Consider the following 144,179-nt stretch of genomic DNA (forward strand, 5'->3'; position numbering starts at 1 on the left):
TCACTGCTTTTGCGTACTTTGGCAAAATTATTCTGCTTCCTATGCTTGTTGTCCATCGCTGGACATTGCTTTTTTTTGTGACGTATCGCTCCATCCACAGCGACCACTTTGGGTTTTCTATCAAATGTCCTTTCCTTTATTTTCTCTCAGCAACACTCTACTTCATGTCCATGTGATGACTGCTTACAGCTCCAGGAGTCGGCTTCGTTATTTGTGACCTGCTAACTTTGGTTGCATGGCACACATCCATTCCTTTTTGCAGAGTGAGATTTGTCTCTTGCAGAAAATCTCACTCTTTGTGTTGTCGTCGTGAATTCCGACAACGGTCCAATCCTTTATGAGGCTGTCATGTAAGCCTTCAAACTCGCGTGTGTTCACTTTCGTTTTTAGGTCTGTCACGTACTGATCGATGCTCTCTTTCCTTCTTACTGAAACCTTGTATTAAACAAGTTCTTATATGTGGTGTTTTGTCTTCACAATTATGGTAGAAAGGTCTGGCTGGCTGTCACTCAAATTTTCACTTCAGGATTCAAATGCAAATGTTTAATAGATCTCCAAGGCATCCTGTTTAATTACATGTAGAAATGTACACATCTGCATCTTTGAGTCGATCTTGTCTAACCCACTAGAAGTGTGGTGCAACTCAAACATTTGTTTTCTAGCAGCTAGAAGGCATCCGGTATCTTCATACCATCCATGGCCGTAACATAAGTTTTCTCCTGACACCATGGATCTGAAATGTATATGTAGATGACACAGGGCAAGGGTTCATTCTAAAGGCTTGAAAGGTGCCATGATGCCCCCCCCTGTTTCATTTCATTTTGTGGAACACTCCTAGAATAGCGTAACATTTTTGCGCAACTTTTGTGACCTTATTTGCAACGCTATTTCAGAGATGTAATGCCGAAAATTACTCCATTGTTAGTGGGAGATTAAATGTAATAATGATTTCCATCCTAATTGGCTTGCTTATTCAATTAAGGATTAATTCTGGTTGTGAAATTGTTTGTAGTTGTTTAAGATATTTTGTTACAGGGTTTGAATCCAGCTGCCACTTATGTGGAAAAACGTAGTTATTATTAAAGTTGTGATAGTAGGTAGTTGTCTATCAACTGAAGTGTGCTCTATCTCCAGACATATTTCAATTGAAATGTATAGAAATATTTACAATACTTACCTTAACACTGCATTTCAAAAGATTGCAAATCAGGTTTTACAGACCTTTGATTTAGTTTTTTAAGTTGAAATTCAGGTGCTTCACACTTGCATTGGTAACATTTTGTCTTTTCTTTTTATGAAATTTGAGAAAATGGAAAAAAAAATTTGTTGTACAGTACCGATTATTTCTGGCTGGAGTTTCAAATTGTTATGTTTTCTGGTGACACTAGGCGCTGATTCAGCAGCAAAATGAAAATGAATAATCAATTGTTGTTCCTATGGTAAAAAAAAAAAAGGTCAAGCCTTACTTTCTATCATTTTGTTATTTTTAAGTTCTATTTTATGCTCTTTGTGAATAGAGATGAACTGACACTAATTTGTTTTCAAGGTGGTAGAATTACACCTGATTTTGTATGAAGCATTTAAATCAACCATATTTCTATCCACATCGCATACAACATAGTGCTTATCTCACCAACAAATTGTTTAAGATTTAAAGAGAGTAATAAGAAAGTGTTCTTTTGCCACTGAAATGTTAACTCAGAACTGCGCTTTCTTTTAAATGTTTGAGCTTTAAAATTTATCTTGTAATTGTCTAATTTTGCATTATTTACAAAGCAATTATTTCTTAAACCGAGTGTTATTTCAATAAGTTAAAAATTTGCAGAAATACCTGAAAACATGATTTGTTATCTTTTGGAATACAGTGTTTAATCTACATCACCCTTTCCACCTCGTCAATGGTAGGCCTACAGATATGGCAGCTCTGACGGCAGATGTTGCCGATGAAAGTGAGATCCCCGTTGTTTGTTGAATCTCCCATCATCGTCAGCAATCTACCAAGCTGAAAAACATCACTCGAGACCGAGATCAGATGATCATCGAGGGTGCACTCGGGCAATGTCGACATAGATTTCCTGTAAAATTTAAGAAAAGAAATTATTTTGACTCTTATTAATAGCATCTGATGGGTGTTGTACTGAAAAAAAAGTGAAACTGGCATCAGAATTATTGAATGATGATATTAATTATTTTAAACTATGCCAAACTACTTAAAAGGATTCAAATATTTGAAATTTCAAACATACCCTTCTTTGATATTTCTCCTTATCCTCGGTAGAAAAGGAGTAAGAGAAGGGTTCGGTTCGGGAACAAGCCAGCCCAAAGTCCACGATAACTGCCTGCCATCGACCGGATGGTGCCTTGCGAAACAGACAGTTGTCTTCCTTCAGGTCATTCATGAGGAATCCTTTCTCCTTTCTCATTGCCAAGGGACTTGGCAATGTCGAGAGCCAGACTGAACCTGTAAGAAATGAAAAGATGAATAATGAAACAAAGAAAGCCAAATGAAGATAAGAATAATAAAAATGTTCAAATAATTCATATCTACCTGTTCAAAGAATTCATCTTACTTACCATTCTTATTGACTCAGTACTAACTCTCTCATGCCACGGCTGAGTGTCCATGTCTCTCCCGTCGCCGTGTCCCGATGAACTCCATCGCAAGGCCAATCTTACCTGGGCTGATCTCTAAGCACCCAAGGAAAGTCGGGAAGCACTCCTCCCTGCCGAGTACGTCAAGGATGAAGGCTTCGGACTGGATGACCTTGACCTATCAAAATACAAGACAATGAAGATATCCACATAAACTCATGACTGCTTAGAAATGTAAGACCTAGCCATTTGTCTCTCCTTCCTATTTCTGTTCCCTGTCTTGCTCTAAGTGAACAAAAGTTAATCGATAATTTGTTTTAAAAATTTAAACAAACCTTCTTTGTCATCCCATCGATGTCATTTGGGAGCTCGAAGGTCCTCAAAGCGATGGGTTGGTCGGTCACACGATGACGGTAGAGGTGGACGGTTCCGTTTGCACCGCTGCCCAGGAAGATGTCCCCTCCTCCTTGGTGAAAGGACTTGAGATCACCCATTCCCTGGACAAAGGAAGATGCCGGGACAGGGGCAGCAGCAGCAGCAGAATTACTCAAGGAAGCAGTGGCTGTACCAACACCTGTGCTCATTGATGTAGATCTATGAAAAAAAATATACCAAATACAGATATGGGAGTCTATAATTTTGTTCTCATAATTGCTTTATTTTTTTAAGATATGCTGTTTTTGATCAAAGTCTGGAATAATGCCACTTAAGAATCAAGGATTCTTCTTTTCCTTTCCATCAAAACCATTGGCAATTCGATGCATCTTTTCACAGAATGTACTTACTGTGAGGCTGTGGTTGGTGTATGATGGTGAACCACTTCAGAGGCTTGAGCAAATAGTGGTACTGTTGGAGGGGTACCAACTGCTGCTTCAGAACCACTGGCCTGTGGGCTAGGTCTTGGTGGTCTAATATCAAAGATTAAAGACCAGGGCCCGTATTCCATAAACGAGATAAGCTTTTTGCTTAAGTCTTAGCAATTTGTCTTAGCATTTTGCTTGTCTAAGAAATCTTCCCTAACGATATTCTATAAACTTTAAGACATTTGTCTCAAGTCAGACGATATGGCTAAGCCAAAGTCTCAAAGTCAAATTCTATGACCTTCTAAACTGCTGCAGGGGTGACTGCAACAAAATAGCAAAAATGTCATTGAAGTTGTTTTTTCTTAACAAGTTTGATTTTATTGAAACTAATTACAACTATTGTAGTAAAAGAAGAGCATTCATCACCCATATATGGTAAGAATTCTTTATTCAGATTATTCTATATTTTGTTAATTACCAAAACATTTCAATCCCAAACCGAGTGACTTGCACAGTTTTTTATGTATCAGTCCCATTCATTACTTTTCATGTATTGTTTGTCAAAATCTAAATGGAATAGGGTAGATTCCTCTCGACATCTTTATTCTATTTCAGTTGAAGTAGACCTAGAGGAGAATTGAACATTGTTTTTACTTTTTACTTTCCTGAAGGCTGAAGCAAAACGTAACTTTGTTAGTCTAGTGCCGTAGTGGAGCAACTGAGACTGAAGCTACATATAGGCCTAGATCTAACGATAGACCTATATTAGTATTGGTCTAGGCCTAGAACATGCAGGACTTAGCCTGGCTTAGCCTTAAGACAGGGATAGATCTATCTAGATCTACATGTAGGTCTAGAATAGATCTGACTTAGACCAAAAGCTTCAGTCTCCGACTGTATTTTGGTTGTTCCGCTATTTTAGTATTACGAGTACGACACTAAACAGTCTAACGTTACGTTGGCCTAGTCTCACCAATGTGATATGACAGTAAATGTCAGAAACTTTTAAATAAATCCCCAGAAACGACGGTTATTCCTGTCAACAGTGCTAGATATATCGCTATGCATTGCTTGCCAACTATGCCTAAAGTTAGATCTAGTCCTAGTAGTAGTCTAGACATCTATCTAGATCTACTCCTGCTTTAGGTCCATCTGTTTGTTTGGAGTTTTTATTTTATACATTTTGAGGACTTGTTTAGATCTAGGTTTCCAGGACTAGAAAACAGGCCTAAACCTAGACCAACACTGGCAACAGCTCAGTCTAGACTAGGGCCTAGATTTATATAAGAATTTAGATCTAGGGCCTAGGCGGCCTAGCCTGTGCTTTCTTCTATTCATTCTAGATTTTATTTCTAGCCTATCCGGTAGCCCTAACGTTAGGACTTGCTGATCTAGTCTACTGTTTGATCTAGAAATCTCTAACCTAGGCCTAGATCTAGACTAAATGACTTACTCACTTAGACTAAAAGTTAGACCCTATCTAGATCTAGAACTATACCAATCTAGGTGTATAGTAATAGGTCTAGATCTAGAGACTTGTAGACTCTATCTCAATGTAGATTCTAGATCTAAAAATAGTAAATGTAGGCTAGATCTAGTCTAGTACTACTCATCTAACGTTAGGCCTGAGAAAGGAAGTAGGCTAGGGATCTAGCATTGGATTATTTCTAGGACTAAAGAATCTTGATCTAGGCTTAGATCTAAACTAGGGGCTGTAGTTCGAAATCTTGAGGTCTAGCCCCCCCCCCCCCAAAAAAAAAAAAAAAATAGAACTAAGCCCTCAGCTACATGTAGTTCTCTATGTAGCCAAACAAAAGTTAGCATTGACCATTGTCTTAATCTTTTTTGGCGTATACATGTAGTTATCATACAAACACATATTTTGATGAGAAAATGTGTCTTGCAGATTATTTTAGCTCAAAACCTACATTTCATGGACATATAGGCCAATGTCATAAAATGAAGAAGTAGTTCAATACACATCATGCTGTTTACACATTTATTGATCTGATATGCTGTTACCATGGCAACAAATTTTCAAATATATGTCTTGCAGATCTACACCTCAAAATCAATGTGTGAGCCAACTTTTATAAGAATTGGTAAAACTAATAAAGGGATTCAAACCACAAGATTTTCACCTAATTTCTTTATAAATAAAATATGTTGTTACCATAGCAACACGAATTCTGATACAGGCAAAAGTATATCTTAGACATCTTCAACTCAAGACTATTGTGTGCGCCAACATTTTAGGAGAATTGACCAGTTGAAAACTGATAAAGTAATTCAAATTACAAGATTTTCATCTAGTTTTTGTTATTTTATTTGTTGCCATGGCAACGCAATTTTTTATAAAGGCATAAAATATACTTTGCACATCTTCACATCAAGACTAACGTTTGTGCCACATTTCATGAGAACATATGAATTTGTTACCCCCTATTTTGTTCACCTAATATGAAGGTTTTATTCAGCTTGGGTCGGCTGTATTTGGCAGTTAATGATACGCGTACCGCCTTGACCGAACTGTGCGAAGTCTGTGTGGTCTGTGTGGTAGAGATAGGCCGGGCCGTAAACACTACTTCTTGGGGGTGCATAAATTGCCCTAATCAAGTTTATATATTGTGACAAAATAGAATCACTGTAATTTGTTTATGATATTGACTGTGGTACGACATAAGGATAATTAACGGAGCAGCTTCTGTTTATGTTAAGATATAAGGAAATGTTTTCTTCTGACCAAAAAGTGAGAATAATTTTCTCTGATTCTGTACTCCTTCCCTCGATGTACTCCCGAGTTCAGGTTCAGTTGTCTTAGCGACGCGTTGTTTACTACTGCGCGCATTGTGTGTGTACGTGATTATTGCATATAGAAAGGTATTCGGCGTATTGTGTGGTACACCGTTCATGCGCTGCACGTATACGTATATGCACCGGTACGGTATGCACACATTATTCATCCCTGGATTTGGCTTCTTAAAATGAGACAAGCATGATTTAACGTGAAAATTGACGGAGCTAAATATTAATCAATCAATATGAATTTTATATGTATGAAAAGCTTACATGTTACATATCCCTGTCTGGGAACGAGGATTTCCAAATCTAACGCAAAACGCGCTGCTGCCAGGTTGAACATCGTATACCAAAATCCAATCGAGCACAGTGCGACCAATTAATGGATATTGTGCATATGATAAGAACAAAAAAGTTAATTGCATTGTAAAGTTTAACCTAGAAGTGACGATTTTTTTTTCAAGAATGGGCATGATTTTACATGTAATGAAAAGGAAATGTTCTCTTCTTCTTATATCTAGGACGAGGATATTGTACCCCCTTTCAATTTTTGATAGGAGAGGAAAGAGTATAAAGAGTTGATAGGCATACTAAAATAGACAATCGTGCGCAGTGCGACTAATCAATTAACGTAGATTATGCGTGATACATACAAAAAAAGTTCATTGGATTGTAAAGTTTGACCTAAAAAACACGGCGGTTTTTTTCAACCAATTAGGTTGAACCTTATATCACAAGAAAGAGTTACAACCTGTCTATCTGATAGTCGTTGAACTGAGACATTTTGATACGAAAGTCAGACGCTGTAAGAGAAGATCGAGTCCAAAACAGTGCAAAAAGTGCTTCTCTCACACAAAAACACGAGAAACTGTGTATTTTCAGTCAAAAAAACACGGTTGTTTTTTTAATCAGAATATAAAATGACAGATATCATGAGATGAAGAACAAGTCTAAGATTAAGAAACCGTTTGAACCCGTGAAAAATCTCGAGCGGTTTTTGAGATATGAGTTAAAAGAGCCGAAAATGGGTCTATTTTGTCAAGTTTTTGACGCCGGAATAGGGGATTTGCCACGGTGCGCGTTAAGTGAACACAACAAATTCATATGTGATTAAAAACTGAAGAAGTCGTTGGAACTGCAAGATTTTTACATAATTTTTGCACTAATATACCGTTACCATGGCAACACAATTTCCGACACATGCGAAAATGTGTCTTGCACATCTTTACCTCAAGACTTATGTCTGTGGCAAACATGAGAAGTGGTTGAAATATTGTAAACTTGTTAAAACCACAAATTTTTCACCTAATTTTCGTTATTTAATAAGTTGTTACCATGGCAACGTAATTTTTGTATATAGGCATAAAATATGTTTTGCACATCTTCACATCAAGACTAATGTTTGTGCCACATTTCATGAGAATTGGTTAAAAACTGAGGAAGTAGTTGGAATAGCAAGATTTATACATAATTTTTGCCATAATATACTGTTACCATGGCAACACAATTTCCGACACATGCAAAATTGTGTCTTGCACATCTTTTCCTCAAATCCAATGTGTGAGCCAACTTTCATGAGAATTGGTAGAAAACCGATGAAGTAATTTAAATTTTAAATTTTGACCATAATATACTGTTACCATGGCAACACAATTTCTGAAAAAGCAAAAAAAAAATTCTTACACCTCCTTACCTTAAGACCAATGTGTGTTCCAAATTTCATGAAAATCGGTTAAAAACTGAGGAAGTAGCTCGAAATGCAATATAGGTATAAATTCAAAAAAAAAATTGGCCATGATTTGTTGGATTTAAACGTTGTCTTAAAGCAATTAAGACAACTCACAACTGTCTTAAAGTTAGGGCAAAATTCTTAGCCATGTAGAATTTATGAAATACAGACTCTGCATATTTAAGAAAAGTTACTAAGCCATTCATCCTAAATCTGTCTTAGTCGCGCAAAAATTCTTAGCCAAATTCTTAGACAAAATTCTTAGCCAATTCTTTATGGAATACGCGTTTTGGCTAAGAATTTTGTCTTAGACAGAAAACTAAGACAAAATGCTTAGATTTTTGACTTAAGCATGCTTATCTCGTTTATGGAATACGGGCCCAGAGCCTCTGTAAATATCCATTCCATATATTTCATTTACTTCACAAAATATATCTTCATTGTACTTCAACAGACCAATGTCGACCTGAACAGGCCCGTAGCCAGGGTTTTAAATAATGGAATTTGATTCCTTCTATTTTCTCTTCTCTTCTCCTTTTCCTCCCATTTTCTTGCTTTTGAAAATTTAATGGGCTTGCTGGCATTTTTGTGTGGATGGTGGGTGGGTGTGTGTTTTTTTTCCTTTTTATATTAGGGTCTCATTATTACCAAGTGGGTATAGAGATATCTATCAATCTCCTAAATACTATGCCTTTTTTTTTACTTTTTACTTTTTACATTAGGATGTCATTATTACTAAGTGATTATGGAGATATCTATTGATCTCATACATTTCATGCCAATGTCATTGTTCTTATGATTGATGATAATGAATTAAATATATTTTTATCAATACTGTAATGTTGTGAACTACAATTATTCTTACACAAGGGGCAGTGGTATGGTGTCAATGGGGGCAGTTTCTGGTGTAGATGGGTTGTATGGTGCTGTGGCTGGTGTAGGTGGGTTGTATGGTGCTGTGTCTGGTGTAAGTGGGTTGTATGGTGCTGTGTCTGGTGTAGGTGGGTTGTAGGGTGCGGTGTCTGGTGTTGATGGGTTGTAGGGTGCTGTTGCTGGCGTGGATGGGTTTTAGGTTGCTGTGTCTGGTGTTGACTGGGTGTATGGTGCTGTGCTTGGTGTAGAGGTGGGTTCTACCCTACGGCCTGAAGACAGTGATTGAGGGTTGCCTTCACAATACCTATAGGGGACAACCGATATTACATTAGTCTTAGAAGGGGAAAAAAGGAGAGTCTATGTATGAAACCTCTCATGTCTATCTTCTATCAGAAATATTTCTTATTTCAATGAAGTTTTATATTCTTTCGATTTTCTTCCTCACTTTATTTTATTGCTAAGAAAAGCAGAAATCCTTAATTCTGCAGAGTCACCAGTTTATACATTTTTTAAAAATAAAATAGTTTCTCTCTTTATTTTACCCCTTTTTAATTGTTTTAAGGTATTCATATTTTATTTGCCATTTACCAAGAGCCTCGGATAGGTGGTTCAGTGGCAGAAGAAGAGCTCTCAACTGGATTCCAGGTCAAGTCCTTTGGGGTAAAAAGAAAAAAAAATTATTAAAATTTCTAAATATTTTGGGCAAATGTTATCTCTGAATATCATACCATTGTTAAAATTTAGAGACGATAAAGAAGACAGGAAGTTCCTAGGCATACATACTTCTCTTCTGATTTTTCCTATTTATTTATTTATTTCACATACATGATGAAATGTGATAGCCCAATCAGCAAAACACTGGTCTTTTGTGGAGCCCTTTAAAATACAAAGTAAATTTACAGATTATACAAAGAGAGCAAAGTTTATATTATATACTTATGTATATACAATAGAGAGATTAAAAATGATACAAAATAAAAACAAAGTTCTGTAGGTTCATTAACAACAAGGTTTAAGAAAATATAAGATAGTTTACTTGAAGATTCTTTAAAGCAGCATCTCTCTGCTTTCTGGCCTCTGCCAGTTCCATCTTCAAGATCTGGACTTCGCTCTGTGAGTCCAGGAACCGATCTTTGAAAGCCTTGGCCTTCTTCTCTGCCTGTTGCCTCCTTCCCTCTGATTCTGTCACCAGAGAGTTGATCTTAGCGAGGAGGTCTGCGCTGTCTCCATCAGGCCCAACACCAAGCTGGGAAGCCAGGCTCTGTGATTTAAATTTAACAAAATCATTTTTTTTCACTATGACGTATTTGGTATAGGCAGAGTTCATATTTTAACCACTCAAGTAACCGACACTAGCTAGTCAGTGCTCTTTTTGAAAAAAGAATGGTAGTTTAATCAAATAAGGACTGTAAAAAATGAACTAAAGAACGTACAGCAATCTTATCCTGAAGTTGCTGTTTCTCCAGGGATTGTTGCAAGCACTGCAGAAGCAGCTTGCCCGACATGTTGCCAGCTGATGTGTTGGGTGAGATGGTGGATGGGGGAGAAAGCTGGATCCTGGTGAGACCAACACAGCTCCTGTTCAGAATCACACAAAATTTTATTTTTTTGTGTTTAATGCTGTTATTGATTATACTAGCAAAAAAAGTGTGGTTGAATGACATTAATGTTTTTATCTGTGTATTGCTTGTATGTATGTATTTACGTACGTACGTACCTACCTACCTACCTATCCATTCATTCATTCATTTATCTATTTACATATTTGTTTATTTTTATTTATTCATTTATCTATGTATTTATTTATTCATTTATTTATGTATTTATTTATTCATTCATTCATTTATATATTAATTTATTTACTCATTGCAACCATGACAGTTGGATTATTGACATTGTCAAAATGAAAAAGTTACAATGAAATACCTATATAGACTATGGGGAAATACGTAAATATATACACTGTACATTAATATCAGGAAGGTTTAGTCATTTTTATTGGCGGATGGAATCTTTAAAATAGGAAAATATCGAGAGGTATAATAAAAGGCGGCGATTTTAAGGGGCTGACTTGTTGATGCATTGCATCATTTGGAAAATTTGTGAGCGAGCTAAGCTTGCAAAAATCAATATACTTTTTAATATTATTAATTTGTTGTGTGAAATATTCAGTTATTAATAAAAATTCTATGAATATTTTATTTTGAAAAGAAAAATAAAATTTAGTAATTTTGACAAAAATTTCCATGTGTTGGAGGGGGGTTGCGGGCAGGTTACCCCCTCCCTCCACACTAAAAAAAATCACCCCCTTCATAGGGCGCCCCCACACCATCGACATTGACAATATAATATAATGTTTTGGTTCTAAACTTCTTTTGTTTTCATCCATTTTTCTATCATCAAGACCGTTTTATATGAATATTATTAGCTTACATCTATGGGATTAACCATCTGTGATCTGATGGCAGGAGAAGCTGTCTGTGTACGAGGTCTCAGGACCCAGGGGGTAGGGGGACGGACAAGTCGATTGCAATACATCGCCAAAATATCTGTTTCCCGTGATCGAATAAAGAAACGGTTATCTAAAAATGGGAGATAGACAATAAAATCACAACAACAACAAATGAAGGAGGAAATGTCTTAACTGTTAAAAGTTAGAGTCTAGAATATTACCCCAATTAAAGGGCCTATACCTACAAAATATGCATTTTGTAGGCATGCAAAATATGCATTTTGTAGGCATGCAAATGATGCAAACCCACCGAAAACGGATGAGTTCGAAATAGCCTACTTTTGAAAACATTTTTATTCACTTTGTTGGGAATATACCGATTTTGTCTCCAAAATTGTTCAAGGACAAGGTACTTAAACATCTGAAGATTTGATACTGACCTGACAATTCGCAAACTCAACTTCAAAATTTAGGCAAACTTTGTCAAAAACTGTAAAAAGTTTGGCAGAAAGTTCTCGAGATCGCAAAGTTGCCAAGAGAATGAGGTTTGTTTACAAAAAAAAGTTTGTTACCATGGCGCGTGAGGGGTGCGGCTGTTACCAGGGCGTGGTCAATCAGATTCGCGCACGGCGCCGCGCTGTGTAGCGCTTTCGGTTTGTTATTGGCCCTTTAACGCTTATATTAACTACGCGCCAAGATCATTATTATTGCGTCATCACTAGTTTCATCATGCGATTATCAGCTACTGCGCATGTTACGTCACATTCACTGACCCATCTACATTTTCATCCGGGTCATACGGCATAAAAAGTTGCTGTGATAACAACTCTTTTTGGAATATCATCTTTTATTGAAAGAGCCAATCAAAAAGCAGAACTTTCACTGTTGCCATGGTAGTTGACATTCCAGCCTGACTTTTATCATAGCAACTTTTTATATGAAATGGGACCCTGACTGAAATCTTTCCTTGATATTCATTGGCTGAGAAGCTGCACTGTTACTATGGTAAATGTCGGATAAAATTGGACCTGTCTGAAAAACGTCTGACATGCATGTATTCATATAATACTCCCAAGCTATCAGCTGATACGTGCATTCTACTAATATGGTAACACTACGGGGCTCAGCTAATCAAAATGAGGATTTTCATGACAGTCATCATTAACCAATAAAAGTTGGTCTTTAATAAAACGGGCATATCAGTGGACAGCCTTAATCTCTAAATGCAAAAGAGTTAATCTGTTCCTTATAATCACACTCTTCTCGGAGTGAGACGAATTCATGCACTCATTTCTAACAGTGAGATTTGCATCTTTCTCGAAGGGATTTTACATCTGTTCGGAGTGAAAGTGTCTAAAGAGATCCACAGTTCACTCCAGAAGAAGTAATAATGCACTCTAAGGATATACAGTTCACTCCAAATGGATTGGTATCTAGCTACTATCACTCGGAGAGGATTGTGGTTAGGCACCTGATTAGCTTTTTTACATTTTGAGAGCACATTAATTTTGATAGATCCAAATCAATTCTGAAACTAAGATTGCTCTTATTTCATTTTTTTTGTGTCCCGTTATATTCATTCTTTTTATGCATAATTTGAAACGAGTTGTTCTTGACAATATTTGAAAGCTTGACTGAGGCTTGTCAGACATAGCAACAATAAATCCTGAATTCACATAATCCAGTTGCATGACATGCATAATATTCATGATATCAATCAATCATAACAGCTTATCAGTTTCGAAGAAAAGAATTAAGCACCCCTTTTAAGCACAGGCATATTCGATCAATCTTGATTTTAGTATAGTTTGAATTAAATCTGTCACACCTTTTACTAATACGTACCGGTATATTTGCTTGGAATATGAAGCCACATTTCTTGTGGCACCATACGAGTTCCCATTCTTAAATGATATCTGACTTGACAGATAGTTTTCAATTCCTAATTCCTATGTCAGTTTATCATTAAGCACTCAAGCCACTCATTTATCAATCCTCCCATGTCATCTTTATACGGAGACCCACGCATTCCCGAGATCCTTACAAGACCTGGTCGTCTCTTATATATCAATAAAGATGTAAATCTTTGTTTCAACAACTTCCTGAACATTGACATTTTTTCTGAAAACGAAATATAAAAATCAAACTGTAAAAATACCAAGACTTCCATGGATCTCGATAAGCAATTCGCGTTTGATTAATAGGGATAATGATTTATATACAGTGCGTATCAAAAAAGTGTACACTTTGAAAAAGCTCTGGGAATTAAAAAATATACAACATGTGGGTATTTTTTTCACGTATATTCTTGGGTTTGGGTCTCATCTATCCAATGAAAGTAAAAGTTTTGACAGAATGTTACACTTGAGTGAGTACTGTTCATTTTTGTAAAGCTCGCAGAAATATGTTTGAAAAGCTCGTTTTCACGCTGTGTCAAGGGGAAAAGGCGAAATCAAACTTACCCTACGAAACATTTCTCATACTTTTCCCTTGCACTAGCTTTTAGTTAATTGAAATAAAACGGATACATTCAAGCATTTTGTAACAATTTTGCCACCCAAATTAAATTTTAACACTTAGTAAGCACAACCTTTACCCTTTTTGTGCCAGCTGGATCTGAGGACATACCTGAACACAGCGTACCTACGGGGGGGGGGGGGCAGAGGGGGTAGTCTACCCCCCACTGACGAGCCACAACCCATACAAAGGACGTATCCCTGCTGCCCCCCCCCCCCCCTGACGAGCTTGAAGACCTTTATTGCCCCCCTGACGAGCTTGAAGACCTTTTTTTTTTTTTTTTTTTTTGCTTGCTTGTCAAATTTTTTTCTGGTACGAAATCCTTCATTTGTGATTGAAGACCTTTTTTTTTTTTTTTTTTGCTTGTCTAATTTTTTGGCGGACGGTTTTGCCCCCCTGTGAAAAATCCCAGGTACGCCACTGTACCTGAATCTAATTTTTTTTTATATCAGACATCTCCAGCATTTTTTCATTAAGTTTTTATCATTTAAAGTGGGTTTACATTTCATTTTTCATTTAAAGCTTGACAAATGATTAACAAAATGAAAATCAAGCCCAAGCCATTTTATGTAAATCACAGCTTAGTGTAAAGCAAATATCGTCACGATGGCTTCGGTGTGTGGGGCGCAATGGCACTCTTCAAAGTGTTTTAGGCAATGAAACAAATAAAAAAAGCTAAAAGATATTTTCATATCAATTTCACTAGCTAACTTCCATGTGTTGATCATGATTAAGGTCTATTTTTATTCGTATAACTATTTCAAAGTTCTGCGCAAATCATTTTTCACTAACTTTTCAAAAGTAAGTGGTGCTCACTCAAGCGGAAATATTTTTGACAGTTTATCGTCATTTGCTTAAATGGATCTGTGCCAATGTTAAAATGTGGAAAAATCTTCAGGATATTACAAATGTATAATTTTACAGGATTTTTTTCTAAGTGTAAACTTATACGCACTTTGTAGTGTGACTTAAGAAATTAATCTACGCTTGGCAAAGAACCCTATAACGGCTGTGCCCCCCCCCCCCCTTGAGAGGCACAATCAAATTTTGTCCTGCAAAAATGCCGTTATAACACAAGTGTGCCCCCCCCCCATTTTTTTTAAAGCGAGGACCTTTTTTATTTTTTGCTTGTCAAATTTTCCTCGAGAAAATGTGCCCCCACCCTTTTGGAAAATCCTGCCCTGCCCCTGTCCTATAACCCTAACTCTCCTTAAGAAATATTTTACAATCCAAATGACTCATTCAAGCATACTATTCAAAATAATTAGTTTTTAGATAAGCAACGAATTTATCAATGTACAGTGCGTCCCAGAAAAAAGGAAACCGGGATTCCCACTTTTTTTTTCTTTTCAAAGGCAAATTAATCATGATATTTCATTTTCATCATCATACAATTCAATTATTTCCCTACATTTTGATACAAAATATGTGACGAACACTTCACGCATTAATGAGCAAGACGAGTTTGAAATTAATAATGTCAAAATCTAGTTGCGCAGAAAAATTGGAAAAGATTGGCCACCGTGCTCATTTTATTCGACGATTGGGGGTCATTAGCATTTCTTTTATATTCATTGCTAAGTTTCTCTGATCCCGGCCTGAAATGATGTGCGTTCAAATAATGCGTGAGTTTCTGCGCAAATCGTTTCTAATAGGCTTCAATATTAATTATTTGTAATCTATCATGCGTGAATGATTTGTCAAGCTGTTGAACTCAAATTAAAGATGAGATTCCACTCTTACCGTAAGTATCAAACTCTTACCGTAAGTATCAAACTCATAGTACAAACGTGTTTAATAATTGTGAAATCTATCTCTGAAAACGGGTTTCCCTTTTTGTGGGACGCACTGTATATCCATATTTAGGTCGAATTGTGATATCAATGAAGATCCCGAAAATATAGCTAACACTTTCAGTCAATATTTTCCATATATAGGCATTAACCTAGCCAGAGATATCTATCCTTCAACAAAATATATTTTTCTTACTAATTCAAGTTCAATATTCTGCACACTGGCATTTTAAGAGGACATTATTGACATGGTATATATCCAATTTGAATAATCCTGATGAAAAAAAAAACGCCTCGATTTCTATCTAAATGGGCTATAAATATCTGAAATAGTCGATCGGATCCCTTCACAGTTATTTCAATCTATCGTTGATTTCTGGTCAGGTCCCGGTCAGGTACCAGATAAAATCAAACTTTCAAAGGTCAGTAAATCCACTAAACAGGTAACAATTTTTTATCTTTCAATTTCTTTATCATCAGCTGAAAAATGAAGTTGTTTTAAAAGGTGAACACTTGATTTCTTGAAATCTCTAAATATTTTTCTTCCAACTTTCATTTTGGATTTAAGAAAAACATAAGACAGAACACCCCTGTTGATAAACTTGGCACGCGCTTTCGACAATTATTGTTCACATTTAGTTGGCATTTCTGGACTTTCTGCATTTTCGTGACTCCAAAGGGCTTCAACCATTAAGCTTGATATCTTATTACATATACTTTATCTTTATGGGGTGCGCTGGAAGGCCTCGGAGTGATTCAGAAGCAATAGACAATTTGTGTCTTTGAACAGCCATATAACACGCAAGATATTAATTATGGAGTACCATAAGCGGTTTATCGGCGGGCCTTTGCTGTTGATCATCTGCATTTACGATTTTTGTCAATCATCCGATGTCCTTTCGTTCATAATTTCAGTAGGCCTAAAAGATTTTATTGTATTTCATTTATTCCCATACCTTTGATAGTAATTAAGGGGGTTTTTTAGTCACACGACTGATAAAATTATTGTCTCTTAATATACCTGCTATATAATTATGACTCATTTGATTCGTGTTTAGTAAATCTATTAAATTCCCATGAATATTGTTGGATGATACTATAATCTAGGAAATGTCCCAACAAGCTCCCCCATCTTCATCCTCATCCCGATCCTCATCGATCTTCTCTCTTTTCTCGCTTACACCATATAGGACCTCCGTCTTCTATATCTTCCCACATTCTATCTCCCTTTCTCCTTCTTTCTGTCTCACCTCTCTTCTATTTATCTTTTTGTCTTCTCGTCTTTGATTTTTGTTTTCATTAAGTCAGGGGTGCCAGTCAGTTTCACTCACCCTACTCACGAGGCCTGAAAAGAAGCCTGGACATGCTACATCCCTGTTTCCCCCATTACAGCCCTCCTAAATAACATGAACGTGGGAGAGGTTGTTCCGAAATCAGGGAGAAGCCTGAAGACTTCAATCGCTATAATAAATTTATTTACTTTGACGGGATTTCACAACAAAATGAAACAATTTTCTGTGTATTTTTCTCCAATCTCTGATTGAAAGAGAATTTTATTTTCTGTCATTTCTCATTCTTTATCCCCTTTCCCCATTTCTCACTCCTTTCCCTCTCCCACTCACTCTCTTTGTCTCTCTCTTCCTTTTTATTTCCACCCCCCCCCCCCCCCCTTTGAAGCCTCAAAATACTTCCATTCCTTTATAAGGTTATTCACTTGACTCAAATTTCACCGCAAATAGAAACACTCTGGATGTTTTTCTCTTCTATTTTAATCCCTTCATTAAAGACACTTTTATTTGTAATCCATCCAAATAATGGAAGCCTTGAAATAATTAGATTTTCAAAATTCTCTGAAAAACATACAGTTCACACAGGTATAAACGAATAACATAATGTGTAATAAAGATACATGTACATAGTATTTAAAAGACATGACGGTATAGAAGTTAATGAACATCTCCCTGCATATCAGAGGGATATCATTTTAAGTAGATGAAAGGAAAGTTCAATTAAAAAAAAGGGGGATTCAAATTACCCAAATGAGATTAAAAACAATTGAAGACAACAGAAAATTATGACATGTATCCTCCTCAATACAGAGGTTGGTTAAAGTTATCTGAAAAACTGTTCAAAATGGGGAAACATGCCTGGACAAAAAATACCAACATACATTTCTATACAGTTAAAAATACAAATTTGGATCGATAAACCTATAGCAATACATGTAGCTCAACAAAGCAACAGAAGACAAAATGGGTTTGATAGTAAATGCTAAAAAGGTAGGAATTTCATGGTTACAAGTAATTGATTTCATCAACTTACATGTTACTGGTTGTCTTGGTAGTCTGGAGGCACAGACCCTAATTTACACTTTAGTTAACAAGTTGGTCTTGACACAAAACTAGCATATTTTACGGGAACAGAACACAATCCCTACTCCTCTCTTGGACTCTAAAATTTCAGACTCTTTAATATGTGAAGAAACTGGAATTTCCAAATGCAAGGTCTGGATCACTTGGTATAAATTTATTTAACATGGAATATATTGTAGCAAGGCAGTTATATTAACAATTATCAAGGCATTTCTCATATATGCAATCTGAATTAAATATTACAGTCAAAGTTGTCATAAAACACTGATTTCCAAGGCATTATTTTGCAAAATGGTGGTTCAGGCAAAAGAGGTCATATTCACAATTATTTCAACAAACATAACAAAAAATAAATAAAAAATCGAACACAAGCCATGCTGTCAAATAGTGGGAAATTGCTATTTCAATTCATTTCAATATCTATAAAAACTTTAAGTAATCATTAAAATGAATTAGTCTATTTCATTTCATATTTATTTACCTACTTTTATCAAAACAAACCTTGTAACTTTTAGAATGATATGCTAACATGATTTGTTTTTCTAAAGTTAACTGACTCTCATGATATGCATTTTCAACATAGATTGACTGAAAAAAAGTTTCCCCCATAATTTGCATATAGCATGGATATGATAAGACTAATAAGATGCAATCTGAGATTCCTGATCGATGAAAAGCTTAGATTTGTAATGAAGCTACTGAAAATTAATTAATGGGTAATAGGAAAAGATAACATGAGATGTACAGGTACAATATAGTGCAGCATACCAAAATGATTATCAGATTCACATTACTTGACTGACACATTTTTTTTTCTTTGGATGGGGATATGCTTTGAAATAAACATTAACAGATCAAATATTCTAACAAGAGTTTCAAAGCAGAAAGGAATAAAAAAATAGCAAAACTTGAGTTGAGCCCCCCCCCCCCCCTTGTCAAAAGGGGGGCATACCCACAAAAACTTAATAGGTATTTTATCATATAAAACTCACAAACAATGAATAATAAGTAATACATGTAAAGGTCATCATTGGGGCAGATTCTGACTGGCCTTGAAAAATAATGTTCAAATCTTTCCAAGACAGACAGATGTTTTCCTCAATTGAGCTATTACACCCACGCACAGGAAGTCAAGATCCTGAAATTGTTTATAGGTCAAAAATACAGGAAGGGAGTTGTGCTAACAATACATTAATTTACCTCATCAATGATACTTTTTGATGAATGGAACTCTGAAATTGGAGGAAATCCCCACCATATTTCCTGACAATGTTTGGCAACCATCCTGTTTTCAGTTCAAACAGAAACAAAAAGTAATTGAGGGCATGTACGCTTATTGCTTCACTGCCACAGAGGAATACAACTTCTTTCTCTTATTTTTCTCATCCCACATGGTCTAATCCTATTTCATCTCCAACCAACTCGGCCATTCAGCCCAATAACTACTTTGTTTAATTATCAATGCAGGCATATCATGAACCAACTTTTTATATGACAAAGTACAAAATAACTTAGTAGATAAAAGTGCAAATGAGACAATATTGGCGTTAGACTTAATGAAAATTAGACTAAGTGGGCATTGGACCAATTGTAGTATAGACCAAACAGCAGTCACACCATAGACATCAAAATAAATCCAAAGGAGTTAATAATATTAACTAAAATGGCATAGATCTTTTACACAAAGCACCGTCTTCATCTACATAATTGTGCTTGGAAATTAGCCTCTCTTTATAATAGAGTACTAAAATTGTGATGAAGCTGTCAAGTTTGGTTTTTGCATTTCAGCCACTTTCATAACCATGACCATAGGCATAGCACATGATGTAAACCATCCTCAACTAAATTTGACATGGATTAGTTTGTATAGATCAAAGATATGGCCACATGAATACCTAATTAGTTCTAGTTATGAACCCAGTCTATTGTAATACACTGATTCCAAGCGGGCTAAACAGGTATTCTTGTGGACATATCTCACCGCCCCCCTCTCAAGGATCAGGTCCCACCAAATCTGCGCTCTGGTTGTTTTTCCATCATGCTCCACGGACACATGAAATGAAAAACATGAAATGCTAAAAAATATTCTTTTTTTTTTGGTGACATCACTGCTTAAGTACTCTTAAATATCAGCAAGGCATTTGGAACAATGCTGATAAAAATGAAAAAGAACAAATGGAATGGTGAATGAAATTCAGAGAATCACAATTAGACTCCAATCTTTTATAAAAAGAGAAAGATCATACATATTACAAAAACATTTAAATGAACATTCAACCTAACGAGACGCAGCAAACAAAAGAGTGCAGGGTTTTCAAAAAAACATTCTGAGCATTATGAAAAAAGGGGGAAAGACGAACAATTTGGTTCTCTGTGTGAAATATATGATTCAACATTTGCATACAAAGTATATTCTGGTACATCTATATGTAGGTATCACCTGAAAAGATGAAAACACAAATGAATCATAATTAAATTACTAATTCCTACAAAAGCTGAACAGAAATTGTTTTGTGATTTACTGCTGATGGTGTAACAAAATATACCATACATACAATAAGCAACATAAAGAGTAATAAATATAAACACACTGAATATAGTATAGATTAAACAGAAGAAAATATATTCTATGGTGAACATAACATTTATATATACATATTGCAAATCATACCAATAATTCAAAATTTTCTTTGAAGAAATCATTGATTGTCATAGGGAAATTTTTGACAATAGAATTTTGTTTACAATTACCTATACTCAACCTGTTAACCTACCGAATTCTTAAAATTCCGTAGGTGTTCTTTTTTTTCCAAGGATCATGACATAGGATTCCAGTCAATGGTTTTAATTTAGAATACAGCTTATTCACTGCAAGGCAAGAGGTACATCTACATATCATCAACAATCAATTCTGAGTAAAATAATATAATTATGTAAAATCCTGTATGAAATAACCTTTTTAAAGTTAATATTGTGTGCAAGAACAGCCCTAACACCATACTCTCACGCTTAGCAGCACATATGAGAATGATTCTGCACTGATGCTGTGCACAAAAGTGTTTTGCGAAGTGCTTTCTTGCACAGACACTACGATATATTCATATTTCTTCCCCTTTGTTTACCTGTAAGTCTCTTTTCCATCAATCTATGTGGAATACTGGTAAATGGTGGTATATTTACCTGACTGCTAAGAAAGCATGAATGCTTGTAAGCAAGCAACCAGGGGACTGAAGGCGTAAGGGCCTCTCCGAGAGACCTGATATTGAGGATCAATGCCTTACCAAAGGGCACTAGCGCACCAAGTGGGAATCGAACCCAGGTCAACGGAATGCGAAAACCCTTCTCTACTGACTGAGCTATCACGCCTCCATAGAGAAAAGTGCACATAGAAAAGCCTATACATGTCTGTATCCACACTACACATATTATGATTCATTTAAAGGAGAATAAAGGTTAAAATACATGTACATGTTTGGGGATTCTAAAAGCTGACATTTATATCTTTTAGCTTGACAAAACACACAATATGTCTTATTTTACATATTTGAGAAAATCTTACTTGAAATCAAGTGCTACGATCTTATGTGAAGCTGCATGCTGCCATTTTGTTTGGATTTCCAGGGGAGTGTGACGTTTTTGCACTCTACGTGTGTGATTGGCTATACTGTGGCCTACTTTCATTATTTACAGCTCTACACAAAACTCAACACTTGAAAATATTTTCAGTCGTATTTTCCAACTGAGCTAAAAAAATTTAGCCTATACTTATTTAATTTTTTTTCTTCAAATAATTAAATTTTACATTTTAATTGTTTAAGAGCATAAATAACATCAGAATTTTCACTTCATCAAATTGATCATCACGCTATCGCATAGTGAGCTGCGGATTGCATGTCTTGCTAGTCTACTGCCGCTATTATTTTGTTGTTTCATTCTCTCGCGTATTGTCTGGATCAATTCAAGCGTTTTACTTTCAGATTGTTCACCTCAGCGATTAATTTTCATCATCATATTTCATATACCATCGGTATGCTCTCTAGATTTGTTACTTTAGAATATTCTGCATGTCCTCCTTCTATTTCATCAGGCTGGAAATGGTCACTACACATCATATGATGCCAGCTATATTTGTACGATGATTTGAAGAATTTTCAACTTTTATCGCCGCAATCCACTTATGAAAAAGTTCCTTGTTTCTGTCTTGGTTTGTTCATACACCCACAAGCCTGGCAGTACGGCATGATCTTGAATGCTAGCCAAAGTTCATATGCCTATTAATCGCGGCATAGGTAATTACGTACAGGATACCAGGTTGAGCATTTCACGAGAATAGCGTGATTTTGTCATATCTTTGCTGGGGGTCGCTGGAATCCAAGACAAAATGGCAGCCTGCTAAAGACCGAATATACGCCTCTCGTAGCAGATGATGATAGCATTTTAAAAGGTAAATAACTTTTTTATTTGGGGGCCTACAGACCTGCCCTATACATCAAATTGTAGGTAATAATGTTCTCTATTCAATATTAATGTAAATATGCAAACTTTCATTCTCCATTAAATCATCCAAAGCAACAACAAAAAAATGTGTGATTTCATAGTCACTCCACCTCATGCACATCATTATTCAACACTACATTCTATCTGCTATTCAGTCTGCATGTCCCTATGATAATGAGCAAGATTAATCCAGATCCTCTTGTGGCTGAATTCACCTCCCTGCAAAATCTTGTGAATTGTGAGACATTCTTCCTAAAAAAAAAACCTGAATCTGAAATATCCCCATTTGATACCAAATTCATTTCGGCAAATAAAAAATTGCTTGAACACTCTCCACAGTAGCATTGTTTTTTGGTTAGTCATTGTTGCTCTAGAAAATTGTTTGAACATGCCTGCATTTGAATTCCATATTCTAGAACTACAGGTAATATCACTGGAGAACCATAGCGATTAAATGAGGTTTGTAATCACATGGAAAATTTATGGTGTTGAGAACATTGTTGTCGACCAACATAGCAGAAGCAATGCGAATGAGTGACATCACAATGAGTGTGCACGTATAATCTAACACACGAATGACACAAGATATATTGGTCAGATAAATCCACTTTGCCCAAGGTTATGGAGTCCACAGATGGGTTTTAAGACACCTCAACTGTGTCCAACTCCCCACAAGGCAGTCTTTAAAGGAATGTTTGAGAGGAAAAGTCATTAGTTTAATAGCTGTCCTTTGTTCGCAAGTCAATTGTTCTTGGGCGTGCATGTCCAATAAATAAAAAATAACGGTTGACCAAATAATGATAATATTCAAAATGTATATTGTGCTTAATACAATGATTCTAAGAGCGGCACACTGCTAGTACTTCCCATGCTTTAGCATGGCTACACTGACAAGGTGCTTGAGCATTCTTATTGGGTACTCATACACTACACACCTGGGTGGAGAATGGCAAATGTAGATAACTGCCTTCCCAGTGGATGTTGCTGCTGCAGTGGGCGTTGAACCCCGAGCCTTTTGGTTTACAGTCTGGAAACTATATTTCTTGCTTTGTCCCTATGAGGATCTACTTCCTGTCACAAAAGTCCTAGGAAAAGAGAACCCTGGTAGATCCTCAAGCCTATAGATGACTCAGATAGAGACTGGTCACAACTATCGCAATGATGATGCCAACAGCTGCTCTGGGGCATGCATGTCAAATAAATCCAGAATAAAGATTGACCAAAATCATTTACTTATTTCTGGGATTGTCACTATGAGGATCAACTTTGATTGCAAAGTCCTTGAAGAGATTCCTGGGAAGCATTTCATGAGACAAATTTACACTGGCAAATTGTTATAAGCTACTGAAATCCTGGCATCCGATTGGCTCAGAGCAAATTTGCCAAAGAAAATCACTGACACAATTCTTCATGAAACACTGCCCTGGTAAAATGTCAAGGCTTTTAGATGACCCCACCAAGATGAAGACCAATCAGGAGTATGGCAATGACGACGATGAAGATGATGACTGTCAGAAGAATCTTCATTCTGATGTTCTGCCACCACATCTTGTCGTTCACTTTACGTGCCGTCTTCTGAAATGTCTTCGCCTGTGCATAAAAACCGAAGTAAAAAAAAGGAGAGAGACATTAATAATGTATAGCATATGTCAAGTGACATTTAACTTTGTTGTATTGCATCAGTTACTACATCAATCTATGACGAAGGTCTTCTCAGGCTTGCAGCGTCAGAAGCAATTGCTGTTATTCCAAAATAGGTTAATTTCTCAATACTGCCCACAGCTTTTACTTTGATTTAATGTTAAAATGCAGACTGCAACCAATTATGATGATGAGGACGAGGATGATGATGAAAATGATGAGGATGATGATGACGGTGACAATGGTGATGATGATAATGATGATGTTGACGGTCACAATGATGATGATTATGATGATGACAGTGAAAATGATGACGATAATGATGGCGATAACGATGATGATGATAATGAAGATGCTGATAGATGATGATGTCAATGAAAATGAAAGTAGTTATGATAAAAGTGATGATGACAATCATTTTGAAAATAGTGATGATAAAAGTGATAATGGCGATTACTTTAACAATAATGATGACGTACATTATGATGATGATAGTTTTGGTGATAATTTTGATAATTATGATAAAGATGACAATGATGATGACCTTGAATGCAAAACCATGATGCCGAGAAAGAACAGTATAATATATTGCCACTTGGTCTACATCCACTAAGGAGGTGTTGCAAGAAAATATTTGCAACCAATTGCAAATATTCCGTTGCAATTTTACAACTGATAGATCAATTTTAACTGTAGCAAATGAGATTACACTCCATGTTTCAAGGAGCAGATAAGCAATCACGGATTTGCAACTAAATGCAAGATATATGTTTGATTTTAATAGGGACTGAAATTGACTTTCAATTGATCACAAGTTTCTTGTAACGCCTCATTAGTCTCCTTTCTATTTGGTCTCATCCCACATGATCTAATCCTAGTTGGTCTACAACCCAATAATTAAAGGGGAATCCACCCTTGGCCATAAATGTTGTGTTGGGAAGGAGAAAAATAAATTAAACAGAATGGTGAAAGTTTGAAAGAAATCGGAAAAGCAATAAGAAAGTTATAGCTGCTTTAAAATTGAGATCACTAATACTATGTAGATTTCAAATTGGCAACTGGGTAAGTAAATTATGACAAGGGGCAAGGACAACTTTCCCATAGGCCATGTACTTTATTGTTTGTTTTGTTTGTTTGTTTGCTTGCATTTATTTCTGCGTTCAAAAACACAATACAAAAATATTTACAATTACAATATACAAAATAATTCACAATATAAACAATGTAGTCATATTACATGATAAATACAAATAAGAGTGTGAGTATAAATTAATCTTTTATAAATGTAAACATATATATATAATGTAATAAATGAACGCAGGAGACCACCATCGTGAGCGGTTAGGCTTGAATGGATGGCGGCCTCATAAAAAGATTCGTGACTTAGATTGATATTTACTGGTCAAGTGGGTGCATTGCAGGTGCAGGTGCTGTATAGCAGTTGAGTAAAATCAGAATGTTAAATAGCGAATGTTGATATTTGAGTGAATGTTTTAATTTGGAGCGAGGGGTTGATAAGATTGAATGATAGTTTTCTTTAGAGTGGCTTTTAATGAGTATATGGTTGAACAAGTTTTAATATTGTTTGGAAGATCATTCCAAATGTCTGGACCATGATGTCGAATTGATTTAGAGGCAATTAACAGTCTGGGGTTAGAGAGATGAAAGTTTCCGGATATGCGTGTTGGGTAAGTATGGACAGAACTATTAAATTTAAACATGTTATCAAAAGACGAAGGGAGCAGATTGTTAATATATTTAAACATAATTATAGCTATTTGAATAGTATATAAGTCGGCAATTTTTAATGTCTTTTGTTTAAAAAATAAAGGATCGGTGTGAGCCAAATAATGCGATCCTGTACAAATGCGAATTGCTCTTTTTTGTAATTTAGAAATAGAAGTAAGTTTTGTGGAACCACAATTAGCCCAAACAACGTTACAATATGTTATATACGGGAGTATTAACGAATTATACAATAGAAGTAAAGTTTTATGAGGTAAAATAAATTTCAACTTGGAAATTATTCCAATATTTCTCGAGATACATATAATGATATGGTGCAGATGTTCATTCCAAGACAAAGCTTGATCTATGATGACGCCTAAAAATCTAGAGTGAGTCTTCCGCTCTAATGGTGTTCCGTCAATCTGTAAGTGAATTGGAGTATCTGTAATATGAGAATGTTTAAAATGGATGAAGTGGGTCTTTTTTGAGTTCAAGGATAGTTCGTTTGCTTTAAACCAATGTGAAACTTTAATCAATTCAGGATTTAATATGTTGTTTAGGGAAGTTATATTTTTATGAGAAAAAAATATATTTGTGTCGTCAGCAAATAATACAAATGATAAAATGGAAGATGTGTTGATAATATCATTGACATATAATAAAAATAAAAGCGGGCCTAGAATGGAGCCTTGAGGGACACCACATTGAACTGAAAGTGAACTAGAATCGTTGCCATTAAATGTGACATATTGTTTTCGATTCATTAAATAATCTTTAAACCAAAGGAGTGATTGACCTCGTATACCATAATAATTAAGTTTTGAAAGTAAAATATTATGATTAAGTGTATCGAACGCCTTACTGAGGTCACAAAATATACCAATGACATGCTCTTTGTTAGCTATGGCGTTTGTTATTTTATCGTAAATTTGAATTAAAGCCAAGTTTGTTGAATAATTTTTTCTGAAGCCATATTGATTAGAAATTAATAAATTGTGTTTGTTGATAAATTCATAAAGTCTATTATATACTATTTTCTCAAGGATTTTGGATATACTAGGGAGTAGAGATATAGGGCGATAATTGCTTATTTCATGAGGATTGTCTTTTTTAAAAATTGGATTGATTTTGGCGATTTTGAATAAGTCAGGAAATATACCTTGTGATAGAGATTTATTAAAAACATGACTAAGAGGGTTTGCAAGCGGGTGAATTATTTCTTTTAAAAGAGACATACTAATTTTATCATGCCCATGAGATTTTGAGCTATTAAGAGACCTTGTAATGTTGAGAATTTCTGTGGGGTTCGTAGGGTTCAAGAAAAATGAATGTGGATTAGGTTCGGGGAGATAATCCGTGAAATGCGCATTTTGGCTATTGATCTTGCTTGCAAGTTCGGGTCCGATATTTGTGAAAAATGAATTGAATGAGTTTGCATGAAGGGAAGAGTCAACTTTCGAACCATTTAAAGTGATATTATCGGTAGGTGGGGGATCTGCATTTGTTCCCATTACTTCTTTGATGATTTTCCAGGTAGTATAAGTATTTGAACTGGCATCTTTTATTCTATTAGTATAATACATTTTACGTGATAAACGAATTAATTTTGTTAACTTGTTGCGATATACTTTGTATTTTTTTAAATTGGCTTCAGTAGGATTGCGTAAATGTGACTTGTAAAGGCAATTACGTGTCTGTATCGATTTTAATAAACCTTTTGTTATCCAGGGTTGTTTGGGTGTTTTTCGATTATTTTTTACCTTTCCTATGGGAATATTCTTTTCATAATAATGTTGTAATTTATTATTTAGGAGATTATACGATGTGTTTGCGTCAGTTTCATTATATACATCCTCCCACCCCTCAAGTAATAAGTCTTGCTTCATTAATTCAATATTACGTTTAGATTCTTTTCGATATGAGCGTTGGTTAAATGATTTGGGGCACGGTAATTTCAATTCACAAGTTAAAAATATTGGTAGGTGGTCTGAAACTTCAGAGCATAAAATTCCTCCTATCATTTTGTTATTCATGTTGCTATGTACGTTGGAAAAAATATTGTCAATTTGAGTAGATGAATTTGGGTTGATTCTAGTGGATTTATTGATGAATGAATGGAAGCCGAATGAGAACATTAGTTTCATAAAATTGATTGAGTGATTATTGTCGACTGAGGGTAGGAAATTGATATTAAAATCACCAAGAATAAAAGTATGTTTATTTTCATTTCCTATTGCATATAAATATTGCTCTAGTTCCTCATAAAACAAATCAAAATTAGAGCCTGGTGGTCTATAAATCAAACCTATGATGATATTTTTAAATCCTGTGTTTTCAATTTCAATGAACAGAGACTCAGGGATTTGTGGTTTTCTCCTTAGTACCCATTCCCCTGGGGCAGTAATCTAAATATAACCCAGATAGTATATTGTTTTATGTCCTCATGAAAGAAAAATATAATTTGAAATAAAACTTTTGGGGAAAATGACATTTTAGCCATAATATGTATTGGAGTACATGGAAGAGGAGTCCTTGCCTTACATCACTATGACATCACACATGCGGCCAATTTGAAGTCTCCATGGGTATAGTGATTACAAATATTTACAACTTTTAAAAATTCATAACTGTCTTGTTGTTTGTCCAATATTGTTCAAACTTTCACCTATCACCTTGTCTGATTTTTCTTTTCCTTATAAAAACAAGTTTTTATTTGGGTTGGATTCCCCTTTAAGTATAAATGCCATTTAGCCCATTCAATAATTTTGAACAATTTTCAGTGAGGTTATCTTCATTTCGACTGACATCCACTTCATCTAACATGACTAGTCTATATGATAACATGACCTGTTTATGAACCAGATCCGTTTGACAACTTGCAAAATGATAAGTAGATACAATGGAAATTAGACCATCTGGGTGTTAGACTAAATGACCTTGAGACTAAGGGGCTACTAGACCAAAAGGGGTTTAGACCAAACAGTAATTAGACCAAATTGATAGGAGACCAAATGGGTTTAGCCCATGAATACAAACCATGAAACCAACATTACTACATGAGACTTACGCTTGCTTCCAGATCTTCAGTTTTAGAGAGTAGATCATCTAGTTTCTCTCCTCGACTCAAGACCTTGTCAATATTCACTGTCATGATGTCCTTCACTTCATCAACTTGATTTTGCAAGACGGCTACCTTGTCGTTTCCACCGCCTTTTAAATTGGAAAAGTGGTCCTACAAGGGAAAGTAAATCAAGGAGAATGAAGCTTCACGGTACACCATATAATCCTTTGTGGGCATGTTTGGTCACAATATATGGCCTCAATGTTTCAGCAATCAAGTTCTTTCCATCTTCCAAGGAACATTTAATCAACATGTTGGTCTGACAAGTTGTCAAGTCTCATAACTTTCCTTGGTTTTGATTTGCTGAGAAGCAGTTACCATGGTAACTGTCAGATAAAAACTACTTTCTTGGATAAAATGTCTGATAAGTCCTCTCATGAAACGCTCCCCAGGAGAAAGAGCAAATGTAAAGCAGTCAATATATAATAGAGGGCAATGACTGCTGAAAGTAATTCAACAGATATTCTATGTCATTATTTTTGCTTTTATATCGAGAGTACTTCTGGATGGTATCTCAGGCCTTCCGGTTGCTTAGACAATGTCTTCAAGCGATATCGCTGCCACTTACCATTTCCTGGCCGAGGACCGAACTGAAATCCCTCTCCAGCTCCATCTCTCCTGCGTGGTGTACCCGCTGGGCAAGACTGCAGTTGGCTACCTTACTCATGATCTCCATGATAAAAGAATAGGCCGTCTGTCTGCGGAAGTCCACCGTAGTGGCACACATGTAGGTGATTCGGTCCTTGATGACTACATGGAAAAGATAGCTAGAAGAGAAGAGAAGGGAAGTGAGTTGGTAGCCCTCTCAAACCAAAGATCATGGATTCGAATCCATCCCAGGGGAATGAATGAAGCCTGCTTTGTGTGTTAATGCACCCCTTCTGTTTCATAGATGCAAGCTCTGTTACAGTCCAAAACACTCATTCCCTCAGAAAGGATGTTAAATTTATGTCCGATGTACAGGAGTGTCATCACCTTTGCGCATAAAGAGTACACTGCACTATTCGTATGAGAGTGGTCCACCTGCACTCCCCCCAATCAGTTTTTATAAGGTCAGTGATTCAGTTCGCTTTTTGCCTCCCACACACAGGTGACACCAAAACAAACAATGATAACAATCAAAATTGGATTATTATATCTTCCCTCATAGAAGTTAGATGTACAAATAATCACGCTTCCTTTGTTTAACTCTATATTATCTAAAATTTAACAAAGACTGCCTAACTCTATGTGGATTGAGTACTTAAGCATGACTTATTAAGTTAAACTCACACTTAAACCTTTGCAAAACATCATCTGAAACCAAATTCATCTATTTGACTTACTATCATATTGGATATTTTACTCTTGGATATTTTACTCGTATGATGTTTAGACGAAATTGAAGTTATCATGGGTGCTTAAACATGACTTTAAGTCACATTTAAACACTTGTGAAACACACTGTCTTGAAAATAGAAACCAACATTACTTGAATAAGACTTACTCTTGTGACGTATAGACAGACTTGAAGTTATCATGGGATGCTAGATTCTGCATCATGGACCCAACCACTTGTTGAAAGTTGTGTTCATAGCTCTTTGAGAGTTCCACCAAGATGGTGGTCCCTCTGGCGATACAGCTGTACAAGATCGTCATGGTAACGGATGATAGTTGAACTTTGGTCTGGGGAATAGTACTTAGAATGGAATGGTTGTTGAATTGAACTTCCTTTGGTCACTCCAGAGAGATATGGGCCCTGTTACACAAAGATATAAAGTTAATGATTATACAGTATGTAATTGGTTTCATTGTTTCAATCTATATGTATCTGAACAACATTTGCCAAATATCTAATTTTACACTTCATTATATTGTAATTGGTTGTATTTTTTACATTAACCGATGCAGTACATAATAAAAAATAAATGAATAAATAAATAAGACCCAAAGATAATATTAATAAATTCAACAAGAAATGCAACTTACCGTTACTGCTAATCTCCCAAAATTAACATTGGAATTAAGTGTGGTATTTTGACATTGAAATTTTTTACAGGAAAATATATTGCCCACTATAAGATATATTTTATCCATGCACACCAATATGCAATATTTCTTACATACATACTCATATTAAAAATAGGTCAAGTATACATGTAGCTCAGCTCAACTTGGAGTGTTGTTGGCAATGTGTACATGTATACCCCAAACCGGAAGATAGTTGCTAGGATACAATAACTTTTGCTTGATAAAAGCAGTCTGCATTTGCAGTCTAAAGTAAAGACCCTGACTTGTGTATTGCTGTTGTTCCCCTCTAATATTGTATTTTTTAATGCTATTCTTGTATGAAGACCCGCTGGTTATGACTGTGTCTCCATACTAACTGAACAAGGCCTGCTGTAGAATTATGTTTGAGATCACTAATATTGCATTCCATTCCTTTTTTTTCCAACTTTAAATCCATACATCAAAAGCAAACACCTTTAAAAACCTACTGCAAGGAAAACAAAGGCCCCGTTCTCACTATACTTTCTAAAACTATACTTTATACCGGTTCAGGAAACTAGTTCGGAAAATTGCTTTGGTAGCGTTCCAATCTGATTACCTGAAAGTGGTTTTCAAAACCACTTCACATGAAGCAGGCTTGATGCTACGGGAACCCTTTCAGTGGCATCGCACAAAATTTGATACCGCAGCGTAGGCATTCTACACACAGTGTGTGGAGTAGCGCGCACAAAATGTGCAAAGATTGCTTCCCAAAGAATAGTAGAGTCCTCACGATATAAACCAGTTTAATGAGGCAAAGCGATCTTGAAAACTACATCACGATGATCGCCAGGTAGTTTTCCGAAACCGTTTGGAAGATCACTTCCAAGACCGCTCCAACCATTCTCATTACACTCTAAACTAATGTAGTTTCCACTGAACTAGTTTTAGGACAGTAGTGAGAATGGAGTCAAAATTTCCAACTGTATACAGATCCATCTTTTGAGTCTAAAGAAGTGGGTGTAACCTTAGATTTGATGACAGATGGTCAGAAAAACATGAGTACTGTGTACATGAACTGCACATGTACAGAACTTGTTTTGTGACATTTGATATGTTCCCTATTAAGGCTAAAGGCATTTTTGCACAACTGTAATACAAAACTTCTAATAGAAATACCTTAGAAAGACTATTTTCAAAGATGTTTGGTTCACACCACAGTTATATATGTTAAAATGATTCTATTAACAAAAACTGTAGCCCTTTTAGAACACAAATGACGAAAGTGTACATGAAGTTTGGCAAACGGTGCCAAGAGATGGTCAGATTAGGACAAAAAGCCAGATCCCAGGAAATATCCTGTGGCATTATGAATTTTCAGAATAACAAAACCACTATAATAAATTATGAACACATATTTTGGCAAAGAATTGCAATATACATTGTAAGTGAAACTACGAAGTGGGAAAAACATAGATCTTAGACAACCATGCTTCTATGAGGAAGTTTAGAAAACAACAACAAATTACAAGAATCTAAAAATATATACATTATGCTGTACATCCACAGAGTTAAAACCGATCTTTAGTTTCGGTATAAAAATCCACCAAAAAGTATCTTGACTACATACACTGTACATGTAATATGAATATATATTCCACTGTTATGATCTGAAATAGTATGTAACATCATGATAAATCAAACAAATTTAGTCATTTTACATTTTTAAAACTTATTTGATTGGGTGCCTGATCAAAATAAAATTGTTGTTCAATAAATTCAATTCATATCAAATAATTCAACCACTTAAACCACTAAGTAACAAAACTGTGTATCATTTGTGCTGTACACTGAAAAGCAATTGATGGCTGCAAGGTCATGCATGACTCACAGCTGGAACCAATATCAGCTAAGCACAAATTTTAAATCTAGCTGACATTTTATCAATCATAGTTTTTTTCTGATTAATTGCTTCCACTGCTTTGGGTTTTGACACTGACAATCTGCACAGCACTTTACCTGTGCATGTGATGCATATATGCAATGCATCAATAACAAGTTATATTTAATCAAAATAGAAGGCAACACTGAAATCAATTTTGAAATTCGATGGAAATCAATTGAAAGAAAACAGGCGTGTAAATTTTTTTGTCCTTTTTTGTGAGCTGAGCACCCATTGGCATTGTACTTGTAAATTTTACAATGTCCTTTACAGTAACTGCTCCATTTTACAAAATTTTAAGAGGAATTTACAAAAAGTTATAAGAAAGAAATGCATGGCATTTAAAATGCGTATTTGTTGAGAAAAATAAATCATTATAATCAGAAACAATATTTTTAAAAAAAGACAATAAAATAAATGCAGTATTATGATACATAGCTTTGGAAAAGGTTTTTTTTTACTAGGAAGTGATATAGAAAAATAAACACTTTATTGAATTCATATATCTCTGTTTGCCTTTGATTTATTTTTACAAAACCTGTTCTTTCATTTTCACTTTTAATTCTTTACTTTAATTGACTTCTTTTTCCTTTTGTTTTTATTTTAATGCTGGAGTACAGTAGCTTTCCCATTTACATGTACTTGGTAATGAACAAGTGAGCTATAGGAAATTAACCATTAACTGGCAAAATGGCAAATACAAAATAATTCAATGAAGTTTTCAAAGGAGACCCATGTATGAGGAAATATTTAAAAATAATTCACACCAGTGACTGGTCATCAAACCATAAAACACAGTTTCCTGAACTTATTTCACTTTTTCAGCTTTTTTTTTTTTTGGGGGGGGGGTTGTTTTTGTAAATTCAATTATTACTCTCATATTTTATACAACACATTATTTCAGAATACCATGCTACTATATTCTCAAACTTGACTGTAATTCTCACACATAAATGTCAGTATGAATTATGATAAAAAGGTTTCAAAAATACATGTATGAACAACAAAAATGGAGACCCAGCTGTTTACATGTAATATGCTGCGATGTTTGCTTGTAGTATCTGTAGTGGTGATGATACTGTAATACATGTATCTTGATTTAAGAAACCTAAGTCTTGAAACTATCGCATTATAATTGCTTAATACAATGTATGCAGCTTAGTTAGTCTCCCAATCAAAGTATGCTTCTTTCCTACATTAAATCCTGTTGGTAAAGTGTTAAATCAATAATTTCCTATTCATATTGATAAGATATGATACCACACAATATGTAAGAGTTTAATAGTATTGCAACATTATTTTCCTTTGAAATTCCTTTTATCACAACATACCCATTCCCAAAATTGACTTAATTGTATAATTTGTAACATGTTTTTGCATGAACTGTAATACAAATAATTTGCTGAATTTTTTTTTGAAATGTTTCCCCAAATCTATGAACTGGTAATTAATCACATTTGAGTCTTCAAATTATTTCCATCACATGTATAGGGTGTGTACAGTCAAAGCATTGTTACTCACATTAAATCTCCATCTATGCAGCTACGATCGTCTCATTAACAAGCAGATGGCTGCGTCAACATATCTCCCACTGAATCCTGTAATTCCAATAGGCTTTGTGTAGGGACCACCCAGTTCCAGCAGTCTACGGGTTAAAATATCCAATGCTTTGGTGACAGATGGAGTCCTGAGTGAACACGTGAGCCAATCTGTGCGTACGAGTCAGCGAGAGTTGGTCGTCATGGAGTCATTGCATCGAAGGTAAACTTAAACCAAGTGGAACTTCCTCTCTCTTGGCCAGCCAAGCAGTCATGAATCATCTATCATTTGAGATTGAGAAACATGGTTTAATGAGAGGTTAAAGAATCTTTGGAATAATTATTAATGTGTCTTAAGTGAGTTGATTGTGCTTGAGGGATTGTATCTGTACAAGTATACTACATGTATGTAGGATAGATTTGCAATTAGGACGTACTTAATAATCCATTTATAATGGTCAAAGTTGACATTCAGATCATATTAGGACTCAAACAACTGTCAACATGTGTTTCATTAGTCTTAAAATGCCCAGTGATGTAAGCAAAGTAGTTGTTCAAGGTTTTATATCAGGAAGGTTTATTTCTAATAGTTAATACATGTACATGTACAAGTACGTGTACTAAAATGTTTTTCAATATTACTTGGGAAGAAATTTGATTTCAAATGTAAATTAGAGAGTGAGATATTATGTGCATTTGGTCCTGTACAGTATATAATGTGCATGCCTTGTATCAATGACATGTGCAGTCTAATTGTTGCATGGGGGATTTAAAAATATGTAAAGGGATTTGTACAAAAATATAACAGACAAACTATACTGAAATACGTACAAAACTATTAAAAACAAAAGAGAAATCAAGTTAATCATCACAATAAAGGTAAATAAGACTAATTTACAGGATGATAAAAGCATGGAATAATAATCACCACTTAAATTCAAACATCAGAATTTAAGAAAATCTGCAATTTCCATTCCAATTTAAAGCAGCTAGTAGACCAAATCAGAACAAGCACTCATTTAATGAGGATTAAATTTGTGTTTCCTTTCCCTTTAATTCTACAATTTCATTTAAAAGCCACACACCTATCATGTAATTCTGGGAGGAAAAATATGCCCCTAAAGACATTGTATGGGAAAACAATTTATCTTCAATATAAGAAAGGTATTTAAAGGATTTCAATTAATATGACTGGAAAAAGTATCCATGCAGGGAATATTTTCATAGTATCGCATTGCAATTCACTCCACATTTTTTAAAGACTGCTGAATGCCTGAATTGTTTTAGTGTTGATTTTTACATAGGACTTTACTTCAACTTGATAGTAGAGAGCTTTTCTCTTCCATGTACATGTATGACCCAAAAATGCTCATCAAATTTGTTAATCAAGATTATTCCCTGGGTGTACATGTATTTGCAAACCTTTAAATGTTTTCAAGTGTATTTGTCATAGAGATATTTTTTCCCCAAAAATGTCTTTGAGGAAATATCCACAAAGGGTGCTATGATACAGCATGTAGTTCAAAGTCCAAAAAGGAGCATATCCTGAACTTCAGAAAATAAGTCCAATTTAATTTCTACTTCCTTTTTCCTCTTTTTGAGCTGTACCCATTTATGAAAACATCCAATCTCATGTTCTAATCTTATATGTGCATCATTGAGTTTAATAGCGAGTTCAATTTAACAACTCTAAATCTCTAATCTTAGGTGGTGTTCCAAGAAAATATTTGCTATCAATCGAATATATTCTGTTGCCATTTTACAATTGATTAGTCACTTTTAACAATAGCAACTCAGATTACACTCCTTGTTTCAAGGAGCTTATCAGCAATCAATCACAAATTTGTAATTAAATGTAACTTTAAAACTTATGATTGATTTAGAGACAGAAAATAGACTTGCAATTGATCGCAAGTTTCTTGCAATGCCCCTTAGTACTTAAACCAATGAAATTTGAGCATCAATGACGATGATGATGATGGTGGTGGTGATGGTAGTTTGGTGGCGGTGGTAGTGGTGATGGTAATGGTGATGGTGGTAGTGGTGGTGGTGATGGTAGTTTGGTGGTGGTGGTAGTGGTGGTGGTGGGAATGGTGGTGATGGTGGTGGTAATAGTAATGGTGGTGGTGGTAGTGGTGGTGGTGGTAATGGTGGTGATGGTGGTGGTAATAGTAATGGTGGTGGTGGTAGTGGTGGTGGTGGTAGTGGTGGTGGTGGTAATGGTGGTGATGGTGGTGGTAATAGTAATGGTGGTGGTGGTAGTGGTGGTGGTGGTAGTGGTGGTGGTGATGGTGGTAATGTTGGTGGTGGTAATGGTGGTGGAGGTAATGATGATGATGGTAGTGGTGGTGGTGATGGTAGTGGTGGTAATGGTGATAGTGGTAGTGGTGGTGGTAATGCCAATGGTGGTGGTGATGGTGGTGACAGTGATAATAATAGAAACCACATCATTGTCACTATCAATATCATCATAATTATTAAGACGCTGGGGTGAGAACATAATACGCCCGCCTGTTACGCGGAATATGGAGTTATTAGTCAAGCAAGAAAAGTAGAAGATGGCGACTTGACCTTTGACCTTTTGACCTCAAAATCGATAGGCTTCCTGGGATCCATGCTAGTAATATACACACCAAATTACATGTATATGAGCCTAGGTAAAGTTAAACTGAGTTATCGCGTTTACAAGGACTTCAGAAGGGTAAGATGAAAACATGTCACTGTGACCTTGACCTTTTGACCTCAAATCAATAGGCTTTGTGGGATCCATGCTAATATCATACACACCAAATTATATGAGCCTAGGTTAAATTAAAATAAAGTTATCGCATTTACAAGGACTTCAGAAGGGCAAGATGAAAACATTTCACTGTGACAGGCTTCCTGGGATTCATGCTAGTATCATTCACACCAAATTATATGAGCCTAGAATAAATGGAAGTTATCATGTTTACACAGAAAAGTTAACAGATGGACAGACAGATGGATAGACAGACGGACACTGAGCGTGATACCATAATACGTTCCGTCCCGTAGCTGGGCGGGCATATAATAAAAAATAATACATCATTATCAATTACTCATTAACAGGTAAATATTATCAATTATAATGATGGCTTTTCATACTTAAGGTAATATGGTATGTAGATAACTTACTTCAAAAGAAAAATTACCATCATTAAAAGTTACAATAAGAGGTGCAATTTTGCTGTGCAGCAAAATCGCACTTTTTCTTATAATAATAATAAATAATAATGTGACTTGTAAAGCGCCAAATCCACTCTGTAGAGTGCTCAAGGCACATAAAGAGCTAGGAGTTAAATAAAAGAGATTCAACTTTTAATGATGGTAATTTTTCTTTCAAAGTATGTCCTTATATATGAATATTCATAAGCCTGCTGGCCACTGCAATACACACAGCTGCAGGAGGTTTTTAGACTAAAATTATCATCAATCTTTGACAATACTTGACTCTACACTTGGGGAAACACCAAGCCAGAACACTGGAATATTTCCTTTCTTCTGGTTCTCGGTGTAAAGTCAAATCAACTGTCAAATATTGCTGACTTGGTCTGTAGTATACCTTGCTGGCTCCTGCGAAAGGGTTTTCATTGCAACAAAAAAATGTGTGAACAAACCGCACCAATAAACCACATCTACTCACAGCTACTTTGTTAAACGTGTGTCCATGCCCCAAGTTCCAAGCACCAAATCCCCTGCTGAAACAGTCAAAGAGATTTGCGTAATTTTCCCTTCACCAATTCGCATTAAGATTCGCCCCTTTTGTTTACCACTCACATCAACACGTGTTCGTCGAAGGTTCAAAGTTTGTTGACCTCAAATTTTGATATTTCGTAACTAATTTTTCTTGTCCATTGTCAAGGCTCCACATTAACTTTTTTTGGTGGCGGCCTGTTCTTGCCACCAAAACCTTCATATGATTATTTTTGTTGGCCCGATATTAAAGTTTGGTGGCCCCAAAAACAAAACAAACTTCTGAAATATTAATTCTGCAGCCACTACACTAAGTTACTTTCACATTGAATATCTTGTATATGAACCTTGTTTGCTGTTATTTTACTTTGCAAATGGATTTGTGGTTAAATATAAATTGTTCTATCATTGTAAATATGAAATGATTGAAAGAGAATAAATGAATTGTATTTTTCCCAGATGGTGTGGACTTTTTAAAATCTCAATATAGACACACACTCATAATGGTAAAGTAAATTAATTATGCATAACAAACTCAGATAGATGTACAAAACAATGATTTTTCCTTTCTTCCTCTTTGAATCCAAAACCTAGATTATGCAGGCCCCAAATCCAGTTTATTTTTGTTTTCTCTTTTGCAGCATATTATTGTAGGAGAAAATCACAGAAAAATATGCTGCAAAATTAGAACAATGCATAAAAGAGGAAAGTGAAAAACAAACAAAAATGATTTTCAAAAAGTATAGGGCCTATTACAAAAAGAAAACAAAAATAATAAAAGAAAGAAGTGAAAATAAAACAAAAGAAAAAAAAATGAAAGACCAGTTTAGATTTTTTAGATTTCTTACTCTTAGTACTAAGACTAGTTTTAGTTAGTCTTAGTCTTAGCACTCATAGGATAGCAGCAACATTTCGTATCGCATCTCCCCGAGTCTGTATAACAAGTTAGGCTGCTAGCGCATGGCTAGCTGCAATGGCTTCAAGCAAAGCGTTCGTTTTGGTATCGATCGGCCATTTTGTTTTCAATTTTGACAGGAGAACGAACAAGACAGAACTTTTCCTTTTTTTTAGACTAAATTAGGCCTAGAGCCTAGAGGGTCCAGTGTCATGAGTGAGTGCAGGTGCAGCCTGCAGGTGTGCCTCGATGTCAGGAATTCTGTGACACAATAGACCTTCATCCATATAATCGAGGTAAGTGCATAATTTTTTTTTAATTCTTTTATTTGGAGTGCTACTGCGACCACATTCTACCCCATTTTTTGGAATTGGAGAGTATATGTTTGACTAGTATTTACACGGACGAGATTTTTGTCCGACAAGTTGTCAGATCTGACATCTTTCCTTGATTTTGATTGGCTGTGAGGCACTGTTACTATGGTAACTGTCGGATAAAACGGGACTTGTCGGATAAAACATCCGACAAGTCCTTTCATGAAACGCTCCCCTGGGCTCCGGCCCGCGAAAGAAGCTAGAAGCGGGCCGGAGCTCCCTGGGTTAAGGCCCGTTTACACCGCATCCGGCACGGCGACCGTGCACGGCACCACGGCAATCCGGCACGGCAAAAAAAATCGATCCCCACTAAATCCTATGAAACTGTTTCCACTTCAATGGTGCCGTGCCGTGTTGTACAACACGGCGTAATTTGCCGGATTTGCAGATCGATCAGCAAGCCATTTTCAGAGCACGGCACACGGTTTTTTCACTTCTGGCCAATCACAGTCCAGATAAATTACGTCATTGCCCACATATTTTCTGATCAAGCGACAAATCGCCTGCGGTGATAGTCTATGGGAGTTTACGTGTTAAATGCAAAATCGCACATACACGTAAGTCTACGTGTATTACCTGCTGAAGAGAGCTAGAGGTGACTGAAGGAGGACTTGATCTTGCAATTCTTGGTCTGGTAAGCAACTACTTAAGAACAAGTGTCATTTCGCATACTGTAGAACCGAGCCCCCAGAGAGTAGAGCACAATAAAATAAGGCCAAATAATATAAGGCCGGCCTGGGATAGGGCCTAACGAGTAACGTTATGATCTAACGTAACCCAGAGAGCTCCCGCCCGCGTAGCGGGCGGGAGCCCAGAAGCTTACCGTGTATTTTACCATTGTCACCGGACTAGGGTGATTTATGGTCTAAATATTTCTCCAAATGAATTGTGAAAACGGAAAGTATACAATTACCACGATTATATGGATGAAGGTCTAACGAGTGGCAGATTCCTGACATCTGGGCACAGTCTGGAACCTCAAAAAAACGAAAAGTTCTCTCCTCCTACCCAGTCTCGATCGGCCATTTTGTTACGATTTTTAACAAAAATGGCCGATCGAGACGGGGTAGAAGGAGAGAACTTTTCGTTTTTTTGAGGTTCCAGACTGTGCCCAGATGTCAGGAATCTGCCACTCGTTAGACCTTCATCCATATAATCATGGTAATTGTATACTTTCTGTTTTCACAATTCATTTGGAGAAATATTTAGACCATAAATCACCCTAGTCCGGTGACAATGGTAAAATACACGGTAAGCTTCTGGGCTCCCGCCCGCTGTGCTGGCGGGAGCTCTCTGGGTTAGATCTAACGAAGATCTAACGTAAGTTAGCTTAGACTCGGTCTTACTTAAGAAGTTCTAACAAGATATAGGCTCCTATCTAATTTAGATAGGCTAGATGTTTATCCTAGCCTAAGTTACATCTAGATCTAACGTTAGACCTAATGTTAGACTCGATAATCAATTAGGGCCTAGACTGGCCTAACGTAATTACTAAATAAAAAAAGTTAGGACTTAAAGATAATGAAAGTAGTTGCAGGAAACACTGATTTCACGAGAAAGTGTGTAAAAAAAACCGAGCTTGATTGTCACTATATTATCGAGGATCTAGATCTGGTACAGTTACATGAACTGAACTTTGTGAAATCTTGAAATCTACGCTGAAAAATGTTCATACTGAAGATCACCAACACAGATAAGCGCACGTGGGACAGTGTACTATTAAAAATTATTGCTTTGAATGTCGGCCCGACGCTTGACCCAAATCCCGTGCTTATTTGCTAATTTCTCAGCAATTACACAATTTCTTCCGGAATCCTTTGGCACATATTTTTTATTTATACAAACAGACACTTTGGTGGTCACATTAGATTCTGTAGACTGTACGAACTCATTTTGAAATCGTTACCACAACTGGCATTTATCTTTAACTTAGTAGAGCCTAGTCTAACTAACAGTAACATTAGGCCTAACGTTACTTATAGTTAGATCTAAGTTCTAACGTTGGGTAGACCTATAACTAACGTTAACAAAAGTTAGACCTGTTGTTGGTCTAACGTTAGGCCTCAGTAGTCTAGAGTCTTCACATAGGTCTAACGTTAGTAACACTAGTACATGTAAGTTAGACCTCTGAACGAATATGGTGAATTCCAGGATGAATTATTAAGATATAGACTAGCCTAGCCTAGTAGTAGTACTTTAGTTTTAGTAGTAGGGTCTATAGACTATAATAGATGAGAGCTAGGCACTGAGTCGTTTTGTCAGCAGCAAGAGTGGCAGATAGGAGGGTGGCAAGGAATTAATAAGAGGGGATCTGGAGTGGTGAAACTTGGGTAGCCTGAACTGAAAGAAGTTAGACAGATTGCTCACTTTGACCATATTTTTGTGGGACCCTCTGGTCGATCTGTTCTAGATCGACACAAATGGTGGAAAGCCAGTAGATCTAGACCCTAGTAGGAATTTTGGAGTCCTAGGCTAAGGAGTATGGCTAACTTAGTTATTTCCCACAAACTATCTGGAAAAGACTAGGCCTACGAATAAATAATGTAAAAACCTAGACTCTAAATCATCCCCATATGACGTCATACTTAGGCTTAGCTAATTAACGTTAGACCTTGTTTTCATTGAAATATAGAGTCTAGGCCTAGTCACTAAATTTAGGCTACTATAATTTTGGAGAGAACTTGCATTAAAAAAAGTTATTGTTTCTAGTTTGTCAAAAATTGTCAGTCTGTTATTATGTAAAGGATTTTAAAATGAGCGCACTTTCCTTTATCCAGGGGCAGCTCAATCGTGGGGCGATGGGAAGGGGTTTGGGTTGGCACTGGTTTGCCCGAAATAGAAATCCCCCAGAACAAAAGTGACCCTTTTTCAATATGAAATATGTCCTTTGTGTGCTGGCATAACTTTTAAATCTGCACATTTCTGTTCCAAAAATTGATTGCTTTATTTGTGTAATTTCATTCTTTTTTCATTGGTTTATTTTTTATTTAGTTTTTTTTTTTTTTTGGGGGGGGGGCTGAAGTGATTGGGTACGTATACTATACAGAGAAGACATAATTTGCTGACATTTTATTCAACAAACATTTCATCCCTAAAAAAACATTATATGGCTTAGCTTATAGGCTCTCATGGAGGCAAAAAATTGTGCCTCTATCTTTTTTTTTCTTAACATGACCCTATGTTTACATGTACTTTTCAAATGATAAAAAAATATTATTTCAAGCTCTTGAAGGAATTTCTAGACGATCACTTTTCTCTACAGCTAAGCAAAATCATTTCAATTAGGAGAATTTCTATTTGTGCATTATAAAAATGGGACCCTGATCAGCAAGCCTGCCAGTTACAATGTAAATGTAAGAAATTGCTGATTGGGCACTGGCCTTTCACTAATCGCTTTTGCAATTCTTTAAACCTTTATTATTATTATTTGCTAACAAAATTTATATGGAATGTGTTGCATGACAGATAACCAACATGGAGGAAGCCCTTATCCTAGAAGTGTAGGAAAATCCATTCCTGTATGACAAGAGATTGGAGATGTTCAAGGATACAGAAGTCAAAAAATGATGTATGACATGACATTGGGCGTCAGCTTGTAATCTCAGGTTGGTATCATTTTACGTCATATTAATTTTTTTCAAACTTCACGATTTTTTCACTATCAATTTGAAGAAAAATATTGAACAATGTAAAAGAGTTATATTTGTATGTGGATGTTTGAAAGCAAATCAAGTTCACAATCTAACAACTGTAGCTAACTTCTGGTTGTTGTAATTCAATGAATACCAATGGTAAGTTTTGGTCATTATGGCCATTTTTAAAATTGTTTGCACATGTGTAAAATAGTGTAGTGTTTAAAAAAAAATAACAAATTAAATGAGACACAAGAGCAAGGGTATGTAAATGCAGAAAGAGACCTTGCTTTGTGATGTGGACCAAAAACTATATACCAACCCCTCCTCACAAATACGTAATATAAATATCACGTCACTTTTACAAGCAAAAAAAAATGGAGGCAAAATTCTTTACTATCAAAAGCATGTTGTCCAATTTCACATTGAAATATTTCGGGGGGGGGGGGGGGAGTGGGTAGGGCTTGAAATGAGTCATAAACAGAAATGAAAATTTTCAGAGGTTATAGGAATTAGATTTCGTGTTGTTTTTTCATTATTTTAAGGTGACGTAGCGAGTTGAGGGACAACTTCCTAAAAAACGACAGAAATGGAGAGGAAGAGTGGTGACGGAGCTCCCTCAAATGCAGCACGTAAATACAAGTACAGTGAGGCAATGGAATTCCTACTTCCCCACATACATAATCGAGAGTAAGATATTCAATATTTTGTTTTCTTATCCCAGGGAAGAGAGAATATGTGTATATCAATTTGAATTCATGCAAAGAAATGTATTGTATAAATATGAATTCTGATATTGTGCTGCACTTAACCCAGGTTTAGTTTCTGGGTTCTGACAGGAATTCCTTGCAACAGGGAACGGTCGGGCAACAGCTATGGTATTAATTTGCACTTGTGCACTCTGCAGGGTGGATATGAGCGCTCTCATACAAACTATACAAATCATTTTGAATTATACATTGATGATTGGCTCATTCTCTCATGTTTACATTAACCCGTTTCCTGTAATTATACATATTCCACATTTTCATTCAATATGATTTATCATATTTGTACTTGACTACCTGTGTAAAATAGTACAGGTTAATGGGTGTTGCATTTCCTTGAAGTGAGAGCCATTAATTGCCTTCAGAAAATTACCCTTAAAAAAATAAAACTAAAGATGTTTCGAATATTAATGAATTAAAGAACAGACAAACTGTATCGACTTGGTACATGAGAGTTTTTTTTTAGTATTCATTATTATGAGCAAAACATATGAAATAAATTTGAACATGATTTTTCTGTCAGCAGAACAAGTTCAATCTTGGATCCTGTGTTTGATGTAGACACACCAGGAGAAGCCTGTACCAAGCAGGAAGAAACTGAGCAGGAGAATGGTGGGTGACATCTGTCCACAACGTGGGTCAGTCTTCCTCGTCATCATCCTCAGGCACGTCCGCAACATCAGTCCAGTCTTCAAGTCCCAACTTCACTTCAAATCGAGGAGACAATGTTGCAGTATTTTCAAAGCACTGATAGTCATGGTGACAACATAACTGTAGATAAATTTTTCTCCAGCTTGTCCCCCATTGTCCCACACTGTAAAAGTTACCTCAATGCCAGCTCCATTGCTATGAGGTTAAATTTCGGTCGTCTGAACATTGAACATACTACTATAGGAATTAAAGGACATGTCATCTAACTCCAAGTCGATTCTTATTGATGTTATAAACATCTCACAATTTAAGAATCCAAATATGTTTCGTAGATTAAAAAAAAAGTTAACGGAAAATGCTCTAACTTGCTATGCTCCACCGCTAAAAAGAGAGCTGATATCTTATTCCCTCTGACCATGGAGCTAATAGCTCTATGCTCTGACATCACTCAATACTCATCCGATTGTTAGCTAACAAAGGGACAGTGGTTTGTAGTTTGCCAGAGCTAACAACCTGTTAACAGTCTCAACATAAAAGATGCAATGTCAGACATGCAGCATCACCAACAAATTAAAAGTGGTGTATATATGATTACATCTGAATTACTTATGATAAATCCATATGAAATAAATCATTTGCAGGAAATCTACAACTTTAATGACTGATATCGTATTATAAACAACGACACCATTAAATGTGTTATTCTAATTTCCACTTGAATTTTTCACTTTGACATCTCCATAGGCGGTGGAAGCGGGGACAGGTCCCCCCTAAATTTGAGGTGGGGGACGGTCCCCCCCCCCCTAAATTTTTAGTTGATAACCTTTTTTTTTATTTGGCTTCCACCGCCAATGTACATCTCCCATTGTTACAGTTGCAAGTCAGTCTCAATTTGCAGAAATTACGATTGTGAAGGATTATGATCTTCCTCTTTTGTAGATCTGGAAAATATCGTCTGAGCATGTTCACCATTTATTAAAAATATATTTATTTCTTAAATTATACTTGAATTTAAAATCAGGATTTGTTCACAGATAAGAGAAGTTGAGCATTTTGCACATCACAGAAATTTGGTTCATGCAAATACATGTATTAACATGATCACTAGTAATGCACTATCAAATATCAATACATGAAACCAGTTACTGTGAAAATAAAAATGATGGGTACTGGATGGAACGTTTCTGGACTAATGTTTTATTTTGGAAACAGAGATCTAGGATTGTTTAAAATATGACAAAATGTTAGAAACAAAATTTTATCTCTAAACAGAATGGCAATGACACTCCTGTGGCCTGTTTCATAGAGAGGTACAACTATCATAACTTTGTCTTTAATATGGCGCAACATCCAATTATAATTGTGGTTTCCATGGTAGTTGCCATAATGTTAAAGTACTTTTGAAATGGGCCCCTGGACATGAAGAATACTGACAAAAGAAAGTTGATTGTGAAATAAAAAGAATACATTCATCTTCAAGAAATTTTTTGACGCCCCATGCATTTTTTGTTGTTTATATATCTCGTATTATTTTTTTCTGTAATAAATTAATGAGCATCACTTTTTTTTCAACAACAAATATAATGTAGATTGCTGAAGAACCTAAAATATATTTGGAGCTGAACTAAACTCAAAATAAAGATGTCGACAAAATGAAGTCCAGTGTTGCTCTTATTTATTGGGCCAGACTTCACTTGGCATTGCTTTTAAAGAACAAGTCCACCCCAACAAAAAAGTTGATTTGAATAAAAGAGAAATATCCAACAAGCATAACACTGAAAATATCATCAAATTCGGATGTAAAATAAGAAAGTTATGACATTTTAAAGTTTCGCTTAATTTTCACAAAACAGTTATATACACATCCTGATCGGTATGCAAATGAGGAGACTGATAACGTCATTCGCTCACTATTTATTTTGTATTTTATTATATGAAATATGAAATGTAATTTTCTTCTCATTGTCAAGAGAAACAATTAATTCCTCCCTGAACATGTAGAATTAGCATTGGTTTAGTCAAGTTGGTCATTATTGTCAAATAAATGAAATATTGTATTTTTCAAACAATAAAAAAAAAGAAATAGTAAGGGACATCAACTGTCTCATTTACATATCACTGAGGTGTGCATATCACTCTTTTGTGAAAATAAGCGAAACTTTAAAATGTCATAACTTTCTTATTTTCCATCCGATTCTGCATGAATTATGCTAGTTTGATTTTTTTCTATTTATTCAAATCAACAGTTTTCTTGGGTGGATTTGACCTTTAAACAAATAATATACCATATTCAAATATGTTCAGAAATAATTTCTTATAACCAATTTAACTAATAGAAACAGAGAGAATAGAAGAATCAAGAAAAGTGGAAGAACTAAGGGTGAAAGGTGAACCAATGAGCACGAGGTCATGAATGAAGAAGAATGTTCTGAATATAAATGAGAAGACAATAGAAACATGTGGAGTTGTAATGGCAATAGAATCTGATATATAAACTAAGGAATGAGATGAACAGGCGACAATGGCATAGAAATGGGAAGTGAAGTATGGAAAGCAAAGTGTAAAATAAAAAGATTAATCATGACAAAATTCAATTACATTTAAATAGAACGATCCATTCCCGTATAGATATGAGTGAATAACAAAGAATATTTGTGTCTGTCCAATGAGCAGTCTGTCAGATTGATGCTTCTTGGTGGAATTCAAGACAATATTAATTTATACATACCCAGGTCAAAAAACCAGTTAAGGACCAGTTCATCCAACTGGTACTGGTACCAGTTGATTCCAGTAAGCGAACTGGATTCAATATGGAAATTGGAATACTGGAATCAACTGGAATCCAGTTGATTCCAATACTGGAATCAACTGGAATCCAGTTGACAAATTGTAACTGGTACCAGTTGGAAATACCAGTTGGCAACTGGTCCTAACTGGTACCAGTTAGCAACTGGTACCAGTTGACAACTGGTCCTAACTGGTACCAGTTAGGACCAGTTGGAAACATGAGTTGTCAACTGGTGCCAGTTAAAACCAGTTGGAAACACCAATTGTAAACTGGTGCCCGTTAGGACCAGTTGGAAAAATGAGTTGTGAACTGGTGCCAGTTAAAACCAGTTGGAAACACAAATTGTCAACTGGTGCCAGTTAGGACCAGTTGGAAACATGAGGTGTCAACTGGTGCCAGTTAAAACCAGTTGGAAACACCAATTGTCAACTGGTGCCAGTTAGGACCAGTTGGAAACATGAGTTGTCAACTGGTGCCAGTTAAAACCAGTTGGAAACACCAGTTGTCAACTGGTGCCAGTTAGAACAAGTTGGAAGCACCAGTTAGGACCAGTTGGAAACATAAATTGTCAAGTGGTACCAGTTAGAAACACCCTGCAATGTATAGCATAAACAAAAATGAATCATGTGGGTATGTACATTCCCGATCTTTTACTCTTCTCGTATAATCACTCCTTCGTTTTCCTTGCGCACACACACATTAGAATATTGGAACCAACACCCCCCCCCCTCTCAGGCGGTTATTTCAATTATAAATTATCTTCAATTATCTTTACATTGAATGTCCACTCCTGTTATAACAATGTGCATTGACAAGTGAAATAATTATCCTTGCACATAGGACTGATGAAATGAATCAAGGTAAATTTGTAGCATTGTATTGAAACCTTGTTAATTTCCACATGCACAATATAACAGGATTGGACTGTAAACTTGCTCTGGTAAATCAATCCCTCAGTCTCTTTTGAAATCTGTACCAAAAAACATCAGAGAATGACAAAAGTCACAAAAAACATCCACAGTATATGGTATTTAAACTAGGAATTTAATGAAAGAAAATTATGTTACAAACTGTAACATGCTGTGTATAATTCTTGTATTATGTGTCAACAAAGATCATTAACTTGCACAGTAAATATGTAGTCAATCCAATTTTTACATGCTAGCTTGGAGACAAAATTTGAATATAATGCATCTAAGCATTTACCTTCAATAAATAATATGTACTATTTTTAAAGGAATGATAAAGGAGTCTTTTTTTAATTATTATTTATTGAGATCTTGGGGCCCTCACTGGCTCTGAAGAGGAAACGTGAAACAGGTACCTTCCTTTCTTGTAGTGGCACTTGATCTTTGCTGGTAGATGCGATGTATCTGAAGATTAGAAAAAAAAACAATGGAATGAAAAATAATAAGTACAGTGAATACCGTAATACAAAATTTCAGTGGTGTAAAATTATATCTGCACATAAAGAAAATGCATGGGATAGTGAAACTTCTCTAAGTTCCATATTTCAATGATTCAATTATAAATGATAGACAGCACATCATCATTTTTATTACAACATGTATAGTAAGTTCAAATGGTCTTGGGAATACTTCTGAAATTGACATCGCAGAAATGAAATTGCCTCGACCTTATACCTATACATTTATTTTAATAATAAAGACTTAGACTTTGTATGTTTGCATATATGTATCTAGGAGTCTATGTTGCACATTATCTGCTAACATCTGATGGGTATTTCATGATTGTCAGTGCCGACTATTTCAGTGAAATCATTGCTTTTGATTGGCTGAGAAGCACTGGCCTCTGACTGTTACTATGGTAACTGTCGGAAAAAGACAACTTGTTAATGCTGACAACTTTCAAAAAGCAGTTCCCAGAACATGTTTAAAAACGCAAGACAAAGCAAAAAAAAAAAAGAAATACAAAATTTTATCCGAGGATTAAAGGGATGGTCCGGGCCGAAAATATTTACATCTAAATAATACTTGAGTAAAATTCACAGAGCAAAATGATGAAAATTTCATCAAAATAGGATAACAAGAAGTTATTGAATTTTAAAGTTTATCAATATTTTGTGAAAACAGTTGTATGCACTTCGTCATGAATATTCATTAGGTGGGCTGATGTCACATCTCCACTTTCCTTTTTTTTTATGTTACTAGATGAAATCATAAATGTTTGATTTTTTCATACATGTGTAAATGATGCGTCTCCATTGTAATGAAATAAGTTGCGTCAATAACTAATGCACCTAATCAGTTGCCAATCCAATTGTCAATAGTTCTTGGTTAAAAATATCTTAATAAACCTAATCTCATATTACACATACTGGTAAGTCAGAGGTAAAAAACAACAAGAACCAATTTAATTTCAAAGATAAAAAAATACTTCAGCCTCCAGATTTAAGAAAAAAATCAGGAAATGTTATTTTAGTTCAGACTAATTGTGCACGTTTCATTTCGGAGGTCAATCTGAAATTATACTTCCAGTTCCAAATTCACGCCATTTGGTTATGCAAAAGCATGAATTAAAATTGATGGGCATGGGCCCATGTCACTGGCTAGCCTAGAGGACTCCATGAAGATAATTTTATCATTTTTACATTGCATTTTCATCACGGAGCCTAGACAAGCCTCCTATAAGGTTGCTCGTACAACTGTGTAAACAAAGATAGATTTCCCTCGGAAATCCACCTTTCCCATAATGATTTTTGGGCAAACATTAAATTTTTACATTTTGTAAGCCTTGATACTCTAAATGTGTACAAAGGCTTTAAAAAAAATTAATTGTAAAATGTACAAATTGGAAATTTTCTTACAAAAAGAATCCCTTGCTTGCAGATCTTGTCCTCACTGCCTCTGAAGAGTTCACGTGCGACAGGTACATTCCTTTCCTGTACTGGCACACATTCTTTGCTCGTAGATGCGATGTATCTGAAGAATTTTTTTCAAAAACAATGGAGAGAAAAATAATCAGTACAGTGAACAACAGCGAATAACAAATACGTATATATTACAGTGAATAGCAATACATGTCTACACCTAAGGCGGGCAAGGGTTACTACAGAGTGTTGTAAAATTCCATTTGCACATTAAGAAAAATACATGCGATTGTGAATCAATTTTTACATTGTATTTTCATCACGGAGCCTAGACAAGCCTCCTATAAGGTTGCTCGTACAACTGTGTAAACAAAGATAGATTTGAATTTTCCTCGGAAATCCACCTTTCCCATAATGATTTTTGGGCAAACATTTAATTTTTACATTTTGTAAGCCTTGATACTCTAAATGTGTACAAAGGCTTAAAAAAAAATTAATTGTGAAATGTACAAATTGGAAATTTTCTTACAAAAAGAATCACTTGCTTGCAGATCTTGTTGTCCTCACTGCCTCTGAAGAGTTTACGTGCGACAGGTACATTCCTTTCCTGTACTGGCACACGTTCTTTGCTGGTAGATGCGATGTATCTGAAATTTTTTTTTTTAAACAATGGAGAGAAAAATAATCAGTACAGTGAACAGTGAATAAAAATACGTCTATATTACAGTGAATATATAGCAATACATGTCTACACCTAAGGCGGGCAAGGGTTACTACAGAGTGTTGTAAAATTCCATTTGCACATTAAGAAAAATACATGGGATTGTGAATCAATGATTCAACTATAATGATAAACAGCACATCATCATATTTATTAAAAAAATGAGTAAGTTCACTTGGTCTTGGGAATACTTCTGAAATCGATGTCGCAGAGATCAGTCCTTCATGTTTATAATTCTATGGAGCTCAATAAATGGCTCTCCTTATGCCTCCGAATTTGCTTTCCTAGACACACTCAATTTTATAAAATGCTCAATTGTTGTAGATTGTTATTAAAATTGTAAATGCAACAGCTGTGTAGCTATTAATTAATCTGTGGTGAAACTAGGCTTGGGTCATGTACAAAAATATCGCGCTCCTCAAAAAAAAATTATAAGTAGGGTGTCCGGACTCATATTAGGCCTAAAAAAAGTGCTAGAATTTCATATTTTACATCTTTAAAACCATTAAATCACCATCTCTTTTCCATAATTCTCATAATAGAAGATACACAAAGACCCCGAAAGAAAACTTGACATCTGAATTACCTAACTTACAGCCTCCTCGTATGGAGGGCAGCAACGAAGTATTCGGATCTCCACTCCTGGCGGTTCTGAGCTTGGCCTTCTTCTGGAAACTACCGGTACCCCAGCTGCCCCCAGGTCATGTTCACTGACTTCATCTCCTCCTCGAGGCTCAGTATGACTCCAGGTGGTTTTGGGTCTCCCTCTCTCCTGAAATACACACAGTCAAAAAGTGATAAACAGCTATTCATGAAAAAATCTGACTCTTAAAATGGTGGAAAAAATAATGAATTTCGATTTTCGGCATTTCAAAATCTCATCAAAATCCTCAAATCGTGTGTAAAGTGATTGGTGCGCAGACACGAGGCGCTGGCCACTATCATAATGTTAAATCTGAAATTGAAAATCATAACTGGCTGAGCCTGAGTCTCAGATTTTTTCCAAGACCAAGAAAATCAGTTTCACATTCGATCACATATCTCTCTCATTTACTTATAACAATATATGGAACAATATCAACTGAAAGATTTTGTGAAATAAAAAGAAATTCATGTTAAATCTTAACACAAATCGTAAGGTCAATATGATGTATGTGCGCAGACTTGCACCGGCATGGCAGCCACATCCACGCCCGGCTAGTCGCGGCCGGCAGGCAGCGCTGAGGGGCAGTAACAGAATGTCCTGACGAACTCTAACGTTACAGCTAGCCCCGCAGCTAGCTGCGAGCCGCGCCATTTAACAAACTACGAAAAGAAAATCATAGAAAATTGTTAACTTACCTGTAGAGCCTACTGCGAATGTCTTAGCTTTCAAGTCATTGTCCAAATCTGGTCCGTGTGATTTCAGTGGTTGAATTATTATTAAAAGGGCCTTCTTTACCCTTCTTTATCGCACTAACACTCGATAAAAGTGCGGTGCAAATTAACGGCGCGGCGAAGATGGCTCTTTCAAATTCAAATTAGATTGGCGGTTTGCATTTGGCGGCGCTGGTTAATTTGCATAATTATACGGACGATAGCGATCAGTGGCACTCAGTGCGCATGCGCAGGCCCGCCCGCGCCCGGTGATTGAAGGAAGATCTGCTGAGTCAGGAATAATGAAGGGGGGGGGGTCTAAAGCAAGAAAGAAGTTTTAAAATAGATATACGAACTTCTAAACATGAAAATTTCTTCTTGTTTGGTTTTGGTTGGCAACCAGTCAAGAAATGACGATTTTTGCCTCTGCTTTTGGAGCTTTTTTTTTTCTTTGAAAGTTTAAGAATGAATTAGCTTAATATTTGTTCTTTATTTCTATTTTATTTATTTTCTTTTTCTTTGAAAGATAAAGATAGCCTTGCTTAACATTAAATATGCGCGTTATAAATAGAAAAAATTAGCTATTCTATTCACCTTCAAAAATATTTTTAGAATATCAGTGAGTTAAAAAAAGAAAAATACATTAATTTTTATATGATTTGTAAAAATAGTGTAAAATAGTCCTCTTTAACTTAAATTAGAAAAAAGGGATTAAATAGGAAGAATTTTTTTTCTCGCAACAAATATCTAGGATAACAATTTTTTAAATGTAAACTAGAAAATTTCACTGAGAATAACATGTTTCGATTTAAGTTATATGGTAATATCGAACCACATACTTTAATGAAACTTTTCAATATTAAAATCAACATAAAGAATAATTAACTTAGTTATTATGTAGATATTGTTTTCCTCTTATCCTCAATCGAGATGTGTATAGGATGGATAAATGCATGGCATTCATTGTGGTAAAAGGCTGAATTACATGAATTTGTACAGAGCAAAATTTCAGTAAACAAATAAGCAACAAAAAAATAACAAAGTATACTAATGTATAATATTGGAAAGGGGATACAAAAAGAAAAGTATACAGGGAGGGGGGGGGGGAGTAATGTCAAAAGCAGGAACGGGCAAAGGTTGGGAGTAGGCTAAATGTATATACCTTTAACATAATGAACATTTTCACATAAATATATATTTAACCAATGTTGAATGAATAACAATACATGTAGATTAAAGAGTGGATTGTATGAAATAATACTTGCTTTTTTTTTTTTTAGAAAAGTAACGCTTTGTTGATGGTAACAATAATAATAGTTATAGGAAACACATTAATGAATGATAATCATAAAGAATTATCTCAAAAGGAATTAAAAACAAAGATAAGAGGACTTTGAATTAATATGATCTGTACAAAAAATATAAATATTAATGTAAAGTGGGTTACAGTTATATTGAGCCAGTGACTTGTCGGATAAGAAATTTGAATGATTACTGCAGATATCAACAATTACAAAAATATTTCAAAAGTCAGTTACAGTTTAAGAGAAGCGACAAATAAAACAACAAAGGTATGAAAACATAGTTCTTATATAATATATAGATATATATATATAAACTCTGTTGGAAATAAGTACAATGCATTACCACTATGCCTCTTATATACATATATATATATGTATATATTATATATGTATATACAGGTTCTTACTAGAATCAACTGGTAAGTCCTATTGGTTCTAACTGGTATCATTTGGTTTGATATTCCAGTATGGTTAATGGGCTTCAAGTGGGTTATGGGTGGCCTATGGGTTCCAACTGGTATAATCTGTTCCAGTTTGGTTTATGGGTTTTAACTGAAATCAGCTGGTAGATATATACTGGTAATGCCTATTGGTTCTAACTGGTATCAATTGGTTTGATATTCCAGTATGGTAAATGGATTTCAAGTGGGTTATGGGAGGTCTATATATGGGTTCCAACTGGTAAAATATGTCCCAGTTTAATTGATTTATGGGTTTTAACTGGAATCAACTGGTAGTATATCAGTAATGTATGTTGATTTTAACTGGTATCAATTGGTTTGATATTCCAGTATGGTTAATGGGTTTCAAGTGGGTTATGGGAGGTCTATGGGTTCCAACTGGTAAAATATGTTCCAGTTTGGTTTATGGGTTTTAACTGGAATCAACTGGTAGTATACCAGTAATGTATGCTGGTTTAACTGGTATCAATTGGTTTGAAATTCCAGTATGGTTAATGGGTTTCAAGTGGGTTATGCGAGGTCTATGGGTTCCAACTGGTATTATCTGCTCCAGTATGGTTTATGGCTTTTAACTGGAATCAGCTGGTAGATATGCCAGTAATGCCTATATTGGTTCTAACTGGTATCCATTGGTTTGATATTCCAGTATGGTTAATGGGTTTCAAGTGGGGTTATGGGAGGTCTATGGGTTCCAACTGGAACACTCTGATCCAGTTTGATTTATGGGTTTTAACTGGAATCAACTGGTAGGTATACCAGTAATGCATGTTGGTTCTAACTGGTATCAATTGGTTTAATGATATACCAGTATGGTTTATGGGTTTAAGGTGGCATTAACTGGTATATACACCCATTGGGTTTCTATGGGTTCCAACTGGCATCAAATGGTCCAGTTTGGCTAATGGGTTTTAAACTGGAATATATTGGTAGATAAACCAGAAAGGCCTATTGGTTTTAACTGGTATTAACTGGTGTACTAATTTATACCAGTATAGTTAATTGGTTTCAACTGGAATAAACTTGTATGTTTTCAGCATGTCCAGTTGGGACAATGGGTTTCAACTGGAATATACTGGTATGGTGGGAGTTTACCAGTTGTGCCAATTGGTTTCAACTGGTACCAGTTGACTCCAGTTGAAACCAGTTAAAATTTCAACTGGTTTCAACTGGTTTTTTTACCTGGGTAGGACATAGATACACGAAAACCCTTAAAAATTACTTCTTGCCACGCCTGAAGCAGGCTACTTTGCTTTGGGTTTTCATGGGTACATTGGACGGTTTTTGCCTGCTGGACGGGATCCGAGCACGGCTTTATTGCCGTGCCGTGGGGCAGTGGAAACTGGAAAACAGCACGGCGTGCCGTATGCCGTGCCGGAATGCCGTGCACGGTCGCCGTGCCGGATGCGGTGTAAACGGGCCTTTAGGGTCAAGGAGATTCCCCGTGCAGAAGAAGTGCGAGGGCCGAGGCCCATGCCATTTATTTTCCAATTTTTAATGACGAATTAATCACATGCTGAATTCCCCGGCATAACGCTTACATAAATAAAAACTAACACCTTGCACAGTTAATAAGATTAAGAAGAACACTGAAACTTTAAAGAAATCAATTAAGTAACTCACCAAATCCAAATCTCAAGGGTTCACACGAAAAATTGACCAGATAGAAAAAAACACCCAGTTTTGCATTACCGGTATTTAGCAGTAGCTGGCGCTCTACATAATGATTCATTCATGTGCAACAGTGCAGACGTGAGCAGATTTTTTTTTTTTTTTTTTAGTAGGGCCTACTATTTTTACATGTATTATAAGACAAACTGGCTTACAATGATTATATTGGCATATTAGATTGTAAGCATACATTTCAAACAAGCTTCAAATTACAATACTTAACTACGAATCGAAAGCACAGGCGGCCGCATGCGAGGAAAACTTTGGGGCCGGGGCATTGCTGAAATAAAAATTGCACATTTAGTAATTGCAAATTCAAGTTCAAGTTCAAGTTCAATTTATTAAAAAACCAGACATATTATGAGTACAAATCAATGATCAGATGGTACAAAAGAATACATGATACAATATGAACGGTTTTCTAGGACCCCGAAGAAGCACAGCTTGTGAGTGGGGCCCTATACCTCTAAATAAGATGTAGATCTAAATGTACTATTGAATGACAAAGGAGAATACATAATAAACAGATATATCGACTACAAATATGTACAAAATGTACATTAAACAAGTGTCAGCATCAAATTAAAGCTATATCAAAGGATCCTATTCGTATGCGAACCGCAAAAAGTTCTAAAAAATACTTTCACTTTTCAAATTACCATGACGAAAAACCTCCATTTGAGAACACTATACCCCAGTTTCTTTTTCACCAATTTTCTTCTCCAAGTACTATAAGCCCGAACTGCAATTTAAGTATCAAAACACCTGTTTCTTGACCTCGGTCCGAAGATAACACGACAGCCCAGCACATACAGTCACAGCAGGGGCCACACACGATGAATTGCAATGTGTCTAAGAGCCTGCTATGAAGTTCCGTGTATATACACGCGGTGAAGTGCAACTTTTTTCTTCTTTCTTCTTTTCTTTCTTCCTTCCTTCCTTCCTTCCTTCCTTCCTTTCTTTATTTCTTTCTTTCTTTCTTTCTTTCTTTCTTTCTTTCTTTCTTTCTTTCTTTCTTTCTTTCTTTCTTTCTTTCTTTCTTTCCTTCTTTCTTTCTTTCTGTCTGGCTGTTTTTTTTTCGAACGTTAGGACTGTATCAATGCACGAGTGAACGGCATGCATCCCATATTTTCTTGCTGGACGGACAGAAACTATGGGATGCATCGCAGCGCTGAGGGAGGTCCCTGCATGCAAAGCATACCGTAATTTTTATTCGCTTATTTTCCTTATTTCGAGGTCGATTTTCTTCGTTCGAAATTGAAAAAGGACTAATAATAATAATAATAATAGTTGGATTTATAAAGCGCTTTTTGCCAGAGGATACAAAGCGCTGCTATTATTACCCCGGCTTTAGCTCGAGCTACCATCACCGGCGCTCAGTGCATGCAAGGAATTACTCCTGCCGGGTACCCATTCACCTCACCTGGGTCGAGTGCAGCACAGTGTGGATAAATTTCTTGCTGAAGGAAAATACGCCATGGCTACGATTCGAACACACGACCCTCTGTTTCAAAGGCGAGAGTCAGAACCACGACGCACCCACTTGGATGTCTAATATTGGATGTCTGAATACAATATGCCTTTGGAAACGTCATTAAATATCGAATACAATAATTTCATTCCGAAGGTCCTTCTACAGCTGGGCAGAGAAGTCTTACGTAATAGCACAGCTGTTGTTTATCATTTCGTCCTTGGCTTTACTGGCCTGTGGAGGTGAAATTGAGACAACGGGGATTACCTGGCCAAGATGGGTTTATCGGGGCTTGCATGGAAATGTTCAAATGAAAAATGAGAGTTTCAAAATGGGGTCTAAAACCGCAGTTTGCGATCCGAACTGCGGTGACGCCTCAAATGGGGTATTTTCGTAAGGCTTTCAAATGTTTCATTCATTCGATAGCTCGATCTCTTCTGCATGCTACTCCCCTCTTTAAAATTTCTCGCACCCAGGTTTGTTTTTTGTCAATTTTTTTTCAAAATATCCTTAATTTGTGGTTGAAAACCTTTTTTTTTTGCTTGTCAAATTTGTTCGGGTACGAAATATCCTTAATTTGTGGTTGAAGACCTTTTTTTTTGTCTTGTCAAAACTTTCCTCCAAAAAATTTGCCCCCCCCCCCTTTTTGGGAAAATCCTGGATCCGCCCCTGCATGCACCACCACTTAAAGAGAAGGAAAACAACATCCTCAATTTGGAATTTGAAGTTCCTAATCCGACTCAGCGCCCTTATTTGGGTCGGGGAAAATATATAATTTTGATGATTTGCAATTTTCCAGACGAGTCAACAGCCTATCCTAGCTAGCACTACACAATACAAAAACAAAGTTAGCTGACAGCTATGAACATATTTTTCATACGCCAGGTCGATTACGAGTTCCAGATTTTCATTGACGTGGATGGATATCGGTCTTTAGGCTATATAGGCCTATTTTTATACAACACTCAGCAATTAACATGATATGTTTTAAAGTTATTATAATATTTTTGCCCTGATGGAATCGTTATAAAAAGAAAAGAGCATCCCCATTAAACCTTGATGAAAAAGCATCGAATCATAGTCAAATCATTATCCGTCCCGTCCCTTAATTGAAAATTGCAGCAGTAGGTATGCAGGCCCTATATGAAAACTTTATCATTAACCCTTGGTCTAGGCCTATATGAGCGGTCATGCATCTGGAAAAGATTTATGTTGTATTTACAGATTTCTATGTAGATTAAGCCCGGAGATTAAGAAAATATAATACTGTACTTGTGTTTGTATGTAGATCTAAAATTTCTCAGTTTCATGCATACTACAAGGGCGTAGATGGTTTGAGCACGGGGAGGTGCACATTTTGGGACATCCTGGGGAGGTTGAACTACAGTGCAGGGGCGTCGATCCATTTTTCAGATTGGGGGGGGGGGGCAAAATCATTAACGTTCCAAAGGCGCTTGATCGTATAAGACACCCATCCACCCCCACCCCACACACACATATATATATATATATAAATATGACTCATGAGACACAGACACGTATCTCACCAACAATGCGAGCGCGAAGCGCGAGCTGATTTTTTTTTAGCATACTGACAGGAAAAGCGTGCCTGTTTATAGGGCTGTTTGTAACTCATGAGGATCGGGATACATATTTCACTACACAGATTGCACGAGTGCCGAGAGTGAGCTGAAATTTCTTTATATTCTGACCTGAAAGCTTGATTTTCTAAGCATTTTTGGTAGTAATGATTAAGATTGGTATCTAATTAAAAGAAGAATAGATGCGAGCGCGAAGCGCGAGCTGAAAATTTTGATATTTCGATCTGAAAAAATGACAGTTTAATGGAAGTTTTTGATAAAGAACAAGATATATATCCAAGAAAAGATTATTGCAAATCGAAGCAGGAGTTCTTTTGAAGCTTAAAACTGAAAATGGGACATTTACATAAACCTATTCAATTATGAAAAGTATAGGTTTTTGCTACAGAAATGATGCGAGCGCGAAGCGCGAGCTAAAAATTTTTATATTCCAATCTGAAAAGCGGACATTTTGAGCACGATTTTAAAAGAAAGAGTTTTGAATCTCAATCTCGCTTGCTGAACATTACAATCTTGTTTTTTTTGGTGGTATATCCGGAATTATTGGGGGGGCAAAATGATATGTTTGCCCCCCCCCCAAATATTTTCATTGGTGGGGCGATCGCCCCCCTGCCCCCCCCCCCCCCCCCAGGATCGACGCCTCTGCTACAGTGGTATTTATGGGCCTGGGGCCCAGGACCAAAATCCAGTTAAAACCAATTAGAGCAAAACCAATTGAAACCAGTTGGCCAACTGGTTTCAATAGGGAAATTGGAACAACTGGTTCCAATTGAAAACCAGTTGCCAATTGGTTCCAGTTAAAACAAATTGGGCAACTGGAACCAGTTGGCAATTTGTTTCAATTGGTTCCAGTTGTTCCAATTTCCCTATTAAAACCAATTGAATCCAATTGGAGGCAACTGGTTTCAATTGGTTCCAGTTGAAACCAATTGGAGGCAACTGGTTTCAACTGGAACCAGTTGAAACCAATTGGTTTCCAACTGGATCCAATTGGAACTTCCAGTTGGAATGAACTTAATTAGTTACAAATTAATTAGCATTTGCACTAACTATTGCTCATGCCAACTCAGAAGCAGTGTTATATGTCTATTATTACCAATGTAAAGGGCATTGATAAAATACAGACTTTCATATGTATATATTTATATGGAAGATCTTCAAATATATGTATTTTTGTTTGATGTAATTTGGTAACAGTTAATGGTGTACTAATTATCTTTGAATCTGTTGTAATTATAATCTATAACATTAATGAACATGGTTTTCACTGCTAAGTATTATAAACACTTATCTTAAAAAAGTGTGGTACTTGAAATTGAAAAGAATTAAATAGATACATTGTAAATGATGATGAATTCCATAAAACATTAATCTGTGCACACTGGCAGATAATATGCAAATTAACTGGTTTCAATTGGATCCAGTTGGGTAACTGGAAAATTTCCAATTGGAAACCAATTGGAAATCATTTCCAGTTACCCAACTGGATCCAGTTTTATTTCCAGTTTAATACCCAACTGGTTCCAGTTAGGATTTCCAGTTACCCAACTGGTTCCAGTTAGAAATAATTTCCAGTTGGAAGTCATTTCCAGTTACCCAACTGGTTCCAATTAGGATTTCCAGTTGCCCAATTGGTTCCAGTTAGGATTTCCAGTTGCCCAACTGGTCCCAGTTAGGATTTCCAGTTACCCAACTGGTTCCAGTTATAAATCATTTCCAGTTGGAAGTCATTTCCAGTTACCCAACTGGTTCCAATTAGGATTTCCAGTTGCCCAATTGGTTCCAGTTAGGATTTCCAGTTACCCAACTGGTTCCAGTTAGAAATCATTTCCAGTTGGAAGTCATTTCCAGTTACCCAACTGGTTCCAGTTAAGATTTCCAGTTGCCCAACTGGTTCCAGTTAGGATTTCCAGATACCCAACTGGTTCCAGTTAGAAATCATTTCCAGTCGGAAGTCATTTCCAGTTACCCAACTGGTTCCAGTTAGGATTTCCAGTTGCCCAACTGGTTTCAACTGGAAATTGTTAAATTCCAGTTAAAACCAATTGAAACCAGTTGAAACCAATTGAAACCAGTTGGAAATCCAACTGGTTTCAATTGGATTTTGGTCCTGGGGGTGCACATCTTGGGGGGATGGAACTTCAAGTCTGGAAAATCAGCCGCCGGGTACAAATTTCGTTTTGCTTGCCTGCCATGCAGTGGCGGAACTCCTCTGCCTCAACGGGAGGGTGCATGTTAACACCCAGTGCACCCCAGCTAGCCAACGCCCTTGTACTAATATCGAGTGCATAGTGATATTATTACTTCAGTTTGGATATGATCCAAATTTGCAAGCTTTACTCGTGGTGTTAGGAATTGAATAATTATCATAAGATTACTTTCAATTTCATGTATCACGGAAATTCTCATTATCATGATTATGATACACATTAAATTCAGGGTTCCGTCCACTGTACATGATGCCTACTACTACTCCGACCAGTGTTCAAACTTCAAGAAAATCAATAACCGATCAGAAAATTCAGAATAAAAAAAAAGATAAAGATGAGATCATGAGCCAAAGTGGATAATGACGGTCATTAATTTCTGGAGAGGTTGATGTTCTAGAGGAGCTATACCAACTATCTTATCTCTAGTTGCTTATATGATACATCCTACATAAAGTTTGTGCCGTGATATTTCATTTTTGGATTCTTTACTAGGCCTTAATGGGTTTTTTTCCTCCTTCTTTCTTCTTCTCTAATAGATGCTTATTAGCGCATAATCTTTATGCGCTTTACACACAAGTACTTTAGACGTATAACAGTAAGTATTACTTGACAACTTAACAACAAGCTAATATTATAATACACCTTTCATAAACAAAATAATTTACATGAGACCAAGTATGTTTTTAACGATTTTGGAAGGTGGAATTACTTAAGTGCATGATGGATGATGACCCTCAGTAAAAACAATTTATTCGATAGTACAGGTGCTGTTGACTCTATATACTTGAAAATTAAAATAGCCTTTCATGGGGGAAGACCTGCATGCATAAAATGAAGATACTTTGGTCGGGACTTGTGTGTCTGACTGTCTGTGCTTGGTCAGATTTTTTTACTCGGACAATACGATCGGATACGAGGCACACATATTTTTCAGGAGCCGATCGCGAGCACGAGCAAGATCAGATCAGATTTCAATTTCTTTTTGCTCTATGTTTAGTACCATAGCTTTATTACACGCCGATCTATCTATCTTGACGTTTTTGTGACTGTTTAACTTGGATTTGGAGACTGGAAAATCTCATTTAACTTCGAATTTTGAATACTGTTTCGCTGAATTAAAACATATTGGAACATGCCTAAGTAAGTTTTAGACAGATTTCTTTTTAATTGGTCGTAGATCTTAATTAGAACGGTTTTCCCTTCGTGTTCGAGAATTTGTTTGTGCGTGTCTGTGTGGCTGTGCCAAGGCATTGTCAGTGGCTGTGTGCCTGTGGGTATCACAGGCCTAACTCATTCCCCATAGACTCGTGTGTTAAATTGGCATTTTAAAAAATTCATAAAAAATAAGGGTGAAATTCGGGGGTCGAATGTTTACTACCAGTGGCTAGGATTTTTATCTGGCAATCCATATCTGACCAGAAAAGGGTCCCTCGACCGGCTCATTTTAAAAATAAATTGGCGTGTTTGAAGACACCGTCGGGGGGAGCAGATTCATCACCTCAAACAGCAAAATAGCCCTAATCCTTCCGCCAGTCAAAATATAGTCCAAAGTTGGTGATATTTCTTCCCAATTTGGGAAAAGGAAGTTCAATAATTACCAAAAATAGAATCAGTGTTAGATGGACAATCATATGCATACACTTTGTTAATCAGCCATATCAAAATTTAAAAAATAGCAATGGGTTGGCTCGAATGAATATCTATGGCCTGCCTCTAGTGATTAGGCCCGTGAAGCCTGTATTGTATGGCACATGAAGGTTTCTTTTTAATTTACCTTCCTGGCTTTTCTTTAACATCTGTACACTCACTTTATCACAAAGAAATGCATGAAATATACAGATGTGTTATGTAATGACCAATTTTAATGTTACTCCTAATGTCTAGTGCCCTATGGATTTACACACATCCTACCTGCCTATATGTAGCTCAACAATGGATGCAATGTAGGGCCCAAATCCTATAATGTAAATTGTAGATATGAATAGTGTGCATATCTGGATTCAAGATCTGCCCACATACCAGATTCACATGAGTTAAATTAGATAACAATAAAAATAAATGAGAATCAACATACAAGCATACTATACATTCACATCTTCCTATGACAAGGGCCCAAGCCAAGGGATGTAAGAGAGAGAGACAAGGAGAGAGGGGGTTAGATGGCTTGTATTCTAAATGGATGGGGGCTAGTCTGGCTAGAAGTCAGTAAAAGTTGAACAAGATAGCAGTAGCACTCATTCTCAGCCCCCCCCCAACATACTAACTATGCTTTTCTCTACCCCCCCCCCCCCACCTCCCTATTGAATCCACCACTCTTCAGCCAAATTCTAAAGTTTTCTCTTCTCCTTCCCTTCCCTTCCCTTCCCCATGAACCAATTTCACAAGTGCAATTGATGCAAGGCCTATCTAATGTGTACTATATCTTGTGATGGGTGCTATACAGGATTTACATCAGCGCTCGTCGGTATACGAAAACACACGACAACATGAATCACAGAGACAAATACACAGCCTACATGGCCTAGCCTAGGTACACAAACACAGAGTTACTAATCACAATTTGTTACCTGTTATACCCCCTATGTAGCCTTGTATATAGCCATGAAGTTCAGTTTTGGACCTCTTGATGATTGAAACATGTATACTAGTGAAAGCAATCTGCTACTGAAGAGTTTGGGCCCCTTTTGGGCAGGTATATTCATCAACTAGGGAATTTCCTTGTAATAGGCTATGGTCAATGCTATAGGTATCACAGGCCTAACTCATTCCCCATAGACTCGTGTGTTAAATTGGCATTTTAAAAAATTCATAAAAAATAAGGGTGAAATTCGGGGGTCGAATGTTTACTACCAGTGGATAGGATTTTTATCTGGCAATCCATATCTGACCAGAAAAGGGTCCCTCGACTGGCTCATTTTAAAAATAAATTGGCGTGTTTGAAGACACCGTCGGGGGGAGCAGATTCATCACCTCAAACAGCAAAATAGCCCTAATCCTTCCGCCAGTCAAAATATAGTCCAAAGTTGGTGATATTTCTTCCCAATTTGGGAAAAGGAAGTTCAATAATTACCAAAAATAGAATCAGTGTTAGATGGACAATCATATGCATACACTTTGTTAATCAGCCATATCAAAATTTAAAAAATAGCAATGGGTTGGCTCGAATGAATATCTATGGCCTGCCTCTAGTGATTAGGCCCGTGAAGCCTGTGACGCTGTGCCTGTCTCTGTCTTTAGTTTTAGTTTTAGTTTTATTAAATTTACGTGAGTGAGTCTAGCCAGGCGGCTTCTTGAGAGTAAAAATCATTTACTAACGTAGGCTTACTCTAAACGAAGCCAGGCAGTCCTCCCTATTCATCTGCGTGTACCGCAAAAAACCTTGAAACTTTCGCCCCCGAGATTTCTACTTTCCTTCTAAAAGTAAAACTAAAAGTAAAAGATCTAGGCTAGCTCTAAGTCTAATTTCATGTAGGCCTACATGGATAAAACTTCATTCCCGACATTTCTACGGCTACGCTCTCGTTGTTATTTTTAAAACAAGAATTCATAAAAAAAATGAAAAAATATTGTGAAAAGACGGAAGAGACTTGCCCGATGTTTACGCCGCCATCTTGTTTCTTATTGTACTTCCCCAACGTTACGCGATGCTCGCGTCCGTAACGTTTTTGATTTAGCATGTTTAGTAACATTTTAGTTTTGTATCATCTTCTTTTTTTTTTTTGCTGAACGTTATAAACACGTTTTTTTTCCATACATAATTTTTTGTTTAAGGTCAAGTCCACCCCAGAAAAATTTTGATTTGAATAAATAGAGAAAAATCAAACTAGCGTAACGCTGAAGATTCCATCATAATTAATCGGATGTAAAAAAAGAAAGTTATGACATTTTAAAATCTCACTTATTTTTCACAAAACAGTGATGTGCACAACTGAGTGAAGACTGAAGTGCAAATGAGACAGTTAATGATGTTCCTCACTTACTATTTCTTTTGTTTTTTATTGTTTGAATTAGACAATGTTTCATTTTTTACAGATTTGACAATAAGGACCACCTTGACTGAACTATATAGTATTACACAATGGTAATTTCACATGTTCAGGGAGGAATTTATATCTTTTTTCACTTGACAATGAAGAGAAAATTAGAATATTTCATATTTCATGTAATAAAATACTAAAGAAATGGTGAGTGTATGACGTCATCAGTTTCCTCATTTGCTTACCGACCAGGATGCGCATATAACTGTTTTGTAAAATTAAGCAAAACTTCAAACTGTCATAACTTTCTTATTTTACATGCGATTTTTATGAAATTTTCAGTGTTATGCTTGTTGGAATTTTTTCTCTTTTTATTCGAATCAACTTTTGGGTGGGGTGGACTTGTCCTTTAAATTTGTTTTCATGTTGTTTATCTAATGAGAAAGCATGAGGGGCCAAAGATATTGCTACCCATTTCGATATTTCAAGTTTAATTGAAAAAAACAAACTGAAAAAAGGGAGGGGGAAAGACGGAGGGAGAATAAAAGAAAACAAACTAAAAAAATATTTGGGCCTTTTACATGTACCCCGGAGAAATTAAAATGACATCCGCTTTTTGGTCGTCTTGCCATGCAAGACGACCTGAAATCGATGACAACTAGCACCCATATAAAAAATAACTTGGCGGCATCCCAGATAAAATTCATCAGAGTGCAATCGAATGGAATGACCCCCCAAAAATGTTTAAAGGTGATATGTCAGTGTGGCTTGCCGTAAACGCATTTTCTCTCAATGCCGACGGTGGCGGGCGGTGTGCAAAGAAGATCATGCCTACATACATGTACATGTAGGACATGTCTGGAGGTGTCTTTCCAAGGACCATTCTTTGTATCCCCCAAATCAGCTTTGTGAAACAGTTGAGCGATATCTCGTTCTTAGGTAGAACGGTTCTACGAAAGACCCTTTCATGCAACAGGCCCCGGGAAGTTAGGTGGCGGCGGAGCTGAGCCACTCAAGGGTTCAAGGATTCAAGATGTATTTATTCAATTTAGCAGCCACGAAAGCTATCTTGCCGTTGAATTTACAAATAAAAACATATAAATTGCACATAGACATGAATAAAATCTCAATTACAATAATAATCTTAATTCAATTTAACCATAATAATTCAAATATACAGTGATAATTCAAGTTTACAATAATAATGATTCTAATTTGCAATACTAATTTTGATTAACCGTAATAATTTCAATGAACAATAATGATTGCAAAATAAGAGAAATGATATTAAGTTGAGTGTGTGTAAGGGAGCAGTTATTAGAAGTGATGCTACATGTAATTACGAGTAGGCCTACTGGCAGGGGTTACAGAAAAATATATATGTGCATATAATTGATGGAGCATGTACAAGTAGAACGTAAAGAAGAAAAAACGGTCCTGCTGAACAAAAAATCGTAAAGGTTTAACATAATGGAGATAAAGATATATGGAACGGGAGGGGGGGGGGTACAAAACATTTTTCAGCAAATTATTATTTAAGTTTCAAAATAAATGGGGTATTGTTTCAAAATGGGATAAAGGCATAATCTGTCAAATTGGCCATTGTTTCGTTCATCTGGTGTTTGCAATATAAACAAATATATAATTACTTGAACATACATAGGGAATTGATAATATTCAACATGGATATAAAAAGGGTAATTAATACATTATAAGATCAATTCATTTGGAGAATTACATAGCACATTTAAACTTCATGGAAACATGTGTGTTACTCATCTATCATTTAAAAGCCTGATTAGATAGGGCATGGTACTTTTCTTGTATCGTTCTGTGCGGCACTTCGTCAGTCTATATTTCTCACTATTTCGGAGGGCTCTGAATTCGGATTGTTTGGGGGGTAGACAATGAGGAAAGAACTTTTCAAGGGACAGTGCAAATTTCATACACAAAGTGACACGTCTGTCATACAAGGTTGTAAGGCCAGAAGTTGAAAGTGCATTATCATATGAGGTCAATTCCAGCGTAACGGACATGACGTTCAGACAAATTTTTGTGATTCAAAGGTTTATACAGTAGAATAAGCAGTCTTTTGATAATTGTTACTGAGCTTATCAGACATATTTAAGTATCAGTTACATACACATGAAATTACAAATCGTTTCGTTGAACAGTTGCGGAGAAATTGTACTCTTTGTGAGCGTAACGGACATGACACGAAATGGACGAAGCATTTTTACCTCCTATTGCTTACCAAAATTCCTGTGAATTCTTAGATTGCATGTACCCGATGTTGGTGTTAATTTAACCTTAAGATCATGCTCTATCCATAAAATGGTGTTTAACAACAGTTTTGCAGTGCATTCTGTATTCATAGCTCAAAATGTAGCGTAACGGACATGACACACGAAGCGTAACGGACATGACAATTTCGTCCACTTTTTGTAAGCGAATATAATTATTTTATTACAAGATATGGTACAAGTCTAATTGTTTGCATGTTAAGGCTAGCGGTTTGAGACACACATCATAACTGGTAATCTGTAATATCTCCTATTATTTTGCAATTTGAGAGAGGGGCTTTTCGTATAATATTTATAAAACAAACAAATATTTAGAAAAATTTCTTTTACACCAGTTAACAACAGTTAATGAGTATTTTCCAGTTACTACCATCCGCCACACCTAATTAAAAGAGAAAAAGTTGATAGTAAAGATTATTTTTTATTCATGGCTTACTATTTGACAATATACACTAGCGTAACGGACATGACACCCTTACGAAGTGAACTTCATCAGCACTTCTTAGTTTCAAAATGAAAGAAATATGAATAATGAATGTAATTATGTAACAGCAAAGTACCTTTACTAACATTATTAAGAAAAACATGTAGATATTATTGTCAGGTATTATTAATTCAATAGCCTACATGATAATTTTATATAGAATACAATGCTTATAGTACCATTACGACACACTGAGAAGACCAAATCTAATTTTGTGAGAAGAAAACAAAATGTACCAGACCTGTATAAATCCAAGATGAACATATTATGAAATGTATTTTATGATAAAGAATATGTACTAGTAGTAATGTCAGTTTTAAGATTAAAAAAATTATATTAAAAAGTATTTTAAAATTTAATAGCAGTACCTGGAAACCAGTCTTTCATTATCGATTATGTATGAGTTGAAAGTTAATTGGAATGTTTGTATATAAATCGCTTCTGAGATTTTTTCATTCAAAATAAATATCATCCTGAGTATAATCATCCTTTCATCAAATCTTGGATGTTCTAAATCTTACGATCTTGCTTGCTGACAAATGTGGCTGTATCTAATTTCGTTGCATTGTCTGCGCTGCTTGTGTACAAATGAAGATACATCATTCAAATCGTGATTATGGCTGACCAAAATACTATGACATAATTTATTGATTGCACCACATTCCTTCCACGGCCCCTTTGCTTTGTGATATTGCAATGAAGTGCCACTGTAGATTCATGGATTCATAGAGCTACATCATGTAACACAGATATCTGAATACAGACTTGTTTTTAAATGTGAGCCCGTGCCATCACTGAAGAAGTTGAGGTTGGTGAAAGTCAGATACTTTGAAGCAATATCAAAAATGATCTCATGAATTCACAAGTTGGAATTTTATCATGCTCCAAACTGTCAGTGCAAACACCTAAGATAATCAATTGTATTGTTCAAACACAAATGATACAGATTGTGATCCGAGTATGTTGCCAGATCTAGCTTCATCTTATCCTAATATTATGTGGCATACCGTTAATTCTCAGAAAATACACAAGAACAAGAGCTGAACTTTCATCATTAACCAACTTCTAAAAATAGCTTGAATGACATGCAGATTCTAGGAGTTATTACATCCAGCTATCCTCAAAGGAGAATGAAACCCTTGAAACCAGCTGAATCCATATCAAAGAGAAAAATCAAAGAAAAATATTGTTGAAAGTTTGAGGAAGATTTAATGAATAATAAGAAAGTTTTGAGCATTTGAATATTGAGATCACTAATGCTATGTAGTTCCTCCCATTGGCAATGCGACCAAGATCTGTGATGTCACACACGTACAACTCCCTCATTACTGTAGTACTTATTTCACCTATATTCTCACTTTTATAGGGTCTATCACAAGGTGAGGTGTTCTCTTTATGAGAGGACAAGTACAGAGGTTTCACAACATTAAATCATTGATGAATCGTTTGTCATATGATTAGAATGAGCAAAAAGATATGTTTTGGGGTATATTTTCAGTGTCCAAAAGGGGAGAGTTGTTCATCTGTGATATCATAGATCTTGGTCGCATTGCCAATGGGAGGATCTCCATAGCATTAGTGATCTCGACATTCAAATGCTCATAACTCTTCTATTGCTAGTCCTATTTTACTCAAACTTTTGTTGATCTTATTCTTAGATTTTTCTGCTTTCACAAAAGCTAACTTGCTTCAAGAGTTTCATTGTCCTTCGAGCAATTGAGACTGACCTCAGTCTGTGAAACTGAGCCTAATATTTTGTTTTCGTGAATGCTGCCTTTTGTCATATATAAGGCGTCATGTCCGTTACGCGAAGTGTCATGTCCGTTACGCCATTTTTATGAAAATGAAAAGTGGTGAGGGAAAATGATTGCTACACATGGTAGGGGGTTTAATTCTAACATAGAATCTGAATCTGCAGTACCTTCAGACAAATTTCCTGTAAGCTGTGAAAACTTTAAGTGAAAAACGTAACGGACATGACACTGATAATGATAAAGAAATTACACAAATCTGAAGATCGATTTCTCTAAAATTGATGAATGGCATAAAATTCAACGATGATTTTATGTTGATGTAAACATTAATCAACTATTCAAAAGTTAAAAGAGACCTCTGGGACCTTATTTGCTTTTAATAGAGACAGGAAAGATGAAATGTTAAAAAATAGCCACATTTTTTAGATTTTGCAATTTACTATTCTATTTTTTTTATGGTGGAAAAAACTAAAAAAATTTATCAATATTGCGATTTTTCTATTGGAAATTGAAACTTTATAGATTACTTTTTAAGAAAATTTGACTGCTTAAGTGAAATCTTAAACTTCATTTTTTCTCTAAAGTGAACATTTTCCATGGAATTGCCCATGAGTAATAATCTTTGCCAAAAATTATACGCAATGCTCTTTCTGGATAGATTCTATTTGTTTTGATTCATTGGCTGTTATGGACGAGTGCCACACAGGTGCACAGTACTCTAGTATGGGTCGTAGATAGCATGTAAAGATAGTTAGCAGGTCTTTTCTAGAGAGGTTGAACTTTTTCAGACGTCGAATCATGTACAGTTTTTTACTTGCTCTGGATACGATGTCAGTGATGTGAAGACTCCACTTCAAGTCATTTTGGATTGAGACACCCAACAGTTTTACATGATTTGAATTTTCGATGACTTGATTAGAGATGCTAACTGGTTGTGGCAATGGGGGGTTTCTACCAAAAGACACTTGAAGGGATTGACATTTACTAGGGTTTAGCTTCATATTAGCGTTTCTACACCAAGTCTCTAGTTCGTGCACAGCGACTGAAATGCTGCCAGTGGATGTTGATGGTCGTCTGTCTGCCAGTGTAAGATCATCAACGTACTTCCACCTAGGGACCGATGATTCAAGGAGGGCATCATTCACGAGTGTGAGGAAGAGTAAGGGGCCCAATCGTGTCCCTTGAGGGACGCCAGCATGTGTTACTCGCTGGTCTGATAATTCACCACTATACCTCACCCGTTGGGTTCTTTGGGTTAGGAAACTCGACAGCCATGGGATTAGTTCAGGTGTAGCTCCAAGAGAAAAGATTTTGCGAATAGCAATGTTGTGATCTACAAGATCGAATGCTTTTGAAAAGTCAGTCAGTACCACTGTTAAGGTATAACCAGGTTTGTCAGCATTGGAATGGAGGAAGTCTAACAAGTTAACAAGGTAGTGCGTGGTAGATGTCTTAGCCTTGTTTCCATATTGATGAGGGTCCAATGTGCCTTCTATGTCTCGGAGGGTTCAAGGGTTCAATACATGCCGCCGTGCACGGTAAAATCAAGGCACGATGCATGCAACTCTCTCTATGAGCTGATCCTTCCACAGAATTTGGACATGTTTGGAAATCCTGGGGCCGATTGCAAGAAAGGGTCTTTGCAAGGACCGTCTTTCGTGTCACCCATATTTTATCATGCGCCATGTGAAACGCTTTTCAAATAAATTATCTGCAAACATATTTTATTCCTCCGTTAAAATATACAAAATATTTGTTTATAAAATGATGTGACATCTCATTAAAATTGTATAAAATTTTCAAACAAATTATCTGCAAACATATTTTATTCGTCCGTTAAAATAAACAAAATATTTGTTTATAAAATGATGTGATATCTCATGAAATTGTATAAAATTTTGTTTAAAAGCAAGCTATTAAATTTTATATTTTATCATAAATTTCAGAAACACCCCGCTTATAGCGCATCATAAAAGATGGATGACACGAAAGACGGTCCTTGGAAAGACTCTTTCGTGCAATCGGCCCCTGTAGTCCAGATAAAACACTTCCATGCGATTGCACGAAATAGACGATTTCTACAAAATTTATATTAATCTCATCAAATTGTTCCATTCACTTACCGATCGATATGAAGTCCATTTGGTGACTTATTTGAGCACTCTGATCCCCTCTGTTCCTCATCTCTTCTTGCTCTTGATGTCGCTGCCTGTAGAACCGCGACAACATAAATTTTTAGCCTAAAGAGGATGCATGATTTATTTTAGACACAGTTATGAAATTACTGAGGAGACTGAATCAAGGTTGTGAAATTATTAGTGCCACCATCGGGCTTCCTTTTATTTCCGTAGAAGAGACACGGAGCCAGGGATTGCATCCCATTTATGTGTGTGTTCCTTGAAAAAACTGAAATTGCCCCCGAGATTTCTACACTGTACTTTCCTTCTAAAAGATCTAGCCCTAAATCATGGAAATGGGATACATATTACAACTTCATTTCTGCCATTTATACGATATTGATACCATTTTTAAACAAAAAATTCATTAAAAAAAACAAAAATATCTTGAGAAGACGGTGGAAACCTTGCCGATGTTTATGTCCCCATCTTGTTCTCTTTTGTCCTTTGCCACGCAGGTATGTTCATGTATCTCATGCATGCAAGTCCCCCACCATTACGGGTCCCTGTAGTTGCGGGGAAGGAGTTTAAGTCATTTTTGTCTGATATTTGGGGGTTTTTACTCTACCACTCATTCAATGAACAAGGTTGCTGGACGATGATGCTGTACTCGACTGGAATAAACTCCCTGCAGAAATAGTTAACTCATTCATTATCCTTCAAAAATAAATAATTCTCTAACGCGAAATCGTTCTCCTGGATGCCTGGCACTTGCACTTGTTTGTAAAATAAATGCACTACATGTAAACAAGGACAAGGTCTGGAAACCATTTCTTGCTGGCAAGTGCTAAAATTTGACTTGAAAGGATGTTTCCGTGATTTGTCAAAATGATTTTTGTGTTTTCACCAAAAGTTTTTCATAGGAACATGCTGCAAGAGAACTTTGCTGATTGTTACGCTGCCATCATTGTTTTTATCATGGAAAGAAGTTGAGCAACATTTGTCGACGGGCCAATCTCTGCATGGTTTTAGACAATTGTCTAGCTGGCGATTGATCCAATGAATGATCTCCATGACAAAAATATGTTCATGTGGAGAGAATCGACTGATGGATTGACTGCAATGAAAAAGATTGCATCAAATAATACTTACTCGTTCACAGACTATAACACCAATGAAAGAGGGCAAGAATTGAATTGAAGTAAAATTAGTAAATCCTACTTCCTAAGTTGAATTTCCATAATAATATAAAGTTTGAATACAAATGTCAAATATATATGCGCTTAAGATAAGATAAAAAAGAATGCTTAACATTTTCACCCTAGGCTTATTCTACAGAGCATTAATTGTTATTTTGCCACTGTTACAACTGTTTGTCTGAACACCAGAATTGGAAAACAAGTCTTTTCATAAATTAAAAGTAATAAAGTCTAATGGCATCAGATGGATTCTGATGTTGCATAATCCTTGATTGAGGTCTATGTAAAACATAGATTTATGTAAATTGTTGAATTGTTTTCTGGGATGCACTGTATAGTCCTTTTTATATATCCATCTATATATATTCTTTCTTAGATGGAAAAGGAAAATCAAAATATCCTTAGTGAAGAAATTTTTTAATGAACTATATTGATAAGAAAGTCCTGAAAGGGATTGCTACTTTTTAAAGTTCTGAAAACAACTGCATTAAATTGACAATTCAAAAAGAGCATGTTTGAATTTCAAAAGTAAAAAAAACAAAAACAATTTTTTCCCTAGTTCATCTGCAACTTTCTTCACCCGCTGTTAACCACCATAGCTCATAAAAATGTTCTTATTTCATCTTACAGATACTATTGTGACTACTGTGACACGTATCTCACACATGACTCGGTAAGTCCTATGATTGCATATTCAAACTCACTGTGTTTCAGATGGGAAAGTTTGTCTTGTTTGGTGCTTTTCGAACTGCCCGAAAACAACTGCAAATGTAATCCATCATTTAATTTCTGAGCCAAACTTATATCAAGATGTGTTTGAGAGAAAAAATGAATCTTGTTGACATACATGTATTTAGCTATTGGAAAGTATTTGGTATTGGGGCAAGATGGAGAAAACTGGAAGGAAATCATAGTATTTGAATAAGCTGGCAATATGATGAAACATAAAAACTCTAAATAATGTGAGGAAGGGAAGAACAGTAAGGAGAAGGAGGATGAGAGGGAAGTATAAGGGGAAAAGGAATGAAAGGATGGAAGTAAAAGGAAGGAAGGAAAGAAAGAAAGAGACAGGAGACAGAGAATAATAATATGTCCATTTATATAGCGCAGTTACTATGTGCATACTCACTGAGCTTTGATATTTGGTATCATGTTATTACCCCGGCTGTAGCTAAGCCGCCATAATAATAGGCACTAAAGCATTCAAGGAATGATTCCTACTGGGTACCCATTCACCTCACCAGGGTCGAGTGCAGCACAATGTGGATAAATTTCTTGCCGAAGGAAATTACGACATGGCTGGGATTCGAACCCACAACCCTCTGTTTCAAAGTCCGGAGACTAATCCACTGGGCCACTACGCTCCAGAGAAGGTTGAGAATGAATTGGATGAGAAGAGAGGATGGTGGGAGGATTAGAAGGAAAAGGGGAAAAAAAGGAGGAGAAAGGAGTATGAGGTGGAGCAGAAGAGCGAGGAGGTTGGAAAGAGGGAAACAAATTACTGATTTAATATTTTCTATCTTTATTATTTATAGCCGTCAGTAAGAAAGACACACTGCAATGGAAGGAAACACAAAGAGAATGTAAGGATATACTATCAGAAATGGATGGAGGAGCAAGCACAGTCTCTCATTGATAAAACAAGTAAGTACAGGGCTGAAACATCAATCACAAGTTTTCAAACCAAAGATGGTCCAAGACAAACTAAGCAGTTTCATCAATGAATTTAATTTTTGTTTTTAATGGGCCTTACAATGATGTAAATCTTTTATCTACAGAAACCTTATATTGTAGTCATAGTAGTTATAGTTGTAGATGTAACTTCATTTTTAAAAATGAATTATAATCATTTAGTCAACCTTGTCATGATGAACATTAGTTCCATCTTCTATCTCTACATGTGAATTGTATTTCTTTCTGTACTTCTTCCTTTCGATCAGCTCCTTATTTCTTCCTCATTTAAAGCTGAGTACCTGTAGTTGCAACAAAAACGATTAAATGAGAAAGTGTTTATAATCAAGCTTAATTGCCACCTGATCATTGTTGATCTCGATCTGATTCATTTACAATTGAAACTAAAAAGAATGAAATCATAACTAAAAGGTGACCACACTGAAAATCAATAACACAGATAAGCACATGTCGGGCAGTGTATTATTGTTATGAATAAAAACCAAACACCTGGCTGGAATGCCTTGTTTGTTTTGCTCATTTCTCAGCAATTATGCATTTTCTGCCATAATTATCTGCCACATACAGTGCATGTAACATGTACAAGACACTTTTTGCCTTCATGTAGTTTAGTGATTTTTTTCTATCTTTGTTATTGAAGTCTTTGTATAATTATTATGTTATAGGGTCAGCTAATCACAAGGCTTGTTCCTTTCTTGCTGTCCCTCTCATAGTCAATCCAATGTTTATTTCTATTTGTTGTTGTTGTTTTTTCTATTTTGTGAATATGATACTTTGTATATGTATGTTTTTGTATGGATTTTTATGAGCAAATAAATTGAAATTGAAATTGAAATTGAAAATTTTATTGGCTTCTGTTTTAACTCATTTTGAGATTGTTACCACAATTGGCTTTTAAGTTTAACATATTATTTTCATACTGTGTCTTTCTCAGCTGCTGCATTCCAGGCCGGTAAAATCGCACACAATCCATTCTCCAACAGCAGTGGTCCTCCGGGCTCAGGACCCCCGGGCCCCGGTGGGCCTCCCGGACCCCCAGGTACAGGAGTCCGTGTACCCCCTCCCAATAACTACAATCCCAATGGACCATTCCCCGGTGGTCCTATGCCTCCTGGAGCTGGTCTAATGAGACCCCCTCATCCCAGAGGACCACCTGGTTTTATCATGGGTGGACCTAGACCTGGACCCTGTAAGTACCATGTTTTTGTTTTTTGCTAAAGTCACACCAATGTAACATTCTCCAAACCGACCGATTGTATGTCTTTGGAAATAACGTAATAGATTTGATCGGTCTAAGGTTGGTTCGCCGATGTGACCGTGTACATAAAGAGAAACGGTCATGCTATTGTCATACAAACCGAAACCGACCGATGGTACGTCATTTGAAATTAAATCATGAATTAAGTCAGTCTGAAGTCTGTTTTGCTGGTGTGCTAATACTACAAAGGTTTTATGTTGTCAGGGCAAAAAGGAATTGTCAAAGTGTTATTCAAGAAATTAAATCTATTTGTTACAGCCTGTCTAAAGCTTTTGAAGAGGATCAGTGCTATGAATTATACTTAGTATCTTGTACAATCTCTCTCTTATGATTCTATTTTTATTCAAGAACGGCCATTTGAGCATTTACCTTGCAAATTTAGTACTGTGATTAAAGAGGTCATTATATCAAAATTTTAAAGTTAAGCATGGAATATTCTTGTTCTTGCTATAGCAGAGGCATAATATTTAAATGCTGATCACCCGCCCCCCCCCCCCGTAAAGTATGCATTATAGCCAAATGGGAAAATATGCAATGTGAACATTGTTCGACATTAATCGACAGGGGATCATATATCAACTTGTTCACATGGGGGGGGGGGGCTCTTTTGGGCATTTTGGGGTCAAAATCACCCCAAGCCCCCATGTAACTTTTTTCCAAGGATCATGGGGCTTGTTATGATTGATTATATACAATAAATAATTTAATCAATCACACAAAAAGAATTAGCCCCATTATCCATCACTAAGCTTTATGTTGCGGGGGGGGGGGGGGGGCCCTGTGTATGAAAATGTACTGCAGTTGCAAATTTCAATTTTACACCCTCGATATCTTTAGTTATTATTAATCTCTTTTCTTCTGTGTTTGTTTTTTCCTGCAGTAATGAGACCGATGGGACCGTTATGATCAACCCCGCACAGACCGCTGCTCCCCTGTACATAGCCCATCAATGTTTTTTATTCAATAAGGCAAGGCCAAAACAATCTGAAAGATATGTGGAACACTCTTTCCATGGATTTTCGTTCCAGTGCCATTTGGGACTTTGAAACTCTTCTTCATAATGATATTTGTGAATGACAGGGATGTTGTCAAACCTGCATATAAGATCACCAGGGCCCCGTTGCATAAGAGTTACTATAATGGTAACTTTGCCATTCAATGGTAACTACCATGGTAACAATGCTTATCAGAATCAAGGCCCCAAATTCACAAAGGTGGTTTTGAAAACCTACGGTTGAATCCATGGTTTATGCAGATTTCCTATATAAATTACGCTTTATTTAGCGCATATCGGGTGCGTGTATAAAACATTCCAATGCTGATGCGTGCTTTGTTACAGTGCGCCAAATTGACGCCTGTTACCATGGTAAGATACGCTATTTTATTCATGAGTCCTATGTTTGAAGAGTGGACTCATTATTCAAAACAGTGAACTCATGAATAAAATAGCGTGGATAACCATGGCAACAGGCGTCGATTTGGTGCACTGTAACAAAAGCGCGCATCAGCATTGGACATTTTTTAATATATGCAATAAATATGCGTAATATATACAGAAAATCTGCATAATCCATGGACTAAATTGTGGGTTTCCAAAACCACCTTTGTGAATTCGGGCCAAGGATTTTAGGGAAGTTACCATTGTACTAGCTTCTGTTTATAGTACTCTTTGACACCTGCAACAGTCAAGTACAACACATCTCTTATCATCAAAGCTCCTCATGTAAAGTGAAACAATTTTGGGTCTGAAGTATTTGTTCCACCAATGATTTTAATTTGTTTTTAATATATGTGCTTTTTCGTGTCTTTTTATAGAGCTGTCAGGACAAGAAAACTTTGTATCTAAATAAATGAAATGATAGAACACACATGTAATTTGGGATAGAGAGAATTTGAGTAGGGGTGCATTATTATGCAGATTATGCATGAAATTAAACATGTATTTATTTAATTTCCCAATATCTTTTTTGGGTGAAAATATGGAGATATCAATGGGGACCTTCTGTTGTAACAAATGTATTAGGGTTTGATAGGAATTTTCTGACTTTGTGCAAGGAAGAAAGCATTTCAGCAATGGAATTGCATTATGACACTGTCCAGTAGACCATTGTAGGATTAGGAAGACATTTACATGTAACTTGAATATTCACATTTCCAAAATATGCATGTCTGATTTACTAAAATCAAGTAGCATTCAATTTTAGAGTTATGTTTAATAGTAAGCCTTTGGGAAAAATGTGCCAGGTTATAATATATATGCCTTGTTGTAATATTGCTAGGGAAGAGTTGTGTCAGATCTGTTTCTGCCCGGATTCCGCTGGAGTCTTTCCAGTAGGAATCTGGTATTTGAGATACATACCACCTGACATCTATTTAAATGAAAGAAATTAAGATCAATCATATTGTTGCAATTGATTTTTGATTGATCACAACTCTTTAGAAGACAGGGCCCCTATGTGTATCTTTTTATACTGTAAGTCCACTCTTAATTTTTTCCTGAATGAATGTTTGATTTTGTGTAATGTGTATTTATGAGGAAGTTTGCCATAATGTTCTGTTAGTTGATAGTTATTTTCTCCTGTACGACACATGTTGTTATGCTCCATTATGTTGTTTCATCAGTCCGGGGGGGGGGGGGGGTGATTATTACCCATCCAGGGCTGGGTTCCTGTGATGGCAAGGTATGGTTAGGGGCCCATGTCATAAAACTTGTTATAATAAAAAACTTACAGTAATAAATTAAAGCTATAACTTGAATGGCTGATAGTGAATTCGGTATGGGAATTGTGGATTTGTTGTTATAATTTTTAAACAAGTCTTTATGAATCAGAACGCTACTGTAGTCCTGCAAAATTATATAATTCGATTCTTCAAGAGCTAATTTGTGACAGAAATCCTGCACATGTAAACAAGGTTTTGTGTAAAGTCCCCTTGCTCTAAAATGAGTCACCAGTTTTTATGAAGCATTTCTTTCATTTCCTTATGTGACCATCATGAACTGTACAAATATATTCAATAAAGATACAACTTTTGTAAATTATGATCCAGTTGATATGTCTTAATTATATTGCAGTTGAATTGTTTGACTTGCAAATAACTTGACTTTTAGAGAGGTATATACATGTAACATGTCTTGCATAATCTGATATTTGTCTAATAGGGGGTGTTGTAAGTTAATATAAGAGTGACTTTATGAACTGATATCCTTTCTTGTATTAAGGACGTTCCAGTTATGTTTGTGCGCATCATGATCTGCGCATATTTTACATTCTGCCTGCTGACGTCACAATGGATGAACAGGTGATTAATCAGCTGTAGGTATGAGCTGATTTTTCTCCTTATCTGCACTAACTGCATATTTTATGAAGCTAATAAACTGGAATCATTCCATGGACCATTTAAAATAAGAATACCACTACAATTTCAAAATACTTTACTCTGTAGTGCTGGAAAGTATGACGAATATGACAGCGAGTTTGAGTAAATGGTAGAGTGGTTTGGAATGTTTCATCATAAAGATACAAAGCATTTGGCACGTTTTTGTAGTTTAAAAAAAGCACATTTGCTCTAATAAAAGTGATGATAGTTTGAAAACAAGCACATGAACCCCTATTTTTTAATGTTAGCGCCACTTAGGTATAACTTCCTCTACAACTTTGCAAAATGTGGTGAAAATGACATGGGGTTTTGAATAAAGTGCAGCATTTCTTGTACTTCTCAAGTTTGTTATTGAAATTTCACATTTTTTGAGATTGAGTTTTTGTTATCTTTAGCAGAATTTCTAAGAACCGAGTGTTGTTAGACTTAAAAGAGCAAACAAATAGCAATATAAATAGATTCTCCATCTTGAGGATATGACTGAGTAAAAGAGCTTTTAACTCATTTTTGTGATCTTGTGATGTCTAAGAATGCTAAATTCTTTTGAATGCACAATTCTTAAGATGCATTTGGGTGAACTTTTGAAGTTCTATAGCAAAAAATCAAGCACATGGACCCATGTTAATATTTGCATATTTGAAATATTCAGGTGCTAAAGTATCTTATTTGCAAATTTTGGTGAAAATGACATGGATTTCACTTTAACTGTGAACGACCTGAAGTGATACACACCAGATTTTCTTTGATTCAGTCCCTAAGAAAGGGTCACCCGTTGTCGGTTAAGTCACTCATAGTTAGGAACAGCTTTATGAAACACCCACCCATACATATGAAAAAGGACTGGTAATATATCTGTCCACACTAACGTACAAGCAAAGTATATCAATCATGCATATTGTCCATGGCTCTTTGTGGAAAGTTGTGAGAATATGAGAAATTCGGAAGAGTGAACAAGAGAATAGAGTTACCTGTAAATGGTGATTCAACCCTTCAAATCTATTCACATTGCTATTAAAATGAAGATCAAAGTTTTTAGATTTTCAGCTATCAGATTTATTTCATTCTCTGTCATTAAACGGGACATATTTTCTTGACTTTTAAACATTGGAATTTCGTTTCTAATGTTCTTTTTCACCACACTTCCTGTTTCTCATCGTCCCCTCTCCTTCCTTTTCTCTGTAGGCCTATTCTATATTTTCTTCCTTCTCTCTCTCTCCTTCGTTCTTTACTCTTCCCTATTTGTCTCCCCTCCCTTCTTTCCTTCCTGGGCCCCAGTTTCATAAAAGTTACTATTATGGTAATTTTGCCATCCAATGGTAACTACCATGGGTACGCAGATCAACAGCCAATCAAAATCATGGATTTAATGTAAGTTACCATAATGGTAACTTTTATGCAAAAAACGGGATCCTTTCTCTGTACCATACTTCGTGAACCTCAGCTCTTTCTATTCCTTCTATGCTCCCTCTCTCATCTTGCCCCCTTCTCCTTTTCTTGATTCATTAAAGTATATTTTTAATTAATGTTACATCCCCTCAAGTGCATATCACTATTCCAATACATTACAAGATGTTTTACTGAACAAACTGCAATTTCGCATATTTCCCCCTTTTTTGTGTAGATCTAGTTCTAAAGCCTAGAATGGGCAAAAAAAAATCAAAAGTTTGTTTTTATTTTGATACCAGATTTGTAAGATAATGCACAAAATGCTCTTTTTAAAGATATTAATATTTTCAAAACAAGGTGCTTTGTCTATGAATCCAGAAATTCAAAATTTTGACCCAAAATCAAAGATAAAACTGGTTACTAGACTAAAATGTTTGCTGATACTCGAGGATGATTACTATTAAAAAAAGAAAAAGGATGATTACTATTATTAATCATTTGCTAAACCTTTGATGGGCTAATATCAACTACTACAAATATAAATGTTTTGTATTAAAGAGTGGTATATAACATTACATATAAAATCAAGAAAACACAAAATGACATAACAAAATGTGATTTTGAACTATAACAAAAGTATACTTTCAAAATATGTCGATATTTTATTCCACATTATCTATAAATCAAATATGTCTCACTTCGAAGATATTATGTCCTATGTGGTTTTGAACCTCTTACACGTTTTTACACAAAACCTTCAAACAAAACATTGCACTTGTTCATTACGAGGTTACTATATTCAATATTCATTTTTTGTTTTGTTTACTTCAATACAAGATGAATTGTAAGAAATTATATGGCAAGCTTAAACTACAGCTAACTTTGCCATGGATATATTATTTTCATGTCCTTTTTAATTGTTCCTATTTGGGTTGTAACATAAAAATGTCACCTTTTGAAAAATGAACTCATTGCTACCACTAGATGCCTTAGATTTAATACATGATTGCACATAGGCTGGTATTCTAAAAGCAAACTTAATAATGGAGCGTTGTGGCCCAGTGGATTGGTCTCAAGACTATGAACTAGAGGGTCATCACGGGTTCCAGCCATGACTAAGGGGATCTAAGGGGGAGAGGGGTGTACAAAGGGGTAAAGCCCACAATACGTCTGCGAAAGGGGGATCAGACATTTTGAAGTTCTGAGATGAGTGGTTCTTGAAAGAGGGAACACACGCATGTGCGTATCCTAAACAACACTGAGGCTGTTACACGCTCTGTATTTCAAGGAATAAATTAGCTATCAGTCCTCCATTTTACCTCACTTCACTTCAGAATGAGGAAATTATTGCCTTTTACAAATGGCCCTCTTAACCCTAAAAGGACTGGGCTATTTGAGATCTATTGAGGACTGGGGGGGGGGGGGGCCATGATGGCCCCCCTTCTGATCTCGGCTGCCGTTCACGCGATCGTGCCGAAATTTGGCATGCACATTCCTTACCACTAAAATACAAGATAGTATAAAAAAATATTCTGAAAGTAATAATGTTATGAATAAAATATGCAAATTTATCAATGAAAAACATTATTTGTATATATTTAACATCCAATTTCACTTCAAATTTTCTTCTCTTTTTGCAGATCTTATCTTTGTAATCTAAATTAAAGGTTTCCACAAAGAAAAATTGCAAAAGCCAATTTTTTCCTTATGTATTTTTTGTTTATTGAATTTCTTATGTTTTTCCTTGTTTTTTCATCTTTGTTTTTCCCTGTTTTTTTTCAATGGAAATTATAACAGACCATTTAACAACTAAATTAAACCCTAAATTAATTAAGCAGACCGATTAGAACGAAAAATAATCACCCTTTTATGAATTTCATCTCCCATAGACTTTGTACACAAAGTATAAAAATTAGCCATTTTCGGCATGACATTGTCTTGTAAAAAGTCACGTGACGTCACAATGCTATACCCGTATGTCGCGAATTTGGTCTCAAAAGTTGCGCGAGACTTCAAAGAAAAAAGTTATAAAATTATGGGCCCTAACTTTTTGCATTTCTGAAATATTGCGCGAAGCGTCGAGGGGGAGCCATCATGCTCCCCCCAGTCCTTTAGGGTTAAGTGCCAAAAGTACGAGCTTCTATTAGCACCATTTTGTGATTCACAAAAAATAATGTTATTTTGGTTTCTGTTTGCGTTGCCTTTGTTCACCAAGCTGCCCAAGTTTAGTGCCTAGTTTCTTTTGAAGATTAGCCCTATGTGCAGGGTCAACCTTTTTCTCCTTGACCCCGCTGCCGTTGGTTACGACCTTTGCCTTCAACATCTGATGCCGCACATGGTGGCGTGCTATCTCCTCGCATCCGTGTATTTCCGGTATGTGATGCTTAAAGCAATACCGTCTCGTACAGAACTCGCACATCAACCCAGTAATTGTAATCTTCTCTCGGCATCGCTTATAGTTACACTCATTATCGCGCTTCATTGCCATGGCGACAAGCGTATCAAAGTCTTCTGCAGAGGCATCCTCTAGATTCTGCTTCTGCTTCTGTTTCTGAGCTTTATTCCGATGCTTTTTATTCAACCCAGCCGAGTTCTGTCGTTTCTTCTCGGCTTGCGTCTTCTCACAGTGGATCTCATGCAGGAGCCGGTTTCCCGGTGGTAAACGCTTCCCACAAAATTTACATTTCAAAAGATTCACCGAAGCAGGCTCTGCATCACGGGTCTTAACCTCTCCCTCTTTCTCTTTGGTCTGCTCCAACTCTGACTTTTCTAGGTTACCAGCTATGGCACCGTCCTCTTCTGTTGCTTCTTCTTCGGCTTCCTCCTCCCCATCAGATAAAAGCTCCATTTTATTCTCCGTTTCAAAGTCCTCCACCAGTTCCTCAACAGACAGGTTGGAATCATCATTCCTGGTGACAAGGGCGTTTCTTTCTTCTAATGTCCTTTCAACCTGAGGTGTCTCATTCCTTTCTTTTCTAACAACGATTCGTCTCTCTTTCCCCTCACCCGTACTCAAGTGGTACAGTCCATAGCCTTCTGCAAGCTGAAAGTTAAATGAAAATGTAATACCGAGGTAGCTATGCATTGTCAATAAATTTAATACCTCAGAAAGACTAGATGGATTCTTGACTCTGTGCCTCCATCAATGCCAGATCCAGAATATGTTACATATCAAACTTTGTAACATTTTCAAATGATGACCTCTACGACCTTTGAAATTTTGACCCCAAAATCAAATCAGATCATCCTTGCCAGTTTAATATGCTGATGTTAGCCTAGTTTTAAATGAATATAATCCTTCAAAAGGATCTTAGGTTATCGTGAAAACAGGATATTTTCAGATACATAATTACTTCTGACACCTTTGAACTCATGATCCTAAAATCTAATCAGATCATCTCTCAAATTTACACAAATGGGCAAAGTTTGAAGTTAACCCCTAAAATTTTTCTTTGGTTATGACAAGAATGAGGTATTTTAATACAACCTACACAGACCTTTGACCTAGATACCCCCAAAACTAAGTTAATCAGATCACTAATGCTCCTATAAAGTGTACTTGTACCAAGTTTGAAGTTCATCCATGAACTGATTCTTTAGTTATAGTAAGAAGGAAAACTGGTTAGACAACTATAAAAAGAATAAAGTCAAAGAGGGGCCTAAGCTTTCGATCCTAGCAGAATCTTCGTCGGAGGCAAAATGACAAACATATAAAGTGGAACAACCATAATATAGACCACAAACAAGCTACAGCAACACTAGAAACAAGGAGACAAAAGGGGCATTAGTGAGTAGAGAAGACCAATCAGGTTAGTGAAGGGGATGAAAGAAAAGGAGTAGGCAGACACAAAGGGAAGTTAGTGTAAGTAAGGCCAAGAGGGATTAAGATAATGAGGCAGGCAACATCAAACAGGATCTGGAACAAAACAGTGATAGAGGGATGAATAACTAGAGAATTAGTGAGAGGTGGGTCAAACAGGTTACAAAGAAAGGCTTAATAAACTGGTGCATAAGAGTGGGGGGAAAAAAGAAGAAAAAGAATGGGGAACAACTGATAATGTGCAAAAGACATATAAGTATATATGATAAAGCATTAAACAAACTAAGAGAAGAAGGTAAGTGTAAATATGTATCTATAAGTGATATGTATATAAATATATCAAAAAAAGAAATGTATATGAAAAAAAATATATAAATATATACACATATGGTGTAACTGATATGGTAATCCGCTAGGTGTGACGGGAAAAAACATAAGACTATATAGTAGGAAAGAAAAAAAATCTGTATATGTGAAAAAGAGGAAGCAAATTGCCTAAAAAGGTAAAAGCAAATATAGAAGAGAGGGGGTGTATTATGAAGAAACCATAGTATACATGTAAATAAGCAAATGTGGTCAATCTAAAAGAGGTGAGTGGAGAAAAAACAAATATATATATATATATATATAATAATTATTATATCGCCTGAATAAGGAAGAAAAAATTGGAGCTGAGCTTGTATGAGATATGGGAGGAAAGTAGAGTAAGAAACTATAATGTAACTATTCAAAAGAGCTGAGGGGAAAAATTATATGTATATATAAATTGAAAGTGGATAGGAAAGAAAAATCAGTCGTTCCCCTCTTGGATGTTCAGGCCATGAGGTTGGGTGGTGCGAAGTCGTCTCATCCAGAGCTTCTCCCTGCTAGTACGGACTGAGTCAGGACGGGTACCTAAAGATTCGATGCCCTGTAGCATCATGTCAGTGATGGAGTGGTTGGGGAGGTTAAAATGGCGGCCAACTGGAGTGTCCAGCTTTGCTGTGTTGACGGTGGATCTGTGCCCGTAGAATCGTTTCTTGAGTGTGGTCTTGGTTTCCCCTATGTATTGTACCCTACAAACTCTGCAAGTGATGAGATATACAACATTAGTGGTAGTGCATGTGATGTTGCCCTTGATTTGGTGAGACAGGCTGGTAGAGTTGCTGGTGAAAGTATCGCCCTCGTGAAGGTGTATTTCACATATGATGCACCTGTTGCTGGTGCATTTGAAGGTGCCATGCTGTATGGGAGAAGAATGGTTAGTGAGGGAGGGCACTTCAGCACGAACAATGAGGTCCCTGAGATTCGGTGGGCGTCGGTATGCTAGAAGGGGAGTATCGGGAACGGCCTGTTGGAGACGATCAGAAGTGTGTAAAATGTGGTGGTTATCAAACAGGATTTTGCGGAGAGGGGGTAGATTGGGATGGAAGGTGGTCACAAGCGGTATTCTGTCGGTGGTCTCCTTGTCACTTTTTGGTTTGAGAACTTCAGATCTGGGGAGAGAACGAACTTTGTTAATTGCCAGTTGGACTGCCCTGGCCCCGTGGCCCCTAGCACAGAGATGTTTCTGCAGATTCCTGGCATGGAAGGAAAAATCAGGGTCCTCGGAGCAGATACGGCGAAGTCTGAGGGCTTGACTGTAAGCGATGCCGGTTTTGCAGTGACGGGGGTGGCAGCTGGATGAGTGGAGGTACTGGTGGGTATCTGTGGGTTTAGAGTATAGGGTAGTGGTGATACCATTAGACTTTTTCTGGACTGTAACATCAAGGAAGTGGGTTTCCTGTTGGGAGAAATCAGAAGTGAATTGGATGGTCCTGTGGAAGGAATTGATGTGGTCAATGAATGTATGGAGGCTGTCTTCATCCCTGGTCCAGATGAAGAAAATGTCGTCTATGTAACGCCACCAAATCCATGGGCGACAGGGGGCTGAATCTAACATCTGCTGTTCCAGCTTCGTCATGAAGAGACAGGCGAATGAAGGAGCCATCCGGGTGCCCATTGCTGTACCGAATATCTGTAGGTAGTGCTACAGATATTCGGTAGTGCTACAGATATTTTATAGTAACTATAAAAAGATATAATTATAAATATGGACTAGCTTGAAAGTATCCAAGGGAAAATGAATTCAGGCACACATTGGTCAGTAACTGTAACTTTAGTTAATGTGTGACAGAATGAGATGACACCAGTCATTTCAAAGGTATGGGTTTGTATCCCACCGCTGCCACCATAAGTGGAACTTACAGATGATTTGGAAATGGAAAGCCATTTGTCATGGCACAATTAAGCATTAAATTATACTGGCTTAAAAAAATGATCATTTTCAGCAAAAAAACCCTTCACAATTCATTGCCCCATCCATCTTTTGGCCTGAAGCCTGAGAATCTTGCAGCAATCCTGTGACATTCTGTCAGGATAATAACATGGATGTCTGATCATTGCATTAAATTTGTCATCATTCATAACACAGTGATTTGGAGTCTGTTTTTATATTTGGATGGGAGAGTTGCAAACCACTGACCGCAGATAAAAGTGTGTACCTTGTGTTTCTTCTAGCACGGGTGTGAGTCTGGGGATTGGAAGATAGTCAAAGTCATGATTTTCAAGAATTGTGACATTTTTTAAATTGACCGAGTAGCATCTTACCTCATGGACAAGATATCTCTGGTGGGAATTGAGCGAAGGAGGAAACTCAAGAAGCCTCTCCTCTGGTTCTTTCTTGAACTCTAACAATCTTCTCTTGGTTTCATTCAGGAAGGTAGCATCTTCCTTACTCCTGAAAATCACAAAATTAGGAAATAAAACAGAATTAAAATTGCATGCATTGAGTCTTCACTATTATTTTGCTAAGCACCCTGTTTCACACAACTTGGCATTTGATCAAAGGGTGATATTTACAAAGGATAACTTTCGGTCATCATACATGTATGTAATCAAGTATACAAATCAACAGTACAATCAATTAGAAAAATAGTCTCTTTAAAATAGGATCCCATTTGAAAAATCATGACAAGCTCCCCCGCCCCATAAGCAACCCCATTCGATAGGTCTACATGTCCTTTCATAGCAAAACTGAAACAAATAATTCCATTTGTAATATCATCAATAATCTTTCACAAAGTCACCTTTGCACAGGGTCAGTGGGTGAACTATGACCTTTAACCTCTGGCTTCTTAAGTTGACCTTTCCTCTGTCCCTTAGGTACTGTTCCCGATGCCTTGGTACTCTTGTGGGTGCTACTAGTAGTCTTTGATTTGAAGACTAGGTGATCTGGTCTTGGAACGTCAGAGGAAGAAGCAAGAACTACAAGAAACAAATAAAGATAAAATTCCACACATTCAAGATGAAACTAAATGTTTTACCATAGCAAATGACTGAATAAAAAAGAATTAAGGAATACAAATTCAATGTGGATGTATAGCAAGTATAATAATAAATATTTATCAAATTGAATTGTAAAATTGTCAAAGCTGCATTCATCAGCTTTTATTCGGGTTTGGCATAATATATTGTAATGCATTATTTAAAATCATGTTCACATACCACAGAATACTGCAACTTTGCCATATTTTTACTGAGGCATATAATTTCTTTAAAAAAAAGGTACACATTTTTGGTATAGAATAGGGTACTATTATATGTGAAAACCTTGATTTCAATTACCTTCATCATACTCGAAAGCCGTACGCACTTCCCCATGGTCGTTGAAGTAATCTATGAGACTCTTTAAGAATGGATGCTTTCCAACGGTCTGAGAATCACAGACGACTGCAAGATGGCGTCGCGCTCGGGTAATGGCGACGTTGATACGACGATCCTCTGTCAGGAATCCAACCTCACCTATATGTATGAAAAGGGGACAAGAAAGACATTACAGAATCTCTTACAGCAGGGACCTATTTTATGAACAATTAAAGCTATGGTAACTCTGCCATGTTGCCAGCTACCATGGCAACAGGGCTAATGACCATCAAGGTTTGCAAGGTAGTTACAATAATGTCTATTACATATAACTACTCTTAACTTAGTTGTAAGTCTTTATGAAATGGGTCACTGACCTCTTAACCCTATCTGGGCTGGGGGGGGGGGAGCCTCGGAGGCCCCCCCCTCAACGATTCGAATATTTTCACCACGCAAATTTTTTTTACTTTCAAGTCTTGCACAACTTTTGAGACCAATATTGCGTCACCCGGGTACGTAGTTCTAAAATAACGCAACATTATGTAAGTGCATGTCAGACCAAAAATTGCTCATAAATGTATCATTTTCTTTAGTTTGGCTGGTCTAAATTTATTTATTTTATAATGTTAATGATCTAAGAAGAGTCCCCATCAAATTTCATTGAAAAGAACAATGAAAAACAAAAGGTCCAAAGCAGAAAGAAATACATAATTGCAAAAATCAATATAATACATAAGAAATTGATCTGATATCGCATATTTTTTCATGTACACTTGCTAAGAACACTACAAAGAGTTTCTATACCAAAAATTAAACATTTGGAGCTTTATTTAGGGAGTTAGAGGAAAAGTATGATTTTGCATACTAATTACGCATGAATTAGGGCTGAAAATATTTATATCTTAATACATAGAGTAGAATTCACTGAGCAAAATGCCCAACATTTCATCAAAATCGGATAACAAATAATAAAGTTATTGAAGTTTAAAATTTAGCAATATTTTGTGAAAACAGTCGTCATGAATATTCATTAGGTGGGCTGATGATGTCACATCTCCACTTTCTGTTTTCTTAATGTTGTTACATAAAATCATATTTTTTTCATTATTTCATACTTGTGTGAATAATATGTCTCCCTTTAATGAAATAAGTTGCAGCAATAAATATCCAATGCACTAAATCAGTTATCAATCCAATTTTTCTAGTTCTTGGAGGAAAAAATTTGAATAATCCTAATTTCATATAATAAAATACAAAAGAACAAGTGGGGATGTGATATCATCAGCCCACTTAATGAATATTCATGACGACTGTTTTCACAAAATATTGCTAAACTTTAAAGTTCAATATCTTTGTTATTTGTTATCCGATTTTGATGAAATTATCAGCATTTTGCTCAGTGAATTCTACTCTATTTATTAAGCTATAAATACTTTCAGCCCGTACCATCCCTTTAATAGCAGTTTGCATGAAAAAAATTACTATACAATTTTGTTGATTATGTCCCAGAAAACCTGCCTGCCAATTTTCGACGCGATCACGCGGTTGAGATCTCAAGGGGGGGGGGGGCCTGGAAGCCCCCCGCCATATGAACTCCCAACATTCCCCGGCCTAGATAGGGTTAACTTTCTATAAAAAGAACTAGAATTACCACTAAAGGTGATTAATATTCCCCACATGCGAGTGAGTCTTCCAATTCTTGTGAACATTATCAATGTTTGTCTACTTACATATGTACTGTTCTACTTGCCATTTAGTCCATTTATTATTATGTCTAATTTCCAGTATAAATAGGCCATAACCATTTCATCTAATATCTACTTGGTCTAACCCAGCTTAGTCTAATTAAATGATCTGTTCATGGATCAAATTTTCATTTGACAAAGTATAAGTCCATGAAGTGGAAATTAGACCAACTGGGCTTAAGACTAAATTATTCAAAAGGAGTGTAGACTAAATAGCATTTAGACCAAATGGCCCATATTCTGAACTTTGGTTTAATTTAAACTCTGGTTTAATGTTGTGATTTAACTATGGATGGCCATCTGTGACATAAATCTCTCATATTACAAGTTCCATTCTTCAGCTTGTTTGACACCCAATTTATCATTCCTAACTGTCAGGAAATAATAACTTAAATGGTTTTCTTCACCATAAATGCACGAGGAAAGAGCAAAGTAAACATAAGAAACAAACAATGTGGACAAACTTTTTGACATTTTCAGCTTCTCATAATTTTAGCATTTAGACCATGGTCTAAGTAAAACTAGACTTCATAATACAGGCCATAGGTTTAGTTCATGAGATATTGGACTATCTGAGAAGTAGACCAAATTACAATGAGACAAAACTGATATTAGACCAAATAGGGTTTATGCCTGTGTGGGAGTGCACTATCTGAGAATACCAACTGCTTGTAGACCAAAGGGGTTTAGCCCATGTGGTATTAGACTATCTGAAAAGTAGACCAACTGATCATGTGAATATAAACCATCAGACTGACCTCTGTCATTGGATCGGACCATTGAGATGATGACTGCTTCTTTCTCACGACCCTGGAACCCATCCACAGACTTGATCTCAAGGGTAGGATACTTTGATGACAACCTCAGCCGCAGGAGGTCTACTTGCAGGTTGTAAGGCGCAATGACAGCAATCTGTGACGGGGACAAGCCGCTGGTGATGAGGTTGCTTACATGGTGACTTACAATGTCTGCTTCTCCTATAGCATTGGAAGAAACCCAATTCAATTCACATTTACTTCATTCTCGGTTAAAAATATACATATTACAAAATATAAGAAGTTATCAACAAGCAAGAGTAAAAATGCAAATGAAATGGGGAACTGCAAACATGAAGCCAAGAGGCCTTGTAAAAGTGCAGTTCTCAAAATATTGATGTAAAGAAAGGATACAATAAAATTTAAAAAAAGGTATATCAACAGAGACCAAAAGAACTAAAATGAAAATTTACAAGAAAGAAATGACTACGCATATAGACAAAGAAATAGTTAAATATTTTATTGAAGGAAATAACTGACTTGCTTTCAGTGATATCTTTAGGGGTGGAGTTCCAAATTATAGGAAAAGAGAATGTTGATGATAACGATTATGATAATGATGATGATGATGATGATGATGGTGGTTGTGGTGGTGTTTGTGGTGGTAATGATTATGATGATGATTATGATGATGATGATGATGATAATGATGATGATGATGATGATGGTGATGATAATAATAGCAGGGCCCGCTGGTAGAACAGTTTTCGAAACTGAAGTGGCTACCCTGGGTAAATATACCTATATTATTATTATTATTATTATTATTATTATGATAATGATGGTGATGATGATAATGATGATAATGATGATGATGGTGATGATAATGACGATGGTGGTGATGATGATGGTGCTGATGATGATGTTGATGATGAAAATGATGATGATGATTATGGTGATGATGGTAAATGGAGATGATGATGCTGATGATGATGCTGATGTTAATGATAATAGTGGTGATGATGATGAAAATGATGATGATGCTGGTGATGATGTGATGATGAACAGCATGCCACTTATCTGTAACATTTCTGTTACTTTCTGTTATTATAAGTTTATTAGTGATTTTTTTTTTTTACTTTTATGTATTACATTTTTCTTTCTCATTGATTATTATGTACATTTGTTGACAATTTTTTATGTGATATTGTTTTGTTATGTTTTTAATTTCTGTTGATACAGGGCCCCTTGGTCGAGCAGTTCTTGTAACTGAAAGGGCTACCCTGTTAAAATAAAACGACAAATAAAATAAATAAATAACATGCATTCAAAGGCACTGACTCCATCAATATGTCACACACTATTCATAAAAATACTGGAAAACACAGGTCTTTAGTTCAGATTTGAATGCCTCGATTTTGTTACAAAACATTGCTATTTTAGTTACAGCCTATCTTCATGTCACCGACTGTTCATTTCAAAAGCAACAAGAAGTTGGCCACATGCAAATATTTCACATATCACATGTATCCACATAAGTGAATTGTGAAAGAATATATCCCTTGAATTCCTTCAGTTACACAGATAGACATTTTTATGGAAATAATGAAACTGACATACCAGTATCAAATAAAAGAGTCCTGGAAGAGTTGTATCTAGCTGGTGCCACATTCTATTATTACAATTCAATGATTATTTTTTTTACTTTCTTTGTCCCTCCGTAGCATTTTTTTCATCTTTCTCTAGATCTACATATAATCTATATCCCTCTCTATTATGTCTCTTACTCTGTTTCTCTTCTCCCCAGTGTCTTTCTTTTCATTTTTGTTTCTGTTTGTCTCCTGTGTTTCTCTTCTCGTGTCTCTACGCTCCCATCCCATCATATTCTTTGCACTTCCCCATTTTTGCCTCTTTCTCTCTCTCTCCCTCTCATTCTATCGATATGCCACTGTCCTGGAGACTATGATCATTTTGAACATACATTCTCTGAATTTAGCCCATAAATTCAGCAAAATTTCCTCTGACAGAAATGCAAATGAATTGAAAAAAAAGATCTGAGGTTTCAACTTAATGATTAATAAAATGAACTCTCCACCTTAACTTCAATGCATTTTTTGTTCAATTGTGTAAGCAAGTTTCTATTCTAAAATATAAACCAGTCATGCATGTTCCATAAAAGGCGCAACTGTTCAAAGGAATTGTATGAAAAGATATTGAGGCATTGTTCGCTGCATGGGCATAAATAATATCATGCTGTTCAATAGGAGGGGAAGACACAAAAGTTCACTACGACCCCCCTCCCGGAAAATAAGTTCGCTGCTTGAATTCATGCCACTGGTTTTTTTGTTGCGCCCTCTACAGGGTAAAATTTGTCAAGCGGAGGTGTGACGTCTTTTCTCAATCGGCCATATTGCTTGCATGAAGTGCAAATATCATCGAAATACATAACATGGCTCGGGCACTAATTCAATTTTCACCCGTCATAATATTTTTGATTTGGTTGAAGATTTTACACAATGGCTATTGTGACGACACTACATTCAGGTTCATCGATGGGCCGCACACCGATGAAGCATGCTACACGGAAAGGATGAATGGAACATGGTCCGTGATTTTTTCTGTGGGGGGTTCTGCTCCAATACACCAATATGAGATCGGGTTAAATACCGACCCAGAGTGTCAGGGGTTCTGGAAAACTAATGGAACGGAAGTCCTCTTCTACGAGGACTCTCAGAGTGAAGAGAATTCCAGATTCCACATAACCAGGGATTACAATTCTTCAAAGAGGATTGTGAAGTACAACCTGTACGCCACGTCATTAGCTTTGGCGGACTTGACGCATCCCATGTATGCTTGTATCATTGACAAGCTAAGTCGTGATATCGTGAAGATATCTGCAAATGGGACCAACTTTAATGTGGAGAATGAATGTCCAACCAGATCGCCAAATCAGGCAACCAGATCGCCGAATCCGGCAACTCGACTACTTGTGAGTATAATATGGAAAAACATGATGTAATATATGTTTACAAGAACTATCAATTCTAATATGTAAGGATTTAATCTTATTTTTCAATATTAAGAGAGAAGCATTCATTATTTGTTCAAGCAAGAGTGTCGCTAAGGCGACTACATAATACGCCCACCTGTATCCGCAGAAAATTGAGTTATTGGTAAAGCAAGAAAAGAGGAAGGTGGCGACATCACCTTTGACCTTCTGACCTCAAAATCGATAGAAATGCTGGGATCTATGCTAGTATCATACACACCAAATTATACAAGCCTAGGTTAAGTTCAACTAAAGTTATCGTGTTAACCCTAAATCTCCCGGGGTATTTTGATTCTTGTCATTCCCGGGGGGGTGGGGGGGGGGCCATTATGGCCCCCCCCCTTAAGATCTCGGCCGCCGATCGCGCGAGCGACGCAAAAATTGGCACGCTGGTAGTGTGCGATGTAATCTACAAGGCTGTATGGTAAAATTTTCAAAAATAATGAGATTTTATTTTATATGAATTAATTATGCTAGTTTATGCATAAATCATACTTTTTGCTCTAATTCACTAAATAAAGCTCCTAGAATGCTAATTTTTGGTAAAAATATTCTTTGTAGCATTCTTAACAATCGCAATTAAAAAAAACTTCGGTTTGGAGATAAATTTCTTATGTATTTTATTGTTTTATGAATTTCTTATGTATTTCTGTGTTTTTTTACTTTTTGTTTTTTATTGTTTTTTCAATGGAAATCGTTCCAGACTTAATTATGATCATAAACAAGGCAAAATTAATTAAGTTTAATCAGTAAAAGTAGAAATAATGATACATTTATGAATTTTGGCTAAATACACAATTTGCATTGGATTTGTACATGAAATCACGTTTATGAGCAATTTTGGGTCTGACATGCACTTACATAATGTTGCGTAATGTCGTAACCGCGTACCCGGGCGTCACAAATTTGGTCTCAAAATTTGCGCGAGACTTGAAAGTAAAAAGTCACTGAGCGGCGAGGTCAAAAAATTTCGCGCAGCAGATATATCGCGAAAATTGTCGAGGGGGGCCATTATGGCCCCCCCCCCCCCCCCGGGAGAATTAGGGTTAACAAAGACTTCAGAAAGGTAAGATCAAAACATGTCACTGTGATCTTGACTTTCGACTTTTTGACCTCAAAATCAAAAGAATTTCTCTACTTTACAACCTCTCTTCTAGTAGTCATTGACTTAGTTGAAATAGCTTATAATCGAATTCTCCATTTTTTTTTCTGTTCTTAATTTTAGGCAACAGAGTGGTCCTTCCTAGGTGCTGTAGTTGCTATCGTCTTCTTTATGATCCTTTAAAATGGCAATGGATTTGAAGCGATATCATCCCTCCGTCATCAACTGTGGCTCACAAGAACACTGGCTTCAAGACAAGTGAGGTCCTTCGGAATTTGTCCAGGTCACCACATCTAGTTCACACTCCTCTGGAGGACTTCACCTTATCTCACAAGATAACTCTTCTATCTCATCTATCGCCTTCTCACTTTTAATCCTGAATCGATCTCTTCCATTTCTAATTCTCATCGAACGTCCACCATTGTCCATTCGACCAATGAAAGGCCTTTTCAGGACTAATGACATGAAAAACCAAGTGCCTCTTCTATCTTATCTGTAGCACAACGCAAACTTTCAAAGATCACTGGATGTAAGGTCCTGTCCTAATCTCACCAATTGCCATTTAACAAATAAATCTTATTTCTTGATATTAGGAACTGTCATATAATTTTTAACACCCCACAACATTTTCTGGATATCAAGTAATTTATCATGGGGGTCACAAGAATTTGATTTCTTTATATGAAGAAGAAATAGAAAAAAATGCCAAAAAAAAAAAAAAAATTTGTACAGCTATGGATATTATTCTTATTTAGAAGTTTTGTAGCATTACTTCATGTGCCTTTCAATATGTACCTTCATGTATACAATATGTTCTGGTCATGAGGGCAATTTCTAGTTTGAAAAGAAATTTCCCCTTTGACCTCATCTATTTTTCTAAAAACTTCTTTTAGACAACTGTGTGTTCCTACAACCTGACAGACATACACACACAGACACTGACACATACAGTTTCAAGAATGGACTCTTCCAATGGGCCAAAGAACAAATCAGGCAATAAAATGATATTGGACAGTAATATTGGACATTCAACACTGAAGTTTCAGTGTACACCTCTAATTTTCTTTGGTATGTGTTTGGTCCTTAATAGGACCAAACAAAGCCCATGTTTCGGCAAGCATGTTACTGCGGTGTCCTCACATGCCCAATATAGATACACACTGTGAAGCCTCTATGCTGTACATGATTTGCTTTCCATCATGGAAAAATTCAGAAAATATTGGACATAGAATATCATATCAGCATTTTTTCAACATTTTAACCCCAAACAAGTACAATTACCTTACATGTATCTCGTATGTATCTTTTTAGCTAGTAGAAACATGTACATAGCTTATTGTAGATCATGTTATGATGGCATTAGCAACTAAATTGCCTGTGAATCAAACTACCAGTGCCAGAGCCACAAAGAGACATTTTTTTAAACATTAAAATGGCAATTGTACATGGCACATTTATTTTCATCACTTCAGTGATTTCCTTATTGAACATTAGGTTATAGAGACTTATTAAGTTTATGTCTCATCTGCTCTTTCAGTCGATAGAATCAATATCAAGAGATACCTAGCAGGGGTGTACTGGTAGTCAAGTCCGATTCTTACGAGACACAAGGGCCCAATTTCACAAAGGCAGTTTGAAAATAAAAAGATATTGTAAATAAGCGTAATTTATACAGGAAATTTGCATAAGACGTGGGTTTAACTGATGGTTTTCAAAACCACCATAGTGAATTCGGGCCAAGGCCGCTGGACAAAACCTTCTCCCATAGACTTTGTACACGTGACCCGTGCCAAAGCTGAGGCCAAGGCCGGCAAAATGTGGCCTCAACTACATGACTGTTACCTAGCAAGGATAATATTTTGTGATACAAGGGGGGTGTTTCACAAAGATTTAAGTATGACTTAAGAGTCGCACTTAAATGCTGATGTATATGATATGCAACGTGCAGTCTTGATCAATACGTAGTAGTGCGCGTCCTCTTGGCATGATCTGTCCTATGTGGTCATGCCTTTCATAACGCAAGTTCCTAAATGCAACTATATTGTGAAACACCCCCTGGTTTATGAAGATTGCAGTCAACTCTATAATACGTATGGCTATCTAGTTATTGGATCCAGGTTAATCAGAAAATGGCTTGTCACTTTCCTATTAGTGTTGGTTTACATATGATATAACGAAGCAATAGCATTTTCTGTTTCAAATAGTTATAGAAAGGTTAGATATGAAGGTTTTCTTTTATCATGGACAGCAAAATAGAGATTAAAAAAAACATTAAAGTATTTGCAGTATTTAATGCAATACTCATATCAGCATCATTCAATTGAGTTTACCAAATACCGATGTCAACATTGTATAGATCAGAACCACATTGCATTATGGTAACTTTGCCATCCAATGGTAATGGCTTGTCTGGAATCCTTGATTCTGATTGGTTGGTGATTTCATTACCATGGATGGTAGTAACCATGGGATGGCAAAGTCGCTATAACAGTAACTTTTATGCAACAAGGCCCAGCCATGTTATTTAATGCAAGCTTCTTGCCAATTTTTGTTTTGTTTTGGCATCATTATAAAGTTGTATACAATTTCCTGGCATTGTAACCTACTTGAGGCTAGCTGATGATGGTATATTATGCATTTTCTGACAGAGCCTGAACATCAGTCTCAAATGAATTAGGCCATTGATTGTAACAAAGTATGAATATACATGTATACAGTATGTAATGCGTGTGCAACAGTTTAACCACCCAATATTTATTACATTTTGCAATCATTTTACTTCTCTTGCCAATCGTGTACTTAATATGATAAATGGAAGTTGTAATTTTTCTTTTATATTTACTTTTATTACTAATGCTCTATGTTTTAATATATTTAATATCAACTTATTATAAAAAAAAAAATGCAGCAGCCAGAACTCTAAATGTAATTATCCATTGAAAAGTTCCATTATTGAGGTATTGTTTTGTCTTGTAATATTCATGTAAGAAGCTGTTAAATTCAACATTCAAGTCAATCTAAGATACTAATTATTCATTTCAAGCATCTGAAAGCTTGCACCCACAGACTGCGTAGTTCTGCCATTCTTACATTTCCTTGAGTGTGGAATTCATTACCTACTTTTCTGAAGGTTGATATTGTACTGCTGTACTTTAACACATGTCTTGTCAAATTGAAACAACAAGTACAAACAACCTGTTAATGTTATTTTTCAATAGAGTTAATTACTATGGGATTGCTAGTCTTTAATAGGTACCTTTCCAATTCTGTGTCATGTTTTTCAGCAAGAATCCTATTATAAAGGCATTTTAGGTGAAGTCAGTTCCAGGTATTTTCTGATCTTAAAATCTGCCCTAATCTACCCCAATCTGAAAACACTAGGTATTATTGCCAATGTGAAAGCAAATTAGACATAATATCCACAAAAGAAGATACCCGCTAAATAGTAGATACTTGTCAAAATTAGAACTTTCACAGGGATTTTTCAAGGTCGCAAGTATTTTGGCAGTGTGAGACGAAATTACTGGCGGCTTTTCTGCATTTCCAATCATTTTGTCTGTGACAATGAAAGGGTGCTTGCGTGGATGCGGCTCTGCCTTTGAACAAGGTACCTGAGGCACTTGAAATTTAGGCCCTGAAATCTTCCCATTTCAGGTTTTTTTAGTCTTTACATTGTACAGCACAGATAAAGCTTTAGCATGTTTTGGTGGGGGGGGGGGGTGGGTTCAGTTACAGTGATTGTAATTTACTGACAACTTGATTTAACTGTATCAGTGACAAAGTTTTTGCTTGACATTTGTTTACATTAAATGATTTATAATACTTGTATGAGTGTGATTTCTTACTGTTCGTCACCACCTTATAACCAAATGTATTTTGTATGATTTAATTAAAATATTAAATGGCCATATGCCTATGAAATTAACCAAAATTTGTCCTGTCTCAAATTTATTTGTGTATTGCTCTTTTGAATATATCCCATCTTTTGTGGGGAATCATGCATTTCTGTTGTACAAAGCCTGGAAGGTAGTTTATGGCGTGGGAAACCGAAGTAATCACAGCGGACGATGATTTCATGAGAAAGTCTTTACATCCAGGTCAACTGTTATCATTTCATTTTATATACAGTGCGTATCATTAAAAAATTTACACCAACAAACATAGAGGGCAGCAACACTTTGCAGTATTGCTATTAGGAAGGTCCACTTCTCTCAGATTCTGTGACCATTTTCTCTCTGAGCACTTTTTAGTAGATTGTAGAGTTGATTTTTTATGTTTGTTCAGTTTAACATTTTTATAGATAATGAGAATTCATGAAAATATGTTAGATAATATGATAAAAGGGAAAAGGTATTTTCTTCAAAATTTAAGGCAAAAAATAATCATGATTATTTTAGTTTGCATATCAATAAGAATACATAGATTGATGACATTACAGTTTTTCTGCTAAATTCAAACAAGCCAACAAAAGACCCAAGAACTTGATCTTCTGGCTTCGCCATGCCAAACTTTCCCAGTCACATCAGTGTGTATACTGCACGATGCTGGCCACATTGGCAGGATATCTCAATGCGAAGTGACTAAGCTAGATATAAGACTTGAAAGATATGGACTTGGATTATTATTGTTTGTGGCAAAAGGCATTTGAAAAACAACAAATTTTCAAGATTAGAATTCTAATTTCAACTTTCAGTGTAGATTGGACTCTGAAAATATGAAATAAGTATATCTATCCATAAATCTGACCTAGATTTTTGCAATCCATGAGGCACCACACAGCGAGATCAAGACGGTCACTAAACTTGCCCAGCCAAGGCATGTCCTCGTCTAACATTAGACCAAACATCAGACAGAAAAAAACCTGGTCCTAGTATCAAGCCATGACGGGTCTTGACTTGTGAACTAGCAATTCTAAATGAGATTTACCTTCATTGCCTTTTGATACTTCATCTTCTAGCTCAAGTTCAAGTACATCACATCCAGCTGTATCAATCAGAAGCAGTGGTATACAGGTATTCTCATTCTCAACGATAGATGGCATGTCTCTGAAAAAATAAACAGGATAAATCAAACAAATATTGTTATTTCCATTTTTTTAGACTTCATCTTCCGGCTCCAGTTTGGGTACATCGTACCTAGCAGTGTCAATCAGAAGCCGCTTAAGGGAGGTATTCTCATCATTCTAAATGATATATGGCATGTCCCTGGTAATATAACCATGGAAATCAAACAAATCAAGAGCAGGTAATCTTGTACGCAACGATAGATGGCATGTCTCTGGAAAAATAAACATACAAATTAAACAAATATTTCTAATTCCATTTGAGACTCCATCATCTAGATCTAGTTCTAGCACATCACATTCAGAGTAGTGATCAACAATTGATGGCGTACATTAGCTCTGTAAAATAAACATAGACATCAAACAAAAAATGTGTATTTCCTTTTTTTTCAGAGTTCACCTTCCAGCTCTAGTTCTAGTACATCACATCAAGCAGTATCTATCAGAAGCAGTGAAAGGGAGGTAGTATTGCAATCTACGATAGATGTAGTTTTGTCATTTTTTCTTTTGTTCAACTTAATCTTCAATCTCAGAAGCAAAAACAAAGACAGGAGAGACCGATGGATAAACGACCCCAATCACCTGTGGTGGGTGAAGGCATTCTAATCCTAGGTGTTTCATAAAGAGGTTCGTAAGCGACTTTACGAATGACTGGTGATCCTTCCTTATGGGAAAAAGATAGAAACCAGATTTGCATTGGTGTTGATTTAGCTCCTAAGGAAGAATCACCAGTCATTTGTAAAGTCACGTGTAACTTACAAAGAGCTTTATGAAGGAACACCCATCTGGAACATGAGGGATTTGAACATGTCATCTACTGCTTACTAAGCAGTGACTCTACCACTAGACCATTGCTGGTCCATTGCACAATCATGACAAAATAGGAATGAACAGCTCGGCTCTGTGATTTCATTCTGACTTTTTAATTCATACGCCGCCATGGACGATAGTTGGAATCTTGCTGGGGAAATTTGAATACTAAGACATTTTGGGCTGTTTTTTTAGATATAACATGCAATCTAATTTACCGGTTGCCTGAAATCTAGGCGGACGTTGCAAATATTGTCTTTGCTTAATTACCAGTCTGAATGCTGTTAGTACGCAAAACTTGAACAATTTGTCTAATTCAGCGAGACTACAAACAGTGGCGACAGAGCAGCCACCGACCATACACTCCCGTCTTGCTTTAGTCTTTGTTTTTCCTTTCATCGTCGACTGTCAAGAGACATTTTTTGTAAGAAATATCTGCAAAAATTGTGGTCAATAAAAAGAAAGACAAGGCAAAGGTGGGGGTTGCTTCCACACCAACTGTATTCTCACTGCATTAGAAACATCACTCACATTCGGCATTACAGCAAAGATAAAGCTGCTGCCTTCACCAAGATTATTGGCTAATTAATGGGTGCAAGCCAGAAATATTGAGTTACATGATTCCAAACTTTCATAACATTATTTAAAGGACAAGTCCACCCTAACAAAAAGTTGAATTGAATAAAAAGATAAATAAAAAACAAGCATAATTAACACTGAAATTTGAATCAGAATCAGTTGTAGAATAAGAAAGTCATGACATTTAAAAGTTTCACTTACTTTTACAAACACTTACATGGTGTATATACATATCCTGGTAGGTATGCAAATGAAGGGATGGATGACATAACCTACTCACTATTTCATTTGTATTTTATTATATGATATATGAAATATACTCATTTTCTCCTCATTGTCATGTGAAATAAAGTTTTATTCTCAATGAACATGTGGAATTACCATTGTTCTAACATGTTATAGTTCAATCAAGTTGGTCCTTACAAATCTGTAAAAATTGAATTAGTGTATAATTCTAACAATAAAAAATACAAAAGAAATAGTTAGTGAGGGACATCATGGACTCTCTCATTTGCATGTCACTGAGTTGTGCATATAACTGTTCTCAAGAAAATTATGCAAAACTGTAAAATGTCATAACATTCTTATTTTACATCCGAGTTTGATGAAATTTTCAGCGATGTACGTATAAGATTTTTTTTCTATTGATTCAAATCGACAATTATCTGGGGTGGACTTGACCTTGAACTAAATACCATTCTTACTTGAGAAGGTGGTAAGCCACAGATTGATGTGATTCTAGTTTTCCATCGTACAACTGATCAGACGACCATTTCATGATGTCATCATTCATCCTGTACTGAGTGGTCAACATCCGCACTACTCTGTTGCCATGGAGACTTATGATGCGTTCCATCAGGGAGGTTGCGAGCCCATCTTCTGCAGCTCTGTTTATGGGTGGAAAATGATTTATTTTTAAGCATTACCACGATGAATTCTCAAACATCTTGAAAATGTATTTACATAAGAAATTATAAATATTAATGTTGCCAAATAAAAATCATCAAAATGAGGGGCGGCAGCCTCGCCCTTCCTCAGAAATAAATAAAATCATGCAGAATGTACAAAAATAACCAAGATATTTCAATAATAGCAGATATAATCTAAGCATAACCAGGAAATTTAGGGGATTTTTGTTTTTACATATGTCCCTGGTGATATTTTGGTGAAGTCTGGTGGGCCGGTAAAATAAATAAAACCAGAAATTGTGTGTCACCAGACTGAATATCAATCACTTCAATTCAAGACCTATATTTCTTTATCTACATATTGGAGTAGAGCTACATGTATGCGACTTACTGTTTCGACATAATGGTAGCCAGTAGTTGTAAATGATCACCAGCAAGCAGACATTTTGGTGCGTTAAGAAGGGGGATAAAAAATGCCCCTCCCGTTCCTCCCCTCCTACCCCCCCCCCCCTGAAGCTATGTGACTTACTGTTTCGACATAATGGTGGCAGGTAGCTGTAAATGATCACCAGCAAGAAGGCATTTTGGTGCATTAAGAAGGGGGATCCAACATGCTGCTTCAAGAGACTGCAGAAACAACAATAGATTTGAAAATGTAAAGTGCTTTATTGTTCTTTGATATATATAGTGTACTCCCCAGGGAGAGTGGATTGTGTGCAAGCCCTCTATATTTAAATTACCATTTTTTCAATAAAATCTGTCTACCAAAGCTTGAATTATTCCAAGGCTATCCAAGGTCATGGCCTTCAATGTCCTATTGATTGACCTCAATGCCCCCTTTCACTTGTGCACTGGCCTGGATGTTCTTTGTGCCCTTTCTAATTGTGCCCATTTGTGCTGCAATATAAAAATGTGTCCATGTGAGAAGTGGTCTTGCCCTACAACAAAGTTTGAAATTTAAGGCATCAAGGATGTTTTCACAAAGTTATGTACGACTTAAAGTACGACTTAAAAGTCATACTTAAATTTCAGTTGCATGCAGTATACATGTACAACGCATCACCACATTGGTCAGATCATGAACACGGGACACACACTAACATATATTTATAATTCAGATTACGTGGTAAATATCACGTGCATGTTGGCACTAAGCAAGAATTTAAGTCACACTTAAACTTTGATTTTTTTAAACACCCCCTGGTCTAGCATTTAATCATTATGTTATTATCATATCAAAAATGTGAAACTATATGGGAATATCCATAAGGTTAACATAAATATTAGGTTCCATGACATTTGCTCCTGTGAAAATATCTCCTACCAAAAATGAACACATTAGGCCAAACATCAACTCGAGGTTCACACCTTACCTTCATTACCCTTAATCTTCACATGATTCCGAACAAACACCCTATTACAACCTTAACCCTAAAATGGCCGGGGGGGGGTTGAATCAACCCCCCCCTCAACATTTTCTTCGATCATTCCGCCGCGCGAATTTTTTTGACCGCGCCACTCGCAGAGTTTATACTTTTAAGTCTCGAGCATCTTTTGAGACCAAATTTACGACCCCCGGGTACGCGGTTCCGAAATTACGCAACATTTTGTAAGTGCATGTCAGACCAAAAATTGTTCCAAAACGTGATTTTGTGTACAAAGTCAATGCAAATTGAGTTTTCTCATCTTATTCATAAAGATATGATTATTTTTACTTTTAACTGCTGAAAGCAATTTATTTTAGCATAATTATGCTTCAAAAAGGTTGTGCAATAAATCTGGTGAAAAAAACAAAGAAAAACAAAAGGTTGAAAAACAAAGAAATACATAAGAAATTCATATAACAATAAAATACATAAGAAATTGATTTCGAAACCATATTTCTTTTCAATTGCCATTGTTAAAAATGCTACAAAGAATATTTTTACCAAAAATTAGCATTCTAGGAGCTTTATTTAGTGAATAAGAGCAAAAAGTATGATATATGCATAAATTAGCATAATTAATTCATATAAAATAAAATCTCATTATTTTGGAAAATTTTACCATACAGCCTTATAGATTACATCGCACACTACCAGCGTGCAAATTTTTGCGGCGCTCGCGCGATCGGCGGCCGAGATCTCAGGGGGGGGTTGAATCAACCCCCCCCCGGCCACAGAACATCCAAAAAAGCCCGGCCTAGTTAGGGTTAACCCTCACCTTATATCTTAAGAGAATTTAGCGGAGGAGCAACTCTCACAAGAGCAAGTCATCGTATCAGTGCAAGAACGCCATTAACACCACAATTTTGCACATCGCAAGCATGCAAAAAAAAATCCCTAGCAGAACGCATAAAGGCACGCATAAGGGCATTTCAGCACCAATGGGGTGCATGAAAAGGTTTTGCAAAGGGTGTTCTTGCACTGACACGACCAAATGTTGCCTTACCAATACAACCTACCTGAGCGCATTCATCGATGACAACCAAGTCAAAATGTCCCTGTTGTAGCGCCCTCAGGGGTCCTTTGGTGGAAGCACTGGTGTTGGTTGCCAAGACGATATCAGCAGCCATCAGGATATCTTGGATGGCTTTCTGCTCTCTGGATTTTAAATCCTGTCGAAGATATTTCATCTCGTCTTTCAAACGATGCTTCTCGTCTTTGTCTTTTGTCTTACGGATTTGACTCTGAAAAATAATTGTAGCGAACAAGTGTATTGGAGATGATGTAGATTATGCATAAAGGAATCTATAAGGGTTGTCAAAAACCCTAAAACCATTACCCACCTATCTAAGTGCATTGCTCTAATCACAGTACCCCTTGTCATATGGCAATTTAGATTATTTCAGTAATCAAAACAATGCTTCCAGCTTCCACTTAAGCAATCAAAGAATCCTTTCCTATCTGTTATACATTACTTCACCTGAGTGGAGAGTGGCAAATGTAGATTAATGCCTTGCTGAAAGGATGTCAGTACTGCAGTTGGAGTTGAACCCCAGATACTTCAAAAGAGCATTTTATATAGAGATTTGTCAGTGATTCTCACTGACTAATTAGGTCTCTGCAAATCAGATGCAGGGATTTCCCAGAGCTTGTATCATGTTTCATGACATGTTCTACAGGCTACCAAATCCTTGATATAAATCATCAGAAGGGCCTCTGACTTACCATGGTGGTAGACAGTTCTCTCCAAATGTCTCTGACGATAGCTGCTCCATCACTGGATGCTGGGACAGCATCCAATGAGAAGTGAGGATAGCATCGAATAAGAATTTCTGGATACTTGGTTGCAGGAATGTAGTCAAGGCTATCCTTGAAGCCAGATTTAGCAGCCTTGGCCGCAGTCTGGATCAAATTCATGTGTACATAGCCTAAGAGAATCTTCTCTTGACTCGGAAGCATCGGTCTTGACTACATCCCTGCTTGGCAGTGCCAAAAGCAGCTACCAAATCATTCATAAAAATCATCAGAAGGGCCTCTGACTTACCAGAGTAGTGTCTAGTTCTTTCCGGATGTCTCTGACGATAGCTGCTCCATCACTGGAAGCAAGGATTGCATCTAATGAGAACCTCTGAATGCTTGGAAGTAACCGAGCAGGATGACCAAGACGGACCATAGAGCATGAAGGATTTGAGGACAAGCGTTCTAAGAGGTTGTCGGCTGCAACGTTAGATGGAGCACAGGCAAGAATCTAGAAAAGAGAGAGAGGAAAGGAGTGAGAATGTAATAGGGTAGCTGGGGTTGTGAATTAGAGAGAATGGAACTAAGGAGTGTATGGGTTTTATATGGATAACAGAGAGGGAGAGAGAAAGAGAGAGAGAGAATGGAAGAAGGAATGTTTGAGGTTGAGGATTTGAGAGATATTAATATGGTTGAGAGGATATTTTGGATTAGGAATTAGAGAGAGATCATAATGGAAACAGGAATGTCTGGGGTTGGGGGTTAGAGAGAGGGAATAGAAAAAGGAATGATAGGGATTGGAGTTTAGAGAGAAAGAATGCAAGAATGAATGTTTGGGGTAGGGGATTACAGAGTGGTGATTATTGGATGTTTTTGGTTGGGAATTAGAGCGATGAGAAGGGGAGAGGGGTGTTTGTGGTTTGGGATTAGGAAGGAGAGAATGGAAGAAGGGATGTTTTGGGTTGGAGATTACAGAGAGAGAGAATTGAAGGGGGTAGAGGTAGGATCAGCTACTGATGGTAATGAACTCCGATCTTGTCCAGATGGGCACATTCCTTGTATGTCGTTCTTACAAAATTAACCCTGACCCTTACTCCCAAGTTGGAGATTAGAGAAAGAGAGAGGGTGTTTGGGAATTAAAGAGAGATACGTGTGGAAGAAGGGGTGTACAGGGTAAGGGATTACAGAGAGGGAATGGGAGAGGGGGTGTTTGGTATTAGAGAGCATAAGAGAATGGAAGAATGGGATGGGGATTACAAAGAGAGAGAAGGGAAGAGAAGAGTATTTGAGTATTAGAAAGGGAGAGAAGAAAGGAAGAGGTGGGGTTTGTGGTTAGAGATAAGACAGAATATAATTGAAGAGAAGGTGCTAGGAATGGGGGATTAGAGAGAGATGAGAATGGAAGAGAAGGTGTTTGGGATTAAGGACTAGAGAGGGAGAATAGAAGAAGGGATGTTGAGAGATGATAATGGAAGAGGCAGAGTTTAGGGTTGGGGATAAAAGAGAGTTGACAAGGTGTTAGGGATTAGAGACAGGATATTGAAGAAAAAATGAAGGGTTGGGAATTTTAGAGGGGGGGGGAGGGGAGAGAATGGAAAGGGATGAATGGAGATTTACTGAAAAAATGGAAGAAGTGATAATTGGGGTTGGGGATTAGAGAGAGAGAATGGAAGAGAGGTTGTTTGGGATCAGAGAAAAATCAGAATGGAAGTGAGGGTGTTAAGGATTAGAGATGGGGAAAGGAGGAATATTGGGGGTTGGGATTAGAGAGATGAGAATGGAACAGGGGGTGTTTTGGGTTTGGGATTAGAGAGAGAGATATGTATGGAAGAAATGGTACTTGAGAATAGAGATAAGAAGAGGGGAGAGAAAATGAAAATGAAAAAAAAGCAGTGTTTGTGGTTGGGAATAAGAGAGAGATTAAGGAAGGTAATGTGTTAGGGATTTATGTATGAGAGATGAAATATAAGAAGGGATGTTGGGGATTTGTGAGGGAAAGATAATGGAAAAGTGATGTTTGGGGATAACTGAGACAATGGAAGAAGGGATGATTGGGGTAAGAGAATAGAGAGTGAGAATGGAAGGATGTTTGGGGATTAAACAGAGTAAGGGATTCGACAGAGTGAGAGAGGTGAATGGAAGAAAAGATGTTTGGGATTGGGGATTAGAGAAAATGAAAAAAAAAGTTTGAGGCAAGGGATTAGACAGAAGAGAATGGAAGAAGGGGGATTAGAGAGAGATAATCATTGAAGATTATCCAGTTTGGGTTAAGGGTTAGAGAGATGAAAATGGAAGGGATGTTTTGAGTTGGGGATTAGGGAGAGTGGAGAATGGAAGAAGGGCGTTTGGGGATTAGAGAGAGATAATCATTGAAGATTATCCAGTTTGGGGTATATAGAGAGATGAAAATGGGAGAAGGGATTTTTTGAGTTTGGGATTAGAGAGAATGGAAGAAGGGTGATTGGGGATTAGAGAGAGATAATCATTGAAGAACATCCAGTTTGGGGTAAGGGATATAGAGATTAAAATGGAAAAAGGGATGTTTTGAGTTGGGATTAGAGAGAGAGGAGAATGGATGTTTCTGGGTTGGGGCAAAGAGAGGAGAAATAAAAAAGTAAAAATCAACCTACCTTCATATTTTGCTTCACTGCTTGTTGGATAACTTCAACCACTGTGGTGGTCTTGCCTGTACCGGGTGGGCCATGAATCACAGCGACCTCTCGCTGACACAGGGCAAAGGTCACGGCATCTCTTTGGCTATCATTCAGATTGCCGTTAAAGAATTCCACACTCCCAGATTCTAAATTTATTGAAGAGAACATTAGGGTTAAAGGTCGGGACAGTACTTCTCAAAATGCCAGAGTGTGCAGTTAGCTACTGTAGGGTGCCTTTGACTGCGCCAACGAAATTCACAACCAGCACTATTTGGCCATACTTTTCAGAAGAAGTGCTCATTATAAAATTTGTGGTAGTCATAAGCACAACTATAACTACATCATTTAACAGTATGTATTAATTGATGATAATTTAAGTTACATAAATGCTCTGATCAAACTTTTTAACATCATATTACTTACTTTTCTTTGTCATACTTTTAACTTTATAACCAAGGTTGGATTCCCCTTTGCAGAATATTTTGGAAGTAGTGGAGTATATTACCATGATCATTAATAGCTGGAAGCCTGATTGGTGAGCCTAGGTCACTCTCTCCAAACAAGACTTCAATCAATCGAACAGCAGGTCCAGTACGGTACTCCTCTAATTCATGAAGAGCTCTGCAAAAAATGGAGAAAAGGTGGACGCACAAAAATTACAATCAAGGTTTCTATGGAAGTTACAATAATCACAGTTACAATAGTTGAGACTCTTTATGAAATGGACCTCAATTTTTACCAATGTGAAACCAAAAATATTTTCAATTTTCCACAAAGAAAATATCCCCAAACTGTACTGTTGCATAAATGTTACTACAATGTATCATGGTAATTTGCTTTCCAATTATAACTTCCAAGTAGGAATCCCTGATTTTGATTGGCTGTTGAGCATTGTTACCATGGTAACTACAATGGTGACTTTTCTCCGACAGGGCCAAGTTGGATGCAAACAGATGTTGAAGTCATTCGCTCACTTTTTAAGTCTCCTATATGTGATATCGTTCGCAAGCTTGGTGAGTTTGAATGTGTCGTCATGACCGCGTGATATCCCCTCCACGTTCTCTTCAAATGCGACAGCGACACTGGAGCCAGTGACCTTTGACACAATTCCTGAAGCTAGCAGAGATGCAGACGTGGTGTCACTGTTGGAGAAGCTCACTCCTGCTATATCACCTAATGAAAAAGGAGAGGGAGAAGACAGAAAAATATAATCATATACAGGCAACTCTACTCATATCTCGTTTCAACCAGGGGAATCTTTTCGACTATTGATAAATTATGCTTTTAAGAGTTAGATATCATGAACTCTTTGCGTATCCTTGGTTTATGATTATGCAGTCCTCCCAATCTTTCTGATTGAAAATGAATGATTTTGCTCAAATAGAGGAAAGTAATTTCTATTCCAAAATAAAAGCACAGTAATACACCTAAATAGGAAAACCTTATCAAACAAAGGCTATATCAAATGGTAAAATTTCAGATTCTTTCCTCCAAATTCAGAATTGGTGAATAAATATGGGCAATATTTTTTGAGTTATCGCGCAGACACCAAGTGGGGGGACGGACAGTGGCAACGCTTAATGCCCCCTCCGGACTTCGTCTGCGGGGGCATACAAAAATGGTCTATTGTGTGTGTGTTGAAAGGGCAATGGGTGATTTCAAGTTTGTTGATGATGTTGGAAGCACAATTTGGCTTTCTTCTCCTAGCTTCAAAACCTTATCTGAGTTTACAAAATGAATAATGTATATGATCGATCATAAAAATCTGCCTTATGTCAATCTTGCTAAGCTTTACATTACGGGCACCAGATCAAAATATTGACAGTTCAGAGAGTCATTCCAGGACCAGACGTCATTTCACTTTTGGTACTATGCAGATGTAAAAATTGACCTAACATTACACCAATATGTCAACACCAAAAATGAAAATCACTCGATATCTGCACTCAACTTAGGTAAGGTAAATGGGTACCTGCCAGGATTAATTCCTTGAATACACTGAGTGGCACTGAAATACTGGTAGCTAGAGCTATAGCTGGGTTAAAAATAGCAGCGATTGATCCACAGGTAAAAAGCGCTACTGGTATATAAATCCTCCATACCTGGTCCAAAGTTATGAGCTGGAAGTTTCCCATCTTGACCTTGTGACCTCAGGGGTTCAAAGGTCAAGACTGTCCTTCCATAGAGTCCTGTAGCTTGACTGGCACATCTGAGTTTCAGAAGGCAGACTCCTCGTCTTTCAAGCTCACGTACAGAGAGCTTACCAAGTAGATCACTAAAATGCAATAAATTGTTTCAATGTTAAGGAAGGATTCTTTAGAAGATTACAATATATGGATATCTGCGGGCTTGCGGCCACCCCACCCAGCACTCCCACACCTCCTCCTTATCTTCTTACTCCATCTTTTTCTCCTTCATTCTCCTCCACCTTCCTCCTCCTTCTATTCATCATCATTCTTCTTCTCCCCTCCGTCTTCACTTCCTTCATCCAATATTAATTTTCTCTTGTGTGCTTCATTTGTTCCCCCTCCCCCCATCTCAACTCTTGCTGTGTTTTTAACACTTGCTATGCTTTAGATTTTCATCACTGGGCGTGAGATCATGCAGAGGCATTGTATATATTAGCATATGGGGATAGGCTGGGATAAATGTGTGAGAAAGACATTAAAGGGGATGAGCATGAGTCCTTAATGCCTGCGGGCGTCTTCTGCATAATCTGAGACTTGGTTGTAAGAATACCCTTACCCTCCGCCACCCCCCCCAAAAAAAAAACTAAAAAACTAAAAAAAACAATGCAATGAAGCAACTACGGAATATGCTAAAAGGTGACAGGTTCAAAGGCCGTGATCATGATCTGGAACAATCTCTGCATCATCACAACATGATGATCACATGATTACCTTGTCTGCTCGATCTCTGCCTGTCTTTCTATGTCCAGTAAGTCTAGATGCTTTCTCACAAACTTCCCTATCAAAGACATCTACATATGACAAGGTCATACAAAAGGAAGAAAAGAAACTTCAGTTTGAAAAATATATACCTATTCAGCATTTCAACATCTATATGAATACAAGGTTGGTCCAAGCAAAGTTCTTTCTTTCTGGTCCAACTTTCTCCCAAAGATGACAAAAAACAAATTTGTTCTTGAGCCAGACATTTTTTCCAGTGTGTTGAAATCAAAATTTAAATAGATCTATTTACAATATCTTCTACTATTAAACACAGATTAACTTTCATAACATTTGTAGAGTTAACTGTTAATGTCTTTGTTTTCCAAAAGCAAGCATTTCATGGCATCTGATTTCTTCTTCTTTTATAACATCCCTCTTACAGAGTATTGTCATATTTCACTACTTGGTCCGACTCTGAACGATTAGAACTAGTTGGAAAAAAGTGTTTAAATAAATGTTATCAACAAATTAATTTACCGGTAACTAGTTGAAACTAGTCGAAAATGTCGGCGCTAGTTCAGTTTCGCAAAGGCCTACTTCAAGCAAATTTTCCCCATCAGAAATTGTTCAAGGACAAGTCAACCATAGCAAATAGTTTATTTGAAAAAAAGAGAAAAATTCAACACTAAAAATTTCACCAAAATCGGATGTAAAATAAAGTTATGCCATTTCACAGTTTTTATTTACTTAATTTTACAAAACAGTTATATGCACATCCTGGTCGGTATGCAAATGAGGAGACTGATGGAGCCATCCACTCACTATTTCTTTTGTATTTTATTATATGAAATATTCTAATTTTCTCATCAATGTCACTAGAAATGATTGATTCCTCCAAGAACATGTGAAATTAGCATTGCTTAATAGTACATGATTCAGTCAAGTTGGTTGTTATTGTCAAATCTGTAAAAAAAAAAAAAAACTCTATAATTCACACACAAAAAATCAAAAGAAATAGTGAGTGAAGGACATCATCGACTGTCTCATTTGCATGTCAATGAATTGTGCATATTACTGACTTTGTGAAAAATAGGCGAAACTTTGAAATGTCATAACTTTCATATTTCACGTCCGATTTAAATGAAATTTTCAGAATATGCTAGTTTGATTTTTCTCTATTTATTCAAATCAACATTTTTCTGGGGTGGACTTGACCTTTCACAAATCTTGATCAGGAATGGCTGTATTTCGGCTTCAATCACAACAACATCGTTCGTACAGATCTATCCTCAGTCAGACGTCGCTTCGCTTGACCATAATGTTGATGAAATGGACCCGGGGGGGGGGGGGGTGGGCCACTTCCATTCACGAGTGGATACCATGCGCGACCAAGAGATCTCAAAAAGCACCCTAAACACATATTTTCCATATTCTGAAAATGCACCCCTTAACAAGTATTGGCGTATGAAACCCTACCTTTAACAAGTATTGGAAACAAATCGATATTATTGGCAAGTATACACTGAAATGAACCCCTAAACAAGTACAGCGATATTTCAATGTTATGTCACAGACTTCGGTTTACTTACATCATTGGGTTTAGTACAGCCCAACTAGCGCAAATCGGACTTTAAACACGTAGACTTAGGGCAAAAAGGACATCCTTTATAAAACATTTTAATTTTGTTTTATCATCCCTGCAAATTCGACCCTAAACACGTAGCTTTCCTAGCGAAATAGATACCCTTTTAAATTATTTTTGTGTTTTTGACACCCTTTTTACGTTACGTTCGTAACGTGCCCTATCTTGAAAAAGACATCCTTTTTACGTGTTTTTTTGGTCGCGCATGGTATCCACTCGTCAATGTAAGTGCCCCCCCCCCCCCCGGGGGAAATGGACTGAAGTTAACGACCAAACAGATTCGCCTGCAGTATATGCCGGCAGTTTGTTTGCCACATGTACGCATGATCTGGTCACTAACTTCAGTTCAGTTCATATCAAAATTACGGCGAAGCCACGGCCATGCGAAGCGATGTCTGAGGATTCGAGAGATGACGTCGAGATTGAAGCCAAATTACAGCCGTTCCCGATCACCGGTAGAGGCGCACGGCCAATATGGGAGACTCTCCCCATTATTGGAGACTTGCTTTGCAAAAGAACAAAAGAAACAACACCAACAACAACGTAATCTTTTCCACCCAAAATTTTGTCTCACTGAGGTCAGAAGCCCAATTATTATGTCTGGATGACAACAAAAATCCTTAACAAAACAAAATTAGACGGTGAATTTTTTAAAGTAAACGGTGAAAAGGGGTAACTTAATTCAATAATTGTTCATGAGGATTCTGCTTATCACATCTTTATTTGCCGCCAAGCATGAAGCAAATCCTTTTGCAGCAAATGTTAACAAAAGAAATTGGTCTCCAAAACTAGAGTCTGTCATGGTGGTGTGTTCTGGCAATAATTTACCCTTACTTTTTTTTCGAAATCATGCTAACAATGCACTCGTGAGTCGTGTATTGCGCCACACAGCGAAACCAACCGCAGCGGCCGCCGGAGCCGGCCCGGAGGAGCAGCAGCACCGCCTGGCCTCAAGCTCAAGGCGTTGATCCGCTCAGCAGCCCGCGGAGTAGAATGTCGGTGTCCAGCGGAGTGTTAGCTGCTCATGTGCCTTATTTATTTGAGGTAAATTACTTGTCTTTATATCAATTAGTGAGAGCATGGGCTCGGCAAATTAAAATGTATTTTAGTATTGTAATGGTACCGTATACGATTTTTAAAACGGATTTATAACTTACTGTGACCTGATTTAGGATAACGGCTGCGGTGTCACTGCTGCTGCAAATAATGAAAATTGATGTGTGTCCCACATAATGAAAATATTGTCGGAAATACCGTTATAGACCGTGCATCTCTGTCTCTGACTCCGTATTTCGGCTTCATTCGCTATTGAGTTGATAAAAATACTAAATTAAATCTCAGAGTTAGGTCTTTGAAGTGTAAAGTTGGTCTGGGTAAATTGTCACATTCATTTTTTTTGCGAGGATTTTATAAAACTTCACAGACACAGGGCTTAAGATTAACCTTGCACAGTTTATGTGCTTTCGCTGGTGACTTTGCTTATGTGCTATGCGAATACTTTCATCCGGGTATTGTGATTTCTCGTATACACTTGCGTGTATAATAACATTGCACACATTGTTTATAGTAATGGCTACCTGAATAGTGATGGAATAATCAGTTGACAAGGCCTGTTTACAAAAGATTGCGATGAGTTTGTGTCATGCCACCATGCAGCTGAAAGTAAAATGAGTGAATTGTTACTGGTTACTTGGTTTACACAGGTGCAGAAGCAGGGGGGGGGGGTGTGGGCCTATTTAAGGTGCAGGCACACCTGTTTATTACAACCCCCCCCCCTCTCAAGCTCTCCCCCCAAAATAAGAACGCCAAGGCCAAGCAATCAAATATCTAGATTTTCTGAGTGATGACCCAATCAGAGCATGAACTAAACAATACAGGAACTTGTTCTTTCCACCCAGGAATCACCTGCGTGACACTAACTTTGCATCGACAAGCTCATTCAATTTTAAGAATGCCATCGACAGAACCTTCTAATCTTCACTGCGCCCTCTCTCACCTGATCCGTTTATGCCCAGGAGGGCCCTGCATCATACAGATCCAGATGACCCATTTTCGCGGGGGGGGGGGGGGGTATTGCTTGTCAGATTTTTCTTGAAACTATAAACACCCTTTATTTGTGACTTGAATGATTTTGCCCTTATTAAATTTTTCTATTTTGTTTTTCCATTTTCAAAAAAAAAAATTATTTGTCAAATTTTATGGAGACCAATTATAATTTTTTGTTTTTATCAAATTGTGGATCCACGTCTGCTGTGTTTCCTATCCATTTGGGCTCCCATTTTGTTTCCCACCAGTTTGTTTCAGAGGCTGATATTAACCACTTGTTCACTGCAACCATCCTGCCTGTGGAGAATCTACAGGTAGGACTATGGCATGCCAATGCTGTACACAGCACACACTTTAAAAAATGATTAAAATATCACTTTTGTGACCAAAATTACTAATTTCCATACAGTTGCAATTTATTTTTCATTAGTAACTTGGGAATAATTTTTGTATTCACTAGAGCGCTCAAAAACTTGAATTTTGGGCATATTTTTGTGTACGCCCTCTATTGATAGAAAATAATATGGCAAGAAAATTTTCATTTTTTAATCTCTATTTTTAATTAAGAAAAAATAATTTAAAGAATCAAATTTACTTAAGGGCCAAGTTGTATGACGAATAACTGTGATGGAAACTGTCAGTGTAAAAAAATCAAGCATTTTTCCCAAAGAAAAAGAGAAAATAAGCCAAACATTGCCATCCTTATTTTGCCACACATGGAGATATAACTGAGAACAAGGTTATATCATAACCTTGTTCATTGAATGAGTGATATTAACCAGTCTTTTACCATTTTGTCTTTGTTCTGCTGACTGTTCATTTGGCAAAGGCTGGAATGGTTATTTAGTCATACTGTATGTCATGAAAAATAGCCCAAATATGTATTGACCAATAGGCAATTAGAATAAAAGTTGAGACAATGTTCAAGAGGAAAGCTTTTCCATGAGAAAAAAAGAAGCATGAGAGGTCACTCATATCTTAAAATTGATCAACCAATTTTAAGATCAATATATGGATAGCAAGTGTTTCAAATCATTTAAGATTAAGCTTAAAACTTACCTCTATAACTCATTTCATCAATGATGATTTTTTTTTTTTTTTTTTTTTTTGCTCTCCCTTCACGTGTGTGCATTGAGCATCTCTTACAAGATGGATGTATGGCACCTAATAAAATTGCATTTATTATTATTATTTATTAAGATGACCCACAAGCTTCATGGGCTGTATCTCATAATGTAACAAATTGGTGAGTGATCAGAATAGCTCTTAGAATGATGACGGTGGTTACAACCTCATAATGTTTTAAATATTTAAATCTTCTGATATCTATATAAAGAAATGAATCGTGGACAAAAGAATGTTGTCACTTACATACATGTATGTGATTACACTAAAATTGAGCTTTTTCTGAGCTATCCTTAATTTTGTTTCATTTTTTTTTAATTCTTCATATCTCAACAAAGAAAGATATAAGAATAAAAACTAAGTAATGTCTGATTTTGTCTGTACAGGTCATTTAATCACAGTATCAAAATGTTCAGAGTACTTATAGTGGGAGCAGGCCCAACAGGGGCACTGCTGGCCAATGCTCTACGACAAGAACTGCAACAGAAAGTTACCATTGTCATGTGGGATAAATCCAGAGGCACAGGTGAGATATTGTTATTTCTACTTACTTTTTCTTTGGTGTAATGATAAGAATTGTTGATGAATTAAGGTTTATTTCCCAGTTATCCTATGATATTTTCATTTTATTTTGTAGTTATCTAAATCTATACGGGAGTTGAAAAGTTTCTCAAATTCTAGTCAGCATTAAGTTATTTTAGAATATGTGTTTCAGTCATGAAATAATTCCTCTTTCAATTCAGTCATCATTCTCATTAACATTATTACCACTATTATAATCATCACCACCACCATTATCATCATCTTCATCATCATCATATCTTCATTATCTTCATCATCACCACCATTATCCATCAACGCCACCACCACGACCATTATTATCATCATCATCACCACCACCATCATCAGCAGCACCATCATCATTATCATCACCACCACCACTATCATCATCATCATCAACACTATCATCATCATCACTATCATCATCATCATCACCATTATCATCATCACTATCATCATCATCACCATTATCATCATCACTATCATCATCACTATCATCATCACTATCATCATCATCACTATCATCATCATCATCACAATCATCATCATCACTATCATCATCATTATCACTATCATCATCACTATCATCATCACTATCATCATCATTGTCATACTCATCATCACTATAATCATCATCATTATCACTATCATCATCATCATCACTATCATCACTATCATCATCATCATCACTATCATCATCATCACTATCATCATCATCATCACTATCATCATCATCATCACTATCATCATCATCACTATCATCATCATCATCACTATCATCATCATCATCACTATCATCATCATCATCACTATTAGGCCTGGGAGTAAACATTGATTGATCGAATGGCGTGCCGCCAATCGCCAGCCAATTGATTAGCAAAATTTACACTAATCGCCAGCCAATTGATTAGCAAAATTTACACTAATCGAATGATCGGCAGATCCCAATTATGACGTTGCAATAACTCAAATACCCAAGTTATAATAACAAAATGACAAGAAAACAATGACAACGGTTTTTGAATACTTGATACAGGTTTAAAAATATACCGAGGTAATTTTTCAAAAATTATCAATGATTGTATCACATTCACATTTACACACCAACACGAAAGAGCTCCGAAAATGTTAATCCCACCGACCTTGGTTAAGTTTGTAAATGATCTTGCACACTTGAATCATGTCAGCCTTTTTTTATTATGAAATGCAGGAATTATGGATGAATTTTATTCTATCATCTTACAGGGGGCAGAATGAGTACAAGTAGGTCACCTGATGATCCCAACTGTATTGCTGATCTTGGAGCCCAATATTTGACAGTAACACCAGAATATGCTTCTCAACACTCAAGGTAAGAGGTGTAACACCAGAATACACTTTTCAACATTCATGTTAGGAGGGTTATCACCAGAATATACTTCTCAACACTCAAGGTGAGACATGTAACACCAGAGTATACTTCTCATCACTCTGGTAAAAAGGTGTAGCACTGGAATATGCTACTTAACACTCATGTTAAGAGGTGGAACACCGGAATATACTTTCAACATTCAAGGTAAGAGGGATTACCAAAATTTGCTTTTCAACACTAAGTTAATATGTGTGACACAATGTTATACTTATCAACATTTAATCATGTATGAGGTGTAATACCATAATATACTTTTCAACACTAAATTAAGAAATGTAACACTAAAATATGTTTCTCATCATTGAAGTTAAGAGGTATAACACCAGAATATACTTCTCATCACTTAAACAGGTGTTGACACCAAATATATACTTTTCAACATTCAGGTTAAGAGGTGTAACACCAGAGTATACTGCTCATCACTCAGGTAAAAGGTGTAACACAGGAATATGCTTTTCAATTAACACTCAAGTTAAGAGGTGTAGCACCAGAATTATACTTTCAAGATAAGAGGTGTAACACCAAAATATGTTTTTCAACACAAAGTTAAGAGGTGTAACACTATAATGTACTTCTCAACACTTAGTGTATGAGATGTAACACTATAATATGCTTCTCACCACTCAAGGTAGGAGGTGTCACACCCAACTATCATATTGTTTTCAATATTTAAAGTAAGAGATGTGTAACACCATAAAGAATATTAATATTTGTGGAAACCTTATATTTGTTTTTAATACCTCTTTTATGCTTGTATCTATGATGAATACTTGTGTATGATAATTTGTCGGTAGGGGGTTTACTTCTGTGTTTTTAAGCAAACTATAAATATAATCTCGATCTTGAATCTTAATGTTGAATATTTTGTTATTTTATTTATTTAATATTTTTTTAGGTATTACAAGGACCTGACGGAAGCTGGACTGATTCAGCCCCTTTCTGGCAAAATTGAAGGAATCAAAGAAAAATATGTTAACCCTGAAACCAAGAACTATGTTACACCTAAAGGTATCAGCTCAATTGTGAAACACTTCATCCAGAAATCAGGTAAAATTGACTTTTTCATATTAGTCCATCTAAAACCTTGGTAAAGTGTCAGTAATATGAATTATTCTCGATTATCATTCCAAAATATTACAAAAGCGTAGTAGTTTTATATAAACAAGACAAAAATATGCAGGTATTTTATTTTTTGTTCAGGCAGATATTGATGTAAAGTCAGTAAATATATGAATTTACATATCACAACAACCGTTTTAGGCGACACGCATTCATATTATCTAGGAATTAATTGGAATAGTTATTGAACTTTAGGGGAAGTGCCAAAGCTGAAGATAGGCTTATTCTAGCAACGAGTAATAGCATGCTAATGTGTTTCAACTTGCACTTTATAAAGCATTTAATGAAAGCACTCCTTGAGAAGCTTTGAAAATTTTGTAAACAATGAAAGGCTTGCATTGAAAAAACTTGTTGATGTTGATCTACAAATATCATATTTAAATAATAGTTAATGCAAAGTGATTCTATTATCATGAATTTTGTCTGACAAGTGGTTTTATGAAAGGCCCCCTGGAGACCTCTTGATGAAACTGGTAAATTGACATTATCTGACATTTACCATAGTAACAGTAACAGCCAATCAAGACCATGGACAATATCAGATCTGACAACTTGTCAGACAAGAAGTGTTGATCAATGAAAATGAAGCATCCAATCTTATTAGTTGTGGCAACTATTATCTGGTTTACGATATTCTTCCCTGATTAACTTTCTACATTCAGGACCCTTTCCATCAATATTTACTATTGCTTGCAGTTTTTACTACATAATTTGCCACAAACTTACCACTCTAATCAATTGTGCAATTTTAAATTTCTTGTGTGAAACTGGGCCAAATAATGTTCAGGATACAAAATACAATAAAAATGGCTTTAACTAAAATATTACCTTACTGTAATGGTGTTGTTTTTATCAGATTTGCCTAATGACCCAGATATAATAATAATAGCAACATGCTTATATAGCGCATATCACTGCCAAATGCGTCCCTATGCGCTTAATTGGATATTATTACCCTGGCTTAGCCTCGCAGCCTTTTACAGCGCGTTAGCATTTCAAGGAATAAATTCCAGCCAGGTACCCATTTACCTCACCTGGGTCGAGTGCAGCACAATGTGGATAAATTTCTTGCCGAAGGAATTTACGCCATGGCTGGGATTCGAACCCAAGATATTATGGTCCATTTTTTTTAGATTCATATTTATTTGTTGATTGTCAGTAAAACTTCCATTTTTAAGAAAAAGGCAAGATGTGGTATCAATCATAGAATTAGTTTGAACTGAATCCAATAAAATGACCACCCAAGTGTTTGTAAATAGTATACTTAATGATTCTTGTAGAAAATATGTTATTGCTGAGAAATGGACTAAAAATAACCATGGCATCCAGCCAGATGTCAGATCATTTTCCAGTTAATAAAAATAAACCATCATACATCAGGGAAAACATTACACAGGTGCTGGGGGTGACTCTGAGCTCTGTCAAAAGGCTTAAAAGCACCCTGGAAATGAAAAAAGGAGCCCTGGAAATCCCTATTCATTGCAATGTTAAAGCATACCATATTCGATTTTGCAGATTTAGGCAGGAAGTTGAGAAAAGTTGAGAAAAAAAAATTGTCTGTCATACATGTGCTTATCTCTCTTGGTGATTTCAGCCTAAATCATCATGATTTCACAGAGTAAGGTAAATACAGAATATTTAGTTAGTATAGTATTATGACAATTATTTAAAGACATTCTCATGAAACCATTGGTTGCTGCAAATCCTTGTACTTAACTTTCAAGGTATTTATTTTTTTTTTTTTCATTTAAAGGTGCTTCTGTGCAGTTTGAACATCATCTATCGAGAGTAGATATCCAAGAAGAATCAATGGGTAAACCTAAACTCTCTGTGTCTGCGACAACTGCTTCTCAAACCGACAGTGGATATGACGCTGTGGTCTTGACGATGCCAGTCCCGCAGATTCTAAAACAACAGGGAGTCACTCGACATTGTCTAGGTACAAGACTAATAGGCTTGAATTCACAAAGGTGGTTTTGAAAACCATCGGTTGAACCCAAGGTTTATGAAGATTTCGTGTCTAAATTAATCTAATTTGCCGCATATATTTAAAAATGTCCAATGCTGATTCTCACGTATGTCACAGTGCGCCAAATTGACGCCTGTTGCCGTGGTTATCCAAGCTACTTTATTCAGTTTTGAATTGATGAGTCCACTCTTCAAACAGTGGACTCATGAATAAAATAGCATAATTTAACCACGTCAACAGGCGTCAATTTGGCGTACTGTGACATACGTGAGAATCAGCATTGGACATTTTTACCAATGCAGCTATAGTTACAGTACGAGAAGATTGGACTCATGAATAAAATAACCTGGAAAACCATGGCAACAGGCGTAAATTTGGCGCACTGTGACAAGCATCAGTATTAGTCATTTTTTTAGATACACTGTAAATTAAGTATAATTTTATACAGGAAAGCTGTATAAACAATGGGTCCATCCAATGGTTTTCAAAACCCCTTTGTAAATTCGGGCCAAAGGGTCTAAAATATTCGTAATATTTGTTGTGATTTTCTTGTAATATACATATTTTTTCTGTAATTGATTCTCTCCAAAGAAATTATAAAGTGGTGATAATTTCTTCAAATGATCATATATCTCAAAAATTTACTTTATATATTTTTCTTTTACTGATTTTTGAAAATTGATTTTGATCATTAATTATCTTCTTATTTTGCTTTTGTTGAATTAATTGACAATCTGTCATATTTTATTATCGCCTCTATTATCTAAAATATCTTTCTTCTGCTTACATGATAATAGTATTGCCAATTTATTTACTTCCTTTCAATGTGAAAAAGAGAATAATGTCACAATGAAATCAATATTTGTTATGTTGATATTAAATCTTTTTGCTCAATTGACATAAAAAATAAAAAAAACACTATCTTCATCCCAGATCCAAAACTAGTCCTCCTGCCCCGCCCTTTTAAGATGCGATCTTACCTGTCAGCACGGTACATTGTGCCAAATTTTTGGTCAAACCTTGGTATCATTGTTGATCATTGTGACTCTTCACGGGTGACACCAAGGTATGGGGGGCAAGATGACCTTTTAAAGGGTAACATGATCTTTTTTTTATGAATTCAATAATGGATGATAAAGAGTCAAATGATTCGGACCTCACATTGTGATAACATTCTTCCTTGCCTTTAACTTCTTTTTCTTTCCTTTTCTCACTTCTTGAAAAAATGCATCACTTGAAGAAAAAAATTATGTGATAAATAATAGGGCATAGTCTCCGAGTACCCCCTTCCCCTGCAGCACTGCCCCTCTAATGCTCTACACTAACCCTTGAGCATTTAGAGTCACCATTCCCTTTTCTCTTATGCATTTTCAGAAAAGGACAAGACACTTCTTGCGGATCTTGAAGCCGTCCAGTACTCATCACGCTTTGCTCTTGGTCTGTTTTACCCGCCTGGTGTGGTCATTGACGTTCCTTACGTGGGGAAGTATGTCGAGGGTAACCCTTGCATTCGATGGGTCTCGGTCGATAATGAGAAGAGAGGAATCGGTGAGAAATTTAGTACTGTATTCTGTTTTATTTTATATTCGTTATCCTGACATCTTTCTTTCCATTTTTCTTCTTTTTCTTTTATTACCCGTCTTCTCTCTTCTTTTCTTTTTCTTCTTCTTCTTTTTTTTCTTCTTCTCCTTCTTCTCCTCCCTCTTCCTCCGTTCCTTCTCCTCCTACTCTTCCCTTTTCTTCTTCTACTTTGTCTTCGTTTTTCTTTTTCCATCTTTTTCTTCTTTCTTTTTTTTCTTCTTCCTTTTTTTCTTCCTTCTTCCTTTTTTTCTTCCTCCTCCTTCTTCATTTTCCTCAGCATCGCTTGGGAAAGATAACTACATCCAGCTTGCCTCGAAAGTGATAATTTGCCCATCACCTTCACCAATTTTTTATAATATCCTCTTGGTCTAACACCACTAGTCTAAATGTTTAGATGAACTGTTGGGAGGGGGTGTTTCACAAAGATTTAAGTATGACTTAATAGAGTCGCATGAATGCCTAGTTGTGTGCGGTATAAAGGGCATGACCGCATTGGTCAGATCATGCTAAGAGGACTCCCACTACAGTGCATATTACTCAATACGATTGCGTGTATGTATCGGCATTTAAGTGTGACCCTTAAGTCATACTTTCTATGTGAAACACCCCTCTGTTTATAAACCAAATTTTTATTTGACAAAGTAAAAAAAATGAAAAGTAGATGAAGGGGAAATTAGACCAAATGGAAAAAGACCAACTGGGCAATTGTATAAAACTGAAAATTAAGTAAAATAGACAGTAGAACAAATGGGTTTAGCCCAACTGGTATCACACTATCTGAGATTTAGACCAAGTGAATACAAACTTAAAATATTCATTTACATTATAATCCCTTTTTCATCCAGATGGGCAGACACATGGGACTTCTCTTGTCGTTCATACTAGTGTGCCGTTCGGTATCAAACACATAGACATTCCAAAGCCTGATGTTCAACCAATCATCATGAAGCATCTTGATGACATAATCCCGAACCTACCAGAGCCTAGCAGTATTAAATGTGTGGGATGGAGATATTCTCAGGTAAATATAACCCCTTTTTCCCAAAAGATTTGTGTCAAGGTAATAATTATGTAAATCCATGAATATTATGATTCATCCAGTAGTCTTGAATGTATTAGTCAATAATGAATCTTTTGCTGGAATCTCTGAAAATTGAAGAGTAAACTCACAATTCTCTGTTATGATGGTTTTGTATTTTAGTGGCAGGCAGTGGTATTTATGGAAGCTTTAAATTGCCATCCACTTGATGAGATGGCAAGAAATTGTATCTAAACAAATAAACCTTTTTATTATAGTATTGATATCTAGTACATATCTTGCCATGACGACATAAAACTTATTGTAAGTTGACTCGGCAAGATTTGAGATGGCATGATAACAGATGACACTATAAAGTATAGCAAATGCAGGGCTGCCAAGTCTCCCTGATTGTCAGGGATACTTCCTGAATATTGACAGATTTTTAACATCTCCATTATTCATACATTGATTTCTTTCATTGGATTTTGTGTAATCGAGAAAGATCTCAATCCTCCCTCAGTAATTTCTCCCTGAAAGGTGAATATTAAACTTGGCAGCTCTGGGCCTGGTTCATAAACAAATAGGGCGGTTCCATGACATCTTCTTCTAGCGCCAATTGCTCCACTACTGTAAATTCCACACACAAATGGAACAATAAACTACAACCGTTTATTTAACAATACTCCCTATCCTAAACCTATCCACAAACCTAACATAAAACTCTATTGCAACACTAACCCTATATCCTAGATGAAATGAAGCCTGGAGCAATTGTCGCCAGAGCAAATGTTGTGTCACCAGTAGGCCGCCTTCAGACGTTGTCTCCACTTGCACATTTTACGCCCTTCATAGACATAATTATAATGTTTCACTGTACGCAATGTTCATTGTACACATAATACATCACAATGCAAGTAATAGTACATTGTCAATTTTGAGACCCTCTTTATATCATTCATTACATTGATATTCCAGGTCAGTAAACCTCTGGCAGGGGCTCCTGGTCATGTGACCATCGCAGAACAACCAAGCTACCTGTTATTGGCTGCTGGGGATGGATTTAGTCATTCTAACTTTGATGGCTGCATAGTCTCTGCCGAGAGTACTCTTACGAGGCTGCTGGAATTCTACAAGAAAACCTCACAGCTATGAATATACATAGAGTTGATATCTTTTATGAGATGATGAAAATGAATCATTATCAAATGATTGGACTCTTCTATACGTCAAGGTCCTGTCATATACTGCCATCACGTTTAATAACTGAACTCCTTTAAGATCAGTTCCTGCATTGAATAAAAAACAAGAAGCACCTGTTTACACCCTTATGGAGTATTATATGCTTGTCAGGATTTGTTTTTTGAGGATGTGGAATTATATATTGAAATCAGACTTTCTTCCATTGAATATCACACCCCTATTTCCCTTTATTACACATTTTTGTTGTTGATACATTAATGACAAAACCTCAACTCCTAGTCTGCAGGCACAGACCCTAATTGAAACTGACCAAATGGTGGTTTTTATACCAGTCTAGCCCAAAAAAGGACAATTTGTAGGAATGCCGCGCAAGACATTCAAATCCCGGTGTTGCAAGAAAATATTTGCAATCAATTGCAAATTTACAAGTGATAGATCAATTTCAAATAATAAAAATTTATTCATTCTTGTATATGCAAAAAGTAGACCAATGATCAATAGTGAATTTACAATTAATTACAAGATTAACAATTGTTCTTGGTACCTGAAATTGACTTGCAAGCAATTGCAAATCTCTCACAACACCCCATAAGACAGGCCAGGGCCCTGTTGCGTAAAACTGTTTTATAGTAACTTTACCATCCAGTGGTAGTTTCAATGGAATACTTGATTTTGATTGGCTGTTGAGCTCTGATACCATGGTAGTTACCATCTGGTGGAAAAGTTACCATAATAGTAACTGTTATTCAATGTGGCCCAGGTAACAGCGCCCAGCAACCAATCCAAATCAAGAATTTCAGAAATAAATACTGAACACATATTGTGCCCACTTTTGTTACATCAGTATCTCATCGCCCCCTGTCTCATTATACTTTCTAAAACTAGTTTACTGGAAACCGGTTCAGGAAACCAGTTTGGAAGATCGCTTTGCTAGCGTTCCCATTTGATCACCCGAAAGTGGTTTTCAAAATCACTCCACGTAAAGCGATCGTGTTGCTATGGGAACGCTGTAAGTGGGGTGACACATTTCGCGCGAAATTCGAAACCACAGCGTAGGCATTCCACACACAGTGTGTAGAGTAGCGTGCTCAAAATGTGTGAAGATCACTTCCCGAAGAACAGTTGTGTCCTCACTTATGCTTAAACCAGTTTAATGAGGCAAAGCGATCTTCAAAACTACATCGCGAGGTGGTTTTATGAACTGGTTTGGAAGATTGCTTCCAAGATCGCTTTGACTGTTCTCATTACACTTTAAACTAGTTTCCACTAAACTAGTTTTAGGAAGGTAGTGAGAATGGTGTCTTGTATGTTTGAAAAAAAATTAAAAGATAATACATATCCTCAAATTAGCAATAAAATGATCAGTGGATGATTTCAAGTCCGGTGTTGGTGTTGGGAGCACAATTTGGATTGCGTTTCCTAGCTCCAAAACTTATTTTGAGTTTGCAAAAATGATCCAGATCACAATAGTAATGGCTCAATAGCTAATGAGTGAGTTTTAACCCTAAAAAGACTGGGGGGGCTGATTCAGCCCCCCCCCCCTCGACATTTTTCGCGATAAATATGTAACGCGAAAAGCTGGCACCGCGCCGTTCCACGACTTTTTTCTTTCAAGTCTTGCGCAAATTTGCGACGCCCGGGTATGTAGTTCGGAAATTACGCAACATTTTGTAAGTGCATGTCGACCCGAAATTGCTCAAAAACGTGAATTTGTGTACAAATCCAATGCAAATTGTGTTTTTAGCCAAAATTCATAAATGTATCATTATTTTCAATTTTACTAATCAAACTCAATTAATTTCATCTTGTTTATGGTCAGAATAAAGTAGCGGCCACTTTCCAATGAAAAAACAATAAAAACTAAAAAGTCGAAAAACAAAGAAATACAAAAGAAATTTTAAAAACAATAAAATACATAAGAAAAGAATTGTGATATTGAATTTTTTTAAAAGTACATTTGATCAGAATCCTTCAAAGAGTCTGTAAATGAAAAATTAGCAGTTTAGAGGCCTTATTTAGTTAATTAGAGCAAATCTTTGATTTTACGCATAAATTAGCATAATTAATTAATTACGAGATTTTTCGGAAAATTTGATCCTACAGTCTTGGAGATTGTGCCATGGGTAATGCACGTGCCAATTTTCGTCGCGATCGCGCAGTCGACGGCCGAGATCATAGAGATCATGAATCAGCCCCCCCCCCCCCCCCCCCCAGTCTTCTTAGGCATCAAAATAGCCCAGTCTATTTAGGGTTAAAGACCAACCTTATTTTATGTTTGGATTTATGTTCATGTATTAAAAGTTGACCTAACACCAACAACCAAAATGTCAACACTGAACTTGAAATCACCCAATGTCTTGCTATTGAAGTGGCAAATTTCTCAATTCCAAATACATTGGTAAAGTATTTCTATGTGCGTCAGGGATGTAATGTTGAAATAATATGCAGCTGTTGGTGGTAATATGAAGAATAGAAGTTGATAAAACAAAGCTTTTACTGTATGTGTGTGAAATAGTTTATGTTTGTATACGAGATGTTTTTGTCGTCATTACACAAATCATGAGAGTATTCATTAAATGACTATATTTGTGATATATAGTTTTCCCTCTCTTCCTGTGTAACTGTATTATGCATCTTATTTCTTTACACTTTTAGAATCATGAGAACACAGAAATGTGTCAATTTTTTGTTCACACAACGGCCCTTAACTTTGAAGTTAAATTAACAATGACGGTTATAACTATAACTCTGTGTAGACAACTTTGTAGTTTAAAACTACAAGATAACTTTAAGTTTCGAAACCACAAGATAACCACTAGATTTGGTGTGGTTATCTTGTGGTTTAGCAAGGACCACCTACCGAGTTGCTAAACTGATTCGTGTGTGGACAAGCATTGTAGATTTTTATCTTAATCACGACAGTCGTACATGTAGTTTAATGTTGACCCCTCACATAAAAGCTACTGGTATTCGGTGCACGCATCAGGCATGCATCAATAACAATGACTTATCTTCAAAGTCAGAATATCATGTGAACCCACTTGTCATTAAATTAACTTAGAAGTTTAGAAAGCTTCAAAGTTAGGTTCTTTGTGTGAACAACATACTATAGAGCTCGGTAAAGGGTCAGTAATGTGAGCTCTACCCCAAGTACCATCAAACATTACAATATTATAAGAGCGTATAGTAGTCGATGAATGCATTTTTTTTACCAATTAGAATTTAAATATAGCATTTTTCCTTATCGTTATGATTTAAATTTAAATCTAGTGCCCTCTCTTGGCAATGATTTTGTTTTGTTTTTTTAAAAGCTGTTTGAGCTCTTTCTTTACATATTTAGCAATTAGATGTAAAAAAAACTACTGACAAAGATTATATCCTGAAAATTTCAGCCCAATCCATGCTTGAAAAGGTGTTTGATTTTAACAAAACAAAAATATTCTCAATATTCTATTTCTACCAGGCACCCGATTGAATTAAAATCTGATGTGAAATTGGTATATTTATCAAATAAAACACATTTTAAATTTGAATCGAATTTTTAGGTTATCCTTCGCACCACAATCATTTTGGGACACATGCATTAATATAATCTAGTAATGAAATGAAATAGTGAAATACACTTCTGGGGGGGTTTCAGTGGCGTACCTAGGATTTTCCACAGGGGGGGCAAAACCGTCCGCCAAAAAATTTGACAAGCAAAAAAAAAAAAAATGGTCTTCAATGACAAATAAAGGATTTCGTACCAGAAAAAAATTTGACAAGCAAAAAAAAAAAAAAAAGTCTTCAATCACAAATGAAGGATTTCGTACAAAATTTGACAAGCAAAAAAAAAAAAGAGCTTGTCAGGTGGGGGGGGGGGCAATAAAGGTCTTCAAGCTCGTCAGGGGGGGGGGCAAAAGGGTCTTTCAAGCTCGTCAGGGGGGGGCAAAAAAGGTCTTTCAAGCTCGTCAGGGGGTGCAGGGATACGTCCTTTGCATGGGTTGTGGCTCGTCAGGGGGGGGGCAGACTGCCCCCCCCCCCCCCCCCCCCCGTAGGTACGCTAGTGGGGGGTTTACCAAAACAAAAAACAGGCTTCAAAGCAAGGTTGGCACTACAGCAACAGGGGACGTGATGAGAAAGAGAAGTAGAAAAAAAAAAGAAGAAGAATATGCCGGGAAGAAAAATAGAGTCATATAGATGAGTATAAAAAAGTGAAGTCTATGTCATGTGATGCTCTATTAGCCCTGTTATTCAACTGAAAACATTGTCACTTTTAAAAGTGCATCTTGCTCCCACTCAGTGATGTGCTGCCCCTTGTTTAAAGTAGTAGTATAGAAGGCTTTCATCCTATATTTTTTTTATATTCTAAGAGCAGGAGACAGGTACAATAGACTCATGAATAAAATAGCGTGGATAACCACGGCAGCAGGCGTCAAATTGGCGCACTGACAAAAGCGCGCATCAGCATTGGACATTTTTTATATACGCGGTAAAATAAGCGTAATTTATAAAGGAAATCTACATAAACCATGGACTCAACCGTGGGTTTTCAAAACCACCTTTGTGAATTCGGGCCATAGTGGTAATGATAAAATTATGGTTGGCACATAATCATAAAAATATAGATGAACAAAATAATGAATGGAAATTGGGCATGCACGAAAAAGCCATAAAAAAGGCTTTAATTATTGTTATCATTTTCTTCTCTTCATGCAGTCTGGTTTAACTTTTAATACTGATACTCTGATAAGATAATATTTTTTCACATTTTCCCTTTTTAAGTGACATATATATAGAACACTGGATATGATAGAGTTTAATGAAAAGTATATGTGTGTGTGTGTGTGTGTGTGTATTTGAGTTTTGTCAGACGTGTATCAATCAGATATGCTTAGGCCTATAACTAAACTAGTCTTACTTAAATAATTTTTCATTGTTATTCACATGCCAAAATGACAGCTATAGAGCTTTCATTGTTGATTGGCGTGGCAAACCCTACAGGTTGTCAAAACACAGGGAGACATGGATGACTCCCCCCCCCCCCCCATGATTTTCAATTGTGGGGGAAAATTTTAGTGAGGCAGCGTAGCTCAGTCAGTTAGAGCGCATGTTTCGGATAAGATCGTAGATCTCAACGTGAGGGGTTCGAGTCCCGCTCATGCCGAAACGCGTCTAACAAAAAATCTGATGCTACAGCGTTGTGTGTTAGCGTGCCTCACCACTGTATTCAGTGCAGGTGTGAATGCAGTTGGAAAACACTCCGTCCATCGGAAAGGACGCAAATGTTGGTCCCGTGTATAGGAGAGTCACAACCTATGCACGTTAAAACCGATACACTATTCGTCAAAGAGTATAGGGTGTTCACCCGGTGTATTGCACCTGCCGGCCCCCGGTACTACAATGCTGCAAGAATCTTCAGGATTGAAGGAGGCAGTCAGTGTAGGTTGAAGAAGAACCAAACTTGAAAGAAAGAAAAAAAAAGATGGAAAGAATAGTGTTAAATAGAGAAATCTCGTGCAACTCTTACTACCTCTGGGTTAAAAATGAAATCCCCTTAATGTTTGAAGTTTATTCTCTGTCTAGCTGTGTCACTGCACACTATGCAATGAGTGTTCCATATAGTCAATCTCATATTTTCATGATTTTTTTTTAATTATAATGCCAGAACAAATAAAAATATTAAATTGTAGAAAAAGAGGGCTTCCATGAGCATTGCTATATTAGTTGGGGGCCGAGAGGTCGGTCAGCATATGTAATGCATGGGCCTTAGGGGGCGCAGGTCTTCTTGTTTTCACTTTATATGTTATTGTATTGTAAATCTACCAAACTGAAACATGATGGAATTCAAGGGGGCGGGGGTGGGGGTATCTATCTCTCGTTTTTTTTTTTTTTTTTTTTTACAGCTACCGTAAAAATCTTCCGGGATAATTTATTTTTGTACACATCATATCATTATTGGAGGCGTCACCACTTTGTCAGAGTCATGTGAGAGAAATCGTTTAAAAACCTTTTTATGATGTCTATGCTGCCAAGCTCAACGTCAAGAAGATCGGAACTGTATATTCTGTATTTTTAATTTTGACTGCGATATGTTTGGACTCCTAATTCTGCAAAATGTGGTGTTATTAGCCGAAAACATGGTCCCCGCTTCGTCAGCGTAATTGAAGAAAAACAATCGTCCGTTCAGTTCAGCTCAGCTGGAGAGAGCGGACGATCTCCGGATTTTCCCCCGAGTCTGGAGCGAGGAGGGGTATAGGCCTACCGTTACGGCGTTTGGTGTAGACGGTACGCCGGCACATGACATTTCTGCAGACTTCAAGTTTCAACTGAGACTTCTTTCCTTTGATAATTTATTGTCAACTACCAGTACCAGCGATACTAAAACAAAAATGGGAAATTGCCTGAAATCATGCTTTGGGAGAGTAAAATCAAAGTGAGTGTATGACTGAGATAAATTATTTAACTTAAAATATTTAAATAATTTATCTCAGTGACTTGTGATCCGACCTCAATTCTGTGATGGTTTTGGTTAATTTAAGGTTATTGTGTTTTTGATACCTGTCCGATTTTCTACTCATTCCTGTCTGTATTTGGATCCCCTTTCAAGTGTGTTCATTTTTCAGGAAAACCTTTGTTTATTTGGCCTATATTTTGTTCAAGAATCAAGTAAGGTACGGTACATGTTGTAGTTGTACAATTCAATGTAATTTTGATAAATTTGTTTATAAATCTTTGTTTTTATTACAGGAAGACAGATTATTTTTCAGGACGGTTCAACAATTCATCAATCGACATTGAGTTTGAAAACCTTATCGAGGATGTAAGTTCTATAATATGCTGACACTTTAAAAGGAATGAATCGTTTTTAAATTTTGTATTACTATTAATGTTTTCTTGTTGTGTGTTGTTGTTGTTGTCGTGTGTGCATTCTTTACTTCAGTTTGAAGTAAATGTTCATTGTTGATAATAATTGTTAATTCAAAGGTGAAAATAAGCAAGAGAAAAAGGAAGGTAGAGAAAGAAAGATATCAGAGATCTGGGGACTGTTTTATAAAAAGCTGTTTGTTAAAGTGACTTTAAGAACGACTGGTGATCCTTTATTGTGGTAAATGATATTCACAATTAAATGTTCATTGGTGATTATTTAGCACGTACATGTAAGAAATGTTTACCAGTCATTCTTAATGTTGCTCTTAACTTGTGAACAGCTTTATGAAACACCCAAATGGGTAGACCAAAAGCTTCAGTCTCTGTATTTTGGTTGTTCCGCTGAACTACGTTGGCTCCACTCACCATACATAGACTGAAGGGGATGGGGCCCCGTACCTACAGCCAACGTATAGTGAACTAGCGTTTTATAGATCGCGATTTAAAACTGTTTTTTAAGCAAAATTGAAAGTTTCATGGTTTCCATTATCAGGGAAATATAAATAAATTAAGTAATTGCATACCTTGGGCCGGAGTTATTGAAAAAAATCCTCTGGATGATTGAGAAATCTGTCATCTAAGACATTTTCACCTGACCTGACGGTTTTTCTTGCAAGTTGCCATCTTGAATGACGTCATTATCGTTATTAACTTAATGTCTCGAATCGATATATCGCGATTATAACTAGTACTAGTACTAGTATAACTAGTATCGTTTATCTTCGGTTTCGATCGCATATGGAGCAGATCGTATAATATCGAAAGCAATATCGATATCACATTCGTGATTGTTGACGTTCGTTTGTAAATATTTTATAGTTTGGCTGCCATTTTGACAATTTTTATCCTGTTCAACCCAATTAAACATCGGTAAAGTATATTTTTCATGCCTTTTTCATCTATATCGTTTAAAGTATTTAAATATTAAAATATTAAATTTTAAAAGTTTGTTGTTTATACATCCTTAGATTGTAAATTCGATGTGTAAAATTACATCAAACTTTGGACTGTGAATTGACAAAAGGGAGGGAATGAGAACACATACGAGCCCACACGTACACCCTACCGTCGGTAAATGGGGATTACAGTAAAATGTCAGAAATTGTTGAATAAATCCCCAGAAACGACGGTTATTCCTGTCTACCAAATGGGCTGTTTAAGCTTATGCTCCTGTTATGGATAAAAAGTGTCACAGGTCATCTTGCTCCGCAGCCCCCCCCCCCCCCCATCAAATTATTTTTGCCATGCCCCTGTACCTGCATAAAATTTAATATTGAGCTGTAAATCTTTTTTTTATAACCCAACTCTGAATCATTAAAGTGGAGTCTTACACTGAATGTCATAATTGTAATTAAAATCTTGCTTTTTATTCAATCTTTATATTAATTCTTTAACATTTTCTTAACAATTATTATCCAGAGGCACTGCCATTACAAGTTGCATGCCATTTTCATACATGACTTTTGAAAAGGGGTGGGTTGCCAGGATATGGTAGACACAAAGCTTGTACATGTCTGAACTTTAAAAAATGAACCCTAAAACAAATAATCATCTTTGATTTCGAGGAGTACCCTAAACAAAAGTATTGCAACATTTTCCCTATTATTCCCTAGCGGTCCTCTAAAAAGGCCTATATAATGCAACAGATATTATATTGGGTTGAAAAAATGAAAAGTGTATACCCTTTTTACAGATTTTAGCAATTTTGATACCCTTTTAACTGAATAAACATTTAGTGGCCATGAAAAACAACCTTTTAACAATAGTGTAGTAGGTTTCACGGTACACCACGTATCTTTCTTGGGCGACCCTAAGAAAGATACATGGTGTACCATGAAACCTACTACACTATTCTTCTTCGCCATGAAAACCTTAAGAAGTTGCAACCTTTAAAAAAACTTTTTTTATGAATTTGGTGTCCACCTTGCAATATGAGCGCCCCCCCCCCTGCATTTTTCTTAATACTGTATATGTTTGGTTTTTTCATAGGATAATTTTACAGAGAAAGCATGATGTTCTCACAGATATTAAGTACATTTCATGTTGATTTTGTTATGTTTTTTTCTTGGGATGATATACAGAGGAACCATGATGTCTCACACTGACAAGTAAATTTCATGTTTAATTTAGTTGGGTTTTTTTTTTTGATAGGATGATGAACAGAGGAACCATGATGTTCTCACAGACGATGAGAGAAACCTCCTTCTGAATAGACGCTATACTGATCTTGTTCAAGAACAACAGAAAATTGATGCCAAACTTGACAAAGAGGTAGATTGAAATTCCTTCTTTTTTTAGTGCAAATCAAATAGTTCAATCCGATACATGTAGTTTGACACAGGGGGTGGACATTGTTCACTCACTGTATGGGGGCAAACTAGAATCAAATGACTTGGAGGGTAATGTGTCTAAGTCGTTCCAATGTGGCAGTAAGGAGCTTTCGATTGTCTGCGACTGCAACGTAGTCCTAGTTCACCGGAAGTGGTGACACCGCTCGTTCAGTATCACGTTCGTATATTGATGAAAACAGTTTCGATTTAAGTTGACGTATCCGTACCAGGCCACAGCATATACCAGCGTGATAGCGAGCGGGACGTGGGCCGATGCTCGGCCGGAGAATCAGGCGTAGCATCACGCTACGAACCAGTGGGGCGATTGTGGGTGCAACATTTGCACTCTTGCGCAAAAAACCGAAAAAACACAGTTGTTTGGAAATAGAACATCAATTACCTATCGGATATGTAGTGTCTGAAAACAGGACACACTAAATGTAATGGAAAAGCTGGTAACAAGCAGTAATTTGCAGTTTACCAGCCCTGCTGAATCAACGAAACTCGAATGTTGATGCGGCTTCATTCATTTTTGCTAAGCTTGGATGACGTCATCATGTACGAACTAGCGCTTGTTCGAGCACTATGACACCGAACGTCAAAACCCTCAAATACGAGTCACAGATTTTGGCAGTGAACGAGAAGGCTTGTCACAGATAACTTCGCGCATGCGCAGCGCTCCCAAAATTCCTTATTCTCGTACGAAAGGTCTCCATTATATGAATGTGGAATATTATTATATTATTAATTTATTAGTCTTACACATTTAGATCTGATGGTAAAAATGAATCAGTAGCCATGTTTTCTTCAAATTTAAATTACTCTCAAAATCACTGCCCAAAGGAATCGTTATTTCAACTCAGCAAAATTATAAGATTGTGCCCTTGTATGGTATTCACCCATTCAGCTTGTAAATATTGCACACATCAATTGCTCATGCAATATTCATGAAATTGAATGCAAAACATCTGATTTATCATAAAAGAACAAATAATATTGAATTGCCTTTAGTTGGATATTGGAAAATATTGAACAAGCTTGAGAAAGATATTGGTAGGCTTGTCAGACAACCTAGTAGCATTTTAGTTTGCCAATGGCACTCGCGCTACTGCTTTAAAACCTTGCACTAGTATCATCAGAAGAGGTGAAGTGGTATGATTACAGTACTCTCCTCCATACCCTTTTGTGAATGCGCTCCTTGACGAATCATATGCATATACGATGAATTTGGGATTAATAATATATTATTACATGTAGGGTCAATGAACTGTGACAATGATGTGGTATCACCATAAAGAACTCAACCAAGGTTGTTTTTTTTTTTTTTTTCAAAATTATTTTGAAAGTATACCTCGCTTATAATGGTTATCAAGTATTGGAAAATTTATCAATGAAATTTCTGGTCACTGGGCAAAGGTCAAATATAAAAGGATTAGAAACTAATAAATAACAAAAATACGCATAATTTCTTTTTTATTTTGCTCTGCAGTTGGCATTAGAAGAAGAGAATGCGCGGTTAGAAGAAGAGGCTTACAATGCAGCCAAGCAGGAAGCTTCCCGGGCCACCAAGAGGGCAAGGTTACTTGAGATGGAGAAACAAAGAACGAAGTCACAGCAGAGCAATGGATCAACCAAGGCGTGGCTCGGAGATGATGCGGGAGATTGGGAGATGTAAGTAGATTTGAGATAGGGGATAGAGGTCATGAGATGGGGGAAGGGGGAAGGGGAGAAAAGAGAGCAAGGTAACTAGAGATTCAATTCAATTTCAATTTATTAATAATTCATAAAATGCAAAGCAGATATATACAATAAAATGTGTATGGGAATAACAACAAAACAGTGATCCCCTTACATACAAAATATACAATATGACATGGTAAATCAATTAGAACTTAAAAGAACATTCAAATCTACAAGAGGTCAATGGAGAAACAAAGAGTAGAGCATGGCATGGTTGGGAGATGACGCAGGAGACCGAAAGATGTAAGTTGATGTGATAGAAAGTTTTAAATAGAAACAACATATTGTAGTTGTGCTAGTCTTGTTTCTAGACCAATTTGATGATCTACATGTAAGTTCAGTCAGGTTCTGTGTGTGCAGTCTATCCCACCGCTGCCACCACCATAGCAGAACACGTCAGCCAAAGTTAGTTTCACTTAATTCAGATAACATTCATTCTAAACAAACATGGCAAAAATATCCCCAATGCAGGTCCAATATGGAGGGCACCCAGTTGTAGATGATACCCAACCCAAGGGGGCACTGTTTTACTTTAACTTTTTAAACAATCATCACTTTGCAGCATTTATCATGATTTATGTTTTCTTTGCAGAGCAACTGAGGATGATTTTGAAGCATTCCTAGACACAGTAAAAGCAAAGTCTGAAACTGTGAGAGCAAGTGGTGAGTAGAACCCATAAAAGCATGAAAATTGCCTCTGTCCTGTCCAAATAGTGTAAACTGCTATGGAATCATGGCATAAATGTCCTTATTTTATTGATTAGCATTTTATTTTCTCAGACTGTTTTCATTTAAATTTAAAAAGTACGTGTTTTTCCTGGATGTTTTTATTATTTTGTTTTTAACTGCAAGTGTTGTTTATTATGATTGATTTTTTTAAAGACTAATTTTCATAGCTTACATTTCCACATAATACACATGATTATCAATTTATGGTTATTGCAGGCTATTTTTGTACTATTGAATATCATTGATTTAATTTGATGGAGAACACCATCCATAATCTATTCTTCCTTTTTTTTTAAAGAAAAATGCTATAACATTACACACTTCCCCATTTCAATGCAGTAATATCTTCCAGTATAAAAGGGAAAGCCATGCAAAATAAAAAGTTCATTTGAATGAGAATCATACAAGCTTCAAGCTGAAAATTTTCATCAAAGTGTTAGCTGTGAAATAAAATATAAAAGATAAAGCACCAAAAATGATAATTGTTTTGTGAAAAATAAAAAGAATTTGAAAATGTTGTAACTGTTATTGAACATCCGACTTTGCTGAAAATTTTAGTGATGTGTTTGTTTGTTTCTTCCTGTTTGCTTAATTTTATTGAAATCAACTCTTTGTTAGGGTAGACTTCCCAGACTTCCCCTTCAAACTCTTCTGTTTCTTGTTGAATATGAAGGTCTGGATTTTGATTTCTTTGCTTTTTATATACAAAATTCAGTCCAAATTCCCCATTATAATCTCTTAAAGGACAAGTCCACCCAAACAAAGCGTTGATTTGAAAAAAAAGGAGAAAAATCAAACAAGCAAAACACTGAAAAATTCGTTAAAATCAGATGTAAAATAAGAAAGTAATGACATTTTAAAGTTTCGCTTAATTTCACAAAACAGTAATATGCACATCCTGGTCGGTATGCAAATTGGCAGACTGATGACGTCACCCACTCACTATTTCTTTTGTATTTTATTATATGAAATATTCTAATTTTCTCTTCCTTGTCAAGTGAAAAGTTTTATTTCTCCCTGAACATGTGGAATTACCATCATTTAAACAGTTTAAGTTGGTCCTTATTGTCAAATCTGTAAAAATTGAAATATTGTATTATTCAAACAATAAAAAAGAAAAGAAATAGTGAGTGATGGACATCATCGACTCATTTGCATATCGCCGAGTTGTGCATTTAATTGTTTTGTAAAAAATAAGCGAAACTTAAAAATGTCATAACTTTCTTATTTCACATCCGATTTCAATGAAATTTGCAGCATTATGTTTGTTTGATTTTTTCTCCATCAATTCAAATCAGCAATTTTCTTGGGTGGACTTGACCTTTAAGTTTCCGTAAAATATGTAAATGACATTTTGTCAAGGGTTTTGATCTTTTCGTTTGTTGCAAGTAAAGTCCTGTCCAATATTATGTTTTTGATGGATTTTTGCATTCACTCTTGTATATTAGTTCTTAATTGCATGTTGGTTCATAACTAAGAAAATCTTAAATAAATCTTAAAATAATCTTGAATTTATTGTAGTGAAAGTATTGCAACATTCTTCAGAAAAAAAAAAGAAGGTATTTGTAATAAAAATCTACGCAAAATCATTTTCCTTTTTTTTTTAACCACATTCCAACCTCATTTATTTTAGAACTACATGTACCATGGTAGCTACAACACTTCGACTCTGTACTCTATGCAAACTTGTCTCTTAATTAGAAAAATAATGGCGTTTCCAGTAGGCTTTGAAATATGATACACCTATGTTTCATTGCAGAGGACTGATATGAACTTACATGCAAAGTTGTTTATGAAGGTAAACTTCAATTGTCCTTATTGCTGTAAGTGTGTAGTTGTTTCCCTTACTGAGTTGTACACTCTGTTTTTTAAAGTACTAGTATTTTTTAGAGTGTTTTCATGGAGATCCCTGAGACATTAAAGAAAGACTTGGAAATATTGTTTTAGTGTTGTTTTTTTATTTTCACTGGTCTAAATTTTTTTCTGATGCACCTACAATATCTATCTAGACATCCTTGCATCAATTTTTAGTTGAGTTTGGACCTGTTGATTTGTGAAGGCATGGCTTTAGGTGTTTTTTGTTGGCAAGTAATTTGAGTTGTTGCACATCAGTGTTTTCCCTTGTTATCTGTTTATCTTTAGAATCAGAGACTATGTCTAACCTTCAATATTGATGACTTCTAGACTAGTATTCAAGACTCATGAATCAAAATCATCCACAGTACATTAGTGACTTACATGTTGGTTTACCTCAAACTAACCTGGCTCGTTGTTTCATCATTGATTTAGCTATTTTAGGGTCTCCAAACATAGAGCTTGTGACATTTATTTCACTGTTGTTGCTGCTAAGCTTTGGAATGATCTACCAACCTTCCTGGAGTCTGATACATCCTCGTGGACTAGTTTAAGGAGTTCTTGAAATGTTATCACCGTTTATTGGCCAATATGTATGATTGTGATGCATCCCAGGGAAAAGGCTGTATGGGTCATTCCATGCCAATTCACCCAATGAATGTGCAAAAATGCCTAAACAGATACCTATTAATGAGCACAAATGTTTAATGTTTCATTTGTTAACTGATGAGCTTAATTTCTTTTCATCTGTTTTCATACTGTAACTTAAGATTGGAAGAAATCATATATCAAAGGGCTGGTAAACACTTTACTAACATGAATATCAGTGTGTGGGACTAAAGTGAAATTTCAGGAGTAGTAAAACTATCTTAACTTGAAAGAGGAGTTTCTCAGTTCTAATTTTCTATGAGAAATAATTGTTGCAGGAGAAACTATCATGGAATCTCTGAGTGATGATGTGGCCTACTTGTGATAGTGTGCTAGAATAAGTTTGCAATTGTTCCTATAATCTTACTTGTCTTGAGATGTTACTTAGTCCTCATTTTCCATTGGAACAAATGTTGTTGGGGAAATTATCAATGGATCTACATGTAACCTACTTGTACTTGTGCTAAGAGCAGTATGTACATGTAGGTTTTTCAACTTTATACACCTTCATGTCTTGAGATAGGGAGTCTCGCAGTAAAGTTCCCATGAGAACAATGGTTGTGGGAGAAACTGTCATCCCTGGATGATGTGGTAACTGAACTGTGAAGGTGTGTCTTAAGCAATGTGCAGGTGGTCCAACATTCTACCGGTACTTGTCTTGAGAGAGGAGTTTCTCAGGACTTTTTTATTTTCCATCAGAACCATCATTGCGGGAGAAACCAGCATGGAATCTCTTTCATTTGTGATGTGGTAACTGATTCATTGTCCACGTTCAAAGATTGAGTCGACAAGTTTTCAAAAATGTGCTGATTTTTCATCAGAACAATTGAAGCAGGAGACACTGTCATTGAATCATCAGGTGATGTGATAACCTACTTGTGGTAGTGTGCGATGAGCAGTATGCAGGTGATCCAACTATTGACATGTCTTAAGGGTTTATTTCCAATTCGTCTAATGCCAATTCGTCCAATTGCCAACTCGTCTAGTATCATTTGGTCTTCCATCAGTTCATCCACTCACCACATGGTCTACTTTCATTTAGTCTAATGCCATTCTATCTAATAACCAGTTGGTCCAATAGCCATTTAGTCCATATACCATCTGGTTAAATTGTGCAAAATGAATGAAATGGATATTGGACCAACTGGTTATGAGACAAAATGGTCATTGACGACATGGTGATTAGACGAAGTGATGATTGGACCAAATAGTTAATGGACCAAATGGTTGTGAGACAAAATGTTGATGGATGGTATGGCATTAGACTAAATGAAAGTAGACCATTTGGTGAGTGGACGAGTTGGCAGTAGACAAATTGGCAATTTACCGTCTTAAGAAAATATTTATCAGTGCTAATTTTCCATCAAAACTATTGTTTTGTGGAAGAACTCTCATGGAATCTCCAGGTGATAAAACTACTAAGAACAGTATGCAGGTAATCTACTTCTCTTGAGTGAGGACTTTCTCTGTTCCATGATTCACTCTTTCCATTTGTGGTATTTTAGAGGCGCATATTGAGGAGCATATATGAAGATTTCTTTTTCAAGGTCGTAGAAATTTTGTCATGAAATTGAAAAGGTAAAAATTTGAACACCAACTTGTCTGAGTTATAATGCATTAAAGTTGTTCAGTCTTCACTGAATGGAATAAAGACAAGTTGAGTCTTTTTGCCTGTGTCTCACATTCGCAAAATCTTTAGCCTGTACCTGAAATTGCTTCATATGTTTTACAAAGTAACCCTAAATACTCCCAATTTGCCATTTCCTTACATCTTACTCTAAGTTATAAACTATATTTTTCCCCATGTCAAAATTTAAGGGAATCATGCATTCTGATCTCATTTTATTATCTTTTTGACTGAATTTCTTACCAGGCCTACCCGAGATTTGAATTATTTAAAAATGGTGACAAACTTTAAAATGCTATTAATAAAATCTTAATGTACACATGTAGCATTTGTAATTTTCACTGAATTTCTAATTATAATTGGTTGCTGACAATATATTCTTCTTTCTGTAATCTCCATGCTCTAAATCTGTACATCTGTTTCCACTTTTGGTAAAGAATAAGAAACAAAAAAATCATGCAACTTTAAACTGATACAGGCAAGAGCGTACAGGGCATAGATCATGAAAATGTCCTTGATGGTAATACAGGAAATCATTGGGATTACTATCAATACTAATCAAACAATATTGAACACTCTTTTAAATGGGAGTAGTTCATCCTGATGTGTAGTTGGTATGATTAAAAACAGATAAACAATATTGGTGACAGTTTGGAATAAAACATAAAAAGGTGGTGCATTTACTGCATTACATAACAATTGTTTATTCATATATTTACTATATTTTATTTCTGTTTATCATTAAACTGGATGAATTATCTGTATTGTATTGAATTCTCCATGAAACCTGCAAAATTGTGAAAAAGTCAAGAAAATGTTTCTAAAAATTTCATGAAAAAGTAGATATAAATCTTCTATATATCTTTCAAGAACAAGTTCAAATATTAAGCTTGATGGTTACCAATCTTTAATCGGCCCATATACAGAGCCTGAAAATCATACAAAATACTGTACATCAGAAGAAAAAAACACACAATGTACACATATTGAAGTATGGCTATCTTTTTATTTTTTTATTCTTATCAACCTTTTTTCTGGGGTGGATCTGTTCTTTAGTTATTAAATCCTTTCTGCCCAGCATGCACATTGCATGCGTTGAAAATGAAACTTAATTTCTAAGACTCACTTGTGATCTTGTCAATCAATTTTCCACTTTTCTGAATGTTGAGCCGCATATTTGCTGTGCACTTTTCACAACTTTAACTAAACTCTTTAACTCTTTAAGCGCATTTAGGGATTTAATTCTCGATGTTGTTTATATTTTCATTTTCAATTCTGTAGTTGTGGCTCAAGCATATGCAGATTCTCCATGAATTTTTTTTTTTTTTCTGTTTTCTGGTAATTTTTAGAGGCAAATTTCATATGTGATACAGGAGGTATTATTTTTTATTATGATACAGAGAGGGGAGGGGTCGTGTTTCATTTCAGGAAATAATATAGGGTATACAGTACTATGTACTGGTACCAAATACATGTACCAGGACATGTTTGTAGGAAGCCTGCGCTTCTCTTGATATATTGTGAATTCCTATACTGTCAGTAGTACATGAATTGCATCACTTTCTTGTATTATCGTGATCAGACATACATTATACAATATACGGTATCATCTTGATTCTAGAAACTAAACTACAAACTGAATGAGGAAACACGATATGAGAATCACGATATGAAAATACATCATTGTACCTAGTGTCATTAAACATGTTTTGAACTTGTGTTTCTAGTTGTTATTCAAGGAAATAAAAACCATACTAAAACTGAAAGGGGAAAATAAGACACATAGTAAACTCCTTAATTCTGTTTTCATTCCACATGAATGAAATATAAATTTTCTTTCTTCTTTTCCCAATTTCTTTGATGTGTAATCTTAAATAAAATTGAGCACTTGTAACTACCCATTAATAAAGACAAAACGCAGTTACCACTAAACTGCACAAAGCCTGATAATATCATAGAAAATACATTACAAAAGGAGAATAGAATGTGAAGGCTTAATGTCCCTATTATTATTGGTAATCAATTAATAAATATCTGTAATTAGATTTTTTTAACCTAAATTTTCTTCATTTCCTTGATTAAGGCCATTTTCAAAGGGTATTCATAGTGTGAAATATACACAGGAAACACGTAGGAAATATATGCATAAGGCATTATTTGACTTATGAAAACTATGTGTTGAGGGGAAGGGTGTCCCTTCTTGCCATTTTTAAATTGGGGGGGGGGGGTATACATACATATAATGTGGATGAGTACTGTGAAACTCACACATTAGGCACTAATGACAGCTTTACTGAGTATGCTTGCATAAGTTATCTTGGAAAATAGCTTGTTTGGTAATTGTTTACCTTCAAATCCCCTCCAAAACATCTGTTGCAGGTATTTTTGCTCATTAAATTAAATCCCTCTTCCCCAGTTTCTATGTTTGTTTGTTTATATTTTTTTTTAAATAGTCGTTCTTAAATGTTTTTGCTATTTTGCCCACCCAACCCCCATTCAATCTTCCCCAAAGAAAGTGGCATCTGTACAACCCCTGTCATTTTTTATACATGTTTTTATATAAAATTTAGCACATTGGCAAATAGAACCCAGTCCTAATGTGTACTGGTACTTACATGTTGGTATCCATAACATTTATGATCAATTGATGTGCTTCCTTTTTATTGATATGCTTGATTGATTTGCTCGTTTTATTATTTATGATTTATTTGTGTGTATGTTTGCCTGTGATTTTGTTTTGCATGCAGTGGCCTCCATGTTGAACAACTCCACAACAACAACAACTACCACCACCACCACTACCACTAATCAAGCCGTTGCCAAGCAACTGAGTACCAACACTACTACCCCCATGATCCACCAATCCCCTACCTCTATCAAGCCAACATCTTCAGATACCCCAAGCAAAATGTCACAAAACCCATCAGTGATGAGCTCTAGTCCCAGTCCAGCGGGAGCCTTGACTAGTGCTGTCCCACCAGATACGCAATCTGGCCAGTTTAATAGCCTGAGGACCCAGGGGGGTAAGCTAGGGTCGTCCAACGATGAAGGAGTCAAGGGGCAAGTTGGTGGATCAGGGCAGGTTGACCAACACCAGGCTTCTAATAACCCTGATGTGATCAGTGAGGCTAGTCAAAGGGCTAATCCTCAGGGAGCGGGGAAGTCTACTTCCCAGGGAGCGGGGCAGAATGGTTTGACAGAGGGAGATGGACAAGAAGGTACAATTGATCTCTGAAACTCAGTTAACCTGTTGAATACTGAATTCTGTATTTCCCATAGCTTGCTTACAGGGACTACCTGGTTCCAGCATGGACCTATTACGAATGGACATTCAACGAATCCCCTCCTTTGACACAAAGACCGTCGCCGCTAATCCTTTTATAAACAGAGCGCTGGCAGCTGACACCCATCAAGCCGGTCGTAAAACATGCTCTCACTGATGGACAGCGGAAATCAATTGTACGCTGCTCCTACCCATTGCGATGTTGTTCGTTCACTTTATCAAAAGCAACGCACAGCAGCGAACGTTAACGCTATGAAAATGATAGCAGAAACAAGAAAACAGGCGTGCATAAACGTATTTTTTACGTACATCGCTAACAACCGGAAATGAAATGCATTGACATCACCTTGCAGATCCGTATATCTACGGCAAAAAAGCAGTTGAAATTCGACGAAAAAATCTGCGGAAAAACGTTAAAATCTCAGCTTTTTCGGACAGTATCGATGTCGATAGTAGCGCTTACCTTCGGTCAGAAGTTGATTTTCATTTGGGCATAAAATTACACAGGATTGATGAAATTTAACGGGATTTTTTTTTGATGGACAGACGACAATCGCACATTATAGAGAGCCTAAAATAATGTACTGAAAAACCGGATATGAATTGCGCATTGCATTCTAGGTAATGTAAGGACTTTCCCTATTGGCAATCGGGGCTACAACATGACCGTCTTTGGTCGAAAGAGGGCCAGTGATCGATCGGTGACGATCATCGGGCGAAAGGAGCTTGTGTAAACAATCACCCCGGGCAGTCGTCGTAAAAACCGCGTAAAGAGAAAGTTAAGGGTTAGACAGCAATTTTGACAGCTGGAAACAGGTGGTGGTCATAA

General features: G+C 36.3%; 6 protein-coding genes and 2 long non-coding RNA genes across 17 annotated transcripts in view; 5 read left to right on the top strand and 3 right to left on the bottom strand.

The window, feature by feature from the left end:
- Positions 1 to 1,112, top strand: part of LOC129281258 (cytochrome P450 1A1-like) — a 15,652-nt gene extending 14,540 nt beyond the window's left edge. For both annotated transcript variants that reach the window (XR_010296459.1, XM_054917199.2), the window contains one exon: positions 1 to 1,112. This exon is cut by the window's left edge. The gene's annotated coding sequence lies outside the window, so the exon portion shown is untranslated.
- A 16,197-nt stretch (positions 1,113 to 17,309) lies between these two features.
- Positions 17,310 to 34,648, bottom strand: LOC129281925 (vesicle-associated membrane protein 7-like). Its single transcript, XM_054917851.2, has 5 exons — positions 34,349 to 34,648; positions 30,404 to 30,655; positions 29,486 to 29,684; positions 28,864 to 29,028; positions 17,310 to 24,017 (listed from the first exon to the last, which is right to left on the bottom strand). Exons 2-5 carry the CDS (start codon positions 30,553 to 30,555, stop codon positions 23,871 to 23,873), a joined length of 663 nt encoding a protein of 220 aa, XP_054773826.1. The 5' UTR covers positions 30,556 to 30,655; positions 34,349 to 34,648; the 3' UTR covers positions 17,310 to 23,870.
- Positions 34,649 to 39,939: 5,291 nt separating this feature from the next.
- On the top strand, positions 39,940 to 44,989 carry LOC135157551 (uncharacterized). 2 transcript variants are annotated; one of them, XR_010296531.1, is made up of 4 exons: positions 39,940 to 39,982; positions 42,814 to 42,953; positions 43,526 to 43,670; positions 44,271 to 44,989. It is a non-coding gene; the product is annotated as an uncharacterized LOC135157551 (long non-coding RNA). The 2 variants fall into 2 exon arrangements; XR_010296532.1 differs by having other exon boundaries at positions 44,274 to 44,989.
- A 3,218-nt stretch (positions 44,990 to 48,207) lies between these two features.
- Positions 48,208 to 52,253, bottom strand: LOC135157552 (uncharacterized). Of its 2 annotated transcripts, XR_010296535.1 has the most exons (5): positions 52,079 to 52,253; positions 51,324 to 51,509; positions 50,546 to 50,663; positions 50,014 to 50,128; positions 48,208 to 48,559 (listed from the first exon to the last, which is right to left on the bottom strand). It is a non-coding gene; the product is annotated as an uncharacterized LOC135157552 (long non-coding RNA). The 2 variants fall into 2 exon arrangements; XR_010296534.1 differs by lacking the exon at positions 50,014 to 50,128 and having other exon boundaries at positions 52,079 to 52,247.
- Positions 52,254 to 61,630: 9,377 nt separating this feature from the next.
- Positions 61,631 to 78,632, top strand: LOC129281716 (U1 small nuclear ribonucleoprotein C-like). 2 transcript variants are annotated; one of them, XR_010296424.1, is made up of 6 exons: positions 61,732 to 61,948; positions 73,273 to 73,315; positions 74,178 to 74,286; positions 75,269 to 75,523; positions 76,473 to 76,734; positions 77,283 to 78,632. XR_010296424.1 is itself a non-coding variant. In XM_064112763.1 (5 exons), exons 1-5 carry the CDS (start codon positions 61,941 to 61,943, stop codon positions 76,496 to 76,498), a joined length of 441 nt encoding a protein of 146 aa, XP_063968833.1. In that variant the 5' UTR covers positions 61,631 to 61,940; the 3' UTR covers positions 76,499 to 78,632. The 2 variants fall into 2 exon arrangements, 1 of the variants encoding a protein (XP_063968833.1); XM_064112763.1 differs by having other exon boundaries at positions 61,631 to 61,948; positions 76,473 to 78,632.
- A 2,363-nt stretch (positions 78,633 to 80,995) lies between these two features.
- On the bottom strand, positions 80,996 to 113,687 carry LOC135157447 (DNA-binding protein SMUBP-2-like). Of its 3 annotated transcripts, none has more exons than XM_064112756.1 (16): positions 113,355 to 113,687; positions 110,565 to 110,644; positions 109,767 to 109,939; positions 108,639 to 108,837; positions 108,170 to 108,285; positions 107,641 to 107,810; positions 105,318 to 105,521; positions 104,293 to 104,517; positions 102,379 to 102,476; positions 101,646 to 101,828; positions 99,417 to 99,535; positions 90,343 to 90,561; positions 87,822 to 87,998; positions 87,284 to 87,461; positions 86,805 to 86,934; positions 80,996 to 83,399 (listed from the first exon to the last, which is right to left on the bottom strand). In XM_064112756.1, the coding sequence occupies exons 2-16, from the start codon at positions 110,642 to 110,644 to the stop codon at positions 82,533 to 82,535; spliced, it is 3,138 nt and encodes a 1,045-aa protein (XP_063968826.1). In that variant the 5' UTR covers positions 113,355 to 113,687; the 3' UTR covers positions 80,996 to 82,532. The 3 variants fall into 3 exon arrangements, with proteins under 3 accessions (XP_063968826.1, XP_063968828.1, XP_063968827.1); XM_064112758.1 differs by having other exon boundaries at positions 110,565 to 110,723; positions 113,328 to 113,422; XM_064112757.1 differs by lacking the exon at positions 113,355 to 113,687 and adding an exon at positions 113,032 to 113,230.
- Positions 112,850 to 126,822, top strand: LOC135157448 (renalase-like). 4 transcript variants are annotated; one of them, XM_064112759.1, is made up of 9 exons: positions 112,850 to 113,241; positions 115,755 to 115,894; positions 117,175 to 117,280; positions 118,236 to 118,387; positions 120,213 to 120,398; positions 121,803 to 121,976; positions 122,855 to 123,030; positions 124,006 to 125,725; positions 126,480 to 126,822. In XM_064112759.1, exons 1-8 carry the CDS (start codon positions 113,222 to 113,224, stop codon positions 124,180 to 124,182), a joined length of 1,131 nt encoding a protein of 376 aa, XP_063968829.1. In that variant the 5' UTR covers positions 112,850 to 113,221; the 3' UTR covers positions 124,183 to 125,725; positions 126,480 to 126,822. The 4 variants fall into 4 exon arrangements, with proteins under 4 accessions (XP_063968829.1, XP_063968831.1, XP_063968830.1 ...); XM_064112761.1 differs by lacking the exon at positions 112,850 to 113,241 and adding an exon at positions 113,423 to 113,555; XM_064112760.1 differs by lacking the exon at positions 112,850 to 113,241 and adding an exon at positions 113,425 to 113,705.
- Positions 126,823 to 130,149: 3,327 nt separating this feature from the next.
- The window catches only part of LOC135157563 (uncharacterized protein DDB_G0271670-like), an 18,263-nt gene continuing 4,233 nt past the window's right edge, over positions 130,150 to 144,179 (top strand). The window contains exons 1-6 of the mRNA XM_064113591.1: positions 130,150 to 130,645; positions 130,960 to 131,032; positions 133,291 to 133,410; positions 134,959 to 135,140; positions 135,802 to 135,872; positions 142,815 to 143,285. Of these exons, the coding sequence (XP_063969661.1) occupies positions 130,602 to 130,645; positions 130,960 to 131,032; positions 133,291 to 133,410; positions 134,959 to 135,140; positions 135,802 to 135,872; positions 142,815 to 143,285 (961 nt within the window). The 5' untranslated portion in view covers positions 130,150 to 130,601. The remainder of the gene's footprint in view (positions 130,646 to 130,959; positions 131,033 to 133,290; positions 133,411 to 134,958; positions 135,141 to 135,801; positions 135,873 to 142,814; positions 143,286 to 144,179) is intronic.

The sequence above is a fragment of the Lytechinus pictus genome, chromosome 18 (assembly GCF_037042905.1).
Source record: "Lytechinus pictus isolate F3 Inbred chromosome 18, Lp3.0, whole genome shotgun sequence".
Classification (NCBI taxonomy): Eukaryota; Metazoa; Echinodermata; class Echinoidea; order Temnopleuroida; family Toxopneustidae; genus Lytechinus; species Lytechinus pictus.

Bases quoted from the DNA above. Each gene is read 5' to 3' on its own strand.
- LOC135157448 (XM_064112759.1), top strand. From the start codon at position 113,222: ATGTGCCTTATTTATTTGAG. The intron at 115,895-117,174 runs GTGAGATATTGT...ATCATCTTACAG, and splicing joins GGATAAATCCAGAGGCACAG to GGGGCAGAATGAGTACAAGT. The intron at 120,399-121,802 runs GTACAAGACTAA...ATGCATTTTCAG, and splicing joins AGTCACTCGACATTGTCTAG to AAAAGGACAAGACACTTCTT.
- LOC135157447 (XM_064112756.1), bottom strand. From the start codon at position 110,644: ATGTCTTTGATAGGGAAGTTTGTGAGAAAGCATCTAGACTTACTGGAC. The intron at 109,940-110,564 runs GTAATCATGTGA...ATTGCATTTTAG, and splicing joins GCAGAGATCGAGCAGACAAG to TGATCTACTTGGTAAGCTCT. The intron at 87,999-90,342 runs GTCAGTCTGATG...TCATACATATAG, and splicing joins GGTCCGATCCAATGACAGAG to GTGAGGTTGGATTCCTGACA.
- LOC129281716 (XM_064112763.1), top strand. The intron at 74,287-75,268 runs GTAAGTACAGGG...TGTCTTTCTCAG, and splicing joins GTCTCTCATTGATAAAACAA to CTGCTGCATTCCAGGCCGGT. The intron at 75,524-76,472 runs GTAAGTACCATG...TTTTTCCTGCAG, and splicing joins TGGACCTAGACCTGGACCCT to TAATGAGACCGATGGGACCG.
- LOC129281925 (XM_054917851.2), bottom strand. From the start codon at position 30,555: ATGACGATCTTGTACAGCTGTATCGCCAGAGGGACCACCATCTTGGTG. The intron at 29,029-29,485 runs GTAAGTGGCAGC...TTTCCCTTGTAG, and splicing joins CGGTCCTCGGCCAGGAAATG to GACCACTTTTCCAATTTAAA. The intron at 24,018-28,863 runs GTAAGTCTCATG...TTTTATGCACAG, and splicing joins CTGAAGATCTGGAAGCAAGC to GCGAAGACATTTCAGAAGAC.